The following is a 144179-nucleotide window of genomic DNA, read 5'->3' as shown; positions in this document are numbered from 1 at the left end:
GATTAAATCAGTAGACGATTGTCACTGAAGAATGAAAACTGGAAAGCAGCATGTTGGCACAAGGCCAGCATAGCTACAACTGAAGAGCAGAATACATATTCCCAGGCAGAAGAACAGGGAAGAGGGGTTATAAATTTTGCCCTCCTGTTTCAGCCACATTCATATGTCTAAGTCTGCTGTTCCCTTGTCATCGTGCTTGGGGTATTTGCACGCCAATATTTGTTATACAAAATTCTTTGACTTCAACCATGCAAATGACAATTGGAATGCACCAAGGGCCAGCAGATTTGTTAGGGTGCACACACTGGCTGATCATGCTGTCAGGCACACCCAAAATTTACCCCTTGTACACTTAAAACCAAGTGAAAAGTGTACAGTGAGGGTTGCTGAGGAGGTCAGGACCTTTCAAAGCGCAGTCATTGGGGGCCTGTTAGCTTCGCTCCCTGCCTTTGCTGCCTACTTTTATTCCTTGTGGTTCCAGTTAGGGAGATGTTGGTAGATTCTGCAATTTCACAGAATCATATCATTGGCCAGGTTGGAAGGGTACACATCTGGTCCAACCTTCCTGTTCAATTAGGGTTGTCCTAGAGCACATGGCAGAGAATTGTGTTCAGACAATTCTTGAATATCTGCAGGGAGGGAGACTTCACAACCTCTCTGGACAATCTCTTCCAGTGCTTGGTTACCAGCACAGTAAAGAAGTTTTTCCTCATATTCCCATAGAACTTCCTCTGTACCAGTTTCTGCCCAATGCCTCTTGACCTATTGCTTGGCACCACTAAGGAGAGCCTGGATCCATCCTCTAGGCACCCTCCCTTCAGATACCTATAGATATTGGGAAGGTTCCCTTTCGGATGTCTTTCTTGAGGCTGAACAGGCTGAAGTCTCTCAGCCTTTCCTCATAAGAGGGATGATCCTGCCCTTCAATAATCTTTGTAGTCCTCTACTGGGCCAAATCCAGACGCTCCATGTCTCTCTGGTACTGAGGAGCTCAGAGCTGACACAGCACTCCAGTCATGGCCTCACCAGGGCTGAGGAGAGGGGCAGGATCATCTCCCTCAACCTCCTGGCAATGTCCTTCCTAATGCAGCTCAGGACACCTTTGGTCTCTTGGCTACCAGGGCACTGCTGGCTCACGGACAGATGTTGTCCACCAGGACTCCCAGGTCCTTCTCTGCAGAGCTGCTTTCTGTCAGGTCAGTGCCCAGCCTGTGCTGGTATTCTTCCAAAGGTGCGGGTCCCAGCATTTGCCTTTTCTGAACTTCAGACAGTTCTTCTTTACCCATCTCTCCAAAGGGTTGAGGTTCTTCTGAAGGGCTGGACACCACTAGAGGGTCATTTAACCCTTTTCTTTCCAGTCAAGAGCTGCTGGACTATTAAAGCCTGCACTCTGTTCTCCAGAAATGAGGAAAAGTGATTTGATCTTGGTGATGGATCATAAACTAGAATCACAGTAATAAGTGTACTAAAGTTGCTGTGAGTGTTCCGTGCTTCTGGCTGGCCAAAATTTGATGGAAGCTTAGGGACATCAGTAACATAAAAAATGAAAGCTCTACAATTCCATAAGTTATGTAATTTGCCAGTATTTTAGTTTTTCCATATGAAAGAGTAAATACAACAAAATGCATATGCTAAGGTTTGAGCCACAGTTGACACTCAGGCACTGTAGAAGACAGTATTGCATATATATATATATATATATATATATATGTGTGTGTGTGTGTGTGTGTGTGTGTGTGTGTGTGTGTGTGTGTGTGTGTCCCATGATCACAAGGAAACTGTCTTGTCTGTCTTGAGTCTTACCCTGCAGGATACTGTGTTTAGGTTGCCTAATCTAGCATTAAGAAATCTTTTGTGTGGATTAGGTACTATCCTTCTGCTTAGAAGTATAATGCGCTGCTTTTGAAGGCAGTGTGTTATCAGCACACAGGAAAAGATCTCAGTTAAGTCTCTTTCCTCCACTGCTGCTTGTTTGCGATCTGTTTAAGATAAGTCTTAGCCTCCTGCTGCTGTCTCAGTTTCCCCTCTGTGCAGCAGGGACATGTCCCTGCTGCTGCTGTGGAGGCAGCGCAGTGTGCACGTGAGGTGGTGTGCTGACTCAGAGATAGGGTACCCAAGTAAGTCTACCTGCATCTGCAAGGCTGGGTGCTCTGGGGGAGTCAGCCAGTACAGTGAGAAAATGAAACTGCAACTTCATCAGCAAAAGGGAATGTGATCTCCAATACTGGCAAATTGAGTTCTGGTAAGTGCACTGAACAAGTCAAGGCACTGTTTTGATGGTAATATTATATGAGACCAAGTTTATAATGGTGATCTGTATCGAGTCAGGACGTGTGACCTCATTTGTTTGATTGGGCTCTCAACTATAATCTATACCTTCATTATCTCAAGTGCAGGATAACTGTAACCCACTCTGGCTGTCAAGTCACAACTAAAAACTACTGTGAACTGAAGGTGACTTGAAATGCAGCTGTGCAATTATTAAGTAATGTGTCATGCAAGGAGCTCAGTGCATTATACCAATTGCTTTGGAAGTGCACTTGTCGCCAGCAAGAACAGAGGTGAAATTCATACCCTCTGTTTTGACCTTTGTCTCCTGAAGTGGCTCAAGACCAGCCTACCTGAAGGGACTTTAAATTCTCTGTGCTGTGTGCTACAGTTGTGGTTACAGGTACTGGAGCTGCAGGCCAGAGCTGGTCTCAGTAGGTCTGAGATGTGAACTGTGTATTTTGTATAAGCACTTATTTTGTGGGGTTTAAAATTTTTTTTCTTTTTCTTCTAGGAGGCTGTTCTTTGTAAGTACAGGGAGGAGTATTATAATGTTCCATGCATTTAAACAGGCTGGATGATTACATTCATCTGGTTAGATGAATATAATCTTTCCATGTGGCAATGCTCATTCTCCTTTCCCACTGAATTCTTGCATGATGTACATACATGCACAAGTATGTGGTAACACCAGAATTTGTGTTTTACTGTTTCATCCAGCAAGTGATTTGGAATTTCCTGTGCCCCACAATGAGCTGTTCAAATTGCTATTTTTTACTCTAGCACCTGGATGGGGTTGTTTCGTCAATGCTCTATGAGCAGTTATGTTGCCTGCTCTAAAATTATCTTTTAAATGTGGTTGTTGTTAATATTTGTGAAGGGTATATGATTTTCTAAAAATAGAACTTCACTCAACTACCAAAACCTAGATGAGTAAAATATCTGGGGTTGTTTTGTTCAAAAGATTTTGTGCATACAGGTTGATTGTTGTTACTGGTTTTACTTTCATAGTTCCCTTGCTTTTTATGTTTTCCAAAGCTATTGTAAATATTTCAGTCACAGTGTGAAATGAAGTTTTATTTTGAAAATAACTTATTATATACCTTAAGTATTTATAAAATCTTATGTAGGGAACTGTATTTCTATTACTCTTTAAATGAATCAGAAGTAAAAATGGTGACATGAAAGGAAATATGATCCTTTGGAGCATTAAAAATGACTCCACTAGGTGGAGAACTTGCATCAAGTATGCAGCTAAAAATGTCGCAGTAACTGAAGTCCTAGCGGTGCTGCAAAAGTTAAACTCCTCAGAACAGAATACTTTATGTATCATACTTCCTGTCTATCATTTCTGGTGGAGAGCACTTCTAAATTTGTGGCATAGAAATTCTGTGGGGTTGTAGAACACTACATAAATTTACGTTTAAAAATTAATAAAAGGATGAACATACATTTCTTGATACATTAGCTGAAGAAGTTGCTGTCTGTAATTATCAACATCTCTGTGAGATGCACTCATTTGGAACATTTTTCTTCACCATCCAGCTCATTGTTATGACTAGCTGACAATGCAGACTGTCCAGAGATAGAAAGAATGAAAAAATTTGGCCAAAACCAGGTATTTAATTTTTAGAAGTCCTATTTAACTGGATCCCAGTTAAAATTAAACTAAAGAAATACTATATTTTATTAGTTTCCCTGGCTCTGTCAACACGACCAAGATTAAGATCCTCAGAACTAGGAAGCGGACAAATGCTGACAAAAGAGAATATTTTAATGTGTATTTTTGTGTTGGCTATAGGCCCCAATCAAAATTAGGACTGGGGTTGACTTTGAAATTTTTGCAGATTCATAATTATGTAGCATTGCAGTGGGTCCTATACGGCTGGGAGGAGAATAAGGACTAAAGGGGACAGTTTTTCTTAATCTGCTGGGACTAATCTGTGGAGACAAATCTGGTAGGAATTTGCAATCTGCACATTTGTCTGCTGAAAATAATTAAAAAGTGGTATATGAGTTGTGTAAGAGTCAGAATATAAAGCTTCCAGGAGAAGCTTTATATAAAAGCTTCCAGGAACATATTCACAAGGAGATAATTTTGAAAGGGTTCTTGCTTGCTTGGGTGTGCAAACCAACACCAGGCTTCAAGGTAAATTTTGAATTGGGCTTTGGGAGTGTAAGAAAGAATTGCAGAGATTTTTTGGTTTTCTCAGGGAAGTGAAGATTCAAGAAGACTGCAAAAAGGGGTAAATGCTCTATATCCGTCTTTACTATTTACATAGGCTTAATTAATAAAAGTATTATAACTGGGATTTGGGAATTCAAGTCTTCAGGATGTTTGTTCATGGATGTCTTCATGCTGGCGGTTTGACAGAGTTACGAAGGGGGCAGGTGATGACAGGATTGGAAATTGGATGTACTCCAAGCCTTGCAAATAATTAACATCAGACACAGAGTTTGGAATTGGATTTTCAAGACTCCAGTTGATTCTCTGTGGCTTGCAAAGTTCAGGAGAAAAGATAACAACTGCTGGTAAAGGCAGATACTGTGTCATTTGGAGTCTGAATGCATACCAGGTTATAACTAAGTTAGGGCTAGTGGTGGTATTAGGTTAAGGTTCTAATTTGCTTTGAATTTAGGGCTGAGATTAGATTTCAGGATAAGAGGGGTTCTATCCTATTGACAGGTTCCTTCTTATGAACCCAGATCTTTGCTGCATCCTATCATTACTGAAGAGCTGGAAATGGGCAGGTTTTGGAAATGATGAATGTTCTGTGTCATCTTGTAGGGGTGAGATTTGCACCGATACTGTGGCTAGGGTAGGGTTAGGAATAGGGAATCAGAACTCTGTTTTTCTCAATTTATGTGCAGATATTCCAGGGGCTAGGGAAACAGAAAGGTGACTTGTTTCTCTATGGGAATATGCTTTTCTTTCACTTTAATAATGTGATCACTGTTGGTGTTGATATTAATATTAAGATTGGAGTTAGGTTTATAGTTTTGGGTTTAGTACTGAAAGAGAACTTTTTTCATTCTACAGGATCTAGATAAGTGAAAATAGAGAAAACAGTTGCTTAGGCCAGTGCTTTATGCTCTCATTTACTTCTGGTCTTCCTTCAATACATTATATAATTAAATTTTTCATTAGGATTTGCACTTTGTGTGATTTACAAAGACCGACAGAATTCACATTTATTTATAGTAAAAATTAGTATAAAATAATAATCTTCAAGAATTATTACATAATATAGGGGACAGCAGTAGAAAGGACTCCAGCTAATAATTAGGTTTAGGTTCAGAGTTGGAAGTAAATTTAGAGCTTAGAAATCTAAAGCTAAAACTACAGTATATTTTCCTCTTAGGTTTACCTGTATCTACTTGAGGTTAGGAAGGACAATTTCTTAAAGATATTACTGGCATTAGAGGCCATATCTAATTAAACATAATTAAGATTGGATGTAGGGCTGGAGTTATCATTTGGAAACTCAATAGCTGAAGATCTGCCTTTGTTGTGGCCTTTTGTGGGGCTCTTCGGGGTGGAAAGAGGGAATAGATCATGAGGGGGACCACATTAAAATTTCTTCCCACTAATGAAAGGAAATTCCTGCCAAGAATCAGCCCATGTCTGCTCCTGGCTGGGGTGGTGGAATGGGATGGGACAGTCTGCTAGTCTCTGCCCTTCTTCCCCAGGGGTGTCCTGGGATTTTACCAGCCTGTCCGAGGGCGGCGAGAGTTGATCTGAGAGAGAAGATGTATGACAGCATTAGTGAAGACTACTTAGGTTTTCTCATAGCATATGAATTTGCATTGTGGGTATGATGAAGGCTCTCATTAGTGTTGGGGAATGTGAAAGTATTCTCAACCTGTCTTGCTTGTTTTTTGCTTCCATTTCTGGCCCTCATTTTCCTTGATGAGCCATCTTGTCCACCTCCATGCAGAAGATGGTAATTATTTCACCCAAATTTAAATCCAAGCTCCGTTGATTATTGGCTTTAGGGTATCTCCCAGAAAGTTTGGTAGAGCGTTGCATTAAATCTGACTTTGTCTGCCGGGACATATGTCCTGTACCTGCTTGTGTCAAAAAATCCCGTTGTATTGTTCTGTAGGACACACTGCATAGCACTGGTATTATACTGGTGGCCAGTGGACACTTTGAACTGAAAATAACCCCAAATACAGTAATTAGGTTCATGTGTTGAGTGGCAGTACTCACTGGAAGATGCAGGCCAAACAGTGTTAAGGGTAAAAGACATAAAGAAAGGTGGACAAAATGTTGGTCTGCCCTGATTGTGCTGGTAGTCAGATTTCCTGCTGGCGGATCCACCGTGTTGGTGCAGAGAGAGCAAAGGTTGCTGATCAAAGGCTTCACTTTTGTTAGAAGAATCAGTCAAAACTGTGTAGATCAACAGGACTGATGCAAACACAGATCTTGATGCATGTGCTGGACAGTGGTGCGACTGCCTTTTCTTCACTTGATCTGCAATTCTCACAATAAGAAAAGATAAGGCAAAAATTAGGAAGGGTGGCATCTGTCCTTTGTCGTGTGTATTAATGGATATCTCCAGCTATTTAATACTGCTTTTAGTTCGTAATAACCTTTAGTGATTTGCATTATTTCTAGTAATTATTTTCCCTCTTTTCCTTCTACAAGTTGAAAAATATTAACAGATTTTTACTGACAGAATCTGTTTGGTTTGTTATTACCTTGGGAAAAGGTGAAAGGGTGACCGACAAACAACTGTTGTGAGGTGTATGTTTGTCTTTTCTCCCCAATAAGAAGTGATAGGACAAGAGGTAATAAGCTCAAATTATGCCAGAGAAGATTTAGATTGGCTAATAGGAAAAAAGTTCTTCACTGAAATTGTTGTTAAGCACTGGAACCTGCTGCCCAGGGAAGCCCCAGAGTCACCATCCCTGGATGTATTTCCAAGATGAGTAGGTGTGGCACTTAGGGACATAGTCTAATGGTGCACTTAGAAGGACTGGGTTCACAGTTGGACTAAGTTATCCTAAAAGTCTTTTCCAAACTAAATGATTTTATGATTTCATGGCATTCACAGGAGATTGTGCAGTTCTATTCAGTTCTGAAGGTCACTGAGCTGGCTGTCACAAAGGCAGGACACAAAAAGACCCCTCTTCAAGGTACAGAAGGCAAATGGAATATTTTATACTTCTTAAAAGTTCCTTTCTTGCCTGCTTGAATCAGTTTGAGTTTCCTGGTAATAAACCCAAAGGTTTCAGTTTTCTAAGGAAAGATGACATCTTTGACTATAAAAGTGTTTTTGTTCTTTTGAGGAGGGGGATGTGTGTCATCACTACAGGAAAAAGATCTAGTTCAACCCATCACTGTATCTGGTAAGTGCAGATTGCTTCTCAAAAACCTAGATCACAGCAACTCTTCTGACTTCTGCATTGTACCAGTTTTGCACCTTCTGGTTTGGTGATAATGAAATACAGTCTTTCAGCCTTTCCTTTTTGCTTTCTGAAAAAAACATATCCTGTTTGTTTTCATAAGTGCTTTGAAGTGTTCAGAAGTGTTTAAATGAGGCACATGTCAGCATACCAAATTAACCTGTTAGCCATAAGGAGTGCTATTGTATTTATATCTTACAAGTAATTTCCACCCCCTTATTTGGTTTTTGGAAGAATAGTCTGTCCAAAGTTATAATTTAGTGAAATAGTAGCTGAATTTTTTTTTTTTAAGATGGAGCATTGAAAATGATTATTTGATCAAGAGAGCAAAATATTGTATCATTTCAACACAGGTGGGAAGGGCTTGATGATGTATTTGCTATGTCCATGTTTGTGGTGCCTTGTTCATGACGATGGTTTAGCCCTGTTCCATGTCATAGAAATGTAGAATCTTAGAATGGTTTAGGTTGGAAGAGACCTTAAAAATCATCTTGTTCTAACCCCTGGCCATGGACAGGGGCACCTTCCACTAGACCAGGTTGCTCAGGACCTCCTCCAAACTGGCCTTGAACACTTACAGGTATGGTGCATCCACAACTTTTTAGGGCAGCCTGTTCCAGTACTTCACCATTCTCACAGTAAAGAATGTCTTCCTAATATCTGATCTAAATCTACCCTCTTTCAGTTTAAAACCACTCCTCCCTGTCCTTCCACTACATGTCCCTGTAAAACCTCCCTCTCTTGACTATTCTTCACTGTAAATTCTGCTCTGCCAGCTCCTGTAACCACTGAAACAGCCTGTGTGTGCCAGTACACTTAATTAAGGTAGAAACTAGAGATCAAGAGCCAAGATGGCCAGAGTCAAAGATAAAATCATGGGATCAGGTGTGATGATGGAGCTTTTTTTTTTTTTTAAAGTGTGACATCCTTAGAAATATTGAAAACTCCCCTGGGTGAAGGTTGGGAACTCTGTCCTTTCAGCAACAACAATGCACAACGTAATGAAATGTGTAAGAAAAATCACTATCTTTTGGGAAGTGAAAACTTTAGTTTGTGTTTAGAAGACAGTAGATGTAAGCAACTTTTACCATAACCTGTCAATTCAAGTGTTTTCAAGCTGATATTTTTTGTTTATTTTGCAATTGTATAGGAGAATCTGCATGACTTATCACTTGTAAGGGAAATACTGATTTTCAATCCAGAAGTGCTTCATCAACTGCATGTTTTCATGAATGCAAGAACATTTATTTATACAAGTTCCAAAAATATTCCTTCCCCAGGAAAATATTTTAACAGTCCAGTTTCACACTGGCATTATATATCCCATTTAATCAGTAAGATTAGTAACCTAGAGCTGCTGAGTGACAGGGAGGAATTCTGATTCCTCTTATTCTCAGTGTCTGTATTCTCCATCAGTTAAAGAATTTTCAGTGATCAACTTTTCAGGGTGGAGAAATCAACCATTAAGCAATCATAATACATGTATGGAGAATGAAGTGGGGTGCATGGGAGCACACAATCACAATTAGAAATCAAGGGAGTGTGAGCATGAGCCTTACTCCCTCAAAAAGCTAAGGCTCTCTTTCTCCCTCATGACAAAATTAGATGCCCTTTCTCAGAAATCCCTAAAGCAGGAGATCAACAGATCAAATACAATTTATTCAGTTTTGTGAAACACTCACTGTCACATTCAGACTCATTCTTCTGTCTTTGTAGGTGGCAGTGCAGGGAGAGTTGAGTGTGCGTTTTATAAATTCTTCTGATGAAACTTTTTCATGCTTTGTGAAGTAATTGATGGACTTAGACATTTTAAACCTCTACAGTCTCTGTACTCTAGAATTACTGTATGTAGTGTAAGACAATTTAATAGGACTGAGATAATTTCACTCTAGGTTGTTTAAGACACGGTGAGAATATACTCCTTTGGGAAGTGGGTGAGGTAGTTCAAGTCCTCCTGAGAGTTAACCTTGAGTGTCACAGACATACGAGGACAATAAAAGCTAAGGACAAAAGATACAGTACTTTTTTCCCCTTAATTTTTTATAAGAAAAAGTTCGAGGATTATTTTTGTCTAAGAACACCAATCATGTATGGCCTCACAGAGGAGAAAGAAATGGTACTTCTATCATTTGGGAATTCCTTTGAGGGCATAAGTATTCTGGGTATGCTTCAGGCCGAAATTTTATTTTATTTTTTTAGATAGTTTTAAACTTTAGACTTTTCTGGTTCAATGATCTGCTGAAAAGCTCCAGGTAGGTGACTTTTAGATTCAGTGTGTAGGTCCTGGGCTCTCATCTCTTTCTGAATCTAGGCTTACATTCCCGTCCTTGCTCTCAAGCTTCTGATGGCTGAATGAGAAAAGCCCTAAAGAGTCAGAACACTCCCTTTCTATAATTGCAGGGTGAAATCCAAACAAATGTCACAGCACCCGTTAACTTCAGGTCATGCCAGAAATTCACTTGTGGTTTTGGTTTTATTGTATGTCTTTCTCCTTTGTTCATGAGCATTGGCAATGAAGCTAACATAATGGGACTTACAGAAGTTCCCTGGACAATATTATTAAAAAGGAAAAAGGAAGCTGTCTAATGTATCCAATAATAACTGAATGATAGCAAACTATTCACATGATTGTCTTCGCCAGCAGGGAATGTATTTAGTGACTAAGGGGGAGGGAAGACTTTCAATCTTATATTCCTATGAAATATGCAAAGCACTGAGCAACAGAGGATGACAGAAAATAAGCATGTCCAAGTCAAACAACAAAAGTGACCTTTCCTTAAAAACATTTTGAAATAGTTAACTACAATTCCAAGTTATCACTTGATAAGCAATTAATGAGTTCGCATACAGACTTCTTTTCCAGCCATTACAAATCAGTCTGCATTTACACACAAAAACCATGTTACAATAAAAAAACGTAAATCAGAGGTTTTTATTGCCTAAGAATATTGTATTTAATCCAACTCAGTCTAAACTTTTTTCGATCCTCCTGTCTGCAAACAGACTTGTGTTGCTTGATCAGAAAAAAAATGTTTGTGCCATTAGTCAGTTTTGTTCTTGCTCCTTCAAATATTTCAAAATTAAATGTTGTGGCTACTATTATTAGTAGTTTATGTTTTCTACTTGTTCTTTTTCAGACTGTCATGCCAGGATTTCTGTTCTTGCCGTTATGTCTTTTGCATTACTTCCTTGTTTTGTAATTAAATGTCTATTATTAAATATCATTACTAAATGTAATTGTTATCACCGAATTGTTCCTGCCAGTTAGGACACAGAGCACATAGGAAAAATTCTACCACCTACATGTCTCATGGGATATTTTAAACTACAGTTTTACTTCAAATTAAATGATTATTAATTGATTGTAGATTAACTCAACATAGTTATTAATTTTGGCCTGCATTTTTGTACATATGGCCTGCAATTTTGTTTGCCTACAGACACTTCTCTGCTTTTAAACCCAAATGAGCAAATGTTTGTGTAATGTCCAGAGTGTTCTTCATAACAATGCTAACAAGAAAATAATTGATTTACAAATTACCCTAAAATCTGTCTACTTTGGATAGTTCTATGAGTTTATAATGAAGAATAGTACAAATGAGGTCCTTTATTAGAGACTGCCTTGACTATGGAGTTGGATTCTGTTTTGTATTCTTTTTCTCTTGCTTATTCCCTCATTTAATAATACACATGTAGGAAATACAGAAAAGGCATTTTAGTCTGTGCTGTCACAATGACCAAGATTCTGTTGCTGGATTTTGTTACATGCATTGGTTTATTTTGAGTTCTATCCTTATGGAATAGATGCACTTGTAAAATTTGCTTAAAAATATTTCTGCTTTTCATTTGCTTTGTTTTCAGTGAACACAGTGTCTGCTTATATCTCCAACAACACTTTAAAATATCTTTCTGGTTGCATCTCTCCATTGCTTTTAGTTGAATGTTCATGTCTCTCTAGTTTTGCTAGAGTAATGTAATATGTTTCATTGAGTCACACTTAACTTGTGTGCTACTTACACTTAACATTTCCTTTTTCTCTGCAATTGCATATATTTCAGTGAGATGAATTAAATCCCCATCTATTGCAAAGCCCTCCATTTTATCCATGTGCTGGTATGTCTGGCAGGCACTACTTTTGGAATCCCACGTACTGTCCTTTGCCGATGTCATTTCAGCCATGAGCAGGGCTTTCCTGAGGTCGGGAGAGGAAAAGGGTGTGCCTCTACAGACCTTTCTGCCTTCCTGCAGAGGTCACCTCCAGGAAGGTGATAAGAGCTTCTGGCACTTGCTATTGTTACACAGGACAGTTCTGATGCTGAGCAGAAAAGTGTCTAGGCAAGACAGAGGATGTGGTGGCCTTTATGCTGTTCCCCCCACTCTGAGCAACTGCATGCCAAAGCCTCTCTTCAGCACATGCTGGCATCTTTTTCACAGATACAATTATATGTAAATGTGTGGGACTCAGTTTCATAAATTGGATTCCAAACTGCTGCTAAAACCTTGCATGCTGAAATGTTAGTATTTCATAATTAAGAATATTACACAGAAATTATGTTTTTATGTTATGTGTAGTTTTTCCCATTCATCGAATTTTAGATTGTATTTTACATTATTGCTTGGATGCATTTAAGCTTTTTGCATCCAACTTTGTTGAATAATAACTTATCTGTCATCTGTTAATGTCTGCTTGATAGCTTAACAGCCAAGTCCTGGCATCACAGCTCGAGATATTTGCTGGTTTAGTGCTGTTGCTTTGATATTCATTGTTTGTTCTGTAATGGCCCTTAAACATTTCCCATGCATATTTGAGCTAGAATGATTCTTTGCGTAATGCCTTAGAGGAAAACAAGGTTCTTCTAATAGCAATTAAAATTAGCAATGTTATTAGGCTAAGCATTTAAAATTACATATCACTTCTGTGCCAATTCCCTTTTTATCATTAAAAAAAATCAATTTTCAGCAATGCTGTGTACCTCATGCATTATACACAACTTCAGTGATTTACTTCTTGTTTTGGCACAGGCTCAGTTGAATGATATAAGAGCTAATTTTGTTTTTCTGCTGTAATAGCTTGCATTGTCTGCATAATGAATCCTTGCTGAGTTTCATCAGGAGAGTTATGATGTTTATATACCTCTGTTAGTGAAAAATTTTGTGCTTGTTCTCCAAGAAGTTTATTTTACCTGTAATCTGAAAGAACCATTCATGCAGGTATCAGCTATCACACATTCACTCAGGTATCAAGAAGAGACAAATCTAGAGATGGGTTTTCTTGTTAGGATGGTGGATATTTGCAAGTGAATGCAGGAAACAGAAGTGGGGAAGAAAACATTGAAAGAAGTTCCCAGCCATGGTACACATTTTGATAAATGACACTGTGATGTTTCCATTGAATCATATAAGAAATGATGTCATACTTGGAGAGACGGGCAAAGAGGAGGTTTTTCTTGCCAGAGAATGGCAAAGAAATAACAGTAAGGACTAGCAGGTCAAGAATTTGAGATATCTGGACTTTTGCAATGTTAGTCTATTTGGAAATATTCCAGAAACTGAGCTCCTTTCCTTTGCCTCTGTAAAGAAACATCTCAAATCAATGAATGGGAGGGGTAGCTGGGAAAGAAGCTTTTAACCTACACACTCAAATGTTCATTATAAAGTAAATCAGGTAAATCAGAGTAAAGCAAGACTTACTAATAAAGGTAAAGGAGTTCCAAAGATGCTAGAAAAAAGAACAAATGCTAAAAGGGTGGCTGACAGCTGAGAGGCAGTAGAGCCACTGGAAGGCAGCAGAGGTAGGGAAAAGATCCTGTTGAAGATGAGGCACTAGGCAGTGAGCTATGAGGGATGTGTTTGTGTGTTAACTCAGGTCAACATATGGCGGTGATTTATTTTTATGTTTCTGAGAGGGAGGCTACTATGTTTTTGTTTGCAAGTTATCTTAGGCTGTGTAAGTTTAATAATAACAACAACAATAATAATAAAGATTTGTAATAATAAATGTTTATGATAAATCATTATATATTAAGTGGATAAAATCTAGATTAGAAATAAACATCTTTTAATTTAGAATGTCTTTGTAAGAATATTAAGTGGATCAAGATGTGGGAAATCTTCTATTTTTATTTTGTAGTAATAAGTATGTCTCTGCCTAAATTTAAACTGAGTGTTTGAAACATATATTTATGTGACTGTGGAAGACAGTCACAGAAGATAAACAATGTCAACATTGAACACATGTGCTTTGTTTCACTTATTTGAAGTTTGTCGTCTGGGCTATATAGGTAGAAAAAAAGTTATAAGTCTCACTGTAGTCATTTCACTCTTACAGATGGGATTCCTAGAAGCTAGATTGCAGTGAATATCAACTGGAAATCAATGGAGAAAAGAACAAAAAGTGTTCTCTGGGTCCTGAGCTATGGCATAGATACTCAAACAGGGCTTGGAAAAGCTGAAGCCCATCTTCAATGCCGAGATAAAGCAAAGCTTCTACTCTTTTTGAAATATTTCAAGAGAATTTATATAGACTGTGATGCCATACAATGTTTAGGCATTTTCTGTAAATCCCTAACAACGGTATCTATCTAAGCAGATTCCAACTATGAGACTAAGCAGAACAAAACAGCATGAGGTGAAAAGAAAATTGGCTCATGATATTCTTGATTTTCATGCTCTTCTGGTTAGAGTCATTCACAGGTCTGCATCACAAACATTCTGTGAGAATAAACATTGACCAGATATACTTTGGAGAATTTTTGTAGGCACTGACAGTGTTGATGCTGGTTTCTGCAGAGATAGCTTGATGAGAGGGTAGATGAAACACAGCAGGACTAAGTTCCAGCATGACAAATCCCATAATCCAAGCTTGGTGCCTTGCTATCAGCAGGTAATTTTTTTTCTATCTACAATAGTATTTTGTCACTGTTGTTCTGAGGTCATGTAGCAAAGATGGAGCAGTTCAAGTTAAGAGGACAAAGACAAATCTGGATGAGCCAGAGGAATTTTGCTTGCATGAATACTATTTGAAAAGTACTTTTTGCATTAGCTAAAGATATAAAAACAACAAAAAGCATAAGGGTACAAACAGATAGTGCAAGTCAGTAATAGTAAGGTTATGATAATTCTTCCTTTAGAGTCTGCATGCTTCTTAACCCGGTGAGGAGCTGAAATATCACAGAAACTCAATTATTCAGGTGACCTGGCCAATCTAAACAAACGTGCCTCCTAAAGGAACATTTGGCATGAAGAAATAGATGGGTTGTGCTTTACTCAGTACTCAGTACACTGTATCTCAATGCCCATTGAAATTGAAGATATGCATCTGCGAATTCTGAGGTTAGAGAAAAATGGATTTTTACATGCCCTCAACCTTAGAAGTTATTCCTGGCCTCAGTCTAGCCTCATTTTCTTCCTTGGGGTGCGCTGGAAAGCATCTCTGGCAAATGCTGCTGCCTCACCCTGAACTTTAGTGTGGAAATGTTTCCAATGTAGAAACTCAATCACAAAAAGAATCTCTTTTCCTAGATCTTACCGTCGTTGCGCAGGAACAATGCAGTTTTCTCTGCTTTAGCAAGACAGAGCTTGTTTGTTATATTGTGTAAGCCTTTGATGTACATCGGCTAAAGACAGTATATCATAGAACAGTTTGGGTTGGGAGCTTAAATGTCTTCTTGTTCCAATCCCCCTGCTATGGGCAGGGACGCCTTCCACTAGACCAGGTTGCTCAAAGCACCATCCAGCCTGGCCTTGAACAGCTCCAGAATGGGGCATTCACCACCTCTCCAGGCAACCTGTTCCGGTGCCTCACCATGCTCTAATATAAATCTGCCTTCCTTGAAAATAAAATCATTACCCCTTGTCTCATCACAACATGCCCTCGTAAAAAATCTCTCTCCAGCTCTCTTGTAGGTCTCCTTTTGGTACTGGAATTTTGGTATTTCAACTGGGGCTTCAATTTACTGTTTATCATGCTTTAGTTGGCATGCAAAGGTGGTAGATCATATAGCAAATTGCCACTCTTTGGTAGAAATAAAATTAAGTTCTAATATTATAGATTTACTCTCTGTCCTGACTTGCAAAAAACAAGCACCCTGTGTTATTAGTTGGATATATGTTTGGGATATGTTGTATTCCTTTTCTTGATAGACTCACTTACCTCTTGGAATGACTTAAGAAGGAGGTGTTCTCTAGATGTACAAGTATGATGGTTTAATAAACAGGCTTCAAAAAATCCTGTAAATATTCCTATTCATTTAATGAAAAAAGAAATGAACCATATGGACAGACAGGAGAGCAAAGTATGTCAAGTATTGTGCTAAAAATTACAGTACTTTTGAAAGTTGTTTCAGGGATTGTAATACATCTAGGACCACTTTCAAACAGGTTGAACTCCAGTTAAATTTTTGAGTAGTAGTGCTCTCTATTAACAAGGCATCTATGAAGGCCAAGGGTTGGCCAAAGGAGACAACAGGCCCAGGGATTTCGGTAAAATGTACATCTATAAAGCAAATTTCAGAAAATGTTCTAAGAAGCAAATCCAATTGCAGTGCAAGCTACAACTCAACAAATTATATGCCCTATGCTTCACTATGAGAAAGTTGTCTGAAGAGCAAACATTTCTGGTGAGTCCGGAAGTTAAATGAATGAGACATACACACACACACACACACACACACACACATATATATATATATATATATATATATATGCACTAAGGCTTTTGGGAAGCACATTTTGAATACTTTTTTTTTTTTTCTTTAAAGATCAAATGATGTTTTAAGATTTTGGACTAGGACTTTTTGATTATCTTATTAAAATAAAAAAATAGTAATTAAAGGTATTGTTTTAAAAAAATCATCTCAAATGTTTTGTTTAAAAGATATAATAAAATATTCAGTGCCTTCAAATAAGGAATTTTATTAAACAAAGAAATATAAAACTAAAGTATTATGACCTTTTCATTCTCCCTAGCCAGTCCCCATTTCTGGCTGAATTTATTAGTTGATTTAATTCAAAGTTCCCTAGTTCCAGTTCCCTCATAGTTCATTTACTCGACACCAAAGCTTATTTTCCCAGCTCTGAAGCCAGCCTTAAATCTCACCTCTTTTGTAACTACTCCTTGAAAACAGACTAAATTTCTAAAAGTTGCAAGACTCAGAGAAGGTAGTTTGGTAGAAGACTGTGTTCTCAAGACCTGTATTTTTCCTTTTAGAAAAAGAATAATAATGTTATGATGCCTGGTCAGTGTTGTATAGGCAGTGGTAGTTAGTGAGTACAGTTAATATGTTGTAGTAATATAATATTTAATATCCTGACCTTTGAAAATTGCTGTCATATATATCCTACACATAGTAAATGTTTCACAAAGGTTGGAAGAGTTCCTGAGACATTTTGTTCAATATTAATGTGTGTTTGAGCAAAATGGAGAGAGAGATTTCATGGAAAAGAATGACATTTTCTAGGAACACTTAAATTTTTTTGGCTTTATTATTAAAAATATAATGTTTAAAGGGGCCTAAGTTTTTTCCATTCCAAGAAGTGAAAAGCATTAAGGGACTGGAGCATCTCTCTTATGTGGAAAGGCTGAGGGAGTTGGGCCTGTTCAGCCTCAAGAAGAGACAACTGAGAGAAGACATCATACATCTCTGTCAGAAGCTGAAGGGAGGGTGTCGAGAGGATGGATCCAGCCTCTTCTTGGCGGTGCCAAGCAATAGGACGAGAAGCAATGGGCAGAGAAACTGATGCACAGAAAGTCCCACCTAAGCATGAGGAAGGACTTTACTGTGCAGGTGACCCAGCACTGGAACAGATTGCACAGAATGGTTGTGTAGTCTCCCTCACAGGAAATATTCAAGAACCATCTGGACACAATCCTGTGCCATGTGCTCTAGAAATGACCCTACTTGAGCAGGGAGCTTGGACCAGACGACCCACTGTGGTCCTGGGAGTGGGGCATTACCCATTTTGTGTGTCTGTGAATCACAGAATTCACAAAATCTCTGAATCTACATCTCCTCCAAGTGTTTTCACCCTTTGAGACTCAAAAAACAAAGCTAGATTTTACAGGATACTACAGACCATAATAACCCTAGACATAATTTCCCCACAATGTTACAGCATTTGGGTTCCATTTAATCGACTGCACAACACTTGTGACTATTACAACCATCATCCCTCTGCTGCATGGCACCAAGCATGGGGACTGTGCTTTACACACACAGCAAGGTCTCTGCCTGTCACCTGCAGCCCAGTCTGGAGTGGTTCAGTCCAGAAAGCCTCCTCTTGTGTCAGGCAGGTCTTGGCTCAGTTTCCCTGTACACACCTGGTCATTTCTTTGCAGCTGATACATCCAAGGGAAACCAGGTAATCCCAATGCCATTGTGATTCCTGAAAACAGAGAGGAGGCAAAGCAAAACAGTGCTGTAGAAATGAGTATTCAGGGATATAGTCTATCAGCTCATCCCTGAGGCGCCTTAGAGTCTCACTCTGCTCTCTGCTTTCAACAAATGTAACTGGATTACTATTTGTATTAATTAATGATAGCATTAATATTTATTATTATTTTGGCTGTATGTGCAGAATATATAACATTTGATGATTGAGAACAGTCTTTCACCATTTTTTGGTGAAAGATAGAAAAATGATTGATTCCAAAATAACTGAAAGTGAGCTAGTGGCAGAGGTACTACATGGAAATGTCACTGCTACAATCCTCACAGAGGAGAAGTAATAATTAAATGCCTTTCAAACACTAGAATCCAAGACTCAAAGTTGCTTAGTTTAAATGCTGCACCTCCTGAAGCCCAGTATGAAGTATTTATAGGATGGAGACTGAAAGGTAGTCAAACTAAGCACTGACAGTCTAAAGTAAATGAAAATAATTAAAGGAAGCAGTATAGTGTATTGTACAATTTATAGAAAGTCAGGATAAAAATAGGTGAGGATCAATATATACACTAAATTACATACATTGGTGACTATTTAACTACTTGTGTCTGTCATGTATTTACTTTATTTACTGTGAAAGCTAGAAAGAAAAATGTTCATAAAATATTTAAGAGTCAATGTAAATGGAAAAAATGTTTTCCCAAGGTAATGGACTCCTCCAGCTATTAGGCAATGAAGCAAAGTAGAAACATTTATTTTCCAGGCAGAAGGCAGTGCTTCTGAGATAAATTTCTATGATAATGAACATAAGGCAGACATTCACTATAATGAATCCAGAGGTATCTGGTTTTACCCAGAGAGCTCAGAATGAGCAGGGATGGCTGTTCTGCGCAGCCTGGCTGTGGTTCCCAAGCCCCATTTCCCACACCAGTCTTGCCAGAGCTCCGTGTGCTCAGTGTCCATCCCCAGCAGTGTGTTGGCTCCTGGAGACTGGGGCTGGCTGAGAACATATGTTTCCTTTCTGACAGAAGTGATGTTTGTAGCATGAGGGGCAGGCTCTGACAGACTGCTTTTTACTGCACAAACATCCTTTATTTATTACTTCATTCATCCTATGAATGAAAACCTTTGCAACGGAAGAAACTCTAGCCCTCTTTCCCAATGATTTTTGTAAGTGACATTGCTTTTACCCCCAGTTATTTTTTAACTGATGTCCACCTGCCCATTTGCTTTAGAACACTGTTTCCCCACAACCTTCCAAACACCCCTTCAGACAGGCTTTTAATCCCTCTTCCTTGGGCATCTCCTGTGCTTTACTCTGGGCACAATCAGCACTTCATTTTCCTGCTGACTTCTCACAGTTTAATTCTCAATATCTTGCAGTCTCAAAATATAATGTGTATTTGACAGTACAGAGCATTTGAAAAATTCTCTGACTTCCTTACCTTTCTTAGTACTTCCTCTTTCCTTAATATTTGTTCAAAATTTTAACATTACTTTTGTGAATTATCATATTTATTTATAATCTTTGGCTAGGTTTTAATTTTTTTAAACATCTGAACATGTATTGCTACATCAAGTTAAAAAATATTTGCTTTTGCCTTAGTAGTAATTCCTTTCTAATCCTTCAGGCAAACACTCACTAGCCTGAAAATGTAAATTGGTATATGCATTTTTGATTTTTTAAATAAATATTTGATTGGGATATTGTCATTAGAATGCATTAGAAGTCAAATAAATAAGGAAATGCAACTTTGTGATACTTTTAAATATATGAAAGATAAACTTCAGAAAATCAGAATTAAATAAAAGTTTTGGTCACTCTGAGCACTAGCTCAGATCAGGCTAGGTAGATCAGGCTCAACTTGTCAAAACTTCTGCTTGTGATTTGAAGTGTATGTACCTGATGCTTGGACTGTTTGATCTTAAAATGTCACTGAGGCTATTTGTGCCAGGTCATGTCACTTCAAACAAAGTATTTATACTCTTCTCCCTCCTTTCCTCTTATCTGATAGGAGGAAAGCTCTGCCAATGCCTAATGTAAAACCATTAAACATCAGTTTTTCAATTATCTTCAATCACTGCTTTTTTAAATTGATGTTATTATCTACCTTAAAAAATGGATATTGTGGATACATATGTAATAATAGTAGTTCTAAAAACTTCTAGACTTCACCAAAGTGCTGTTAACACTTAACATTTTCATTACCATTGCTCTGATTTATAGGCATGGTTAATAAATACAGAAACACCAGGGGACTCTCCCTACGTCTGTGTTCCACTTCTGTGTTTGATAACTATCACTCAAGTTATGTTAAAGCATTTCATGACAATAATAGGATTTAGGCATCAGCTTAGGCAACTTTAGGTGTCAACTTCTCAGTATTTTGTAGTTAGATTTGTTTGATTCAATCTTGTTGGCAATGTGAAGATTTATAGTGTTCACATGGCAGATGCAGGTACCTGACCTGGCTCTGCCCGCCCCAGGGTCAGATCTTGGAGCATCGGGGAGCAGGGATGTAGAAGGAGCTGGGGTAACTGTGTGCAGGCCAGGTCATGACTTGAGAAAGTTTCTGGTAGCTGTAGTGAGGGGAGTCTGTGCTATTTGCAGGTACTGGATGAGAAATCTGTTCAGCACTGCTGGTCATAGCACGGGTTTGCTACCTCAGGTCTCAGTGAAGCTGGGCAGACAGTGCTGTTTGGTGAATTGTATTTGGTGCAGGCACTGAAACATGCAGGGGGCTTAAACCAAGACAACAATATCCCCATCCAGCTGAGGGCATAAAAACAGTGCAGAAAGGTGAATGTTCTGGAAAACTACTGCAGTCTGATATAAGGCATGTTGCAATGCTAAAATGCATGCTCTGCTTTCCCTAAAAAGTGGGGATTTACATGTGATTATCTACTTTTGACTTTTAATTTAGATTTGAACCTGTGTTTTGCATACTTTCCTCTCCCATCATTTACAACTCATCCCTTTTAAACACAATAATGTGTCCTTAGCCCTAGATGAAACCAACTTTCTTGACTGGCTGAAAATCAGAAGTATAATAAACCAAATAATTTCTTAGATTATGATGAGTATCTGTGCAACACAGTGAGTTGAAGATCATCACACAAATAAGTAGAAAGAGAAGGTTTCCATATGCATGCTATCTTCATGTAAGAAAATGAAATCTAAACTACACTAGCGGTCACTGCAGGTGAACCTTAGAAATTCTGAACCTCTGAATTCATTTGCAGGAAGCTCAGGAAAACAAATGTAGACTGCTGTAGTCATCCTCACCTGTTATTTCAAATTTCCCCCCAGTTTAGGTAGAGGGGGGAAAAAGGGAAAAATCAACTCAGCTCTTGCTGACATGTTATTGTCAATATTTCAAAAGCTGTGCAGGCTGGTAATATCTACATGAGGGAGAGCAAAATTTAAAATCAGTCATTGTAATCCCAGGGTAGAACTTCCTTTTCCGAGGGGCACAAAGGATAGCCATCAAAGGGCCCCCCAGATGACTGAATAAACGCTGCTCTGCAGTTCCTCATGACTCTAGGTCCTTTTTTTTATATTACTGTGGTCATGTTTATTATTTCCATGGTGCCCATGAGGCTTAAGCAAGGGTGAAAATGCTATTCTGTATCTCTAAACAGCATCTTGGGAAGATAACTCCGGTTCCAGAGAACTCCAGTTACTGAGAAGAGATTGTATTTATAAGATGAGTAAGGTTGTTTTCAATAGTGATGGGTAAGCATAGTCAAATATACCCTCACAAATATGTCATTATTCAACTCAAAAAGATTTTTTCCAGGTAAATAAAGAAACTTGTGTAGTCATATAAATATAGAAAGCCATAAGTGTCTATCATCTCCTGCTTCTGAAAATTCAACTCTATGTACATGGAAGTGGAAAACAACAGCTGGGAGGGAGGGAATTTAGAGTACAAATGAACACCAGACCCAGCTGTAGATTTGCATTCTTTGACATCTGGTGCTGAGTAGACACTGGGGAATTCTGTGACAACATGAGATTTTTTGCATCTGTCAGCTAAATCTAGCAATTCTCTTTGGGACGATTACATGGATGAAGTTGATCTCAGAGACCTGTTTTAAGCCAGAACAAAATAAAAAAGGACTATATCTGATTCAGACCCTCAATTCACAGAGCTGGCAGGTTGCATGAATTGGAATCACACATCTGTTCTACAAGAATCTGCAAGATAGCTTCCATAAAATGCCAACATGTTTGATTTCAGGAGGGCTGTGACTTGGGGCCACTAAAGCCTTTTGGTGCATAACAAAAGGAGTTAAGAGTGTGTGCATGTGTATGTGTGTGTGCACATGTATGTGGGTGATTCAATTAAAGGACAAAAACCTATACAGTTTAAAAAAATGGACTTTCAACACTTCTCTGAAGATTATTGGAAAAATCCTACTAAATCCAGATACTCAAGGAAAAAAAAGGGTTGTGACCATATAAAGTAATCCCCTGATCTGAAGTAATCCTGCCCTTACCTTTGTACTTTTACCTCATTCCAGAACAGCTCACCCTTCTTTTTTTTTTTTTTTTTTTTTTTTTTTTTTTTTTTTTTTTTTTTTGAGAGGAGAAAAAAAATCTTGTGCTTTATGCCAAACCAGTTTGTGGTTTACATGCAAACAAAGGATCGAGAGTTTGAGCACCAAAGACATTTCACATCATTATACATCGTAAATCCTCATGTGCTTTCTTTATCATTGACATTATATAGTGTTTGACACTAGACATTGTAAAACATCCCTGCCAAATGAAATCAGATCATTAATTCATGGAATCTTACTTTAATCTGTGCTGCACAGTAATTGCCATTCTTAAGAAGGGAGCTACTTAATTTAACGGGATTCTTCTTTGTATGCCACCAGGATAAACACACACCTCATATGAAAGCATTTAACCTCTCTTCCTCATAACTCCAAATAACCAGGGGTGGGTGTAGACAGGCCAGACAGTGATGCTGTGAAATCTGTGGCTGTGACCTTTCCACCTCAGACATCTGAGAGCACACTCTGCAGCAGTGCTAATGAAAGTGCCCTTTCTCGATGAACTCATGCTTCACAGTCCCAGCCATGGTATATTGCATAATCTGGGATGATGTAAAAATGATCTGCAGTGCAGAAGATGAAATAAGTCTCCTTCCTTCTTCCTTCCTTCTTCATCTTCCTCTCAGATAGGCTGCTTGAATTGCTTTTGTTTTGGAATGACCTTTGTTCCAAGTGATTTCTGCACTGAAAGGAAAGCAAAGATCTTTATACAGCTGATGCTTGTAGCTCATGTGTGTGAACTCTTCTGATATAAATCAACAGGACCATTTCTATACTGTTGTCTAGTCCCCATTATCTGCACACACTAATCAAATTTAAGCCATTTTCAGATACAGTGATTGAAAAAGTTATTGTGTTTGAATGTTATTATTTTAATGATAAGTGCCACTGTGCTATTGCCATGAACATATGAAGAAACACTCTGAACTGCTTTAGCTCCCAGTTGTCTCTTTGCAAGGTAATCTTTGTGCCACACGTGGGGTGGCAAATGTTTCTGTAATACAGCCCCTGACTCCTTTAATTATGGCTTATTACCCTGTGAAGGAAAAAAAAGCAACTAAAGCTCTTAAATACCATATTAATGACAGCTATAAATGTAGATATTACCTTAGCAGTGCTCTAATGGAGTCTGGTATTGCTGAATAAAAGTCCACAATTTTCTAAAAATATACTGCTGTAACTATGAAAGAGACACAGGTGGGAGCTTACCAGGAGAAAATAGGCTTGGTTGACAACTTGTGGCTGACAAGTGTTCAAACCCAATTTCTGAGAAATTCTCAGTTGGTAATAAATCAAGCATGAGAGAAACTTTGCTCCCCTGAGACAACTGCCAAGTTTTTACGCTGGATATAGATGCAGTTTCTTAAAGACAGAATGTATGTACAGCCTGTAAGATACCTGCTGTTTTTAAAAATGATTCTCAACAAGCTAACAAATATTTTTTGTTTATATTAGAAAGTGTTGGTGTGTCTGTGTGGTTTTCTGTGTGTCCATCCCTGTGAATGTAACCTTTGCACATACTACGCAACCTGTGGGGCCTCAATAGGTGGTATTCAAGTCATGTAATTAATTAGGCCCAGGCCACCCTAAGGCACAAGTCCCAGGGCATGCACACATCAACCTTTCTAAAACTGGATCACTAGTTTACAACACTGACACGCCTAAGCAACACATTAACCTCGTGATAGATTTAAATCATTCCAGGCAGTCTGTTTTGAATTTCCAAATGTGCCGTACTGTTCTAATGAGTTAATTCATTTGGTATCCATTTCCTCCTGTCAGCTGCTTTTGGAAAATAAATTGTGCATTGTTATCTTAGCCTTGTCTATCCTATTAATGGTTTAGGAAATGCAGCTGAAGATTATCTGTAGTTTTCTGTTGCAGAGTTTGACCTGTGACAATGTAATGATCAATCACATCCTGAAGGAGTCAGAAACAGCGAAATCGTTATTCATTTTTTTTTCTGTCTGCAGTGTAGTTTTTAAAAAAAACGTTTTCCACCATTTGTGCAGAGGGGTAAAAACAAAAGTGTTGTCCAGAATTTTTGAAAAACATCTATTTCAGTGTTTAAATATCATCCACCCAATGAGGGTGGATATAGCAATATACTACATATTCTACATTTCCCAGCAGTACATTAGAAGTCTTCTCTGTTGCCTTCTTGTTTGGTGTTAGTGGTTATATTGGCAATACCTGGATGGTTTCTGGTGTTTTGTGGTGCCTTGTAAGGCTGGGTGTGAGTGGGGATGGATGTAGTGCTCCGACCCCGCAGCATCTGGCAGCGCCAGACTCACAAAAGAGCATTGTCCAGAAAGATCCTGGTGTTCCCCAAATGCTCATCTCCCTCAGCTCCATGGCACAGCCTTCACCTGTCAAATTCTGTCCCCTGCTTCCCAACACATATGTTAAAGATGGCAGTACTTGTATCCTCTAATTCACTCTGGTGAATTTAACTGGTCCTTTTAACTGGTCCTGCCTGAGTTTAGAAAACGAAGCTACCCAGGGTGTCTCTGATTCCTGTGGAAGAGCTGGAAAAACTTCCACAAGAGAGAATTCCTGTCTATTGATCTATTAGTTGGCAACAGTACCCTTCCCTGCTCTTTCTAATCCTACCACCATTTCCAAAATCTCACAGTTTTTCTTTACACATCTTCCTCAGTTTCCTAGCAAGCATTTAAAATCTGCTATTCTATGATTATTCCAGCAACTAACTTTTAGAAATGCCTAGACACCTTTGCTCTCTGGTGTTCTGGCTGTGTTGCCCAGAACACCAGAGAGCAAAGGCATGTGTTGTGGCATGTGTTTGCCCTGCACTGTGTGCTAACCCCACTGCGGCACACAGCACAGTGTTACTCGTGCCCACACTCTCCCTTCTCTCCAACCACAATTAGATCATCTCAAAATATCTGTACTGCTCAGAGGCTCTAGATCTGATGTGAGAGTTCACAGATTAATTTAGCACAAATAGTTTACCTTGGGATTTAAACAAGCTACTATTTTAACAGCCCTGAATCTTTTTGGCTGTCCCTGTGCTGAAGTCCTATGCTTCCCATAGGATCTGTGGAAATAAAAAGTATATAAAAAGAAAAAGAAGCACAAAACTCTTAGCCTTTCAGCCCTCCATTTCCCTGTGACTTTCAGACAGTTCTGACTTGCACACTGGAGAGACTCAGAGTTATTTTTTTATGAGAAACAGATTGAATGCGCAGGTTTTCATTGATCTCAGTGCAGGTGAAGTTCACCTCTCTGAAGAATCCCTAAAGAGTCTAACACATGGTGCCAGAAATAGTCAGGACCTTGTACTTGAGTCTGTTTTCTCCTGCACTTCCCCTCTCCTCAGCAGGTGGTGGAAAGACCTCTTTATTTTCCCTCATTATACTTTTCATTGTTGCAAATGGCTTTGACCATTTCAGTCTTACTTTAACTTCAGCCACCGAAGTGGAACCTTGAGTTGCCCTTTAATTCTGAACTGAGGTCTCAGTGGGAACAGAAGCTGCTTACACAGCAGTGAGGAAATCCATTCTCTGAGAAGGAATTCTCTGCAGCCTCACGTGGCATTGCCTGAGCGCAATCCTCACCAGCATTGATGTGGTGCACAAATCTGAGCTGGGCCAAACAGCTTGCACCCTGCGCACATCTGAATTTCCATTTTCTCAGAGTGTTCCACAGTGACCATAAAAACCCCTCCCCTGGAAGTGGTGGTGACTCTTGGATAGCTCTGTGTACCTTGTGTGGCCTGCATGGGTCTGGCTTTTTATTGGTGTCTGGGGATGGCTCATACTTCCCTTGGTGTTGAAGAGCTGCAGCTGCATGGCTGCACATCTGCATGATACTCCAGGGAGAAATGGACCACAGTCTGATGTTCATAAATAGCCTCTTGAATTCAAAATCTCTGAAGGAAAATGCTGTCAATGCTTCTATTTCAATTTTATCCTTATTTTTACAGAATTACAACAATAATAAAAAATGTTCTGTGTTCTCTGTAACAAAAATTAGTGAAGTCCCAGTGGAGTATGTGGAATTGCATCAAATATGCCAGCAGAGAATTTGGCCCATGAAAGGAAAAGAAGTCTCAATAATGTTATACTCTCAACATGAATATTTATTTTCCTTATTGCCAGTATCAAAAGATAATTTTCTCTCTTCATAACTCTGACTGCAATTTTTACTATCAAGAATATAGCTTCTAAATAGAAAAAAAAGAGTAAACTATGATAATTTACAATAACAATATTACTTGAGCCTTAATTTTCAAGTGAAAACATTACCAAACTAAATTTCAGATATCATTTTATTATGTGCAAACCACTGTTGATATAATAACTTCTATTTTAGGTGGCCAGCAAAGAAAAGAACAATGTGACCCATTTAAAAACTGGCTCACAGAAAAATATCAGCATGCTATTTATTGATTCTATTTAATTTTCGTGATAAGCACCTTTTGATAGAAACAATTCTTTGTTACAAAATCAACAGTAGCATATGATATATTTGACTATAACACATGTGCTTTGTGATGGTACTGAGAAATGGACTTTTTGTTTGTTGCCAATTGTTTGGAAAAGAAATAAGAAAAAGGAAAATTCTCACCTTTGAATTCTTCAGCAGATGGAGTCTGATTTTTGAAATCCCAGATTAAGAGGCAAATTACGCTCACACAGCTGGAGAGCTGGAGCAATGGCTGGATACAGCTAGACAAGAGCAATCCAAGAGGCCTCTAGAGTACATTGATGGACAGTAATGCAAAAATAAGATTACAAAGTTAATAATAATATTAATAATAATAATAATAATAATAATAATAATAATAATAATAATAATTATTATTATTATTATTATTATTATTATTATTATTATTATTATTATTATTATTTCTGATACAGGTGACTGAGAAGATGAAGAGAGGATATGCTCTGCAGGATCTGATTTTCACAAACAGATATGAACTGGTTAAGAATCACAGAATCACAGAATCACACAGAATCACTAGATTGGAAAAGACCTTCAAGACAATGGAGTCTAACCCAGCCCTAACACTTCAACTAAACCATGGCCCTGAGTGTCACATGCAACCTTTTTTTTAAACACATCCAGGGATGGTGACTCCACCACCTCCCCGGCAGACCATTCCAATACTTTATCATCCTTTCTGTAAAAAACTTTTCCCTGATATCCAACGTGTATTTCCCTTGGCACAGCTTAAGACTGTGTCCTCTGGTTCTGTCACTTGCTGCTTGGAGAAAGAGACCAACCTCCACCTGACTACAATCATCCTTTAGGAAGTTGCAGAGAGTGATAAGGTCACCTCAGAGTCTCCTTTTCTCCAGGCTGAACACCCCAGCTCCCTCAGTCGTTCCTCTCAGGGCTTGTGTTCCAAGCCCCTCACCAGCCTTGTTTCCCTGCTCTGGATGTGCTCAAGCCTCTCAACGTCCTTCCTAAACTGAGGGGCCAGAACTGGACACAGCACTCAAGGTGTGTCCTCACCAGTGCCAAGTACAGGAGAAGGATGACCTCCCTGCTCCTGCTGGCCACACTATTCCTGATGCAGGCCAGGATGCCATTGGCCTTCTTGGCCTCCAGGGCACACTGCTGGCTCATGTTCAGCCGGCTCTTGACCAGTACCCCCAGGTCCCTTTCTGCCTGGGCACTGTCCAGCCGCACCATCCCCAGCCTATAATGGTGCAGGGGGTTGTTGTGGCCAAAATGCAGGACTCGGCACTTGGACTTGTTAAACTTCATCTTATTGGACTCTGCCCTTCTATCCAACCATTTCAGGTCCCTTTGCAGAGTCCTCCTACCTTCCAGCAGATTGGCACATGCTCCCAGCTTAGTGTCATCTGCAAATTTACTGATGAAAGACTCAATCCCTTAATCTATGTCGACAATAAAAATATTGAACAGAACTGGCCCCAGCACAGACCCCTGAGTGTGAATGCCAGGAGCAGATGGAACTCAGGCTCCTGAGAGAAGACAGCAATTTAACAACCCTGGACATCAGGAAAGCAAACAATGGGATCTGCTTGGAAGAATCCCATGTGACAGCCTCTTGAAGAAGATAGGAGGATTTCAGGAGGGCTGATTGATTTTCAAGGATCAGCTCTTCCAGACTCAAGAGCTGTTGATCCTCACCTGCAGGAAGTAAAACAGAGGTGGGAGGAGGCCTGCATGGATGAACAGTAGGCTCAAAGGTAAAAAAGAAACATTCAAGAGATGGAAGTAGTTAGGTGATATGGGAGGAATATAGACACACTGACTAAGCATGCCGGGATCAGGTTAGTAAAGTCAGAGCCCACTTGGAGTTGAATCTAGCTAGAGACATGAAGGGCAAAAAGGGAGGTTTTTACGGGTACATCAGCCACAAAAGGCAGACTGGGAAAAATGTTGGCCAACTGCTGAACAGGGCAGGCCACCTGTTGACAGAGGACACAGAAAAGACCAGAGTACTCAGTGCTCTTTTCTCATTGGTCTCTGCTGGTAAAACCAACCTTCAGGGATCTCCGGGATCTCCCTGTTTACCTAAGAGACATGGAAACCTCTGGAATAAGCAAGAATTGCCATTGTTGGAGAAGGACCAGATTAGGGGACCCTTACAGAGCTAGAATGAACACATCTGATAGGATGCAACCATGAGTGCTGAGGGAGCTAATGTCACTGCAAGACCTTTCTTGAATTGCCATCAGGGAAGGGTCCTGAGGACTGGAAGAAAGCCAATGTCACTCCTTTCTTCAAGAAGAAACTACAGATCAATTGGAACAGTGTATGTTGTTATCTTGAGTTTAGCAAGGTTTTTGACACTGGCGGCTGTAACATCCTTCCTGGTAAATCAGTGATGTACAGATTAGATAACAGGTCTGAGTTGGACTGAAAATTGCCTGAACTGCTGGGCTGAAAAGACTATGATCAGCCACACAGAGGTGTATACACTGGAGATTGATATTGGGGCCAAAAGTGTTTAACATCTTCATGAGATAGCTGGACAGTGGGACAGAGTGCTTCCTCAGCAAGTTTACACATGATAGAAAACTGGAATGAGTGGCTGCCATACCAAATGTTTGTGACTGGAGAAATATGCTGACAAAAACCTCTGGAAGGTCTAAAAAGGGAAATGCCTAGTCAAGGAACCCATACAACTGCAGGTACCCATTAAAGCTGAGGGGTCAATGAGCTGAAAAGCAGCTTTAGTACAAAGGACCTTCTGGGCTTCATTAGGAACAGATTTGCCAGCAGGTCAAGGGAGATGATCCTGCCCCTCTACTCAGTGCTGTTGAGTCCACACCTGGAGTTCTGGGTCCTACTCTGGAATGTCCAAGACAAGAGAGATGTTGAGTAGTCCAGTACAGGGCCAAGAAAATGGTTAAGGAATTGGAGTGTCTCCCCTAACAGGAAAGGCTGATATATTGTATTTGCAGGGTTGCCCCGACGAAGGCAGGAATGATGCATCTGACTCCATGTTCTCAGAAGGGTAATTTATTACTTTATTATACTATATTATACTAAAGAATACAATACTATACTATACTGAAGAATACAGAAAAGATACTTACTGAATGCTAGAAAGATAATAATGAAAATTCGTGACCCTTTCCAGAGTCCGAACACAGCTTGGCCCTAATTGGCCAATTAGTGAAAACAACTCACACTGGAGTCCAATCAGGCAATTGCCTTTGGGTAAACAATCTCCAAACACATTCCAGATGAGCACAACACAGGAGAAGCAAATGAGATAAGAATTTTTTTCCTTTCTCTGAGGCCTCTCAGCTTCCCAGGAGAAAAACCCTGGGCAAAGGAATTTTTTTCAGAGAATGTGAATGCTACACTGAGATAGTGAGATAATTGGGGTGATTGAGCCATGAGATAAGGAAGCTCAAGGGGAGCATCAGTGTGAATAAATAACTGGAGAAAGTGATTGAAAAGGATGGAGTCAGGATCTTTTCAGTGGTGCCTAATGACAGGACAAGAGTCAATGGAGCAAATGAAACACAGGAAATTCCACTTAAATATAAAAACCCAGTAATTTCTGTGAGAGTGTTAAACACTGGCACAGCTTTCCTGGAGAGGTGGTGGATTCTCCATCCTTGGAGATATTCAAAACCCAATGAGACGTGACCTTGAAAATCTGCTTTAAGTTGACCCTGCTTTGAGCAGGGGGTTTGGCCTAGTTGGTTTCTAGAGGTGCTTTCCAGCCTCAGCCATTCTGTGAAATTATTGCTTATATAATAGACCAAAAAGTGTTGGCTCTGTAGGAAGCCTCATGTCACAGTCTGGATGCAATCATGCTCTTCTGCTGCTAATACGTTCTGTTAGAAAGAATTCACATATAAACCTGCAGGGTGTAAGTGCATGTAGGATCCTGACATCTGGGGAGAGAGCGGGGACCTTTTGGCACCTGATTCTGGGATAGATGGAGATGCTTTGCTGCTCCTCACCAGCTGCATTCCATAGAGACTGGGCTTTCCCATCCCCAGGTAGGGATCACGGTCAGCATGACGACCTTGGTTTGTCAGTCTGCTGGTGGGGAACAGCTGACTCTGCTGGCATTGAGGCACCTGGGGAGCCCTTCTCTCAAGGAGAAGCTGCAGCTGATTTTGCCAGCCTACTTTTTAGACCTTTTGTGCTGATCTCTCAAAGCACAAAGGGAATAGAGCAGGCCTGGGAATATGTGTGAAAAAATATCTCCCCCAGCCTTCTACATACTGAAGAGAAGGAGTATGTAACAGCATGACTTCTGTAGCAATTCCATAGAGATAAAACCACTTTGGAAAGCAGCTTTTTCATTGTTTAGGAAAAATAATTTTCTCACCAGGTTGGAATTAGACAAAGTTATTTTATTTTCTTTCCAAGCTCCTCTTATTGTTATGACTATTATCAACAATAAATTGTTTTGAACACCAAGAACAAGAAGAAATCTATACTCCTTTTTTTTCCCATATCATCCTTTTGCTAGTAAATTTTGGCCTAGACCACTTACTCTGTTTAGGATTAATGCATTCATGAGTCTTATTTTCCGTAACTATGAAGAAAAGACATTGTAAAGCAAATTGAGGTAGGTGATCTCTCCTCCAATGCATTTTTAATGTATGAGACATTGTAAGGACCAGAAGGGCATTATGTGCTTATCAATACAATTTGACAACTAAAAAAAACCCCCAAAACCAACTCAATAAAAAAGAAAGATAAAAACAAGATAACAGAACATATAGGAGAGTGAAAGATACAGCCATGCTATTAGCTAATTTTATTGGTATTTCCAACATATGAAAGATGAATATGATAACTGAAGGGTATGAAGATGTTGTGATATTAATAAGAATGTAATTCCATAAGAAATTGTCTTGTGATTTATATCTAATAATATTACTGAAATTAGGCTAATGAAGGCAATCAATCCTCTATAATACATTTTTGTAAATTTGATTCTCAAAGCATTTCTGATAGAAAGAGGATAGATTTGTCTTCTCCCAGGAATCCCTGCTGACATGAGAACCCCCACTGAAATCAATTGACAAGCAGACAGGGGAGTAAATAAACCTCTGTGGATGCACTTCTGCTCTGCCCTGCTTCTGTAGTTCCTCTCTCATGGCAATGTCCTTAGAGTCACATTTTCTGTAAGAAAACTGCTCCAGTGCATCTGGAGTGCAGTCTCACACCTTCCTGCGCTACTAGTGAACTCTGCCTGCTACGAAAGTTGCCTTTGCTCTTGCTGTCTTGGGTACAGATCACAAAGTCCTTTGCTGTGCTACACCAGTCTCTCCAGACCTTTGGGTATCTATGCAATTAGCTGGTCTACACTGCACCCCACACTGCTTGGTTCTACTGATGTTACACTAAAGGAAGGCAAGCTTCATTGTATTTACCCATTCTGTATGAACACTGCAGACTGCAGTGTATGTTTCCTCACCCCAGCCTCCCTTTCTCTAAGCAACTGAAATCAACTTCAGCAGATCCCTGAAAACATACATACTTATTTCCCTCTTTGTCTCCTTCCTTGTCTTCTTCATTACTCATTTTCCTTGGAAAGGACAATGTGATTTATAATATGTATCTTTATAGCATTTGGAAGAACACCTATTTCTTCAGAGAAATGTCATGGGATATATTTAAAACCACAGATATTTTAGAAATCTGGGACTACTTTGCTTTGCTTGAAGAACAGACTCATAGTTCTCCTTTTAGTGGGATATCTACAATGAAATCAATAATCTTGTGAATAATTTTGTGGCTGTTAAAGTATGACCTCTGTTCTGGGTAGACTGGGAAGAGAAGCTCCCACACACATTTATTTCCTCATGCCCAACACCTTCCTCTTCAGGATTCTGGAAATGGGCATTTTAGCAGAGGTTATTGTCTCTGTCACCATGCTAATTTAGTCAATGGCAATAACCTTTTTGATGCCAGTGAGGCAGGATAAAAGCTTGTGTAAACAGCCAGCACTCACATCTTTCGTTATCTCAAGAACCTTGCTGACATCTGACTTAACAACTTACATATCCACCTCCCTCAAATACTTAGTAAGCACAGATATCGGACAGCAAGGAGGTATAATGGTGAAGAAAAGGATGTGAATATAAGGCTAGATTAAAGGTGTAGTGCTATAGACAAGATCACACTTTTTTTTTTTCTGTATCTCAGTCCAAGCAGCTGTTGAGGCAAACAGCAAGAAGCACAGGAGATTAGGGGAAAAATAAATATGAACCATCAGATGCTTGGGAAAACTGCAGTCTTATCTGAGCTTTGTGAGAAGAACCTGAGACTGGAGAAATACCAAGGGAATGGCTACTGGTTTAAAAAGAAAAAAAAAAGTTGATTATATTTTGTCAGAAAAGGAAAGATTTTAGTCCTCACTGGTTTTTTTTGTGTTTGAGGTTACTTATGAAAACCACTTAGCACGGAGCAGATTAGATCCTGGCACTGTTGTGCTGTCATCACTGTAAATTCATTAATGTTTCACTGAACTGTTCTAATGCCATTAGACTGCCCCATGTCACATGTGTTATGTCTATGAATGCTCTCTTTGTCTCTCTGTGTAGCAAGGAAGGTGAAAGGCACTGGAATTGAACTCATTCTTCAAGCCGAGAATCTTTGCAATCATAAATAAAGTAAGCCCCTTTGGCTTAACATTCATTGCCTCCTTTCTCATTTAAAAACAGATGTCAGCACAAGGAGAAGGCAGGTGCAGAGTGCCTCTTTCAGCCGCTTTTGAAGGAAAGCAGGAAGTGAATAAGTCACAGGGAGCTGTGCTGTTTGGATCTTTAGAAAGCATTTATAGCTTCTAGATACGTTCCGGCTAATGAGGGTGTGAGATGTCAGCTCTTTGGAAGTTAGAGCATGCACTGTTGCACTCTCATCAACTCTGATGGATACAGTGTGTATGGGAATATAATTTAAACATGAGGATATGAGGGATGATTTATTAAGTTACCACAGAAAGTACTTAAGAAAAAAATGTCTAATACTAGAAAAAATGTCTGGTGTAGTTGAATGCTATATAAACTACAAAATTTGTTATAAACTGGAAACCCCCAAATGGATATTCTGCTTACACTGCAGCACTGTCTGAAAATGCATATAAATACCCTGAATAGTAGCTGTAAAGTATTACAATTTACAACAGCCAGACTCCTGAACCTAATGAAGGCCACAAACTGATGCCAATCATATTACTGCTGTTAAAGTCAGCAGCAATATCTGAGGGTATGCTATGTTTGGGTGTGTGGTGAGAATCTGACTACTGCCATTTTCCCCCTTAGGCAATCCAACTTTCCACACAAAATACTGTTCTTTTTTAATGGGGGCAAGATTAGACACTATATGATCCATGGTCTCTACGAGATGCCAGACTGAGGTGAGCAGAAAAAAATAAACAGCACTAAAGCCTCTCCCTCCTCTCTTTCCACATCTCTCAGGTTTGATGTGGGTGGAAACAACGCTATTCTTTGTAAAGAGCTGGCACAATTTGCCCTCATTAGCAGAGCATGCCCACTTTTTTTTTGCCACTCTTGCTGTACCTCATTTGAAACACCACACCGCAGGGATTTTGCAGTGTCTGGGATTTTGACTATGAAAGGACAAGTTTACAAGAAAAACGCCTGCAGCTTCCTGGGCTTGATGCACTGCATTGTCTGGCATGGATTTCACTTTCCCCATGACACTGAAAAAGCACTGCCATGGAACAACTTGCTTTGATGCCCTGTGCTAGCAAACAAGTTCTGTGATAAACAAGCTTTTAATCCTGTATTTCCACACTTTCACTAAGGAAATCACAACTTAATAAAGCTGTGTGTCAATGACTGTGCCAAAAGTTCAGCCTTGAACAGAGATGGTAAAAGAGGGTAGGAGAGAAAGTGCTCACAGGAAACACACAGAAGAATTGTACTTTAGAAGCTTTGTCAGTGCTTTGATTTAGTGCCATCAGTCCTACTGCGGCAGGCCTTCTACTAAGTGCTACTGTAGGCAGTCCAGGAAAACTCCCAAGAAGCCATAAATGATGCTTGTGACCTGAAAAGTATCTTCTGCCTCCCTGAATTCTAAGGAGGGATCTGCCAAAGCAAGAAACGTGCCGGGACTCACGAGGAGCCTGCCCTTTCATGTGATAAGGTCTCTATGGAAAGAACTGTGGTGTAATCAAAGTACATAAGTAGCCAAATCTCAGCATCAGGTTTTCGGGAAAAAGCCCTGCTGGTCCCTTCCATATGATGCCTGTCCACATGTGTCACAGCCAACAGCTGGTGAAGAGCCATCTTCTGCATGAAGGGAATACCCAGCACTAAAATGTGTGTTAACACACCCAAGACAAAGTTTTTCAGTGCCAAAATTAGCAGTTTGGGAAGCAGCACAGGAATGTAAGTAGCAGAGGACCTTTTCTGCTTACCTGAAAGTTGTCTTGTTGCCCAAAATCTTCACAGTATCCTGAAGTATTGCACTGTCTCCTGGTGCTACTGCTCTGTTCCTTTTTCAGATGAAGAGAGGCTGAGCTTATCTGCTTTGCTGATGCAGATAAAACAAAGCACATTATGCTACGAACTAACTCCCTTCCTGTGGAACAAACATTAGGAAGCAGCTAAAGAGACATTCAAGACTCCCGTGTTTCAATATAAACCAGAAAATGCCTGTTTTCAGATTATTAAACAGGAAGGTGCAGACTGTAATACAGAATCTAATCACAAGAATAAAAAGTCTCATATCAAACTCTTCTTTTTAGTGAAGAAGTCTTCTCTGATGCTTTCCCCCCCTGCCCTTTTTATACAAAACTGAAGGGCACAGATGCATTGTAGGACATTGATAAAATATTAGAGCCACTGCATGGCTTTAAATTACTGCACAGAAATCTGGAGCATTTTTGGAAAATATTTCATATTCAGTGTGGGAAAGTATTTTTATTTTTAAAGGTAGCTGTTTGAAGCTGTTCAGTGGCTTGTAAAGTTACCAGTTCCTTTTCATTTCTGAATAGGAACATTTCTGTGTCTGTGCAAGGTCTCAATTTTTTGAGGCTGGGGTTCTTTTTACCACACATCTTATCTGAGCCAAGTACTGCATTATTTTTGATGATATTATAACCTTGGAAAAATACTAATTCAGGAAATCAGTGTTCAATGTTTCTATACAAAACATTTAAATTAGGACAAAATCAGTTGCTTTTTCCTAGTTAGCTACATGACTCACGATTAATGATTGGTAAAATATAAATCTGAATGGAAATATCTCCTCTTCCAAGGTTCCAATTGATCAGTTTTCAATTGCCAGACTGAGGATGTGAGCTAAGAGCCTCTCTAGCAGCATTGCAGTGACACACTGCCTGTCATTTACTGCCTGCTCTCCTTTTAAGTACTTGTTCCTTCATAATTATTATCTGCAGTTGGCCACTGGACTTTGAAACTGCAAACTGCTTTCCATATCTTTTGTTTCTTGTTGTATATACATTGAAATCACATGGTTTGTTATCTGTCACTAAGATTTCAAGCAGCATGACTTAAAAGGAAAAATGTCAATGAAAATAGGGAGCCCTTTACTGACTATAAAATGTGACACATCTCTGTAGCCAAAAATAGAACAATAATACTTGGAATCTGGTTCTGATTCAGTGGTGAATAGAAAAAAAATGATTAGAAGTAAGTAGAAAAAGACTAAACAAATATCGATATGTAGTAGAAATTTCAGGCTATAAAAATATTGATGCACGCTTCAGGAAAAATCAATAACCAGGTTTCACACAGATTTGTAACAGTTTTTTAACTACATTAATTAGAGAAGAAACTCAGAGTCATTACTGGCTGAGACTGCATTTTTTTGATGGTGATAAAGATACTATTTTAGGGGTTTTATTTTTGGGGAGGAGTCTGACCTGCCTACATCATGAGTGGTTAAAGAATTTTTCATTTTATTAATAACTAAATGGTATTGTGCAATAACATAAAATCTGATTTAAATGTATGTACCTAGACAGGTATTTACCAGGTTCTCACAAAACCCTGGAGTTTTATAAACTGGCTGAATAGATCCTCAGTCTGTTCTGTAAATTTTTAACAAATACAGGAAAATGTTATAATACATAAATAATGTTAATATTATGTGAATATTAAAGAAAAAAGAGAGAAATGAGAAAATTTAGGTAATTACTCCCTGGTTTGACAAAAGTAGCTGGAAAACTACAAAAGATATGGGACTACAGTTATAAAAATTTGATGTAGAGGACTAATGCTAGTGACAACAGTTTTACTAGAAGTGTGTCGTGTCAAAGAAACCTACAATGAGATTACAGATTTGTTGAGGCAAATGATTTAGTAATGTACAAGATACTGATTAAAAAGGAAGACTAGGGCTCATTCAAATGGATGGCATTTTAGGTCAACAAAACATAAAACGATAATGCAGTCTGTGACCAAATTCTGTAGTCTGGCTCCTGGATGCCCTGACTCACACAGAGGATTTAAATTTTATACTAAACTACAACAAACAAGACAACCTATATTTGATTCAACAGCAAAAAAAGAACTAATGTGAATCCTAAATGTGCAGATAAAAATAAATAAATGAGTACATAGAGGTGAAACAAGAGCTACTCGGGAGAATTCCAGTGTCTGTATTTTTAATGTGGAAAATGGGAAAATGTACAGAAAAAAGCTAAACCAAAGATATCTTGGTGTTAACCCTCTAGTAAGTGTTAATGAGCTCCTTTTATTTAAATCTCACAGAGGTGAACAGACTAACACAGGTGAGTACATTAGAGAGAAAGCACAAAGCAATAAAGGCTTTTCTGTCAAGGCAAACAGGCATAACATGAACTAGTGGCTGAGAGTTAAAGCCAGAAAAATTCAAATTAGAATTGAATACTCATCAGTTAATACTGAAAGAGGTTAACCACTGGAATGAGCTCTCAAAGTAATGAGTTCTTCATGTTTTGATGTCTTCAGGTCAGGCATTTCTGAAAAATGTGCTGTGGCTAAACACAAGTTATTATTTATTGATAGCCAAATAATTAACTTAATACATGAGCAATTGCATGAAATCTAATAACTTGTGATATAGGAAGAAGATTATGCTCTGAATGTACAATTTCATAGCTTTTCCAGAACAGGGCACATGAACACTTTGCCAGCTATGGATGTTGGCACATTGATAAGTGAAACTTAGTAGAATGAATGATGAACTGACACTCCTTTCACCATCATTTTACAGACTCAAATATGTTATCTCCTTGCCACTTCATGCTGATCAGTGCTTCCTTTTTCTCACATGCTTCCCAGCTGAAAAGCCAACACCTGTAAGCCAACACCTGCTTGTGCTCTTCTAGTGAAAAAATGATGAAGCCCATTATTTAACTCGTCCTCTCCTTTTATTTTAAAGTGTAGAAGGTATTATATCTTTCCCTGATTCAGTGCTTTCCTTTGAAACATGTAATTTGTAAGTGGTGGATTTAACATCTATCAGTTCCACTGACAAAGAGCCACTCCTTTTCAATAGCTATCAGATGAAATTCATAATCCTTCAAGAATCTCATATAATGTTAAAGATCTGAAATTATTACCGCTAGGTAAATACATATTTATCATCTCCTTACTGCAGATTTCCCCCCTGAGCTTCCCATCTTCTTCCTTTAATTTGCATCTGGGTGTATCATTAGTTTTGCTTGCTTCCTAAAGAAATAAAGAAATAGGAGTTTTGCCATGTCAGGGCCCTTGATTATCATTTGCATTTTGTGTTTCAGAGACATCTTATTTAATCCTTTAACTGCCTTTTCCTTTTAGCCCGGTAGCAGAAAAAAAAATCTCACTTCCCTTCTAGTCTTCTGTTGTCTTCAGGAATTCACTTTTGTGCTTATTTTACTTCATCAGCAATTCCTATTCCTATTGTATCTACCATTTTTTTGTAATTCCTTACACATTTTTTTTCCCAGGGCTAGATCCTTTTAGGGAAAGGAAGTGCTCCAGCAGACTACATAGATTACTTTCTAAAGTTTTTAGTGTGCCCTTAAATACATTGTACTTTATTTGTACTTTATTATTATTTCTTCTGTTCCCTTTTGATGGTAGTTTTTTCAGTCCTTAAAAATGACTTCCTATTACTTGTGCTTTCTTTAAAAAGCTTGACACTATTCCCCTGTAGTTTTAGTCTCCTCAAGCTATATGTCTAAAGTCTCGTGGAAAGCCATAATAGTCCTGTTTTACACGTTTGAACACTTGGAGAATACACACCAATTATACCCATACGTTTGTAGCTTATTCCCATTTTCCCATCACTTGTGCGTGTAAAAGGTTTATAACTGTCCTGTAGAAAGATGTCTGTACACACTTGCAGATCAGTATGTTGATCTTTAAATTCCCCACCCAAACCATGCATGTTGTAAAGTGAAACATGTGAAGTGTGTTTAGGGCCAGTCTGCTGCGCTGTTAGCTGGCAAAACCAGGAAGCACAAATTGATACTTACAGACCATAAAAACACTCAAGGCCATGGAACCCACCCCTTGGTGTAGATGTAAGGGGAAATTGGGATTCAGCTGACATATTTTTGCGATGTTTGCGGGATGGCATTTGCCAATGTAAACCTGACTTGCAAAGATACAGTGTCTTTCACTGTGAATGGTTTATTTTTGCTATAAATGGCCCCTTTATTGGAAATGGTCTCCCTTTACCTTTTAATCTTGGACTGTTTGAACTACCCAACCAAATTTTCCGTTCTGTAATGCATTACTACAGATGAAGAAAATAAAAATAGGCAAATATTATAATTCCAGGAATACTGGAATATTATTCCTTCTAATTAACTAGTTCTTTTTAAAACGTGCAGAGAGATTTTCAATATTGGTACATATAAGCTTGTGCTATAAAGTTCAAATGCAGAAACTCTGTGCTTACACTTCTAAACTTGGAAAAGAATCAAACTTCTTTGAGAGCCTAACCTGGCATGAAATAAAGATAGAAACAAGACCACGTGGGAGATATTTGCTGGTCAACCTCATAGTCAACACCGGAAGAAAAATAGGAAGCCCTATTCACTGGAAAAATTAGATGCTCCAGGTCCCTTCAGCTGCTTGTCTTGCTGTAGGACATTGCCTTTTCTTTCAGGAAACCTTGGCAAGAACAGAGATCTGGCTTGCAGAAGCATAAATAGACTAAATTACCCCAAATGGAATGTTCTAATATGCTATAGATCCATTCCCTCCCTATCAAAATGTTAAATCCTTCATGCCCTCACCTACTCTATGTTGGCAGCAACTGAATAAAGAAGGAAGTGGATAATACAGGAAATATGATCATCTCAGAGTCTGAATTTTTCATCCCTTGCACCAAGGAAATAACTGTCAGTTCTGTGGCTGCAAAGAATCATGCCGGTAGGCATGTACAGTCTAAAATAACTTGTATGTAATTCTGCTTTTCTTTTTTTCTATAGATTTCTTAGTAACCTGTACAGTTCTCTGCACTGGACCCTCCCTTTTCAGAGTGGTGAAAGCAGTAAGTAAAGTTCTGGACATGTAACCTCTTAAAAAAATGTTGCTAGTCATTAACAAGAATTGTCACATACCAATTTTTCAGCATTCAGATGGAGAATATTGGTTCAGGCCCAGTTTTCCCAGTCTATACTTTTTAAGGTGTTTGGGGAAGATATATTTTCTGAAAAAAAAGAAAAAAATCATGCAGAACAAAAAAGTATATCTAGATATAGAAAACAGAAGAATAGTTGCTTGGGATCTCACCAGGATTAAGTATTATACTAACCATGTTTCAAAATGTCATTTCTTGTTTGACGAAAGGAATGTCAGAGACTACACTGCTTCTGAACTACTGTTGTGTGAGTTCAAAGAGGAACTATTAAGCCCTGGATCTGTGCCTGAGCTTTTTATTCCTGGTACTATCAAAGGGTGTGATCATTAATCCCAGTTAAACAAGAAGTCAGCATGTTCCACAGAATCAAAGGCTGAGCCAGGATTCAGGAGAGAGATGTCCTGCTCCTGCTTCTGCTGATGAGGTGTTATGTCACTTATGAAACTCATGTTGGCTGAGCTTCTCCTACTTTTTGCTCAACAATTTAATATGAGCTTGGGAGCCATAACTATGCCTGTCTATAGATTTTTCAGTGAGTTTGGCCAATGTAGCAAACATCATGGGCAATGCATTTTTACAGAATAGGAGTGCATTTATATGTATTATATTTATATATTTAACATATTTTCATTGTAAATTCAACTATTGGGAGCTTCTACACAAATTTAAACAATTTCACGTTTGCTTACATCATTAAAGGAGATTAAATCCCACTGATCTTGGACAAATCTTACCTCATGTCACTATCTCCATCTGATTGTTTCAGCCCTTTTATTTGAAGCTGAGTCCATAAACAAATGAGTTGGTTTGTGCAGAGGATCCACATCCATCTTTTTCCACTTTTGTAAGGTCAATATCCACATTTGTCATTGGAGTTTAATGTGAGGGCTCAGTCCCATGCTCCACTTCCTTGTGGAGAAGCAAACTCCTTTGTTACTTACATACCTCACCATTAAAGAAGTCCCAGGGATCTTCAGTGAAATCTAATCTGTTGATTCTCTAATCTATGCCTGACAGATACTAAGGAAGAAACAGGATATTTGCACAAAAACTACTCAGCAGACATATGGGAATAAAGAAATGTCAATTATTCAGTAAAGATTTACCTGCTATGCCTAATCTTGCTGAGGGATATGGAAAAAATTGAGAGGTTAAAAGGAAGGCAAAGCCATGAAAAGTATTTATTGCAAGACAGGAACTCACAGGTCTGATAAAGTTGCCCCTCAAAAGCATGAAATTCTAGAACAGACATCCCACAGGAAGGTTACTGCAGGAAAGGGCTTAATAGAGAGCATGAATGAATGAAATACTGTATTTCAAAGACTAAGGGAATGTACCCAGCCTCCTAGGACTGTTTGGTTCATTTCCAAAATATAAGACTCCTTTTTTTTAGAAGAAAATGAATTTCCAGTCAGATGGACCAGAACAGATGATGATTTAGGGTAATGTTTGTTGTTTTTTGCCCCATGTGGTTGAACAATGATTCAAAGGAATCTACATTAATAGAAGCAGCTGGTGTGTGTTTTAGAATTGAGTAGATTATAAAATTTAACAACTTAATAAAGCCAGTTGGCTATGGGAGATGGGTATGCAATAAAATGCATGTTAAAAATTTCCAAGTTTTCTCTTTGTACTGATATCAGGTGCTCAATATATGAAAACACGTCTGTTTGGGTTTTTTCCTCAATAAACTGCATCATGTTGTAATTTGGGTAGTATGATACTGCAGAAGGAAACCTGTGTTTCTTCTCTGCTCTTGGAAAAACCCAACCCAGTAAACTCTACTTCTTTTGCCCTATTTTCTTTTCACCTTGCATGCAGCTCATGAACCAGTACTCTCTTGCTTCATTAATGAAGTTTCATCTCAGTCCTTGTTTTTTCATCTCACGCTCACACTGCTGATAATTTCTGCTCCCCTGTCAGTGCTGCACAGGAATCACAGGTACTGCTGCTGAGTTGGGGATCACTGAAGCACAATGAGCTCCACACTGAGATCAAACCTTGTGGATCAACAGCATAGGATCAAGATGTTATCATCTTGGGATACCAGAATTCAGGGAGGTCTGGTCACTGTCTTTAAGTGGACGAGAATGGTAAGCAAAGGGCACTTCTTACCATTTTAGCAATGCTATTTGACTGCCTCTGTTACGTTTTCTGATTGCTGTCAGGGATTGCAGACTGTCAGTACTACATTCCTGTTTCCCTTCCTGTCACTGATGCAAGTTTTTGGGCCACTGCCTAGAAGAGATCTCTATAACAGAGGTCCCTTCTGTCCTTTTTTCCCCTGACAGAATGAATATTCTCTAGTTCCATACACAGCTGTTTTCAAAGGAGAATGAAGAGTCCTTTCATAACCTTGAACTGAGGCATCTTCATCTTGGGGAGAGAATTTCCTCAAACCTTCCATTTTTTGAATAATTTGCAGTAGGAATTGATGCCACACTTCTTCCTTTAGGACAAAAAGGGCAGAAGCGGGCTCCCTTCCTTATTCAGTGGCTTCCTTATCCTCACTGAGGGTTTCCGTTCCTCCACAGAAGGGACACAGTGCTCAGTAGTGAGGAGTAAACACAGAGTCACAGAACGACTGATGCTGGAAGGAACTTCTGGACATCGTCTTGTCCAAATCACCCGCTCAAGCAGGGCTGCCCACAACAAGGACTACATTAATACCTTCGTGGATGGAGACTCCTCAACTTCCTGGGGCAACCGGTGTCCGGGCTTAGTCATTGTCACAGTAAAAATTGTTTCCTGGTGTTCAAAAAAAACCTCCCGTGTTTCAATTTGTGCCCATCACCACTGGTCTTGTTACTGGGCCCCACTGGAAAGAGCCTGGCTTCACCCTCTTTGCATTTTCCCTTTGGGTATTGGTACACATCCGTGAGATCCCATTGAGCCTGCCCTTCTCTGAGCTGAACAGTCCTAGCTCTCTCAGCCTTTCCTCATAGGAGAGATGGTCCAGCACCTTAACCATGGTCATGACCATTTGTTGGAGTCTCTCCAGTAAGTTCATGTCTCTCTGTACTGGAGCAGCCCAGATCTCAACCCAGCACCCCAGGTGTGTCCTTAGCCGTGCTGAGCAGAGGGGCAGGATCACCTCCCTCAACTTGTCGGAATTGCTTTGCCTATTGCAGCCCAAGGTATCGTTCACCTCCTTTGCATCAAGGGCACACTGCTGGCTCATGTCTGACCTGATGCCCACCAGGACCCACAGTGGGTGTGACCCATCCACCCAATGCCGAACTGCGTTCCAGTCAGGTAGTCCCCCACCTGTCCCGGCGCCTGGATTGTTCCTCCCCAGCGGCCGGGCTTTGCCCTTCGCCTTGTTCCAGTCGCTCTCCCTGGGTGTCCCCGGGTGCACAGAGCGCCCGTGCCCAGCTGGAGGGGCAGCGGGAGCTGTGGAGACACGCACCCACCCGGGCTAGGGAAGCAGCCTGCGGAGGACGGCGAGGAAGGCGCAGGAGGAGGCTCAGGAGCGCCGTCCCGCCGGGAACGCCCGCCGCCACCTCTCCCCTCGCTCCCGTGCCGCGTCGCGCCGCTGGGACAGCGAGCGGCTCCCGCTGTTGCCCGGCGGCCGCCCCCGGCCCTGCCCCTGCCCCGGCGCTCGCCGCCACCCGCGGGCGGGGGCGGAGGGCGGGGGGAGGTCCCGGCGCGGAGCCGAGCGCCGCCAGCCCGGCTGGCCCCGCACACGCTCGCACTCCGCACAGCCCGCCCGGCCGCCCGCCCATGGCTGACAGGAGCCTGATCGAGGGCGCCGAGCCCCTGCCGCGCCGGGAGGAGCCTCCGGAGTGGGGCTACGAGGAAGGTGAGGAGCGGGCGGCGACTCCGCCGGGGAGAAACTTTGTCCGCTGCCGGGGGAAGAGGAGGCGGTGTTGGAATTTCAGTGGCGGGGCACCGCGGGGTTCGCTCCCCGGCCGTCCCGAGCCGCCGGGAGCGGGAAGCGCCGTCCCGCAGCAGGTCCATCCCCGCCGGCGGGAGGGCAGCGCGGGGCGGCGGCCGCGGAGCCGCGGGGTCCGGCCGAGCAGCCCCTGCCCTGGCCGGGGACAGGGTCTGTCTGCCCCGGTCCCCCCGTAACCGCTTTTCCCTTGTGCCTCAGGAGTGGAGTGGGGGCTGATTTTCCCCGATGCTAACGGGGAGTACCAGTCGCCCATTAACTTGAACTCAAGAGAAGCTAAATATGACCCCTCGCTCCTGGAAGTGCGTTTGTCACCGAACTACGTGGTGTGTCGTGACTGCGAAGTGATCAACGACGGGCATTCGATTCAGATTGCCCTGAAGTCAAAATCAGGTATGCTGAAACATGGCCTTGATTTTCCCGGCTAAAGCTTGAGTTGCCTGAAGAGTCCCTGTACTCATATCCTGGAGTGTGGGAAAAGCAGCCTTTCCCAGCTGAGAGCAGTTGTGCCCATTCAGCGTGGACTATGCCCGGTGAGAGGGTTCCTGTTGACTTTGGTAGGAAGAGGAGCAAGTGTTGCAATGGGAGTTGCAGATTTTGATGCCAGGCTGGATGGTCAGTGAGATTGCTTCAAAGCAGGTCCATAATTTCCTCTTGTGGTGGTGGTATCCAGTCTACTGGCTTTAGTAGCTGTCTGAGCTCAGAAGCAGTACAGATTATTGCTAAGACAGTGTAGTGCCAAACTGTTCTGTGCAGCTGGCAAGATTTGTTCGTGGTTCAAAGACCATGTAAGTTAAAAGTGCTCTTCCCATTGAGTGGGTTCTGAATACTACCTACAGAATTGGACAGCTTAAGATAGATACACCACTTATACATGATCGCAATATTGATGAGGACCAAGTAGAAGGCAGTCCTCATTTCTTAAAGGATGACATTTTTGGTGTCACTCATCAAATTTGATTTGGAAGAAAATAATAAAGGAAACAATTCCAACATAAGTGAAGTTGCAATATCTTATCCAGACCTTTCATCTGGGTAAACTGTTCTGTATGAAGAAGGCAAGAAAGTAGGAAGGAAAAAAACTCCGTTTTGCCTTCTAGCACTTAGTTCTTACCATGTGTTTGGAAGAGCCTCCATGTTAGTCCAACCAGTCTTAGCTAATAACAGCCCTTTGGGGGCATTTAAACAGCTGGACATTGTCAAACCATGAGACATTCCAACTTCTGTTTCCTTCTGAGAACTCAGTAGTATTGGGAACTACAGCTGTGCTAAGTGAGGGAGTCAGTTCAGTTTTACACAGTTTTTTAAAAAGGAAGGATTTGTTATCTTAATAATGATGCTTTGATTTATAATTTCATTTCTATGATAATTTCCATGTATTTTTGCAGCACAGAATGTTTCTTTCCATGTAATTTTGCAGATTTGCAATAAAAGGGAAATGTATTTCCAGTCAGTTTCACTGCCTTCATCAGAAGCAGAGCTCTTTTCCCAAGGGATAAGGTTCTCCCTGCAGGATCAGGAATTCTTGAATTCTCCTGTGGAGGAAGTGAGAATGACCACAAGTGACCTCATCATTCGTATGCCAAAGTGCAACTCCTTCCATGCTGCCTTTCCCAAGGGCAGTTTCTAACTTAGTAGTGATTAATAAGATGGGACCAGAACACCTAAATGCCTTTGCAAAACCATTAAGAGAATTAGAAAAAAGCAAAGACTTTTTTTATACTTGAATGCAATGTGATGCCAGACAGAAGAGTCTTGAATTATAAGAAAATGTAAAATAGAGAAAAAGTTTATGACTGAAGTATGGAATTATGATTTAGGAACTCTTGGTTTAGTTTCAGCTTTTTTATTAATTTTAATGTTAACGTAATTTACCATTTTCCCTTTGTGAACTGGAAATAATTTGGGAGGGAGAAGAAAACATTTATTAAACCTACCAAGAGGAGAAGAGAGTTAATAAGCTGTGATTGAACCTGGCCTAGTATTCTGGCCATTTTTCAGGGATTGCAGAAACTCCTGCAGTTTCTTTTCCTCACAGGAGATCTCTGATGACAAATCCGTTTAGCTGGATTATGTTGTTGGGAACTGTTGAGCACTGGATGCTTTTGAAACTTTGTCCAATTAATGTGCAAGAGGTCCTCATCTACTGTAGTGCTAGTAGTCAAAGAAAAAGTTCTCTATGGAAAAAAGGAAACTGATTAGGATACATATTAAAAATAAATTTGTCATTACTGGTGAATGTTTTTATCCTTTAATTTAAGACATGCAGTCCATATGGAGTTCCCAAATCCTTCTCATTATTTAATTGCAAACATTTTTACAGCTGCTTTCATTTTGATAGTTGAATATGTGTTGTGCATTAGGTGGAAGAACCACGACCAGCTATGAAATAGTTTTATCATGGGATCAGTCTCCTAACTGAAGCCTTGGAAATAAACTCTTTGAAGCTCCTGGAGATCCAGAAATACATCAAATAGAGAATATTTGTTCTAGTGACAGTTTTTTTCAGAGCAATGTTTTAAAACAGAGAAAATACTCAATTTTCCTAATTGAGATGATGATTATTATACTGTCCTTATTAAGCACTAATTGAGTATCATTATTCTTTTTGTTTATCCAGATTTCTTAAATACTTCAATTGGTTGTTTCCTCAAGTGTTCACTGGATTGGTAGATTTTCCCTCTAGGGGATATAGCCTTAGACAGAATGTAGATAAAGCAAGGCTAAGGAGCAAATCTGAATCTATAACTATATTTAGGACATTTCATTTTAGAAACTCTAATGGCTGTTAGATAAGTTGTGCAGAATTAATAAAGGAGGATTAACTGGAGTATTTGACTTTTTTTCCTCCAGCTTAGGAAAAACATAATTGATCTGTTTTCTTTTATTTTTTTTACAGTTTCATACCTTTGGTTTTGTGTTTGTACAATTATAAAAACATTCAATTGCTAACTGATATTTTAGTATTACACCACCTCTTGTGCTCCAAGTTCAGGCGGTATAGTTTGTGTATCAAAATAGCTATATATTATGGAACTAATTCCCTAAGGCTATATTTCATGCAGTTAAATAATCCTTATCAATTATCAGAAACTGTAAAAGATTAATTCCAAGTCTATGAAATGTAAGCTAGAATTTAATGGGTTCTGGGGAAGACTGTGAATACCCTTAAATAAAACTTAGCCCTGCCTAGAAGCCAATATTCAATGATTTTAGTGGGAAGTTACCTCCAGCTTGTGGTGTAATATTTCATCTAAAGCAGATTCAGAAATCCCTGGGCAAAATGTTTCCGTTGATTAAGTCCATAGCAGGTTGGGCCTCACAATTGCTTGCTTTTAATACTTCTGGTGGAAGTCTCTATTAATGCAAAAGTGCTGAGCAGCTATATGTTTTTTTGTGCATGTGTTGTGATTGTGAACAGATGCTTTTAAAAAATTCCAGATGTTTAAAAACTGAAGTAAGGAAAGCCCATGGCTGCCTAGAAGCTGTTTTTTAAGTAATTGAGGTATTCTGGTTTTGCTCCAGTGTGTAGGTTTGATTATATTTTGGTGTGGAGGCATTCAGTATCTCAGAAGCCTGACAGGTGGTATATGAGTGAACCCCCCTTTACCTAACAAAATATTTGCAATCAAAAGTTTTCTATCCATTTCTGTGACCTATAGTAAATATAGGCGGTGGAAATTAAACACTTGGACAATTTGGAGGTTACTTCCCAGTTCAGTTCAGAACCCCTGCCATCTGTTTAGAGCACACAGTTAATGTCTTGATAAGACAAATGAACATTCCCTCTTCTGACTGGTAAAGGTACAAGGCTTTTATTTGGTGTTCTGCATCATAAAACAAAGAGATCAGTATGACAGCAGTTTTACTGTTTTTCATAACTGACTCAATTTATGTTCTGTACCTGCAAGCTTCTTCAGAAGGAAAGGTGACAAGTCTGTCAGCTTAACTCTTCTCCTCTCTGGTACCGGTAATAATATAGAAGATTGCCACAGACTCCTTGTTGTATTTGGAGAATATATTTAGTGCCTTGTCTGCTTTGAAAGGCAAGTTCTACACCGCTAATCTTCTTTCCCAGTGTTAATAGGGGGGCCGTTACCTCGGGGACACGAGTTTGAACTGCACGATGTTCGATTTCACTGGGGGAGAGAAAACCAGCGTGGTTCTGAACACACAGTTAATTTTAAGGCCTTTCCCATGGAGGTAAGAGTGCTCTGCATTGTATAACACCCGTGAAATGCAAAAGATTTTATTTCATAGCCTGAGTTCTTGGTAGACCAGAAGCAACTTCTTTTTAGCTCTGCATGCTTTATATTTCAACCACAAAGCTGTCTTTTTGGGGTGTGCTTTAGTGCAGGTAAATTAGGATATGCATCTGGAATAGAATGCCTCCAGCACTCATCACACTGTATGATTAATTGGTCGTAAAGTTAACTTGCAGAATTATTAACTTCTTTCTTATTAGTGTTCTAACAAGATTTGCCATTTCAACACTTCCTATGTCACCTTGACTAATAGCTATAGATGGGGAGAACTAGCCCCTGGAAATATTTCCATGGTGAGTAATAACAATTTAGGTCAATTTGGAGTAAGTGTAGAGCAATTTGTTTGTGAAACAGCTTTACATACTTGAAAATTGGAGATTATGTGATAGTCTTGTATGTTCTCCAAGATCTGAAAGAAGTACACAATTTTGAAATAAAAGCAAAGTGGTAATGCAGTCTTAAAATATTCAGCTCCTCATGGGATTCGTGTCATAGGCAACACAAAATACTTGGTCCCATTTCTCCTGTCCTCCAGCAGCGGTTTGTTTTCACTTCCCACTGCCCCATTGCTTGCAGCTGTCAAGGAATGGCTTGGAGTATTCCTTAGCCCCTGGGCTGCAAGACTACTTTTAAAATATACTACTAGACTAAAGACTACTTTTAAAATATAAAATCCTAATATTTGGTGACTTCAGTTTTGTATCTTTTATCTTTTATTTCATTTGTTGTGCACTATTTGTTTTAAAGAAACTCAAGATTTTTTGTAGTTCTTTAATTTATTTTTGCCTTATTTATCTGTCATAATCCCTCATGAGTCTGGAACTGTTTCTTTTATTCATTGTGCTCAGTGCTAGGAAATTTATTATTGTAGTGTTCATGAGTGCCTGACTACTGGAATAGAACTGTCTTATGGAAAAGAATATAAAAATATTAAAGAATATTAAAGCAGCTACTGCAGAAATAAGTGTAAAAATCTTTTGGACTTACATCATCCATCTACTTCTTAGGGTTGTTCAAATACTTCTTTTAAGAGTTGTGGGTCAGATTTTGGTCTCTGCTGTTTGCTAATTTGCACTGGTCCATTACAGCCTCCCATATATAAACTTAATCATTTGGAGTTTTCAGGCTGAATTGAATCAGATCATAGAATATTTATGTTGGAGAAGGCCTTTATGATCAACAAGTCCAATCATAAACCTAATACTGCCAAAGTCCTCCTCTGAACCATGTGCCTAAGTACCACATCTATGTGTAGGTCCCCTCTGCAGGTTGATTCCAGGCAGGTCTTGGAAATGCAGAATTGCTTGAATGGATAAGACTCATCAACCAAAGGGAAAACAAGGCAATGACTTCTGCATCCTAATTACCTGGCACAATATATACAATATGATTTATATGGGCAATGAGACCTCCAGGATACTGCAGTGTTCCCCTGAGGCAGGAAGTAGACAATTCATTATAAAATAGCTCTGCTTAGTGCTTTTCTTCAAGGCTGGTCCAGTATGTGGTGATAGAGAAATATGCTGAGAGCTGTACTTGTGAACTATCAGGGTTTCCTGTCTCTTTGTTTATTAAAGATCACTTGCAAACCATCTTGGTGGTATGTGGGAACAGTTTATTGAGAATCTGCAGAAAACCTAGAATTATCTACTCCAGATCAGTCTGGAGAAAAATATGCTTGACCCAGAGATACAAAACAACAAACTTAATAAGTCATGAAGGGATTTCATTCTTCACCTACTTTAAAAGCAGTACAGCAGCTGCACAAACAGAATCCTGGCACAGTTGAAGAACATCACCTGGAGGCGAGCAAGCCAGTGTTGTTCTATTTCCTGCATCGAAGCAGCTTTCAACTAAACTCTAACTTCCAAGAAATAATTACTGATGCAAAATTTCTCTAGCAGAAAACAACCTGACCCATAATACACTTTAAGTACAGTGTGAATGTTTCATTTTGTAAACAGATAAATTCTTATGGCGGAAGATGGCCTGTTCATCATCTTCTGCCCCAAGTTGCAAGAAAGTGCAGAGCAGTTTTTTTTTTTTTGACAGATGAACTGCATTTCCTTCTGCTATATGCATGAAGAGCTGTTATATTAATTCCCTCTCAAATTGTCCAAGTCAAATATTATACTTGAGCAATATTAAAATGAGTACTTGTGGCCACTGTAATGTTTAGGTAGCACACCTGGGATTCCAGAATAGAAGTTTTTGCTGTTTGCTATTCCAGGCATAGCCTTTCCTCTTTTTTTTTTTCTTTTTTTTTTTTCTTTTAACAATAGCTTTGATCAACGGACTGGGAAATCTTTTCTTAGCTTTTGACATTGGCACTGGTTTATACAGTTGTTGGAAATCATCAAATTCTGAATGTGTATTTGCCTTGATTTCTAGTGGGTTTCACAGATTGACAGAATATCCTGTCTTGGAAGGGGCCCACATGGATCATCCAGTCCAGCTCTTAGGTAAATGGCCCATATGGGGATTGATCCCACAATCTTGATGTTACAAGTACCATGCTCTAATCAGCTGAACTAAGTTTATTGGTTACTAAGCACAAACAGCAATTGATGCCTATTTTGGCTATATCCAAGCAGTCTGCTGTAGTTTATGCTTTCACACAAAATAAGCTGGCAGTTGCTTGTGCATCAGCGCGTGCCTAGGAATATGTTGTGCCTCAAGTGCATAAGTTTGGGTCTTTTTCAAATGTAACAAATCTAGTAAGTCATCTTCCTAAGGAACTAGAAATTATTTCCATGGCAAATGATAGGGATTCTCTTCTCTTTGTGAGAGGAAAAACAAGGAGATAAGCGGTAATATGAAAATGGAAGTGCTTGGTTTAAGTGGGTACGTTAATGACACAACAGGTCGGCCTAGATTACACACTCTATTTTAAAACCCGAACTGTGCAGTTCTACAAAAATCAGCTTTTAGCTTGATGAGATCTGAGATGACTATCTGAGACTAATTATTGACTGGAGCAGCTGTCTGGTTTTTTTTTAGGGCTGAAGACTATACAGCTTTATTTTATTACACTGGACAAAATAGTTGTGAAACAGCTTCAGATTACCTTGTAATGACCTTTGTAAAAGATTTTGAAAAAGAGTGCAATTTTTCAAAATTTGGAAGGCCGATCTTCAATTACTTCCTTAGTCTCTTCATCTTTGGTACCATAATTTCTATAAAAGAAGTTAGGCAATATCCTGTATTAGTTGGGTAATATCCCATGTTTCTTAGTGCAAAAATCCATTACTTCTTAGTACACAGCCGGGGCCTTTGCTTGTGGTTAGGATATATAGTTTCATGGTGAAGTTGGGTAGATTACAAAGCTTGTGTAACCTCTGGAACAGCTTCTTGAGCTAATACATTATTGTCTAAAATTGTTCATGTGGCTTGGAGGCTGAGTTCTTTGTTTTTTTGATTCTTTCATGAGGTTCAGCAAAGATGTGTTTTCCACCTTCCCTGACTGAAGAATCCAGAATGTAGCCAGTGATATGCCAGTGTTTTCATTTTCACTGAAAAATCTGTGTTTGCAATAAGTCAGGAAAGCGGGACAAAACAAAAATATTTGTCAAAAGTAAATACAGTAACATCTTTTCTTAAACCAAGGAAAAGCAGAGGACTTCATGTAACAATACTCCTCCTTTTTTTTTTTTCATGATAGAAAGAGCATGAAGACTGCTCTTGCCCTTTGGGCAGGAATCAGAAGGAAACATTTGTGCAACTTTCTCTAGAAATCTTTCTCACCAGCTACTTTTACTTCATGTAAAAGAATGCTACTTTGCCTTTTGGCCCAAGATGGTGTTGGCCATGACATATGCTAAATGTTTAGTAAGGGTCTTAACATTAAGGGACTGTTTCTTGCCAGCAAATGGAACAGGTTACCAAATATCTGTGCCTTACAATTACAAAGTACAAATTTCCACAAAGTAGTGAAATCCGCATTTACACATGTGATTTACTTGAAGCTGATTCAGGTGTAGGAAAGAGAGGAACTATTTGCTATCCTCTCCTTGATGCCAAGAGTGTGGGTTGGAGAAAGAGGAAAAGCAAATGAAGAACTAATGAAACTGACTCTTTCCCTTACCTCTGATGTATAACAGGGAGATAGAAGAGGACAGAAATTGCAAATTGCTGCTATTTATTTTTGTTAACAAAGTGAAATGAGAGAAGCTAAAAATGAGTTCCCATTGTATATGATTGCTGTATAAACACAGCATATTGTAGTGCCAGGCTGAATGAACTTACAATCAAAAAAGAAATGAAATTTAGCAGGAGAAAAGAAATCACATGATAACATCAATACAGGTTTATAGAAAAAAATGCTTTCACTACTTCTGAAATGAAGTGAAACAGGGAAAAATATAAGGGGGCCTTAAAGTTGACTCTTCTTCTTAGTTAGTCAAATGGTGGTGTGACCAAAGGCACAAACTGACCATAAAGGCACAGTTGTTTCCAGGCTCCTGCTCTAAAATAAAATTGTATCAGGGAAGATAAAAAGGTTCCTTTCACCACTTGCAGTATAACTAGGAGGATAATTCCCTGTAATCCATCCTCTAAAATGTAGGATTACATTAGCTGCAAACCATGTGAAAGCTCTCAGCAGAAGTGGGTTGGCAGAAAATAATTTAAAAAATGTTTCCAAGATGTGCAGGAAGATTAAAAACTATTATTGTCCGTCCTACATTTTTTTGAGTAGAACAGAAGAAAACACAGTTGCTGCAAGGACCAAAACTGTTCCTTTCTGTTGGATAACAAAATGCAAACTAATTAATTCTGTAGACTCTTTCAGAGTAACTGAAATTCCTGCAGCAATGAAGGTAACAGTGCGAAACACATATCCTCCCCTCAATTTGATTTAAACCATGACGTTTTCCTTTGATAACAAGAAATGGTGCCTGAAGTACTCATCAAACACAATTAAATCTTTAGGGTTTCAGGTGAGGCTGTTAACATTACACTTACCTACTAAAGCCTTTGCAGTCTTCAGTGTGGGGTTTTCTCTGTGCCTAGCTCTGAAATCAGGTATCTGCACACAGTGCATACCCTTTCTGGCATTTCTGGAGAGAAAGTATCATGCTTCCAACACAGAAATTTAATTTCTGCCAGCTTGTAATATTCTTTGCCAAGGCTATTTGACCTTGCTGTCTCTTTTAATCATTTTCCTATTACCTTATCTGGACTAAAAAATAAAACAGAGTATTTTTAATTGTAATAGAAGGCCTGGGAAACAGTGTGCTTGCCAGTGTGTATCTCTCTCTTTATTCAGAGACTGACAAGCTGCAGAAGGACTGGGTAGCTGGTAGGACTGGGTGAATGGCAAGCAGAATTCAAATCACGATGACAGTAGTTTCTTTATTAGGACTGTGATCCAAGTAATAAACTCTAAAAGATAAACCAAAGAGTAAAACCTGTTGCCTTAGTTGGTTTCATTGATTGCCTGCTTGTGAAAAAAATAATTAATTCCACTCATAATGGCAGCACAAGACCTTTGAATGAAGGATATCTATGAATTTAACAGGAGGTAAAAAGAACAGATTCCAGAAGAGTTTATGTAGCATCATGCTGAGGTCTGGAACTCTGCTCAGACATTGTCCAAGTTTTCTGGTGGAATATTAAATTGTTACTAATAGTCTTGGACAATCTTCTAAATTTTGGAATCATTGCAGGTGAACACTCTTAGCTGTGATTAAACACAGTGTGCCTTATAAGGAAATGATGACCTTCATGTAAGAGCTAATATCCTTGTCAGGTTATGAATAAGACTAATAATTGTTTAAAGTTGATATTTTCATTGGACAGTATCTAATTTTTGAGGACAGAATTGTGGAAAAAATACAGGAAAATCGTGCTAATATTTAAACAGATGTTTTCAGTTTTGTTTTCTACATCTCAGTGATTTCTACAAAATCAATTTTTTACATGTTGTGTAGAAGCCATTTGGGAACGTAGCAGTAATACTTAGATTTACACGGCCCTCTGTGGGCAAAATTGGTCTTAGAACCAATTCCAGGACCATCAGTGAATTGTGTTATATGGGATCCTAGTCCCAAATGTGCCAATGTTTCAACTATTTTCCTGCATTTTTCTATGTATCGTATGCTCTGCAATCCCCTAATTGATGTGACTTCTCTTTGGATTTTTTTGTGGTGGGACAAAGTTGTGAGGTCTTTGTCTCCTCCCAATGTACAGGGAAACATGAAACCAGCAACAAGATAAAGAAAAAATTACCATCATTGCAAAAGCACACGTGATCAGCTTATGACTCCTGAGATTGCTAGTGCTTTAAGTTCTTTCAGTGTTATGTTTTTATTGTTGTTGAGGGTTAATTTGACCTAAGTAAGCACACACAGTCTCTGGAGTATACTTTGGTTTTTGGGTAATTTGCCAGTATGGGCTTCGATTGGCCCTTGTTTTGCTCACTCACATACAGTTTTAATTTTTCAGGAATGTACCCGTGTGCTTTCTAATGTGAATTCCTGAAAGCAGGTGCTAAAATGGGCTCATGTACTTGCACAAACGTGCTTTTATCTTGTCTAACACCTGAAAAAAATTTAAGTTAAGCCCTGTGGGAAAAGGTACACACCTTTAGAGGCAGCAAATATGCTACCCTTCTGTGCAAAATCTGCAATATATTTTTTGGATTGTGGAAGATGTATGAGCTGCCAGACACCAGGTCAAAGAGGAGTGGTGTTAATAGTGTTTACTGAAGCCTCTTTATCTTTTTGTCTGTTTTTTAAGAGTCATTTGAGTTTTGCATGGAGAAGCTTTGTGGCCCATATTCACCTAAATAATTTTTTAGGTGGTGGTTGCAATCATCTGTGATTAGTAACTTCTACCAGGATGGAGAATTTCAGTATTCATTGAAGAAATAAATAGTTCAAACTAAAAATGACTGAGCAGAGCAGGACAAACTAACAGGAAAAAAATTGCAAGAGGAGAAAAGTTGGGTGAAGGAAAAGAGACTGAGAAGAAAATGAGGAGCAACTGAAGAGAGGAGCCTTCTCTGGGCTCACTTTTCCACCTTATCATAGTCTTGCTTTAGTTCTGCCAGAGGCTGCAGGCAGTCTTTGTGTTTCGCCTGCATCAAATTTTCTTGCAGCTCTGCTGGGCTAAGGTGAGATGTTCAGTTGCAGCCTTTTTGGTGGCACTGCATCCTTGTGGAGGCAGGCATGTAACCTTGGACAGAAGTGCTCTTAGCATACCCTGTATGATGTAGCAACAGTATAGCCTCTGACACTTTTTAAAAATATGGAATTCTTTTCCATTCCTTGAGCAGATTTACAGCTTTTCCTTCTCCTTAACTTGACTTTCTTACCCAACTGTCTTGCTGACAGTGCTTGGATTCATGGATATAGAGGTTGCTGTCAGATAACCCTTGTAGAAAACTCTGTTCCCCAGCTCTAACAGAATGGCTACTTATGTAGCTGCTGTGGGGGGAGACATTCTGTAGTCTCTTAGCAGGTGGGACTTCTGAAGAGGATTTAAACTTAGTTTGGAGCTCAACAAGATTGCTGCTCGAGTCTTTGCCATTGTTCTTGGCTGTGTGCCCTCGCTGTGATTTGCTTCAGTTGTACATAATTTTCTAATTTTTGCCATGATCCTTGCTGGCACTCTGCATGTATTTAGCTTCAGTTTCCTGCTGCCTTGGTTTTCCTATTTGGTTTTTCTTGGCACTTTGCCCTAACCACTAGGCCTAACTGTTTTACTATCTAAAACTTATCACTTGTTGAAGAAGGGGAAAGGAGATTCCTTATTTTGTTGTATTCCATGCTGTATGCTTGAGTCAGGACCAGTTCCAAGGCTGGTCCCAATGCATAAGTAAATACTCTAAAAACCAGAACTAATAGCATTTTGATGTTAGCCCCAAATTTTGTGTTGTGCTAATGATGCATTCATGGTCCTCAAGAAGTAAACGATGAAATACGTCGATCATCTAAGATCTGAAAACCTTAGGAGGCTTCCAGAAGTATTTGCTGTTGTGCCTGAGTGCATCACAAGCACAAATAATATAATCCTTAAAGCATCAGTGTAAAGGAGATGAGTTCTATTGCTATTGTCAAGGAACTGGTAGGAAACAGGTTCAAAGGGATTAAATTGTTTGGCCATGATCACACATGATGTCTTTTGCAGAAGTAGGGGAGAACTGACTCATGATTCCTAGATGCTTGAATTCTAGTAAGGGTTTCAGACACTGTAGTGTTGGAGTACCCAACTTGGGTTGTAAATCCTGGTTCAGTAATTTAACCACAGGGCTATCTGATGCCCTAGTCCATAGGCCACACTGTTTTCAATGAGATAGTGGTCATTCCTGACTTTTTACTGTCCCCGCATTAAACCACATAATGAACTGAATTGGGAAACAGCTAAAGTTCAGCAAAATTTGTGGAGTTCACCGAGCTATGGAAGAGAAAAGTATAGCACGCTATTATGCAATCTGTGAACTTGAAATTCAAGAGAAAACTGTTGGAGAAGCATAACAAAGTTTATTATTTCAAAGGAAGCTTAGCCAACATTACAGGAAAACAAAAACCTGCCTGAGTTTCCTAGAGGAGTGTATTATGGAAGAACAACTGCTCCCTGGATAACAGTCAAGATTATGACTTAAGAAGATAATATGCAGCTGCAGATTCTCATATCTTAAGACAGACCATTACCTTTGAAACACAGGGAACTGTGGGATGCAAATCAGTTATTAACAAAACATGGCAAATCAACAGGGAAGGAATGTTTTCTATTCTGCCTTCATAAGATAATCTTCCACTGAAAATTAAATTGGTGATTTAAAACCTTCCACATACAAACAATCTGGTTTTAAATCCAAGACAATAGATTGCAGTCAACACTTTGGAACTGAACATGCTTTTATTAAATGCTTATAACACTTCCAGAATTAAATGCTTAACCTATAGCTCTTTGTGTTTTTTGTCCTCTTGATGATATTGCTAGTCTGTAGTATAATCAACTATCCATCAAGGTCCAGTCTTTTTTCCAAGCTTCACCCTATCTAACTGTGGAGCTATAGAAGCACATGCAGACATGCACATGCACCCTCTCAGACTGGCAAGAACCCAGAGTGAAGGTATGCTGGAGAATCTTGCAGTAAAACCCTTGCTTTTTCCTTCTTGGCTTTCATATTTCAAAGGAAGCAAAAAAGAAAGGCATGAAAGTATATTTGTTTCTGTTAGCACAGGTAAAGGCAGACCCAGGGCAGTTTAGCCTGCATGCTTGCTGGTGCCAAACATAGTAGGAACAATAAGCTGCTCTGTGGTGCTCCTTGCTTTGCACACTGAGCAGAAACTTGGCACAGTGAAGAGTCTGACCTATGAATCTGACAGTAATAACTGTGTAGCTGTTTAGTTTCTTACCATTAGGTTGATATTGAAAATTGGCAGCATAGAGATAGTCCTTTCATGCCTTTTTCAGTCCTTTTCTTAGCCTGTATACTTACATTACAGTTAAAAAAAAAAAGTTAATTCCTGTTTTCTTTTAATCTCTTGTGAGTGCCAGTACACATAAGCTGTGCTTGTGATTTCAAACGTGAAGGAAAAAAAATGCATACAGATGACAAATTTTGTGTCTTCAGTTTCCCCTGCACCCTATGATGTTTTTGCCAGTGATTTTCCTAAGAAACAGGCAAGCTAATGTTATGTGTCAGTGGCTTCTGTGGGCAAACAAGGACATAGGTAAAAACATCAATGCTGCAGTTGCATTAACCATGAAGATTCCTTCCCCCCCCCCCCCCCCCCCACTTTTTTAGACCTTCTGGCTTCTTTTCCCAGAACAGAAAGAAGAGTGCTGGTTGGATTTTTATAGTTCCCATTGCTTTTCTTTTTAGCTTACACTTTGTAGCTGTCGTGTTTTGAGTTTTTCCATGTACATCAGTACTTCCTGCTGTTAATTTCATTTTTTAAATGAACCAATAGTTCTTTGTGTAAAATGAAATGAAGATGCTGCATGTGATTAGACTTTTCAAAGGGAACAGAGATTCCTGTTTAATATTAGATGTTGCAATGTTTTTATTATTCTGTTATGTAGATACTCCTTTAGTGAGTTTGCCAAAAGAAACTGCAATAATGTTTCCTGGGATGCTGCAATTAATTCAATAGTCCCAGGATTTGTTACCTTTTTTGTGGCACATCTGAAGGTATGCCACACAATTGCTTAGACTACTTCTGCTTTCACGAGGCTGGCTTGTTTGGAAAGAGAATAGATTTTAAAAGGTGTCTTTGCAGTCCTTGCTTTTATGAGTCAACAAAAAATAACTTTTTTTTAAAGCTATTCTTCTTTCAAAGATGTTAATGGAGACGAGAGCACCAGTCAGCAAAGGTTCTGGACTACTGTGGTGTCCCAGTCAAGCATATGTTCAGCATGTTTTAGCTGTGAATTTAGCTTTTGACCTGAAACATGTAGTATCTCACTCTGTGATTGTGAAGTTGTTTGAACAGTATCTCCAGGATACCTTGTGCTCTGCTCCATCTTGATTTACGTGCACCTAATTTCTCTGATCTTAGATTACAGACTTCTTTGTTCAGGGAATGTCATCTTGTTCTGAACATACTTGGAGCCTGACAATTAATGCACAGACTAGATCTGCTCGATCTTTAACACTTTCAACAAATTATAACAAGCAGAATTCGAGCAGAAACTGTGCTTTCTCTTCTCCTACATTATATTAATCTGGAGATTTTTAATGCTAACAGTGTTGTCGTCTGTGTTCATTGGAACTGCTTCCAGTTATGTCTCTTAGTGGTGAACTTAGTGGTGCTTTCAAAGATAGGGAAAGGGTTCCCTTTATGTAATTTTTTCATTACAATGATCCATGTATGGAATTTTAAAGAGCATTTAAATGATACTGAAATTTAGTGGCACTTTGGCACCTATCCACTACAGAAGCCTTGAAAACTTCAAGTATGGAAGCACAAACCAAGTGCGCTGATTTATAACGTAACAACATTCTCATCCTCTTCTTCATTTTGCCCAGAGTTCATGATCTAGTAATTTGCTTCTATTTGCATTTGCATTTTCAAAGGAAGCATGTTTACGTTGACTGAACTATAATGTTTAACCATGAAGACTTTATGGGTATTTGTTTCTTTGTTTTGTGGCATGAAGTATGTACACGTACTCTTACTTCTCCCAAGATATTTTCAAACAGTCTCTATATCAATTCCATTAACTTTATTTTCCTAAACCTCTCCTTCAGGCTGTTAATAACTAACTTTCTGGTTTTTTAATCACTTTTCTGGAAGCTGTGTGCCCTGGTCATATCCTTGGTTTGGTCCCCTTGTGAGGATTTGGAACTTAATTACTGTATGTTATGGTCACTGCCAACAGCTTAGTCAATTGCTTCCTGAAACAATTCAGTGCCAAGTCAAGTATCAACTCATAAATTCTTGTGCACATGTAAAATAGCAAGACACAATTTTTCCACATTTTGTCCTCCTGAGATGTTGCTTACGCAACATTTGTGCTGTTGAAGTTACACATCATTATTGTACAACTAGACTGTGTTGCCTTCTACTATTACTAGCTGAAATCCTGCGCTGAAATCCCGAGCTTCATTTCATCCCTCTCAATCCAGGAAAAAGCCTTCCTGCTTGCCATAGTTAGGTCGTCAGAGTTTGCAATTTTATTGTTCCCTACTCCACTTTTATGGTGTGTTGTGGATGAAACTGGAATGTGCTGATCCCTGGCAAACTTGGGCGAGTCCAGGAGAACCTCTGACATCTCTACAATCTGTAGCAGAGGAATTATAAAGCTGCTTTAATTTACCTTAGAGATATGGATTTATCCCTGAGACCATGTTTACGGAATAAAAAATGTTTCAGCTACACTCTTTCTCAGCAGTGACAGAAATATCACAAAAACCTAGTCTGCTCAAAATTTCCAGACTCACATGTTTTAGGTGCCCCTCTGATTAAGGCATCGTGATGCAGTATTCCCTTATTATTATTTTGATGTACAACCTGTATGCATTGAAATAAGAGTTGGGAAGATATGAGAGTGATGACAAATCTCTCATCCTTGAGACATTTGTTGAGAAGTGCCTTCTATACTGTAATATTATTAGACTAAACAGACTTTTCTGGAGCTTGTGACAGCTGGTGGCACAGCTAACAAGGAATAGTTGTATATCCTAGTTCTGAGCAAGGAACAAAGGTTACTAGAAGATTAATTTACACATGATGCAGCATGCACTGAAGAAAGAAGCTTTTGTAATAATTAGCTTCTCAATCAAGAGTGTAGAGAGTGGAAAAAATGCAATGGTTGATTCTGCCAGCTGCAGTTTCAAGCAGGCCCACTGATGACTGTGTCCCCATCAGATGTTCCAATCGATCTAAAGATGAATTATTTAAAAATTATGGTCTTCTACTGTGCATAAAGCACAATCAGGAGCCTGTTAAACAGAATAATTCCCTATGTCAAAAGCTCTTGCAATATGGGTTATGGTTGCCAATTAAGTTGAAGCAGGACCTACACCCAGGCTGGGCAGGTGTTTCTTGTTGCCTCTTGCTGCCTGGGCTGCCAGTGGTTTTATCAGGCCCCTGTAGAGCTTGGTTCTAGTGCCAGGGGCTCGGGAGGATTTCTGCTGTTGGCACATTTCCTTTTGACTCCTATGGGGCATGAGCTTGGTGCTCTATTCCAAACTGCCTGACTTATCCAGTGGAAACACAGCACACTGAGCAGCAAATTAGAGTTTCAGTCATTTAGCAGTAAGTATTCATAAAGAAAGGAGTTATTACATATGATCTGCTTTTTATGGTGGCAGGATATTCCAGACTGTGCAGGTTCATAACAAATTTGCAACATTAGGATCATACAAGAGTGCAGAAATGCTGGTTCAGAGTTTTTCTCCCCGTACCATTAATGGGATACTTCATAACAGATGATGAGCTGTGATTTATTTCAGGATGTATTTTCCTGTAAGGAATCAGCCCTTGTTGTTTTTGGTCTGACACTTGGATGACACATGCACACCAGTAAGTCACAGTAAGGGACAGAGAACTAGCAACTTTCCTGACATTTTAAGGGCTGGGCAAGCTTAGTTGAAAGTAAGCTTAGGTGAAACATGGTCATTCAGACAAGTGGATGACTGAGGAGGTTTGAGAAAGAGGCATCATTCAGGAGTCAGTGATGAGATGCTGATTTGGCAGTCACAGGCAATTCATGCCTGGGCTCAGAGAATCCTGAGGAGTGCAAAAGAACAAGAGGAAAGGGACACAGGTTGCAACAGGAGATATTCTGATTAGGTAGAAGGAGAAATAAATTATGGGGAGGTCAAGCACAGAACAGGTTATCTAGAGAGGTTGTGAGACTTTTATCGTTGGAGATACGCAAAACTTAGTTGGACAAGGACCTGAAAAACCTGATCTGACTTTGAATTAGCTGCTAACTTTGAAGTTGGTGCTGCTGTGAAAGAGTTGAACTTAAGAGGTGACTTCCAACATAAATTATCCTGTCATTATATATTTTATCTGTGAGCTGGGAATGAAGTAAGGTCATCAACAGAGCTTAAAAGATCATTTTTGCTCTCAGTGAGCTGTAGACCCTGCAGAATTCCACAGAGCAGTCAGTGCCCCAGACAGGGGAAAAATGTACATTTTTGTACCTGTGTTTTTTATTGAGACACTGGTTTCCAGAACTGATGAATGTGATAGGTCATATACATTGACTCTGATTCCTGCCAGAATCTGTCATCCCAGGACTCCAATTTTTTGTAAAAATCTACCATCAAGCCTTTTCATATTGACATAGAAGGTATTTCTGTGGTAGAGAAAGGAATGGATTTAAGGGGTAGGGTTTTAATTTGATGAATGTTTATTGAATTTAAAGTCAGAATCTCAGGTCCTTACTCAGTTGAGAGAAAGTCTTGTTTTGAGACTGACCCCCTGCTAATGTCCGTCAACTTTTCCTAAATAAGGATTGGGTTCAGTAGCCTTTTGGTGAAATGAGGTCTGGATGAAAATTGAGAAGTTTCTCAGAATTTGTTCCATACAGAATAATCCTTCCAGGGGGTTTGCTCTGCTACCTGGAATGATTTCCTAATCTTCACTGTGTAGGAGAGTCTCTCCAGCTGTTCACTTTAGAGCAAATCAACTTTATCAGCACTTTATTATTATTTACCTTCATGAGTTTTCAGTTCATCTGATTTTAAAGAAGCCGCTACTTCAATTCTTTGATTTACAGCTGTAATGTTAAAAGGCCCAAAATTATGGGTTTTTTTAAGAGAAAAGTAGCTAAGGATTTTCTGATAGCTTTCTGGTTATTTTGTGAAAATATACTGTCTGGCATGTCAAGCCAGTCACCGATAATCAGTAATAGCCTAGCTGACTCATTTTGGCTGTGTAGAACCATCATAACTGCTAAGTATCAAAACATTACCTGACAAGGTGAGCAGAGCCTTTCCTGTCACACTGACATATGTGGCTGCTTTGTACTCTGAATGAAAACCACATGATGGGAAGCTGCCAGTGCACTGTAACTCATTGTTTAAGAAGCTCCGCATGGTTATGTTCATATCAGGGGCTGGCACCGCTTGTGACTGAGCACTTTTCGAACAGCTGTCTCAAATAAATGTAAAAATGAAGATTACTAAAATACAGAACATTATTAGCCTCTGTGATTATTCCTAGTTGAGAGATACAGAGGCATGGATATGATGTTGTCCGTGTGCATGGGCATTATATCATAGTGACAGTTTCAAGATTTGTGAAAGCACTGTGGTCTTTCCTCTGTGCACATCTGATTCCCATAAATATTAACAAGAGTTACAGGCCATGTTTTTTTGTGGTCTGTACTCTCAAGAGTTCAGATTTTGTAATGTTTGTAGACTTGTTGCCATCTTTTTTTGAAAACTGTGATCTGATGTTTATATCTGATGTTACATTACAAATAAAAAAGAACACACAAAAGTCAGAGCAGCTCCAGAGAGCAACAAATACACAGGATAAAACATGATTAAAAAACCCCACACGCTTTACTACAAGCACTTACTACTTCCTTGCTACCTCACTTTCTGAATGACTTTTTCATGTACTTACCCACCCTGCTTTGAGCTACATTTTTTTTTTTGCTTTGTAGAAGAAATAATTTGACTTCCATTTATTTAATTGCATAACCAAATGTGTTTAATTATTTGAGTGTGCATGCATGGTCTTATAGAGTTAAATGACACGTTGGCCTGCTGTTTGAAAATATCATCGTATTAATTATTATTTTCCATTAGGTTGCCTTTCTAATTTCAGTTTGTAAATCACTAATGATAGAACATTTTCTGTGAAGAGCTAATTCTGAATATCACCTTGAGTCAGGACACGGGAACGTAACAAATACACTGCAGTGCATCCAGTGTGCTGTTGTTAGCAGTACCAATCAGGGATGCTGTATGAGCCTGACCACTTTTTGTTGTACTCCCCAGTCATCTACTGTCATGGGGCTAGGAGTGCTCTCTACCTGTTTTGTTTAGTGTTTATGACAGCAGGTTTGCAACCTGCTGTGTAAAAAATATATCACTAATCCACTGTACTTATGGCCATCTTTGACACTGTTATGGCCATCTTCAAACTCAGATCAGAAGTTCATTCTACTTTGGGTGTTAGCAATCCAGTACAAAATGATGGATCTTGTTCCAAGGACCCTACTATGGAATTTAAACATCCTTGAGCAGACCCTCAAAGTTACAGAAACTTTTAGACCAGAAAGTTCTGATTGCTTATTTTTCAGTACCTTTAATGATGTTGATTACTAAACCTGAACCTAGTCTGGGGGTGTCAACATTACCTTCACATATATATGTATTGCTGCAGACTGATTCTAGAGCTCTTAACGTTGTATAGCATTGCGCACAGGTTTTGGTGTCATTTTTCTAGGTAATGTGGCCTTATCATAGGGAAATCTGTGCCCTGATGAACCTGCTGCTTAAGATAGGACAATCTGTTTCTGGATAAACTGTTCAAGCATTTGTTCATTGCTTGAACAATTTGAAGTGCTTGTTCATTTTCCTCTCTCTGGGGTCCAGCATTTTCCTTTTGGATCTGTTTAGAGAAAACATGCTCTTGTCAGAAGGCAGACAGATGTCAGATTAGACTTCACCTCCAAGGGAATGTAACATGCTGAATGCCACAGCAGCTTTAGCCAAGACCTGCCTGTTGACACAGGACACCTGGGGATCATCCTCAGCGCTGTAGTTCCAGCCACCAAGGGACAAGCTTGCTTTGACATGTCCGGCCAAGAGTCCTCGTAGCACTGAGGACGCCGCCATCCCCACTGCAGTCACCACAACCAATTTCTCTTTCACATTTTCCTCTTAACATCAGGATTTTGGTTCGGACTGTGGGACTCCGTGATCCCCCTCTAGTGGGGAGCAGGTGGGAACGCCAGGCTCTTCTGGAGAGAAGACCTCGAGGACTGAAATCACTTTATTTGATCCTCTATTTGGCTTTAAAATCCAAAGGCAAATCAAATGTGTAACAAAGATTTTTATTCGTGATAAAATGCACAAAACCAAGTAAATCCATGGGCTTAGTTCTAACAGGGAGCATTTGTATGTCTAGAAGTTTTGTAGCTGTGGGCAAATATATTGTTTATGTTAGTGTTCTCATGTAAAAATGATTTATTGTACTTGCTAAGAAAAATGTTTAATTTTTTTTTGCCACAGCAGATGCCTTTGATCAAAACGAATAAAATTATTTGTGTGATAATCTAGAATTTAATTCAATTTACAATATGTTCATTTAGAAGTCTGTATTTACTTTTGGAATAACAGTGATCAAGAGGAGTGCCTAAAATTTATATTGGAAATAAATAAGTGGAGAGTGATTGCTTGAAGAAGTGGTATTCTGAAATGCTGAGATGCCTGAATGAGCTCCTGTTGTATAAGGGGCAATAAGCATTTCACAGAGGCTGTGTCTGCACAGAAATAAAAAATAAAATAGGAAGATATGCTGTTTTAAAAACTAATTTTGCTGAAGTTGGAAACAATGTTAGCTATAAAAATGACATTTTAACTTCTTAGACACATGACTGAACAAAACATTGGGCATGATTTTACAATGGAAATTAAGTCTAAGAGTTGGCAGATAAACTTCAAAGCAGCTGTGCTTAGGATGTTTAAGCTCTGTAATGTTATCAGACCTGGGCACAGAGATTGCATTTACATTTATTTCTGCAAAAACTTATGTTCAAAATGCATATTACCTTTCAGTAGTTTCCTTCCTTCCTGCCTGCCTGCCTGCCTTCCTTCCTTCCCTCCCTCCCTTCTTTCTTCCCTTTCCAACTTCCTACTAGTCTGTCTTCCAGCACTTTTCTCAAGCACTGCTTCCCAGATTACGCTGTGACACTTCACCACAACAGACTTAGTGTTTACTATCCAGTGTCTACTGCCTCCCATGTATTCCTGCATTAGCTCCTTTGCTCTTTGCCATCTCTTTCTTTCACCTTTACCCCTAAGGTGATCCTCAAGCCAGTTTTCTCTGCTTGACTTGTTCTCTGTTGAACCTTTTCTGAAATCACTTCTGCTCTTACTACTGGCATTTGAATGATTTGTCTTGGGAGATAGTGTGTGAGACAAGTGGCATTGTGATAGTACAGTCAGTCAGTCTAACGTGTGTTTGGACAGCCTATGTCCATAATAATTCTTCTACCCTGGGAGAGAGCTGGCTGGCTGAGGGGCAGTGTTGGTGGATTTCATTAGCTGACATTATTTCAGTATTCAGATTGAGAGAGTTGTTATATCATCATTACTATAGTTATTCCCACCTTTGATGTAGATTTTTGGTAACTGGATGTACATCACTTTATCTGCAACTTTATCTGTTTTTTTTCTTGGTGTTACTGATATTTACAAAATGTACTATCATAAGTAAATCCACTTATCCCTGCCTGCACAGCCATGAGCATGCACATATGTGTAGTCATGCATGCACGCACACAACATGCTGAGGCTTTGTTAATTGATGTTAATTGCTGGTGTTTTTAATTACAAAACATATTTCTCTATTGCTCTGTTTGCACTGCTTTGTTTTAGCTTCATCTAATGCACTGGAACTCCACACTGTACAGCAGCATTGATGAGGCAGTAGGGAAGAAGCACGGCATAGCTATTATTGCTTTGTTTGTGCAGGTAAGTTTCCTGTGTTACACTTGTTGTGATGCACTGTCATTTGTCTGAGGATAATGAGGTCCTTTCCTTGTTATTTCATTTTTAATGATTTCATGAAAGAAAACAATGTATGACTGCCGGTATTCTATTTGCAAGATATTTTTCAGTTATGTCTCCTACATGTGTGCTAAGCAATCAATTCTTGTTTAAACGGGATATTGGAAGTATCTTCATTAAAGAAAGAACAATACACAGGCACCTTTCTGGGACTCTGGCTATAAGTAGACATCCAGTCTTCATTCCTCTGAGAGCAGAATGAGGGCTGTCAGGAGGGACAAGTGCTTCCCAATCTCTGTGATGTATTTCTCTTAATTCCTGGCTGGGTCTGCTGTTCAGGGGCTGAGGAAATAGAAGTGAAGAGGAAAGATTAAAGATAAGGCCTACAAAGCCATTTGCGCTGCTGAAAACTGGTGGTAGAATTGTGCTTTCCTGAACACAGGGACAAGTGTGTTTCTTCACACAGGACAAATGTGAGGTGGAGTCGTATCACTTCTTCAGAGACTGAGAGTGTTAACAAGACTTACCAGAGACCCTCAGAAAAGCCTGCAATGAGAAGGCTTAAGGCTTCCTGGGGACAAGGTGAAATAAGATCTGGGAAGTTAGCACTATAATCTAGTTGCTGTTGAAGGTTTTTCAAGGTCTGCACCCTATAAAGATTTTCACTTTTAGTCCTCAAACACCATATTCTCATCTTCCTCATGAGAAACGGCAAACTGTTTTATTTAAATGGGTTTGGAGGAAGAGGTTTAGAGTTCATCCTTAGATCAAATGGATTTTCTTGCGCAGTGATATTAATAATTTGTCGTATTTCATAACGAGTTTATGAGTGCCTTTGAGCTTTACCTCTGAATTTAAAGGTGCATTGGTTACCGCCTCAACACTCAGATAGAACTGCTAAAAATGGAAGTTAGAAAGTCTTCAGCTTTGTGTCCTAGAGGGCTGTGTGATAATTGCTTATGTAAGTCACCTTCTCATTTCAGCAGAGGTAACCTTTGAGTCAGTTAGAAAGTTATATATAAGTTCTTAAATAAATTTGAAACTTCAATGATACGTTTTCCATTTCTGGTCTGTCACCCACATCAGTGTTCATAAGCATTCCAAAAAAGCTTTTTCATTAGCCAAGAAAGACATAATTACAACTGACCAAGGAAAAATAATATTTAAGCTGTTTATTAAAGGAACAGGGAGAGGAAAATTGGTGACCATTTTTTTTCTTGGTAAAGGCATGGAAAAATAATTTTGTACCATGGTTCTCAAAATACCTTATTTTAAGGTCAATGAAAATATTTTCACTGATTTAAGTGACAGCCCTTGGGGATTATTAATTTAGAAGCAGCATCTTTGAAGTGATTTCAATATCTTTTATGCACTTTGAAAGGTTTGAAATTGAAATTCCATTCTGAAACAAAAGAAAATGCTCTTAAATTCCTAGAAGTAACAAAGTACCTTTTGTTGAAATTCAGTTGTTTCCTTCCAGTGGCTACTGTGTCATTCTATTCCAAGAGAAACAAAAAGCAAACAATTTTTTCAGGGTCTAGCTCTCCCATTCTCACTCATGCCAGTTTATTTCCTCACCTTGTATTTGTACACGTTGGCAAAGAAATCAAGTGGAAGGCCATTCTTCCTCTTCTGATTTTGTTCCGAAGGTAAAACTAGGATCCTGGAATGGGCGATTTGAGTCAGAAGCGGCTGAGTTTAGTGTGCAGAGTGTGCAGAGTCCATATAAAATTAGAATCTCTTATCTCAGAGTGTTTCTTTAGTGCTCCATCTTCTGTGCCTCACAGGCGTTCAGTAGAGGCAGTGCTGCAGCCTGCCGGGAGCCTGGCTTTCACTGGCACGATCCCAGAGATGCTGTGGGAGAGGGAATCTGCTGTTCTGTGCTCTGCAGTCAGGAAAAAAACTCCCCTGAGCTTCAGAGATACCTTGAGCCAGATTTGCAACACTGTGGGAACAAATTCAAAAATTTTCTGTTATGCTTGTTCACTCTGTTCCTTTCTGTGTACTTTTCTGGCAAAAACTGGTAAGGACAAACTGTATCCTTGGCATCTATGTGCCACAATACTGCATGATCTTGACTCCACATAGAACAGGTGCTGCACAACAGGGTTAATAAAAACCTCCCAGAATTAATTATGACTCTTTCTCTTGTTCTGTGAATTTGTCTCTGCTTTAAAGTTATTTAAGCTCTGTTTACTTTTGGCTGGTGGTTTTATAATGATTTAATTTTTTGGAGTTGTCTTGTATCAGTGTATTTGATTAACACAAGGTTGTGTAGCTAAACTAAAAACAGCTATAGTACTTACTGTTCTGGTTGACCTGTATTTTGCCTCACAGTTTCTGAAATACCAAGATACTGAAATTCACCTTTGCTTGCTGTATTTCAGATAGGAAAAGAGCATGTGGGCCTAAAGGCTGTAACTGAAATTCTTCAGGACATCCAGTACAAGGTAAGGCATTGTCTGAAGCAATCCTTCCTTTAATGACCAAAGAGACAGACAGTAAGCAAAGGGTCTGTATGGAGCCAAGAGAAAGATTTTAGGTGTGTCTGTGGTAAAACCACATGTAGAAGCCATCATTTGGTGGCCAGCATAAAAACCTCACCATTTTATTCAGATAATATTATTCAGCTAATATGTATTTTTTTATACTTTCTTTTTCTGGTGGCTGGAAAGTTTGATCTATACCAGTAACTGCTTGCAAGTCCTACTTTTTGAGTGGTTTTCATGGAGTCAGTGAGAGTGCAAGCACTGCAACAGGCTTAGTGAACACCAGCAGCCATGTCTCAGAACTTACCTGGTTTTAATTTGTAGAGGAAAAGAACAGATGAAGTGAGCACCCATATTAACTTGCAGGGAAATCAGCAAACACAATGCCGACTTGTCAAGTGGATTATGTCTGGGGATCCTGAAGGACAGGTAGTAATCCTAGCAGGACTGAGGAGATTTGAGTGCTCTCCAAAATGCTGACACTCACTTAAATAACCTTGGGCAAGTTACTTTCCCCTCTTTGCTTCATGATCTGTAACATAGAAATAATCATACATTCCTTTGATTTTAAAAGAATTTGGAGATGTATATTGATGACACATATTTTTATTGGTCTGAAGAGATTACCATTCACTTCAGCAGACGTTGAAGTGCAGAAGAATAATTAAGGAATTGAAATCTTTTAGTCAAATACTATATGGTAAACTTCAGTCATGATATTTAATATTATAAACTACTTATGAAAGTGTCAGAGAAAACAATAGTGTATGAAACTCTAATTTCATTACTGAGTCAACAGCCAAGCCGGGGAATGTCATGAAAGGCCTCACCCTTGTGTGACTGTGTTATAATGGTGCCTTTCAAAGGGTCAGCATCAACACACTTTGGCATACATAACATGTTTTGGTATTAAATATGTGGGACCAGCATTATTTTATTAAGTGTAATCCACATCAGTTAAGTAAAGCTCACTTTGGCCCTTGTTTTAACTCTTTTTGTGTGAAACCCCTGAATTTCATATAGAGAATTTCAAGGCTGGGACCTGAAAGAAGTACAGGTGCTAAAGGCAGAAAGTTAATAAATTGCTGGAATAAGCTTAAAAATGAAATAAAAAATAGGAAAAAAAAACCCCGTGTTTTTGTAGCTGCAAGGAGAAATGAAATGATGATTAAATGGGTGCTCTTAGTGAGGTCGCTTTCCACAGGAATTCAAGGCTTAATAGTAAAAGAACACAGAACATGTTTTACCTTGGCATTCAACAGCATTTTAATTAGAAGCTAGAGATGAGATTGACTTGTATTCATTTTTTCAGGGAAAGTCCAAAACAATACCCTGTTTTAATCCCAACTCTTTATTGCCAGGTAGGTGCCTTTGCTTACTTTTGCACTTTTTTTACTTTTTGTGTGTGGATTAGCAGCTGGTTGCAGGGGCTGAGACAATCTTAGTCTAAAGCCTAGCCTAAACTGCAAGCCTGAGTGTGTCCCATAAGGTGGTAATGCATTTTGTTTATGCACATCCTAACAGGGATAGTGGTGAATTCCCACTGGAATTTGCTGTAAATCTGCACCTTTGTTATGTGAGTGGGATGTGACTCTGCAGTCTGTGCACTGCTGACAACACCGTGGCTAGCTTTGTTGAGGATTTACCAACCCATCCAGAGAGACAGCTGTGTGTATTCCTTTCTCTACTTGGGCATAAATTAGGAAGTGTAAGGCTACCCACTTAACAAGGTAGTTTCTTTGGCAGAATCAAAAGACGATGCCATTAGGCAATGACAGTTGTATAGCAAAAAAGGAGAAGTGACAAAAGGAAGCAAATCCAAACTTACATAGCTAAAAGTTAAAGAGTAACAGTAAGAAATGGGTCTTTTTAAACAAACATTTCTAAAAAGTTTCAGCAAGGAATCCATTTGAGCTAAACTCTGTCATAGTGGCAAGACCTTTAATTTTTCAAAGTAGCCTAGGTCTACATTAAATTACATTAATTATATCAAAAAGACTATTGTCCAGGTTGCAAGGTCAAATCTCAGCAATTAGGAATTGCAGGAATTAAGGCAGCCTGTGCCTCTCATGCATATTCATGATGAAACATCACCTGGTTGCATGACCATAAGTTATTTTTACAGGACCCCTGCCTCACAGTTCCTGTTTGATGCTGACCAAATCACATAAACAAAAATGCTCACAAGTCGTCTCTAACTATGTGTTCCTCATTTTCCAGGTGCCCGACTTGAGATCATGGGGTCTGATTTGCAGAAGTGCTGAGTGCTTACACCTCCAAGAGAAGTCAATGGGAGCAGTGCTCTGACTGTATTATGTGCTATAGAAAGTTAAATACTCTGAGAAATCAGGTTCTAAGCATGTCATATTGAACATCTTAAATGAATAGATGCATTTGACCTCATCTTCTCTGCCTCAGTTCCCCAGCTGTAATTTGAGGGGATAATCTATCCTTCCTCACCACTCAAGGGTATGGGAGGATAAATTAATTCATTTAAGCTCTCAGGCACTGGAGAAATGGGTGTATTAGAAATATGAAAAATGAGAAAATATTCTAACAAGCAGGATTTCAATAGCATAGAAAAAGAATTCCAAATGCCTCATATTGTACTGAGAATTCTAAATAATATTATATATTTTTCAAAAGAAAATCATCTGTCTTTGCAAGTAAATGATGAAAGGTTCTCCAGAAAAGACACACATGATCATGTGACAGCATTGTCTCACGATGCATGCACAGGATGGGCTGAATTAATTCTTGCAGTTCTTAACTTTTGAGTGTTCTATAACGCAAGTTGCTGTCAATGGATTTGCTACATAATTTCCAAGCTGAGAAAGAAAATTACAGCAACAAAAAACCAAAATCAATTTGCTGACAGTCACAGGCTTCATTAGAAAGATTTAATTCTACTGATATTCCTCTGAGCTAGTAGTGAAATGACAGTAACATGTTAGTTCCACCAAGCAGGTTTATTTGTTTCCAGTATCCCATTCTATCCTTGTCAAGCTAGTCACAACCTTCCCCCTGGCTCTCCATGCCAAGATTATCCACCCTTTGTCTCCAGTTTCTCTCTAGATTTGTTTTTGAAAAACCCTCTTTTACAGTCAGGCAGTTTTCTCTCCTTTTTTTTAGGCAGTTTTCTCTCCTTTTTTTTAGTACTTTTTAGGCTGTATGGCCTACAGCAGCAAAGGAAAGCCCTGTGTTGTCTCACTTATGAAGTGTAGTGTGGAATTGTAATCTATGAGAAATTAGAATTAAAACAATGGAAATCAAATGTGTTTTATGTAGAGGTAAAACCCTGCTTGCACAAAATATTGTACATTTTCTTCAGTGACAACTGTTTATCCTAACAGTTATTTATAAGCCTATTAATAAATATATAAAATTAAAATATTATGTAATTATAAGGTAAACCTTGATGTTTTCCCCCATCTGAAGTTCAACTCACTTTTCCAAAGGTAGGAAGCACCATTGCATCTCAAAAAATATGTCACCAGAATAGCAAAGTAAAAAGTTTTTCTTCAGCTCAATTTTTATAGATTTTCTTTTCTAAAAAATGAAATAAAATTAATTCTTGAGACATATCCTAAGTGTAGAAGTCAGTTAAAATTCAATCACCACAGACCCTGTGCCTTCAAAATACGTCTCTTTTTAGCTTTTGACATTAACAGGAATTCCTTTATTCCCATAACATTGCTCATTTGCTGTGTTAATTTAAAGAGCTGTGCACTTGTTATTTTTTACATCTACAGAGTGGCATTTTCACATCTAAAATGCTCATCTGCAGGGTAACTTACTGTAATATAATGACCACAAGCTCATATACATTCATATGAGGAAGTAGTGGGCAGTGTTTGGCAGGTTATAAATTCACACTTTAGCTTCTGCTTACTAACTGTGTCATGCGAGCGAGCCCACAGCTGTCATAAGCTGTCACTGAAAAAAACCATTAACTTCCTAATAGTCATTAAAATTCCACTTTTCTTTTGGTTTCAGATCCTCTTCTGCGTGACTACTGGGTGTATGAGGGCTCTCTGACCATCCCACCCTGCAGTGAAGGTGTCACCTGGATATTATTTCGCTATCCTTTGACCGTGTCCCAAGTGCAGGTAACAGCTGTGCTTAAATTGACCTTGGAATATGGTTATGAGCTAAAGGTTATAGCGTGCAAATGTATATATCAGAATGTTATGTCTGTTCTCCTTAAAGATCCCATTAGATCAGTACATGGCTTTTCAAGTAAAGGTTAAACCTTTTGAGTCACTGAAAGCAACGCAAAGGTCAGAGATGAAAAACCTTGTTATCATTTATCATCTGCATTTAAAATAATTCTTATATTTAAGTCAACAAAAAAGAAGAAAGGAACTCAATGGGCAAAAGAAATTCAATTCTTTGTAATCGTAAGCTTTCAAATATCACTGCTTTTTAATGTTAAAGGGAAAAAAAAGCACAGGGAGGCACTACGTCCTGGAGAATGAAAAATGTTAATGTTGTACAGATTGGCTAGATTGCATTGAACTATACTTAATTTATCTAGCTCTTTTAAAATTCAGTTTTATAATAAATGTCAAATGGAAGCCTCCTATTTAAATTTGATTTCACACCTATGTATTTTAAAATGTTTGGAGTTTTTTTCTTAAATTAAAACTAACAGTTGTGGGCCTTTCTATGTACAATTTTTCAAATCTGTGGAAAAATAATCCCAGTAAAAATAAAGAAAACTCCTGATGAATATTCTCCCACAGTCTGTGAATCCCAGCTGGAGAAATGTGCATTTAATTTAAGTGAACCTACCTTGAATCTCTGAAGCTGAAAGCATTAATTTTCATTGCCGAAGCATGTGAAAAAAGTATAAAAGGCAATAAATTCAGATTTCAATTATTTCAGCTTTAATAATTTAAAATTTTGCTAGTGATGCCGGCACAATATTTTAACATCTTTAACAATTTAAAATTGGCAGCATTGCTTTTCTTATGGAAACTGAATTCTGGGTCTAATCATAGGATAAAAGCAATAGCTCCCAGTAAGTTATTTGTCTGCTAGCTGCAACTTAAATGCATCCCATCATGAATCTGTTATTGGTTTATGAATAGCTAAGACTTGTGGCTGCTTACTACTGAGTAAATGCATTACTTACTACTGAGTAAACAGCATTCTGTTAGCATTATTGGCTTCAGAATAACTTTTAAAGACAGAGTGCATTTTGGAACTTGTCAGCTAATTGTCCAGATCAGATATTGTTAAATAAGGGGACTTAATCAGATGTGAAAAGTCCAGCTATTACAGCTGAGACATAGTATGATATTGCTATTACAGCTGAGACATAATATGATATTGCTAGTTGCAGATTTTGTAGTCTCTATTCCTTTTTAATCCAGTCAGTGCGCAGAGGAGAGCTGAGTTTAAACCATCCACAGGTAGTGGGAGACACCAAGAGGGTGAACAAAAGAGGAATTAAGAAGACAAATACACCTTAATTAGTATTACTATGTACTAATTTAATGCAAGAAAGCAGGATGTTGGAATGTTGTGTGAAGGGGATAAGACTCCTGAAAAGAATATTGTGCCTGGGGAAAAGAGGGACCCGTAGTGCCTGGGGCAAAGACTGAGATTCACAACCATGAATCCTTTGTTAGGTGAGGGCTAGCCGGTTTGTGTTGCTGCATTACTGTGATAGGTGCAAACCCAATCCAAAAACATTGCAGTGATGAAGGGCATGCAAGTCCTGGAGGAGCTTTTCTCTGCAAATTGGCACTGTATATGGGTGGGAGGTGGCACTGGAATCTGGTGATGGATTGGCAGCAGACTCATGCCAGGATGATCCACTATACTTGTCACAGATAAGCATCAATTAGAAAAACATTCCTGTGTGATATTTATGATTGCAGCGTTGAAGCTAAGGTTGTGCAGAACTTGAAAGAAGAACTTGAAAGGCTTTTGCCAAGGTGGGATAAAAAAATTATATTTCATTAGATATTGCTTTCAGATATCAATGAAAAATAAATATGTCAATAAAATAAGTAAATGTCAATGAAAAATAAATATGGGGTGAGAGGAGATTTTTCTGAGATTCTTAAATTGAAAGGTATTGTGAGGTCTCCATGATGCCCAGATTAAGATTTCGTTGGTCCTAGAATATTTTGCTATAGCTAAAATTCCAAAATTTTAAATTGTAATTAGCATTTTGGCTGTAATGAACTATCTTGCCTCTTTAGTGCATGTGGGCATGAGTGCCTATGAGAGATTTAATTTAATCACAGAATCACAGATTGGGGTTGGAAGAGACCTCTGGAGAACATCTATTCCAAATGCCCTGCTAAAGCAGGTTCATCTAGAGCAAGTTGCCCAGGAGAGATTAAGGAGAGATTAGAAATGCAAGGGCTTTTGTCTGTGGAAAATAAGAGGATGTAGTGTGGGATATACCATTTTGAATCTTCCATGGAAGGCTGGTAGAGGTATTTAATTTTATTAAGCCAGCTTGTAGTATTAAATCATAGATTTCAATGCAAATGAATTTCTAATAGGTTTAAGTATATTAATTTTACATTGGTCATTACCTTGTAGAAATTTCTTCTTTGGGATACCAATGAAATGTCAAGTGCTTTATATAAATACTAGTAGCATCTGTGGTTATAGCCAGTGAGAGAAAAATTCAAGGCTGTTTTCATTTTTCAGGCCATGAAATAATCAGGTTCTGAGTGTCAATAGCAAGTAAATAATTAATTACATAATATAATATGGAAGAAGTTTTATTTCTTTCCTCTGATCAAATTAGTTCATATATTGGAGACAATATGCTAATTTTCTGCAATTAACACAGCAATATTGATAGGCTTAACAAACTGCAGGTCATAAGGGCAAAAAATGAATAAAATTGCCACTTTGTTTCATGGTCACACTCTTAAAATGTTTTCACATTTTGTTATTTTGAACAATGAAATAGCTGTTTTGACATAGGCGCAATAGGCTGACCATTATAAAGTAGAGAACCTTGGAACAACTAAACAAGGAGGGTGTTGATCTCGGAAGAAATTCCCCCTTGGAGTGGAGCTACAATTCTTGACCTCCATAAAGACTAAAGAGCAGGCACAGAGATCAGGTCAGTTCTGCTATCCTGACTGAAGAAACTGGAAGCTGCTTTGTGAGGAGTTACCTCCTGGAGAAAGATTTCACTGTGGGAATTGGGAAGAGCATTTGTATTTTCATTAGGAGACAGCTCACAAATGCCAGCTTTGCAAAAAGCCTGCTCTTCCCTCTCCTTCATCTGTCTTTGTCTGAAGTATCTCATTCTCCCAAGATCAAACAAAAGCCACATTTTTGTAAAGTGTTCCTTCCTAAACTGCAATTATCTCAGACTTTCCAGAGTTGATTCAGATGGTGAAAAAGTGTGCTTTTACAAAGCTCCTTCAGTCATTTACCAGCCCTTGAGTTCTGAAGACTTTTTCAATTCCAAGCTGGTAGTGGGTTTGTTTTCAGTTTCCTTTATATAAACAACAACAACAAAAATCTTCCATAACAGGATTCTGCCTCTAAAAACCTTCAAGGAGCTTTTTTCATTTTTGCAGTCTAAGCTGTTGCCTTATATCTCAGCTGCCACAAGCTGAGTGTAGATTTCCAAGCACACTGTTTTTTTGAGGAAAATTAAGCAGAGAAGACCTAGCCTCTAAATCAAGTAAATAAGTCTGTATCAGTACTGCTGTAGAGTGGAAAACAACAATGAGGGCAGTTGTGTTCCAGGTTGCAGTAAGAAAGTATCTTCTGTTGGCAGGATAAGAATAAAAGTGCCATTACCTGCTGTTTAGTACCCCATTTAATTTAATTCTGGAATAATGATTACATTCTCCCTGTAATATTTCCTAGGGTGTTTTTAATGGACAAATTATACTGTCTTAGATGTTAAAATGATTGTGTACTCCAGGCTCCATTTACTTTCTGTATATCTTCAGTTTCAAGTTAGAGATGAGCTGCATAGTGAAGTGTCACAGGGTCAGTACAAGTACAAAGGCTGAGGCTTTGTAGTACAAAGGGGAGTCAGCCATCAAGTACATTTGCTGAATCCAGCTAAGACAGCTTGTGAATATGTCAAAGAAAAAATATTTTTTCTAGTAGTTGTAACTATTTAAAATATCAGACTCCTAAAAACAGCACAGGTGAATAGGTAAAGTGTTTTATCATGCAGCACTTGATGCTAGTACCAGGGATGGAGATGGAAGCTGCTCATATTCGGTACACCAGATGAGGTTTAAAAAAATGTAAAGAAGAGTCTGTAAGAAAGAAACATATTTGTTTTGGCTCAACTGAAATATTTTGTATTTAGTTTTTACTGTACTTGACTTTCTGTGACTATCTACACCTACAGATCTTTTGAAGCAGTATTTTGTTTTGATCACAAAAACTGTATCTTTTCATATAAAATGTCAACAGACATCCTCTAAAGCTAAGAATCTGTTCAGTATTCTTCTGGTTTAGTAGATAACAACAGCTTCAGGAAGTAAATAAATCACTAGGAGAATTTCAAAACAATTTATAGTCAAGCAAGTTATTCCTGAAATGAACTTCTTTGAAGAAGACCAGAATTGCTACTCTAAACACATGAAAGTCAGGCTGATTCATAGGATGTAATCTGCAATGGCCAAGATGGTTATAGATCTTAAAAGAAGGGAAAAGGCAAAGGAGAAGTTTGCCAAACCATGTGCTTAAGAGTTCTTGTTTTTCTCTATATCTCAAATATTTTGACAGTGCTGATAACTATTTTAAAATGTTATTAATGTATATTGACCTTACTATATGGCACCTGAACACTCCAATTTTCAAAGCTGCAGAATTGGCTGGACAGGGCTGGTTTTGATCATTAGTCCCATGGTGAAGAATGTGTCTCAGCTTCTTAATTTCTGTTTCTCTGTCTTTCAGATAGAGGAATTTCGAAGACTGAGGACTCATGTTAAAGGTGCTGAACTTTTAGAGGGCTCTGATGGAATCCTAGGAGATAACTTCAGACCAACTCAGCCACTTAGTGATAGAGTCATCAGGGCTGCATTTCAGTAGCAGAGGAGGAAGAACAATGATGAATCTTCAGTCAGGTAAGCAAAAACTTAGTGGAAAAATCAAAAATGTGAAATAATTTAGCTAAAGTAGAAAATGCACTTAATTTTAGCTAATGTTATGATACATTGTCACAATTGGAAATTCTGAGACTTTAATTTCTATTTCATCCTGTGTATAATAGTTTGGTTGTGTCATGATTTACCACCAGCTGGCAACCAAGCCCTACGAGCTGCTCAGTCACTTCCATGTGGTGGGATGGGGGAGACAATCAGAAGGGTAAAAGTGAGAGAATTTCTGGTTTGAGGCAAAGAATCAGTTTAATAGGTAAAGCAAAAGCCATGCATGCAAGCAAAGCAATGGAAAACAAGAAAATCATTCACCACCCTCCAGGCAGTGAATCACAATGCCCACTTACATCACAATTACTTCTTGTAGCTTTAAATTCTCCTGCTGCAGTGAAGAAGAGTACAGGTATGCCTTGGTTATGTGGTATATTTCTCCCCAGTTACTGAGTTTTGCTGGTTGATTTCTTTCCATGTTTCTGAAAGACCAGCTATTGGTGCATCTTTTCACACTGTTAAAAAAGTAGGGTAGTAGTAGTTCTGGAAGGAGGCCTTTAATTCTAAAATGAAGCCTTTTTTTTTTTTTTTTTTTTTAACAATGCTGTTCTTTCCCAACAAGACTGAATTTTGAGCAACTCCAGTGAAGGTACAAAAGGCGACAAATTAAATTCTATCTGTGAAAAAATTACTATTTTTTCATATTTCATTCGTTAAAGTAGTTGCTGCTTCTTTTCCACCTTCATTGACTCCTAGAGCAAGAATTTGAGGATTACATAAGAGAAATACACATGTGAACCTGCATTAATCCTGCTTCAGTTATTAAAACTTCTCATGCTATGTTCCCCCAGCCTCTATCTATTTTATATATAAAATAAATCCCCTCAATGCTCAACAGTTACTCCTAATCCTCGTTATACTTAAGTTAATGGATGTTTTGCTATCATGAAAAACCTGGCAATGAGATTCAATGAAGTCCAGGGAAGTGGTTGAGTCACCATTCCTGAAGGCATTTAAGATGTTAGATGTGATTTTAAAGATGTGGTTTAGTGGTGGACGTGGCAATGCTGAGTTAATAGCTGGACATGGTGATCTCAAAGGTCTTTTCTAACTTAAACAATTCTATTATACTAAGCCAAATTATTGTCTTGAAAGTACTGCGTCAAGGCACCAGCTTTATGGTTGATTTTGAAATGAAGTGATCCTGCTTTAATGCAGGACCCTATTTACTATTGAAATACATAGCTAAAAGCCTCAGATTTTCTATCTTCTCATTTCTTCAAAGCTACAAAATAACAGATTAATCGAGGGTTTCATCTGGAACGCATGCTGCTTAAAGGGTTTTGATAGACTGTTTTGGGTAAGGATATTTATTTGTACTTTAAATTCTTGCCCTCTCTAGTTCATGTCAGCCTCTGTAATGGAGTTAAGCTCATTCAGAGCATGATCTGGATTCAGTCCCCAGTTTCATCTGAAGTAACAAATGATCAGGCAGCAGATAACCCATAAAAAAGATTGTTAATTCAGTGCTTCCAAAAGATTGATTAAAACAAAGTGAGAGGATTATCTTCCCTCCTGCATATGATAGAAATTATTAAATTGGCTAGGACAATGACCAACAATTTCATGGTCTTTCCATATAACATAAGCATTTGATATAGTGTATGCATCTAAACATTGTTGAAGTAAGGGTTTATTTGTATTTTATAACCCTATTTAATATCTGCATCCCAGAAGTTGAACAAAAAACCCGAAACATTGATCGCCTTTTTTAATATTATTTTCTCATTCCCATATTTAATTTTGGGCATATCCCTAAGACGAATTCGCAATTGCATGGTTCTCTGTGGTAACCAAATATTGTCACTTTAATCTTGAAATGGATGTTTCAAATTCATTCCAGCTTCTGCATAAAAATTACTTGGGAAAATCATAGCAATATTAAAGTACAATTTTTGTCAGGAAGTGAATAATGCCCTCAGGCCAGTGCAGGTAATTCAAGTCTGTAACAGTGAAATTACTTGACACACTGAGTTTGAATTTTAAGCATGAAAGAGTTTCCTTTACAATGATGGAATTGAAATGTAAAAATTTCCCTTTTGCTTTCATGTTTGAAATTTTATTACATTTGTCAATACTTTTAAAGATTTTTTTTCTATGTAATAGTATTTATCTTGGCTTTGCTTCACAAAATAATCTGCAGTTTTAATTCTCAAATGATGGAATTTTTAATGCAAAATAATAGTCCTTACTGTAGGGCCATACTAATTATGGACACTCACTGAGGACTTGTGACTCCTGGCACAGTGTAACTCACAGAAGAAATGACACTTGTTTCTCTACACCTGATTGCATTATTTATCAGAAATTCACTTGGTCAGGTCATTTGAGTTTTGTGTGCATCAGTCCAAGTAGCACTGAACCAATCAAGGTTTCATTATAGATCTTTGCTATTGAGTTTAGGGAGCTGAAAAAAATGAAGTATAGAAAGAAATCACATGGTTTTGTTCACATTTCTTCTATGCAAAGGGATAAAAAGGGAAGGAAACAATCCTACTTAAATTGTAGTGATTTCCTCACACCTCTCCAGGAGGAAGGTGTTGAGGGACACAGACCTCAGAAATCCTCAGAAAGATTCCTTCCTTCACAGGAATGAGGGAAGTCCCTTAGGCTGGGACTGCTGGCATCAGCTGAATATTGCTATGAAGACTCAGTAGTAGATGGGGAAATAATAGTTTTCAGGGCAGCATCTTCCTAGTGATTCAAGAGGAGCAGTTCTTCTTTTCAAAGAGCAGATTACCTTTTATTTTAAAGCTCTGTTATGTCTTTAATATTCCAATTACAAACACACTGGTTGACTTCTTTTCTTACACTATGCCCCTCTTCCAAGGCTGCTGGAACTCCTGTCAGTAAAGTTTTCAATATTTTTTTTTTATTCCAAGCCAATGTGGCACAGCCTCTTGAAGAACCTTGAGGAATGTTAGTTTGCCATGACCTTGTTACTTTTACAGGGAAAGAAGGAGACAAATGTTTCTATAAGTGTATCCACAGGAGTAGAAAGAGGTTGTTTGAAAGGTCTAATTAATTTTGACTGAATCAGAATGCAGGCTCTATGCACACCATGCTCCCAAAGCTTCAGAACATCTGCTCCTCAGTCTTGATTTAAACCTTGACAAAACCGAACCTTTTGTGGCTTGTGATCAAATGGCATATGTTGATCTTTGATGTAATTTGTTCCAATTTGTTGAGTAAGAAGCAGGGTTGACACAAACATGGAATATCATGGTGTGTAATACCAGGAAAAGAACTAATTTTTTTAATGTTCCTCCATTGTGGAAAAGCCCAGATCTCAAAATATTCTTCTCCATTTCTAAGACAAAGTTTGGCCAGGCCCTGGCCAAAGGGGGGCCTTCAGGATGACAAAATGGATAGAACTTTGTAGCTTCTCTGCTGTCTTTAACCTGGTGGGTTTTAGAATAAGTTTGCTGTTATCTAATTGGCCTCCTCTGGCTCTTCTTCTTTTCTGCTGAAAACGTATCTGTCTCATATAGCTTGGGGTTAATGTGTTTTTTAATTCTGTTTTGGTAGGGTTTTTGACATGTATCCAAATTACATCCCATTAAATGACCTTTTCATTCTTCTTCTTCTGCAATTGCTAAAGTTTTCAAATAAATTTCTTTTGAAAAGGCTGTTTAAAAAATTTCTAACATCTTTAAATCATATCCAATAGTGAAAGAACCAGTCAGGTGTTAAGGAGTTTGAAGGAAGAACTCAGTACAGATTTGCTTTCAGACATGGAAAGCTAAAAATTGAGTTCAGATTTAGAGAGTGAAGAACAATAAAATAACAGAGTAATTGTAATTGAAAGGTGCCTCTGGAGATCTATTAGTGTGATCCTCTGCTCAAAGCAGTGTTAACTACAGTGGGTTGCTCAGAGCTGTGTCCAGCTGAGTTTTGAATATCATAAGGATGAAGAGTCTTTAACCTCTTTAAGCAAATTGTACCTGTGCACTCCTGCAGGGAAAAAGGTTTTTCTTAATTTTAAATGAAATTTTATGTATTTCAGTTTGTACCCATTGACTCTCCTCCTTTCACTGGATGCAGCTGAAGATGCAGTCTGGTGTGATCTTCTCTACTTGTTCTCATAAAGTGTTTATGCACATTGATAAAATCCCTGTTGAAACATCTTTTCTGGAGGCTGGGCAGTTTCAGCTCTCTCAGCCATCCTTTAATTACAGGTGCTCCAATCCTTTACCATGCTTGTAGCCTGTTGCTGCTCTCCAGTATGTATGTGTTTCTTCTGAACTGGGGAAACCAGGACTGGACCCAGTGCTCCAGATGTTCTACCAGTAGAAGCATTTCCCTCCACCTGCTGGCAGTGCTTTTCCTGGTGCAGCCTAGAGTGCTGCAGAACTTCCTTGTTGCCTTGGGTGCATTACTGACTTAGCTTGAGTTTCATGTTTGCCAGGATTCCCAAGTCCTTTTCTGAAGGAAAAGAGAAGGGATAACATTATGCCTTCCCCAGTGTTAATGCTAGTTTCATTTTTACTTCCTTCTTAACTCAGAACCCTTGCTATGGGCATTGAGCTATTTCTTGATAATTTCAGATGATCTTGGAATAAGATTTGTAGTTATTGTTATGCAGCTAACAGTGAGGAAAACAAATGCTACTGCTCTTAGAAATCAAACAACAAAAATCTTACATCTTCCATTTCATTAAAGGGTATTTATTTGACAGTTGTAGGCTTGACACACTACTTCTCAAGATGTGAATTGTGACTATTCCAGAAGGCTTGCCACCTTTTCTAATGGATAAGTCCTTTTCCAGTACTGTGTTCTCCCCTGAAGACAGCATTAGTTTTGGTTTCTAACAGATTTATCACCCCCTCTTTAATTCTTGTTGCTTTACATGTAGCTGATTTGATAGACATGCCTTTCCCCTCTTTTACATCATTGGAACAGCTTTATCTGTGAATGAGTAAGACTTCTGGTTTCAAACACTTGAGTATGGACTTGAATTTGTAATGATAGTGAAGTCAGTATGACATGCCAACATGTCTTCATCCCTTTATACACCAGGGTGTATACACATGATTCCATGCATAGAGTAGGTAAATGGCACTGCTTCTGTTTACTAAGAGGAAGTCTGTTATAGAGGTCATTGAAATCCACCAGACTCTTTTAATAGAAGACTGTAAGAGCTTGTTCGAAAAAAAACCAGTTTTCTAAAAGAATATTTTCTTTTTAAAGTGATAAACTTTAATTTGCTTTGCTCTGAGAATAATTAATAAAATAAAGAATTTGATCTCCAGTGTGTTGTCTCAAAACTCCCCATCTCAGACACAACTTATTTTGTATTCACAAAAAATTATCCTGCAAGTATGATGATGTCTTATACCTATTCCATGTACATACATACATTACTCAAGTTCTCCTGAACATTTTTTCTTTTGTGTCTGATTCAGAAATTCCTGAGAAAGCATCAATTTTTATATTCACAAGTGCATATACATACTCATACATACACATACATCTGTGGTAGTCTCAGACTGAAAGTAGCTGCAAGTTTATCCAATGTTCTGTAAATTATGATAGCAGAAATAATTTCAGATTAAAAACATGCTTAATATAATTACTGTTTTCCTAGTTGTAAATTCAAGATTAGAGAAAACAATTAAATGACATCATTAAAATACCGAGGTTTTGCTAGGCCTGAGGAACAGGAAGGTGTAATTTAGGGTGGGAGGAGCAGAGACTGCACTTCTGGTTGATACTGCACATCTCTGCATGATACTGAGAGATCTGAGCAGACGAGGAGAAGCTGGCACAACATTAGTTTCACAGCAATGAGAGGGTGATGTGGTGACTATCTGGTGTGTTTTGTGAATGGAAAGTGCAAATTCCTTGCTTTTGAAGCTGCTGAGCAGCTCTTGTGGCTACAAAACTATGTTGCCCTTTACCCAGGATGATAAATAGGGGATCTGGTGTTGCCAGTGGGAATGACTAGTACTGAACAGGTGGTGGTGCACTCTCCTCTTTATGGAATTGTGAATTATATGATAATAGATTGTAGAATATGAAAGAACATTCAAATCCAGAGTGATCCAAGGAGCTACACCTTGCCTTAGAGAAGTGAGAAGGGTGATGCAATGCTAGGGACTGTATTTCTGTGTTTAAACAGATCTCAGTGAAATTTATATTTTAATGGACATTTACATTAGCAATCCGTGTGTCTTTACTCTCAGTTTACTTGTAGCATTTGCAATTCGTGACGTTCACAAACAGGTTGCTCTGCAGAAGTTCTACTTGGGGATTTTATCCTTTCCTGTTGTGTAGGTCCAGAGCTGGAATGAGCTGTCAGCAGCTGTACATCATTAGGCTACTACAATTCTTATCATTTTCCTGTTTGAAAAAACCTAAATCAATCTGACACAAAGATTATCAACACTAGTTCTTTAGAAATGCAAACACCAATTTCCTGGATTTGTTGAAATATAAGTATTTATACTTCTTCTAAGTGAGTGATTTTTTTATTGGTCATTGTTTGTCTCCATGAATTTAGAGTTTGTGCTTAAAAGGTGATTACTTTAATTGTTAAGTTTCAGTCTTTTAAAGAAACTGAACTTCATGTTATCACCAAAACTAACTCTTGTTCTTCTGTATTTCATGTGTAATGTCCAGTACCCAGCCCTCTGCTGCCACTTCAGAGTTCTTGAGAATGTGCTTACACTTGAGTACATGAGGGTAGGACAGAGGACCAAACACCTTTGGCTTGTGAGCCACACACCGTAATCAGAGGCCTACTGGAAACAAAATTTTTGTAGCCTTCAGGCAACCAAAAGCTCCAGGAATAGCTGAAAGAGGGTGCCTTTTGAGGCTGTTTTGAGGCGAAGTAGTGGTACTTCCTTGTAAGGGGTAGGCTGTGCACTGAGATTGCAAGTGAACCCTATAATATGAGCATTAATTTTTTTCCCCACTGCTGATGATTCAAATAAGTGACTAGAAAAACTCTTTTGTTGCTTATGTGACATAGCTCTGACATGGGGACCAGAATGTAGAGACTTGGTAGCCAGAGGCAGCCAAGAGTTGGTTATGGTAGGTGTTTATGTCCTTGTTGTGGTAAGTATTTATGTGTCCAGGCTAGAGCATCAGTATAGCATGTGATCAATCCCTAAATAAGGAAGAAAACCATTTTGAGTTTTCAGAGTTAGTATGATACTGGAATTGTGCTTGTTCAGTTCTTTACTGAGATCTTGTTAGAAATACATGAATTGTGGAGGAATGGAAAATGTTCAAAATCCCTTAGCATGTAAAGAAGCAAGGAGGAAAGATTACTGTGCTTCCTTTTCAAAGCTAAAAACGTCACAAGGTAGTCTAGGAATCAGATCCCTGCTAATGCTTCAAATAAGATACTTCATGCTGACAAGTGCTCCTAAATTTTGTGACCTGTGAGTTTCTACCAGCATCATACAGTCTTTTGGATTCATAATTCCCTGTTATCATCAGCTTTACATAAAAAGAGTTTTGAGAGTATAATTCCCAGCAGCTTACCATAAACCATGTATGGGTTGTACACTGCTGCTTGGGAACTGATAATGTAGCCAGGAGCCCAGAGTGCCTGTCATACAAAAGACCCTCACAACATGTTTATTAACAATCACAAGACACAAGTTGGAGTCTGAATACGCCCTGAAACTCTGCCATGGTACTTTCACTTATGGGGAAAATGCTGCAAATTAGTGGACAGTCAAAATAGCGCGAAGCTTAAATCATCAGTGATAAAGCTACACTAATTTTTAATAAAAGAGAGTGGAGCTTATAAAATATAATGTAATAGACTCTCAATTATCAAAGATACTAGAAGGACACACAGGTGCATATGTCTGTACAACACAGAGAAGAAAGCCTGCAGAAGTGCGCTCTGTTTTACCTGGATGAAATCACACAGATTTAAGCAGAACATTATTACTCCATTGAAACTGAAGATCCAGGTCATCCCAGATCCTTACTCTTATTGGAACTTTTAAATTCTGATTATTTGGATAAAGACAATGCAATGAAAAATATGCAAACGCTTGCTAAGCAAACAGACGTGTTTTGTAAATAAATAGCAAATGAAAATTTTCAAGTTATTTGGATTACTGAAAATGTTTTTGCAACTGATACTTGCCACTCAAGAAACAGAATGTCAGCACTGACTGTTTTCAACAATGTTTTATGGAGAAGACCAGTTTATGACGGACCAGTGCTACACAACAAAAGTTTCTTTAAAAACATTTATGCATCCCTGTAGCTCAAGACAAACAAAGGTGTATTTTAGTTAGCTAGATGTAGCTGAATGCCCACAGAACTTGATGTTGATTCAATAAATTGTAACCTTTTCATGGAAGGAATGCAAAGTATTTCAAGAGTGATAGGGTTTGATAAGGTACACAGCTCTCTTTTCTGAGACACTCTGAATCCACACCTGGCTGTACTTTCAGGTGCTGTTTTTAGGAAGGTGTAGGAGAAAGGTAATGTTTTGTCAGTATTATACTGTTTTTGCCACCTACGTCTTTTGCTTTTTTTTAAAAACTCTTAAACTTTTTGATTTATCGTAATGTTAAGGAGGAGAAGGCAAGATCCTTCTATAAAGAAAAAGGTAGGGCATTGTGTGAGGCAATGGGGGTATGGGGTATGGTAAGACAAAAGAAGTGGAAAAGCTCTCCAGGAAAGAGATTGGCTACTTTTAAGCAGCAGAATAAAGGTGTTGATCTTGTGTATTGATCTTTACCTAAAGCTGCTGCAGTGGGACATCTTACTTCCTCCCTATCAGATGGAAAGACAGATTACTGTGGACATCCTATCTAATTTCTCCATAGTCTCTTTATTTGCATTTTCCCAACACTTTTAGGAGACTTTGAAAAATAATCCTTTTCACTGACGTTTCCTCATATCTTCTCCTCTAAATATGTTCTCTCTATTGCTATAGGAACATTGGGACCTTTGGTTCTTAAAAATATACTAGCTTTGCTCCTTATTTTTGCTCCTACTTCTGGTCCTTGTTTCTAAGATAAAATTTATAGTGTTCCATTTGTCCCAGTTTAGTACAAGAAAATTTTCTCTGTAAAGAATATAGGTGCATAAAATTTTGTATATGAAAGAATTAGATGTAAATATTCTTGAAAAAATAATGATTTTTTTTACATTCTGAGGTTGATTTCTGAGCTTTGATTAACCTTGTTAATAATTTTTTTTCTAACCATGAGTATTGTGATGAACTCTCAGATTTTGCAGTATTTACACTTTATGGCACTGATCCTGGAAGATTTTCTTTGGGAATAATTATTTGATCTGTAGAGGACTTCACCAGAAATTAGGAAAGTTATTGTTAAACAAGAATAAACAAGGGTAAACATGGATAATAACCCTACCAATATATACAATTAGTCTTTTGTCAGACAAGACATTGAGTATTTCTGTAACAAACACAGCTGAAATCTTCAGACTGGCTCATAATTAGGCTCCCTTCAAAAAGTAATTCATTATTACAATAGGTACCAAATCCCAGTTCAACTTAATTTCACTGACTTTTGGACTAAAAGCATTAAGCTTGAACTAGCTAAAAATGTACAAAATGTGCATTCAATTAAAGAGTAATTAGATACTCAATCACCCTTACATCACACTGGGGATTATCCAAGAAAGAAGAGAGGTATTACTCACTGCAGTGTGTAAAACAATTTTCTTAATTAGTTTAAGCACTAATTGAGATTGAGGGAGTGTCACTGTGTCACAGCATTAGTTTACCTAAATGGAACCTTAAACCCACAAATGTTTTGGCTTCTTTTGAATTTTCTCACTTGGATTGTTCAGTTTTATTCACTGATCCAGTACCTCTGGCCACAAAAATGGAAACTTTCTGTTCAATTCAAGGAGGGGGTTGGTTGGTCCCTGCACCCTTGTGGCTGTAGGCTATTGAAAAACATGCCAAGACTTTTTCCAGAGATGGAGAATAACTTATCATTACTTGGTTGTTGTTTTGGCTTTTTTTTTTTTTTAATGTTACACCTCTATACCAAGCCCCAGGAAGAGCTGGGAATCCTCTGTGCTGTTATGTGGAGTGTAAAACCTTGACACTGCTGACAGCCTGCCTTAGGAGGCAGCTGGTAGAAAGCTCTTCAAAGGGACCATCACATGGTGCTGCTGCTGCCAGATAATGTGGCTTTGGGGGGGTATTGAGTGATAACCAGGGAGTGTGTGGAAATCACAACACAGATTGTCTTGTGGGTAGGCACTGACTTCTTGGCAGCACTGCTGGTTACTGACAACCTCTACACTCCCTTCCCCTGTCAGGACCAGAGTGGGAATTCCCTGGAATGAGTTGACTCTTCCTGCAAGCAGTTGTAGCCCCAGTGTGTGACCATTTGCACATGAGCACTTTCAGATTGTTTGTGTGTACACACCGAGCTATTGTTAACACTATAATGACCTCAGGGAAAGAAAAAGGAAATGATTATTACAACAGAATGAAGCAGTCAGACACTCTCATACCCACTGCTTCTGAACTGAGAGTGCTGGGGCAACCTGAGCACCTGGATTCTTAAGGTTATGCCAAAGCACATGAATATGTGTCTGCATGAAATCAACTATTGCTTAATGCTGCTAAGGAATATTACTGCTGTTAGGAGAAACTGAGTGATTGCTTTCTATCCTTTGAGCCCACCTGACTCCCATGAGAGCTGGTACTCAGCACTTCACTTAGTAAGGCCCCTAAAATAGTAAATGGTAAAAAGTTCTCTGTGACCAGTATATTTTTCTTTCTAGTTTACTACCATGTGCACCAGGTTAGAATTAATTACCAGACTGATTCAGAAAGCCAGTTTTAAAAATTTGTTTCAAATTCATAATTTTACCACTGCATTTAACTTTGCATTTTTACTGCCATATCCTCCATTGCTAGTAAATCTTGCAGCACTGGCTTTACCCTAAAAGAGAAGAATCAGTACCATTATGTCACTGAAGTGTATACCCTGAAACTGCTCCCACCTGCTGTCATGAAATCCCAGCTTTTAGTTTTCCCTGTCTTCCTGGCTGGATATAAACAGTCTTTCAGACCCACTGCGGAGGAATTTCAGTAACATAATTGTTCCATTCTCTTTTCAGAGAGGGGGAAGACAATGCTCCCACAGTGCCCACAGATGAGAAATGGAAACTTTTGAGACTGCTGCTTCAGTTGAACCACAAAGCCTGTATTGTTTGTCTTCATCTAATTCAGCCTTGATAGACAGCTGTGACAGTTGGTCTGTCCACATGGTCCAGTGAAATTCTGGGAATGAGCTGTACATTAAAAGAAGAAAACATATTAAATCTTCCAATTCACACTGTTAACTATTTTTTAATTGTTGTTATCGTTGCTTTTAAAGCTACTTTGGCATGGCATTCAATAGTCATTTGTGATCCAAATAGTACTGATTTTAAGCTTGGTATGAATGCTAATATGTAGAAATACCCATTATTGTTTTGAATGTTAGATTTGCGTTTATTCCATATCATCTCTTGTGCTGTCAGTAACCATAATTTCTGTAGAGGGGAGATGCATTCTACAAAGGTAATAAAAACATTGTTTGTTCACGAAGAGTATTATACAAATTCAGAATTAATTTTTTGGCAGAAAGGAGCACTTCTCTGCTAGACATATGCACTTGACATGATTTATCTGAATAAAGCTGAATGACATTTGCATTACTAGGAACCTTACTGAGAAGAAGGACAGTTTGGAACTGAGTAAAATTAACCAATATAACAATAAACAGAATTGTCTGGATTATTTTCTACTTGGCGAGCCATGGAACTTTGCGATATAGTGTTCAGTTGAGGCAGAAAATTTTCAGTCTTTGTTCTTCTGTGAATTATGACAGTTCTATTTGTTTGGTACATTGCTGAGGATGGCGGTCTGGGGACTTACTCTGCATGTCCTGAACTCGCTGCACACATGGGGATTGCCATGCTGGGCCACACATGAGTTGTCTGACAGGGAATATAAGGCAAGGGTAGTCTGAAACAGCTACGCAACCTCATAGCTTCTAATTCCTGAAACACAGAGAAAACACAAAGATCTGAAGGACAGAGTCACTAATGTGCAAGGCAATAACTTTGGTCACCATAGCTATTAGTGAGGTCCCCTGTCCTAGCATGAGGGACATTGCAGAAATCTGTGTCGGTGGAAGAACCTCAGAGGCACAGATGGCAACTTCCAGTCTGGGGTGCAATGAAGATGCAAACTGAGGGCTCACAAAGGGGAGGCCACTCTCTTGGAGCAGATCAATCACCACTCACAAAGTCATTCCCAGGCAATGGCTAATGCAGAGTCGTAAGGCACCCTTAATCCACCTGGTCAAGGGTTATGGGGAGGGCTACTGCTGAATAACGAGTTACGAGCTCCCTGAGTAATTTATGTGTATATTAGGGGCAGCAGAAACAACAGGGCAAACCAACACAGTGCATGTGAGCTGGGTGCGGGGGACCATACTGCTGACCACTTGATGTGTTAACTGGGTGTTCTGCAGAAACACGTGCTTCCTTTGGAGACAAGTCTTGGTGCATTGCAATAAATACACAGAAAATGTAAAACAAGCAGCCCACCATGAGGTCATTTGTTCGTTTGGGCTTAGCAGATTAACTATCAGCATGTTGTTCCTTGGGCTTAGAGACACTTACATTTCTTAGGGTTATCTGCATCTCCTGCCCACGTTTAATGAAGAATAACCCCATTATCTATTCAAGATTTCAGTGCTGACCGAAACCACACTTTCCACCAGCAGTGTCTGCAACACGTGTGTGTAGCAACTGCACTGGCTGCTGCCCCTCTTCCTTCAGCAGTTACTCCCAAAGCAGCTGCAGCCAGAGCCCAACCCCAACACCTGATTGCCAGACCCTGGCTTCCCACTGATCTGCATCATACCACAGGGCAGAAGAAGTCTCTGCTGCAATGGCCTGGCTGGACTGTCTGTAGTTTTTGATGGGAGCTGATAGTTTGTCTTAGTTGTCAGATTTGGTACTAAAATCATGGGAAAATAAAACAAAAATCTGTGAGGTGGAAGTCAGCTGTTTTCTGCCAGGTGAAGGTCTGTTCTTGTCTCCTTCCACCCAGCAAGGAATGAACCCTCCAAAAGTGGGGTGACCCATGTTCCTAACCTGGCAGTTCTCAGGTTAAATGCACAGCTCGTTCTCTTCTCCCTTTGCAGACAGCATACTATTAACTACTGAGTGTTAACTGACAGGAACTGTAGTAGTAATATGGCAAATATTGACATTATGATGAAATCTGAACTAGATTTATTCTCTAAATAAACATGTTCCTTATCTTGGAGCTGGCTGATATTCTTGTGGCTGTGAAATACAGATACCTTGCAAAGCATATGATGTAATGTCTCCACCAAAAGTCCATTATTTCCCTTTCCTGTGCTCCCTTCCTGTGTTTGCTGTTCTTTCAAGCATTGCCTTGTGCAGTGAAATTCTAGTCATATAAATACTACTACTGAGGAATTGAAGTTAGTAAATTTGTCTCAACACTTGTCAAACTTTTTTTCCCTAGGCTTGGCTTTGAAAGAAAAATAAAACCTACTGGTAAAAATACTTATAGCAGTTTTGTGTCTTAAGAGCTGGATCTAATTATAACAACAAATTCATTCACAAAACACACCCATTACAGATTGGTCAACCTACATTCGTTGCGTGTTGGGTAAAGTTAAATTAGTCTTTCTGGTTTTGGTAGGAATCCACATGGAGGAATGTTCAAGAAGGGGTCTCGGTGTATTATTTCAGCTACACGGCACCCATCAGATTTTATTGAGTGTGGAAAGGCACTGCTGCTCTCCAATTGCAGTTCCACATGCCTACCTTTGTATTAATATTTTTAAGAAATAATAAAAACTGATAAGAGGGTTCTGAGGGTAGTGTAAGACCATAAATTAATAGTTTCCTCTTCAAGCCTACAGCTACTAAAATTTTGAATCAGTTTGCTCTCTGGAAGTATTTTTAAAGGTAAATGTTAATGGACATAATGCTTCACATAATTTTAGAGATTTATTAGAAATGTGAATTATAAGTTTCCAAGAGATGCTGAGCAGTTGCACACTTGCTGGTCACAAAAACAATGACAAAATACTTAAAAGCAACTTTGTGCTTCATCAGGCAAAAGCCAGCTCCACAGGCTTCTGATAAACTGTAGGAAGGCATTGGGAATAGGAGGAAATCTGGCTCTTGAGAGAAGGAGGGTGAATATGGGCAGATGCCTGCTGTCAGTGATCATCCATCTGCAGGTGATGTGTTCTTCAGTTTCCTCTGTAGTTTTCTGGAGGTCTCAGAAACATTTAGAGCCTTTAAACTCTTAGTTTGGCTTCTAACCATGGTGTGATGTGCTTTGCAGTTTGGGCTGTGATGCTGGGCTTCCACTTACTCAAATTAGAGGAGCTTCTTAGAAAGCACTGTGCCTCCCTAATGCTGCCTTTTGCCCTGCCTCCCACCTTTTCTTTGTGTGAAAATTAAGTCATAGGTAGGTAAACCAGTAAATTCTAGGTCTGATCTCAAAATATACCTGGGAAGTAAACAGGAATAAATTGGTGTGGGTTAAAGGATAGGCTTGATCCCAGACATTGCACTGGCAAGCATGGGGTAGTGGCTGTGTATAGAACAGATGTGAGGTATGACATGAGTCTAAGAGGAAATAAGAGTGGTCCCTGGCCAGTATCCTGGTTTGCATCCTACAGGTTTACTCATCTGTGTTCCTGATTCTCAGAGGGTAATTGAAGACTACTGTTGCTGAGGAGATAAAAGTGCTTAACAGCTGGGCAACATAAAGAAAAAAATAATTTTACTGAGAAATTTCAGCTGAATTTTGCTGAGACTGCAGAAGGAAAAACGAGAGGAGATCCATGCACATGCATCTTCACAAGAAGTTACACCAATCAGCATTTTGCAGACCCTGCTGGGGTGCAGCTGCTGTAAAAGCACAGATTCACCTTCATTGAGTTTGACTGGTGGGCACAGCACTTGGTGCAGTGATGGCCTTGGGCAAACTATTCCTTTCATGGTTGTCACATCCACTCCAATGAGGAGGAAAGGAAGCTTCTTTTCTTGTAGAAATGGAGGAGTCTCAGGGGGAATGATGGTTGTAGAGAAGAAAGGGAAAACTTTCTAGGGGTTGAGAACTGTGGAAGCAATGCAGATTTTGGCCTGCTTTTTCTTTCTTGGCTGGGTTTCATGGTGGCATCATCAGCCATGGAGTTTGCTTTGAGATGTGTTCTACCTTTGTACACCAGTGCTGCCTGCTGAAATGTCAGCTAGCTGGAGAACCACCCACTACGCCTCGGGAGGCTAGACCATGCAGAACATGTTTGGAAGTGTTCATGTGCACATTTATTTATGAAACTGTAGCTGCCATTGTAAGCACACCTATGTGTGTGTATTTATCTCTTTAGAAGGATACACATTAAAAGCTATTTTAAAAACAAAGGCAATTCAAATTGAACTGTACAACTTCTAATGAAAGTTAATATATTTCAGTATGAAGAGTATTGCCTAGCATCAGTTCACCAGCCCTTTTGATATTTGTATGAATTGTTTTCTTCCTTTGCTTAATGAATTTGTGCTAAAGTCCTATTTTTTTGCTTTTTCCCCATTATTCATTTTACAGCCCCAGTACATTTATATCAAATGCTGTTCAAGACTTGCTCTGAAGATATTATTCAATTTCTCTATATGAGTCTTTCTCTTATAGTACTTGTTTGAATGCTTCAGATACATTAAAGAACTTATCTTTTAATCCCTTTGCATATGCCTTCTCCCCTCTATCATGTGGGGATTCCTCTCTGATCACAGATTATCTGTAGGGTGCCAGGTATAAGAAAAAGACACAGCAATCAACCATGTCAGAGAGAGACTCTCCATATGGACCTGCAATGCATGTAGTCCTTGTCCAGGAGAACTTCTTATACCTTAACTCAACCTTCTTTGCAAATTAAAAACCCAGCATTGACTTGATAGTCAGATCACCTCCTAAGTCTTCTCCCTGATTTGCTGGGATAATTACTTCTAATGCAAGGCTTGCTTTAAAGGGCTGGGTAATTTTTTGTGATTCATTCAGTATCTTCAAATGCTTCTCACCACTGTTCTTCTCATACTGTTTACAGAGACAGTGACAGCTTTTTGCTTCTTTTTGGCCTTCCCCAGAGCCTGACCTCATCTTGATCCAAAGAGGCCCTCTCCTCCTCAAACATCAGAGAAACAACTGAAAATGGGGTAAAAGAAGGGAAATATTAGATAAACTTGAAAAGAACTTGCCCTATAAAGGACACAATGAGCTGTTTAAGCCTTGAATAACAAAGAAAAATAAAGTAGAAAGACAGCAAAGCAAAAACAGCATAAAGAAACTTCCTTAAGTGTCCTTTTCTCTAGCAGGGATGTGGTTGGAAATATTCCTTTTCTATTTTGATCTCAACTTGCTTGTTGGAAGTGATCCATTCTGGGTTGTGTAACACCAGCTGACTAACCCACAGCCAACTCCCAAATCAGTGATCAGAAGCCACATCCAGCCAGCCTTATTCCCTGAGTCTGCTTCTCTCCTGCACCTTTCCCACCAGTGACAGGGAATTGGCTGCTTGTCCTTGGACAGCAAACCTTATCCAAAATCCTGGCTGTTCACCACATTCCCTGTGTTGGGTTACCTTCCTACCCCCACCTCATCTCCTGAGATGGAAGATGGTAAAGAAATAAAGTTAAAACACAAACTCCATTCTTTTATAAAGTACTTGAGAAAGCCGGAGCTTCAAGCTCATAAGCAACTCCAGGGTTTATTATTAAAGGTGATGTTTGTGTCTGAGATGGAGACAAAAACAACATGATCTTACATAGACATAAAACTCTTTTCCTCCCTTAGGCTTTAGTATAAATATACACTACAAACAGTGCTTTCTGAAGTGCCTCCCATGTAAACATCTGACAGTGGTGAGCGTGAAACAGATGAAAGCTATGATAAGTCAGTGAACACTTAACAGCGGAATATGATACACCATGTCAGCAATATTTTAAATAGCAGGTATAAAGCTGTTCTAGAAATTGTGTGTTAAGCCTCATGTTGTGAAGATACCAGAGTTTTTCTTGTTGGTGCACTATAGGTCTGTATGAAGTGAGTTTCATTATCTTGGATCATAAGTTGACAAGGTCTTGGTCTCTTTAGCTGGGTAATCATACATGCGACCAAGCAAAAAGAAAAAAAATGCAAACCAAAGGTCGCTGAAGGATTTGTTCATGGCTTAGAAACATGTAGTAGTTCATACAGATAAGGAGATGTTTACTCAAGAGAAAAATAAAAAACAAACACAAAAGGGTCTGAGAGCTGTGTGCTCTTGGCAGGAAAGCTGCTAATGATTACCAAGTGCATGAGTCTCGGTGTGAAATTATAGGCTGTGATTAAGTGGATGTGCTGCAGCATTTTGAATCTTTCTGATTTTGCATTTTGACTACCCCAGTTCCACACAATTTAAAGTGGAATCCTAGAAACACATGAGGCCAGAGTATCTCAAAATGCCTGTGATTAGGGCTGTAATGAATAAAAAAAAGTTCTTGCAGAGCCAAAGAATCTGTTTTTAACAGGACCCAGGGTATCAGGCCTTCAGATGATGATACGATGGTGCAGAACTTTTACAGGTATCCTGTAAAGATATGTTAATTGCATTATATTATCCAGCCACTAGATGTCTGCATACTATAGCTTCAGGCAGGGTTTGTTCCCCAAATAAAGAGCAAACAAAGAAAATGTGTATGTGCAGATGTCTCTCTCTGTATCATAATTTGGCATCTGTTTCTTTCTGACCTATGCCCCTTGTCCAAGGAGGGATCTGTGGGCAAAGAGATACTCTGCAAGAAAAATTATGTGTATTAAAATGACTGGTTTCTTTTAAAACTGGAAAGTAAATAATGGATTAGGGCAAATGTCAAGATCACATCTATTCAGATAAAATTCACAAAAAACAGAAATTAAATAGAGCAGGGCCACCAGTGATTTTAGGAGCACCTTAAGTCCCAGTGCTGGTTTGAATCCAGTTCTTCAAGAAGTCCCACCGGTTTTTGTTGCTTATCATTTGCAGAATAGAGCATCATCTGTTTGATTTCAGCAGAACCTGAGCTGTTAGGAAGCAGAAGGTGAGCACTGGGAGCACTGTGAGCCCACAGATATCCCCCCAAGTGCTTGCTTTGTAGTAACACTGTAAAAACAAGGACACATCTCCCCCGAACTGTAGGACAGCCCAGACTAAGCGTGCTCTGCATGGGCAGTTGTTTACAGACTTGTTTGACATAAACACTTCTCTCACAGGGCTTCCCCAAGGCACAGAGATCAGCAGCACTTCCTAAGTGCTCGCTGTGCTGAAATGCCAAGAGTAGGATAGGAAAAAATTCCTGTGCTTTCAGGGCCTTTGCTACTGCCTGGAAGGTATATACTGCTTGAGTTTAGATACCCAGCTTTAAAGGTCCCTCCTATCTGAGTAAATGGGAATAAGTGAAGGCTGTGAAGTTTTGCAAAAATTACTGGTTTACAGAAGGCAGTACCTGCAGTGTCTCAAGTGACCACCACTACAGAGGCAGATTAACTGGGTCCTATAACCCTTGAATTGGAACACTTCCTCCTCTCTCCAAAGGCCTCTTCACACCTTTAGCAGCTTGCTTTTATTTGTTGCTCCAAAATACACCTTCCTCTTGCTTCTCCTGATCTGCCACCTTTCCTTGCTGTTGTGAATTCTTTCTCAAATGCATTTTGTAGTGGGTGGCTGCAGACCACAGACATTTCTTATGTGATAATTGATATTACAGTATTAATACTTTCCCAAAAAGTTTTAAAGGATGTTCAAGACTTTCCATGCTTGTTTACATCTCTTGACTAGTTTAATAAATTAACAGTTCCTAAATTCAGTTTCTCATCATCAAAATTGAATCTAATATTAAGGATTCATTCTCATTTTAGAGTTGATTACCATAATTGTGGTTAGTGTTACATCACAATTAACTTTGTTTTTAATCACTAAAAGGCTAACAAGATCATTACACACCGCTTTCATTTGGGTTAAAAAAAGCAAAAAAAGTAAGATACAATAGTTATCCTGCATTTACAAACTGCAGAATTTTTCTTCCACTGTCCTTAATAGTGAGTGTCAAATTTGTGTAGCTTAGGGGCAGATTGAGGAGGAAATTTTTCTCTTTTTAAGTAGTGGAGGAATCTATAAAATGTCATTGCTACTTATTTTTGAATTAGAGCAGAATCTTGTTGGTGTTTATGGAAATGCTAAACTGTGCAGTTCTTCACTGTAATTTTTTAAAATTCACAAAGCCCCTGCCATGATTTTGTGAAGATCATTTGTCTTGAGACAAATGTGTGCTGAACATTAGGGTCTCAAAAGTAAGGATTCAGTGAAGCCCTTGGAAGATGCATCTCTGTTCCACGTGCAAGAAAAGGAAGTGCCCTTCTTGACATTTTTAGAACTTTTCTGAATTGTAATGAAGTTTTAATTAAGTTAGAATATGCTAAGTTACTGAGATTTTAAATTCCAATCACTTTTAGCAATGTTTTTTAGGGCTTCTGTTATATAAGCTAAATTTTTCTTTTCATTGAGCCTCTAGCTCCTGTATAGACCAACCTGCATTCTACAATTGTTTTGTTGTATAATTGTTTTTATTTCTCAAATAGAGCTAGAAAAGAAAAAGGAATGCTTTTTGAGAAAGTATCTGTCAGTTGTCCTGTAAATGAGGAGAGTGATAATATATGGTTACATTACCAGCTCTTAATAGGAGATCTTGAATACAAACCTTCTCTTGCTAATTAGCCAGTTCAAAAAGAGCAATCTGGTATTACTTTGGAAATATTTTCATATAGAAAGAAATTTAGTTGGGCATAGATGAGATTGATATTACATTTTTTGAATAATACTTCTTTCTTACCTTTTTCTAAGAAGGAAGAACCAAAATATATTCAGTTTTGAGCAACAAGAGACCAGGTGAAGAGACACTCCTCCCCTCACTTTCCTTATGCCTGTTCCTTTTCCCTGGTAGCCAGAAGAATGAGAGAAAAGAATCAAAACATGGCGTCCTTTCCAGCAAAAAATTCCAGCTGACATTTTAGCTGTAGTGCATATCTACATGCAGGGATAGGTCTGTTGTCACCCAAATCAAAGTTGCACCTGTAAAAGGAAAACCTTTGGCTAGAGCAAGGAAAGAATTAGAGTCAAGTCTAAATCTGCTCGCCAGGGCTTTTCAATTGGTAATTTAATGAGATCATGTGGGGTTTTATATCTCCTTGTCTTTCATTAGATTTTAATTGGATTTTTTTTCCTCTTCTCCAGACAGAGTCCTCCCATTTTGTTGTAACATTCTTCTTGTTTGTACCCAGCAGCACAGCCTTGCTTTCAGAGCTGTGGCAAAGATACACTCAAGTCTGTGTGCGCAACCCAGACTGCACCACTACAGGGACTGGTAATTACTTATGATCAACCAACATTAAATTGGAAAGGTTCACTCTATTAGGTTTGGTCTTTATAAAAGAGGCCACAGAAATTCACTCAGTAATTCCCTCATGAAGTTGAGAAGCTTGCATTGACCTTCTACCTCATCTTGAGTTGCCTTTCATCTGTATTCTCAATGCTTTACACCTGGCGCTATGTGTAACCATATTTGGACTACCTGCAGTGTTTGCATGGTTTTCAAATATTTTGTTTCACGTGCTATGTTTATTTATTTATTTATTTATTTCCCTTTCAAGTCACGTCTCTTTTTTTTTTTTTCCCCATCAGCTTTCCTCCAGCTTTTTTACTTTTTACTTCTTTTCTCCTAGATTCGTTCTGTCACATATCATTTCTGTCAACAGGCCTCACGCAGGCTGTGCTTCCACTGTGTAAGATCTGTGTGCTCCTGGATCAGCCTGTGGTACAAATCTAATCTGAATGAGGCACGGGCATATTTCTGATGAATTAGCCAGAGTACAGTGTATGGATATATGCCAGGCTTTATCCCAACTATGGGTAAACAGATGATGTGTATTCGGCATAAAATTAGAGTGGGCAGGATAAGCTAAAAACTGATCTGTCAAGACAGATTGAAGTTGTACTAAGAATTCAAAATATTTGGAACAAATTTGAACTGACAGACTGAAGTTGTTTTAGTGCTTTGTGTCATATGGCCACAGGGTTTCTGATCTTGTAATAGGCATTTTAAAACAGGTTTACCATCTTGTCTATTTACAGCCTCAGTTACACTAATGTCAGCAAAGTAATGAACTTCCTGCTATTAAGACCAGAAAGAGTCCTTTGGGTAATTTCACCTGATCCTTGAGTGACCCAGCCAATAAAATTTCCTTCATTAATCCACAATGTGTTCAATATCCTTCTGTCATTCTGTCATATCAAGGCCCCATGGCAGAAAATATGTGAAGCATCCAGTAATACAATGTTGTTTGGACAATACAGTCAACACATCATCTGGGAAGCACCTGTCTGAGATTTGTACATGGAGTCACACTTTTCCACAGAGCCTTGGCAAACCTCTTAGCTTAGAAACAGCCGTCCTCAGCCTGGGTCTTGGCTTGACTCCCTGAGGAGTAAGTCACCGGCCATGGATAACAGACAGCTGTGACTGGTGGTTGCCACATTGGCTAACTCCATTGCCTGCCGCTTACCAGCTGAAATCAGCATTTGGCCGCTGGAGTCAGAGCATGCTTGAGAGGGGTTTACAGGCTTGGCACATCCAGGGCTTGTGCCTCAGACAGACACGGGATGGAGATGTGGTCTAAGAGAGCACCACTGGCCCCTATGGGCAAAAGAGAGCACCCGAAGGAAAACCTCCTCCATTTCCACCAGGGGAAATCCAGTACTGAGCTCTGGACTTTATGAGATGAGAGTTTTTTCTGTTCATTTGTGTACCTGCAGATCAGGTATACAATTAGAGGGGGAGTTGAGTGAGAAAATAAGAAGTAACATAGATGCACAAATTGATGGAAATAAATGCAGAATCTTTCCTGACACTGAAATTAGATGACAGGTCTTTAGTGAAGATCCAAACAAGACTGCTTCCAACAGGGACACAGGAATCTCTTTGTGTATGGACTGAGAGTGACAAAGATCTTTTTACTTTAAGAAGTTTTTAATAAATAGATAATATCTATTTAATAAATAGATGATAGGGAGGACTAAAGACATAGAGCATATGGACTTCTTAGGAAAAATGTTTATCACTTTCTACCTTCTTCATTGCATAAGATTCAATGCATCTCACATTAGAATGATTTGATTTGGCCAAAGTGTTTACACTTTTCTCCAAAAATGACAAAGTCAAGTTTTTGATCTAGTAAACAACCTACCTTTGTGCATGTTCAAATATCACCTCCCAGAAATAAGTTTCCTGTGTTTTTTCACTCCTCTTAGTCCTTCAGCTCCAGCTACAGGACAAATATGTCTGTTCTCTTTTCCTGACTCGCAGATCTCCAGAATGCAAAAAATATCTTTTTTTGATGTTTTTTAGGTACTGGACAATCAGTCGGGGTAATCCAAATATTTCATGTCTTCAAAGCTCTGTTAAGGACCTACACCCTACATACCACTTCAGCCAAGTTATCTCTGAGCAGTAGGAGATGGCCTGGAAGTTACTGATTGCCTGTTTGTCATGTTTGTTGTATACTTGCACAAGTTTCCCTCTAGCCAGGGCTGTAGTAAGATATCTTAGTACTCAGAGCACCTAATAGTTTAGCCTTTTAATAATGCAGTTTGAATAAGTATAGAATCATAGAATGGCTTGGACTCCCCTGCCATGAGCAGCGATGCCTTTCACTAGACCAGGTGGTTCAGGGGCCCATCCAGCCTGGCTTTGAACGTTTACAAGGATGGGACATCTACAACTTCCCTGGGCAACCTGTTCCAGTGCCTCACCACCCTTCAGTGAAAAATTTCCGCCTAAAATCTAATCTCAATCTACTCTCAGTTTAAAGCCATTATGCCGTGTTCTACCACTACGTGCTCTTGTAAATAGACTCTCTCCATCTCTCTCATAGGCTTCCTTCAGGGAATGGAAGATGCAATTAGGTCATCCTGAAGTCTTCAGGCTAAATAATTCCAACTCTCTCAGCCTTTCCACTCAGGAAAGGTGCTCCATCCCTTTGATCATTTTGTTGGCCTCTTCTAGACATGCTCCAACAGGTCATTGTCCTTCGTGTGCTGGGGACTTCAGACCTGGAATCAGTACTCAAGGTGGGGGGTCTCACCAAGATGGAGTGTAGAGACAGAATTACCCCACTTGACCCACTGGCCATGCTGATTTTGATGCAGCCCAGCATAAAACTGCCTTTGATATTTTTCCAAATACTTAAATTCTCAAATAAATTATTCAGTTTTAGAGTTGCAGGCACTAAATATTGATTATTCACAGAAAGTTACTATAAAATAGAATTGCTTCTGCCTAACTGTGTTGTCAGTCTCTTAAAAAAAGGACTGATGGTGTGGCTGGGCCTAAAGGGTAGCTTCAGTGAGATCACATTTTCTTTGGGAGACAAAGGCAGGGCTACCACAGTGGCCTTGGCAGAAGTCTGAAGTTTCACTGCTGGATCCAGGTGCTCAAGTCTTGAGCTGGAAAGACTTAATGAAACTGCTTGGTCCTTCCTGATTAACTGAAGGAGAGATAAAAAGGAGCAGCCAAAATGAAGTTTTATCCACCCTGCTATGTGCCCTACTTGGGTGAAGTTCAATGAGGCACCTTGAAGCAGGCTCAGCAGGAGCATACGCTCCCAGAGGAGGTCTCCCCTCGCTGTGCACAAAGCTGTTGCTGCTGTAAAAACTCAGGGATGTTGAGCTGCCATGTCTTGTCCTATCCCAGCACTGAGGCAAGAGTGGCTGATGGGTGTAGGTATAACTTGCTTTAGAGACCTTCCCATCTCCTTGGAAAGCTTTTCCTCCAGGCTAACTGCGCTCAGCTGCAGTGACTATGTCCCCATGCCTTGTCCCCATCCCTCATGGATTCCTCAGGGTATGGCAGTACAGTAGGGAACCATGAGACCTGGGAGCTCCCTGGGGTGGCAGGGCTGGGCCTGGCAGGTGCTCCTGTCCCACCACCTCATCCAGGAGCAGCCAGGGGCTCTGGGACACACTGTCCTGTATCAGACACCTCCCTGGGGAGGGACAGCCCTAGAAGTGCCCTCAGGCAATGACACAGAGATTTGTTCTGTGCCTAACAGCCTTTTACCTGCCTTAAAGCTGTGTGTTGCATCTGTGGACAGTCCTGTCCTCTGGGAAAAGCCTGGTCCCCATCTCCACTATTTTCTGCACCAGAAACTTTTCTTAGTTTTGTTGTGACTGTCATCTCTGCAGTGCAGAGAAGCCACACTCCCACCTGAGGATTGTGATGCAGGTGACCACCAGATGTTACTGATTCTGCTGGTATCACCAGCAGAAGTATAGAGACAGAATTACCCCACTTGGTGGTTGCTGATGTCCCTTTTTCCTGACCGGTATGGCTCCCTCACGGGGCTTACCTTGGCAGACAGAAATTTGACATTGGCACTGTGAATACTGCTGAATCATAAAATCTGCACAACTTAATTTCATCAACAAGTCTTGGTACTAAAGCAGCGGATTAAACAGTAACTAATCCCCCTTTGTTGTCGAAGAGAAAAGTAGAACAGTAAAACATCTTGCATGTTGCCCATCTCCTGAAGGTAAAAGGGTGAAAAGCAAGAAAAGTATATAACTATGCTTTGGATAAAACAGAAAACCTCCTGATCAAAAAAGGAGCGATCAAACGATCCTCAAACGATCATGCTCCTCAAACGATCATGTGATAACCAATTTCAAATCAATATAATTTCACACCTGTTTTGTAGCTCTTTCTTCATTCCTTGTGTACATTATTAATCCATAAGTGACATCAAACAGCTCACTGGCTTCTGGTGGTGAGGAGGAGTTTTGCCTAAGCAGTCTGGGATGAAGAAGCAGAGAGAGAGGTGAGGGGACCTCATGGTGCTGCTTCTCAAAGGCCAGGCGCTCCTTTTCCACTCAGTCAGGCTGATCCATCCTGGTGGAAACTCCTTCAATAGTCCTGTATTAAACACAGAGAGTCTCCTGTACCTTCCTCCTTGGCACGGGATTTTACCACCTGGTCTGAGTCTCAGTGCTTCAAAAGGGCTGTGGCAGTTTCTTTGGGCATCAGGAAAAAAACTCCACAATCAACCTCTTCCACAATTTTTCTTCTGCTCCATAAAGACAACAGCTTGAGGTGGCAGGATGGCATGGAGGGGTGAAAAAGAAGATGATCATGCCATGAGCCCTCTGAACTCTTGTGGTAAACAGCTCTGTGACCCCGTCCTGGGGCAACCCAGCCTAGGATGAAGGTATACTGCTCTTCAGCAGCTCCTCCTGAACACTCTTGCCCACTATGTTTCCTCTGCCTAAACAGGGAAAAAGCAGCTCTAATACAGAAAGGCAGAAACTGGAGTCAGCTTTTTTGCACACCCGACTGATGTTTCCAAGTGTTGCCACCAGAGGATGTACCAAGCACATTTTTTGCTGTATCAACACATAAACATACAAACAGATTAAAATAGCCAGATTTACCAGCAGAGGTAGCATAACTTCTGTATCAACACAGGAAGTATCAGTGTAAACAACAGTTCTTGAAAAAGAGAACAGAGAGAGGGGTAAGGAAGTTACACACTGTATTTTCTGAGGCAATTATCCCAGCTCCGTAGTATTTAACATATTAAATGGTAAAAGCATTTCTGATTTCTTTAATGCATTGCTAATACTGGGAATGCCTAGCCCAGGCCACTTCCAGTGTTTAACAGAGTTTCTATCAAGGACAGCAGCCATTTTGATGTTTGAATGTTTTTCATTGCAGTAATTCATCTTCTAGATCTGGGGTAGTCAGCAATTTAGACACCAGACAGAACAGAGTGCTCAAAGAGACAATGGCTACTGGAGTGAGGCACTGACTCAAAAGTCATTTGAAAAATGGTTGCTATAAAAAGGAATGGTAAGAGGATCAACTGTAGATAATTAGACAACATTTGAAACTGGTGTTTTAAATGTAATCTTCTCAAAGACAATTTAAAAAGATTTCTTAGTAGTTACACTCTGTGTCAACAAGAAAGTATACACTTTAAACTGAAAAAAACCAAGCTGATCTCACCATACCATTTTTCCCCTTATTACAGGCACTGACTACTTCTAGAAAGCCACAGATATACTTCAAAATGCGCATTCTAAATGTGTATTATGTTGTGAAATATTCAGGAATACTCACCCTACATGAACTGGTTTTGACTTCATTAATGGTCTGACTCTGACCATTCAGCGTCTGGTTCAGTGACAAAAGACCCCATTTAGTGGAAGAGAATCAAGCCTTGAAAAAGAGATATTAAAACTATTTGCCATCATACTGTGATGTAAAGATAACTCGTTACAGGAGTTTTATCTTTTGTGGATAAACTGAGTTGTGTAGTCATGGTCCCATCCTGGAACCACCTCATGTATGTCTCTGTGTTCGTTTAGGCACCAAGTCTCAACAAATAACTCAGGAGTTATTAACTTTCTAAAACAACCTGTTTACTCAGCACATGACCCCTCTGTATTATGGTAAACAAACATGAAAACAGATGGATTAAGGAAAGGTTCATTGCTCTCAGTTGAAGACTTCTGAGAAGAATTATTCTGGATATGTGGTAAATTGCAGTTATTGTTTATTTGAATAGGGCTTCTCAGTATAAAAATTAGCAGAATAATTTCCCTTCAGTTACAGCGTTTGCAACATCTGCAATTGCTGCATTAGAGAGCAGTGGATGAACAGATTAATCTTCCATATTGTAAATACAATAATGCATTTTCAGCTGTCAGTGTACTAGGGTTCATTTTTTGACCAATCATACACCTTTTTTCAGTTATTATTACTATCACTAGTCACTTAATCCTGTTCATTTGAGCTCCACTTGCAAGTGCTGGGAAGCTTGAATTTTGCAGTAAATTTGTTTATTGATCGTCCAATTATAAGACAAGTACTTTTTACTTCTTCCTAATGGCAAACAATCAAATTCTGAGGAGTTTTTCATACCCTTGTATTTTCATCGCCAGTATTCAGTCCATGACTGCTAGAGGCCCTGGCAGACCTGTAACACATCAGGTGCCTGATCACTCCTCCCCCATCTCTGTGAAAGCAAACAGGGAATTTGTAGCCCTTGGCAGCCCAAGTCCCTGCTCACACGTTGGCCCAGGCAGTACCCAAGCCATCATCTGAAGCTTCTCACAGTACTTTCTTTGAAATCCCTTAGTTCTAAGAAGTTAGGATATAACATTCCTACTCTTGACTGCCTTTGAATTTTCTGTTTCCTTTATTTCAATAGCACAAAAGAAAATCAAACACGCCATAGAAATCTTATACACAACTGAACAAACAAAACCCAATCAACATCTAAGGCACAGAGGAAGAGAACAGTTCAAATATTAGTGTATTTTTTGTTAGAGCCTGACTGACTGACTCCTCAATGTCCATTCACTCACAATCTCCAGCATGCTGGTGTAGGTAGGAAGGCATCCTCTGGATACAGGATCCTCTGAACCCAGCTGTGCTCCAAGGCAGTCATTAGAGCTAGAAACACTAGGCAAACAGACACCAGAGAGTTCACAGGGCAGACTGGGGGAGAAGTTGCTTCTGAGATCCCTTTTTATGAAGAGGCCGGAGACCAGGTATGCTTGGTCTAGTCAAGCCATTCCTTGTGATGAAGTCATTGCTGCTACCATGGATCCAGCTGTGCCGTCCCACACCTCTGGAGTCTGCACCTGAGCCTCAAAGAAGCACAGCCTCTAGAGGAGCCTTCAAGCAGGGGTCAAGACTCTTGCAGCCCCCTCCTCTCTCCTGCTGAACTGTCCCTACACTCAAAATAGGATCCAATTCCCTGTCCTCAGGAGCATCTGGCACATGCAGTCTTTTGCCCTTTTGTTTTTAGCACGCTGTCTGCCATCAGCTGTGGCATCAGGTGTCACTTGTGCAGCTGAAGTGTGGGCAACCCCCCAAGATGCAACAGGTAGGATAATGCCTGAGAAACTCCATCACTCAGTGAACAGTGCCAGATAAGGCTGGTTAGAGCAGCCTTTGATCCTGGCAACACTCTTAGCTCTGGTATTTGCACACATGCCCCTAGAACTGAATTTTTTTAACATCTGTAATCTCAGAAATCTCAAAGGCATTTTTGATTAGCTTGTTGTGGGAGATTTCAGCTGTACTTCACATGATCTCCTCTGTAGTGGACAAATCTGGACCCAATTTCTGGGGTGTAACTTCATCCAAAACCTCACTGTAGTTACTAGAGCTTCTGAGACTTCTCAGATGGGTGGCTGACAGGAAGCTGCCTGGCTACATGAGTTTTAACACATCTTTCAGCTAACTCTGAGACTCAAATGCAACATCTGCTAGAACACACAAGGATGTCATGTGGATTTATGATATTTGCTTGAGGATTCTGGAGCCATAAACCAATGAATGGACTACAATGAGATAAATACAGTATTTCTTGTCTGTCAAAGGCAATTCTGTCCCGATACTTTTCAATGCATTATTTAATTGAAAACAGTTCCCATTTTGCTCAACCTAGCAATTTGAAAGTTTAAAAGATAAGCTACATTTCTTTGTTTGACTATACTGTCAAATGCATTTGAAAATGAAATTCTCAATCACGATAATGTTAAGACTGCTCTTTATGTTTGTGGGTTTAAAATGTTAAACCTAATAATACCCCTTTTTTGAAACTGGGCCAATGCTACTTCACTTGAAGTCAATGGGAATTTTGCCAATGACTTAAATGAAAGTTGGGGGACTATATATTAGCTTCAGGCTTTAGGACTCCGTGGGAGCCCAGTACTTCCACTTTGTGAAAATTAAATATTTCCAACTGCACTGATCTCTCTGACTTTAATTTGCTGCCACATCTCCAAAAAATGCATTAAAATGAACACTGACAAAGAGGGAAATATTTTGTTATATTCCTGCCAGATTTTAAAGTTTTAAAGCAACAATATACCCTGGCTTTTTTTTTCTTCTTTCTCCCATCCCTGAAACATTTGCATTTCTCAAAGGCATGAGACACAGTGCCAATCCTCCAGGCAATTCTCCACACACAAGGAGAATTGTGAAGCCCAGGTAATGTCTGCAAGTCTTCAACAAGCCTGTGCAAAGCCTGGAAGCCCACCTACATACAGTGACTGAGTAGCTATAGCTGCTGTAGAGACTCCAAATGTTTTTTGAAGACCAGTCTTTTAAAAGATAATTTAAAATATTGATGTGTTTTTCTAGTACTCATCTGTCTTGTCACAATGGCTCAAAAGGAAGGGAGAGAAAGGTTTAAACATTTTGTGGCCATTTCTAACCAAATTGAATAAATAAGCTCCTTTTCAGTTTTTATGAAATCCTAATGAACTCAGTAGGCAGATGAAAGGTGGACCAGATAAGTTTAACCTGATGTAGAGAATGAATAGTCCTTTCATCCCTCAGTCTTTGGAATGAAAACTTGATATATCTCACAGAAAATAGTTTCTGCATTTGGACTGGTAGTCTATGAACCCCAAGTTATTGCAACTAATTATGGCCTGAGAATGCAAGTAAAAATGAAGAAAAGCAAGAAAGCGACAGGACAAAACTCACTACCGTACTTACACATCAAATTTGAGATGTCAGTACAACATACACCAAATTAATCACCTGGTTTTGGAGAGGCTTCCTTCCTCTTCTCATTTGGTGATCAGATATCTCAGATGTGGGCAGTGCAGCTCAGCTACAAGTCAGGTGGCTCAGTGACACAGAGTCATTATCCCTGTTTTCTTGATTTCCTAGAACCAGCACACCTCCCAGGCTCAAGCTGGGGGTTTGTCTGCAGAGGAATTCAGAAAAAGTGTGAATACACTTCTGAAATCATAGAATCATTAAATGGGTTAGGTTGAAAGGGACCTTTAAAATTCAACTAGGTCAACACATAAATATCATAAAAAGATTATATTTTACCCACGATTTCTTTTGTGGGCATCATTTCAGCACAGAGGCATACTAAGAGTCATGTTGCTGCGGCATACAAGAAGACATGGTCTGTCTCCCTCTGCCCAGCAATTTTGAGGAACTACTTTATCCACCCCTTGAAAAAAATCCCAGTACTTTACAAGTAACTGAATAGCTCTGCACGCTTTGCAGGGACGCACACAGAATTCATCTCTCCTTCCCTCTGCTGATATCAGTATGTGGAGCCTGATTTAGAGACTCAGAATATCTACACGATCCAACAGACTCTGAGCACTTTTGAACAGCAGTGCTTTCTGAAAACCAAAATGTCTGCATGAGTTTTTTCCACAGCAGGGTGTTCATTTGCAAGTTCAACCTGAAGCATATTAAAAGTGTGTTATTACGTCTTTCAATAAATTATATGTATGTGGTAATCATTCCTTCCTACTCTGGATGGATAATGACAGATTCATTTTATTTATCTGAGAAAGATGGAGTTTGGGGTACAATGTAGTGGTTAAATAATTGCCAAGTCACCATAAAGACATTACTCCATCTAATGTGCACAATCTCACATTCAGTCAACTGATGATACAAGCCAAGCAGAACTAATCAAAACATTGAAGGTGGATGCTTGCTGCCAGCATCTCTCCCGCATTTACCAGACAAGCTATTTACAAACCTAGAATGTGAGCTACTTAACTGTGAGTGAATTGAGTTTTGAAAGTAAAATGTAGCTAAAATTAAATAAAAATGTTCACTTAGAAGAGCTGGGGAGTTGCAGGCTGGCAGCAGATTAGATTTTCAGTAGTCATATCATTCACCAGTGATGATATCTTCACATTTAGGCTTTCACTAACCTTCTGAAACCATTGTTTCATAGAAATGGGTGTTATCACTAGATTTCCCAAAATCTTAGGAAACACAGCTGAAAATAAGCTCCAGAGATATTTTTTTCACCTTTTCAAAGGGATCAGCTGTCCTAAACCTTTCCTAAGGGAAGTTTATGCAGCCTGTTATAATTTCTCTAATATTGTGGCTCAAGACCCTGTGAGCTGACGCAGATCTCTTCTGCTGACTCCTCCAAGCTACACTGGGGCTTATCCTGTTAGGTGATCTAGTATTTCAAGTGTACAAACATGTTTTTTTAATCTGTGTTATATCATGACCAAAGGGGGAAAAAAAAAAGGGTAAAGGAAATCAATTAGTGAAACTCACCAAATTAGATGGAGGATTATCAGACTTAGTTAGATCTATTGACCTATTTTGCTTTTTGTAACAACCTGTTGCCCTTCCATTTTGAGCAGCAATCTACTGATCCCTTGTTTTGTTGCCACCAGATGCCAGCCAGGCTGCTTGATCACGTCTCCCTCCTCAGCAGGGGCAGAAAAAGTCCAGAGAATGAGACAAGGAGAGGGCGATCACTCCCCATTTACTGTCTTGGGCAAAACATAGTTGACTTTGCAAAATAATATGATTTACTAAGAAGTAATAACAGAACAGGATAAAACCAAAACTAAGCCCACTTTTCACCTGTGCCCCCCTTCTTCCCAGTCCCAATTGCACACACAATTCTTCTTCCTGTTTCTGCCCCCTGAGTGGAACTGGAGGATTGAGAATGAGGGTTGCCATCACTTCAAAAGTCTTCTTCTTCTTTGCTGCTCCTTCTTATACTCTTCCCATCCAATATGGAGGTCCTTCCAACGGATAGAGTCTAATCACCAATGGGATACAGTCTTCCACCAGCTTCTCCAATATGGTTCCATTCCATGCACTGCTGTCTTTCAAGAACCACTCCAGAATGAGTCCTTTCCAGAATGAGTCCTTTCCAGAATGATCTTACTGGTAAGGAGTAAGATCTTTCAGTAATGGACTGCTCGAGGGTAAAAATGGGGTAAATAAAATGGGTAAATGGGTAAAAAAAGTAAAAATGGGATATGAATAAAATAGTGCAAGCTATGACTCGATTACTAGAAAACCTGGATTCCAAAATATCCATGAAAATATCAAAGTTTTAATATTCATAAAAATATGGACATTTTCTCTACCCAAAGTTTTTGGTATCTTAAAATATGAATAGTAGAAAAGAATTTTTAAAAACTGCATTTGTGTACATCATGCACATTAAAATCACTGTTTTAAAATTGAATATTATGTGCTTATGTATTTAATTGTAATGAATGGACCCAGAACCACTACTTAGTAGACTTAATTTCAGAATTTTCTAATTCCTGAGTATTTGAAATGGAATTTAATATTCCATTGTCTTATTTTTTATCCAAGAATATATATTTCTAGTAACAGACAATATTTAAGAATGCCTTTAATGCTAAGAGTAAGAAAAAGAGCTTTATCTAGTTGAAAAAAATGTCAAGAAAAATGGCTGTGGAATGTATCTACAGCATTTTTCCAATATCACTACATAGATAGGCTTCATAAAGCTGCTAACAATTTGTGTATAAATCTTGACATTTGCTTTCATTATTTGTTTGCTTTTTATTTATATTCCTCAGCGAGCTTATAGATGTTCTCTAGTGTGTACTTTCATCAGCTTTCTTCCTAACCTTAAAAGCTCATTTTGATTCTCCTAGACAAAGCATCTTCATCTGATATCAGCCTTCTCATATCAGTAATTCTATTTCCTTCTGTGAAAGGTCTGATGATCTGACTGCCTGGTAGCTACCACGATTATCTGACACACACTATATCTGTACTGCTACTTCATTGCTTCCCACCATTAAACTGGAGGGGAAAGTGATGTCTGGAGACAAGAGGATGAGCGAATTATTTTGCATTAATAAAGCCCACAGCCATGACTGACTGATAAGGAACTAAATGGTGATTGTGGAACTACAACTTCACTCTCTTGATGGATGGAAAAATGAAGGTATGTCTAAAAGTCATCACAGGAACTGCAACGGGTCTTAATCAGGCATATCAGTACCTGATAAGTGAACAGCTTAGTGAAATGCTGAGTGAGGAATCTAAATTGTCAACATGTGCCTTGTTAATTTCACTGCATGGTGACAAGCAGTTCAGAAAGACAAGCACTGAAAGACCATATTTATCTCTTTGGTTTGGATGTTGCTGTCTCCTTAAACAGATGCTAAGCTGAAAATAATAAGAAAAACTACATTTTTACCAAAAATGAGTAAGCCAAATATTGGCCATATGAGAGGAAGAGGTTTAGGATCCTACAGGTTTCTGATAGGCTTCTAGAGAAGACTTCTTGGATAACGCAGCAAGGACAGACTTGTAGCCTTTTTGTTTCATATCACCTTTAGCAAGATTACCTTTCTATAAGAACATTTTTTTTCTCTTCATATTAAAACCATAAATAAGCTCCATGAAATAGAAATTTTGACCAGTCTGACTTGTGATCATGGCTAGAGGTTTGACGTTCACACGTTCTGTACCCAAATTGGGAACACCAGGACTGTTTTCAAGCTCATGGGCGAGTGTGTGGGTCTAGACTGTGTCCTAAATTCAATTAACTCAGCAAAGATGAAGACAAGTGCACATAGACTGCCAACAAACAATGGGTTAGGTCCCCAGGCTAGAGACCCACATGCATGTGTGCCCTTCTGACTTCTGCCAGATAAACCACTGATGTGAATCCACCAATACTCATGCTTTTACTCAGATTTAAAAGTTAAGTAATTTTGGCTGTATGAGTGAGTCAGAAAATTCTTCTGGTGGAATGTCATCTTTCTGTAGCTTAAATTTGTAAAAAGAGTTTAAAGCAATACCTACAATACTTTCTGATCTTTTTCCCTGAAGACTTACCTTTATATTTACCATCTACTCAATTAATTTATGTTTCTTTAGAGGTTGTACTAGGTATTGCATTACTCAAAGGATGTCCTATAATGAATCCTAAACTGGTAATTCGGGCAGTCTCTGCTGAGAATCTTGGTTAGACCAGACCAATTTTCACCAGGAAAGAACAGGAAGTAATGAGTAAGTATTTACCTAAGAATAGGATCTAGAATGTAGAAGTTTTTAGGTGAGAAAAGCAAAGAAGGAATCCAAAATACATTGTCACAATAAATCTAGTGTTCTCATCTGTTCCCGCTTTAGCATTTTCACTTGACAGATTAACAGAGATGTGTAGCATATGGATTGCTGTGCTATGAATTATTGCATGCAATATTCAGGCCTAAACTACATAACTCTTTTACAATGATCTACAATGGAAAATTGTAAGTAAATTTTTCCTACTTGGATCAATGCTAGTATTAGTGATGGGAAAATCAATTTAAGAATCAGCTAAACCCTGAAGTTCCTTGACATTTATAACTATGTGGCTAATTTTATTAAATATTTTGTTTTCTCATTTCTGGTGTTCTAGGTTATAGCTCACACCAAAACAATCAAACAAGAAAACACACTCCCCACCCCCCCACAAAGAAACCATACCCCACTCCCCCGACAAGGACCCCCCCCCCCAAAAAAAAACCCCCAAAAGCTACAGAAACCATGCCCCAGTCCCCAGTCCTTCAAGAAAGACTTTCCACATACTGTTTATGGCTAAAATCTCAATGAAATTTAATTCAATTAGACACAGATGCATACTGACAACACTATGATGATAGTTCAATTACCATAATACATTCAACACAGAATGCACTTGTGAATTTGTGACATGCTTTTTTCTTAAATGACCCTACTGAGAGGTTCCATAATTTTTAGCAATGCTTAACCAAGGCCCTGAATAGCTTTTACTAGTGGTTTTAGACACAATGAGTAAACTCCAGGCCTTGTGAAGTAAATGCAATTTTTATTATGTAGGTAGTGAGTCTCTACATCTTCAACTTATTGTATGTCTGCTGAAAATGCAGTACTGAAGACAGAAAACAGTCCGGGAAGTTCTGGAGTGTATGGAAGAGAACTTCCTGACTCTCATCCAATCAGGAGAGGTGCTCACTGGACCTGCTTTTTGTGAACAGAGAAGGTGATGTGATTATTGGAGGCCATCGGGTGCACAGTGGTTGTGAAATTATAGAGTTACTGCTTCTTGGAGAAGTAAGAAGAGGGGTCAGCAGAATTGTCACCTTGGACTTCCAGAGTTTGGACTGTTTGAGAGACTGATTAAGGGAGTTTCTTGGGAGGCAGTCATGAAGGACAGAGAAGTCTAGGAAGGCTGGACATTTTCCAAGAAGGAAATCCTGAAAGTGAAGAAGCTCACTGTCCCCGTGTGCCAAAAGACAAGATGGTAGGGGAGAAGAAATCCTGGCTGAACAGATTTGCCTATAATTCAGAGTAAAAAGGAGAGTTTATGATATTTGGATGCAGGGGCAGGCAACTCAGGTTGTAAAGCTATGCAGGGAGTACATTAGAAGGTCCAAAGCCTAATTAGAATTTAATCTGTGTAGTGCTGTAAAAGACACAAAAAATGTTTCTATAAATACATCCACAACAAACAGAGGGCTGAAGAGAATCTTCATTCTATTTTGGATGTGGGGGGGGCACATGATGGCAAAGGATAAGATGAAGGCTGAGATACTTAATGGTTTCTTTGCCTCAGTCTTTAATAATACCAGCAATAAACCAGTTTTTCTCTGGTTGCCTAGCTCCCTGAGCTGAAAGACAGGTATGGGGTGCAGGATAAAGCCCTCATAATCCAAGGGGAAATGGTCAGTGACCTGCTACAACACTTAAGACACCCACAAGACTGTATCAGAATGGATGGGATTCACCCAAGGGTACTGAGGGAGCTGGTGTCTCACTAAGCCAGCAGTCCTGGTTAATCAGGGGGGTCCCAGGTGACAGGAGGTGCCACCCATCTACAAGAAGTGCAGATGGAGTAGCTGGGGAGCTACAGGCCTGTCAGCCTGACCTTTGTGCTTGACAAGGTCAGGAAGGATGGAACAGCTTATCTTGAGGGCCATCCCACAACATGTGCAGAGCAACCAGGAGATCAGGCCCAAAAACCATGGTTTAGGAAAGTCGAGTCCTGTTTGACCAACCTTCTATGACAGTGTGACCCATCAAGTGGATAAGGAAAAGGCTGGGTGTTGTCCACCTGGACTGTTGCAAAGCCTTTTGCGCTGACTCCCACAGAATTTTCCAGGAGAAACTGGCTGTCCATGGCTTGGATGGGTGTTACCTCCACTGGGTAAAAATCTGTCTGGATGGTAAAACTCAGGCCCAGCGAGTAGTGGTGAATGGAGTTGAATCCAGCTGGTCACAAGTGGTGCTCCCCAGGGCTCAGTGCTGGGGCCAGTCCTGTTTAATGTCTTTACTAGTGATCTGGACAAGGGCATTGAGTGTACTCTCAGTCAGTGTGAAGACAACACCATCTGGGGTGGGAGTGTTGATCTTCTGGAGCACAGGAAGGTTCTGCAGAGAGATCAGGACAGGCTGGATAGATGGGCCAAGGCCAACTGCGTGAGGTTCAGCAAGGCTGGGTGCTACAGGCTGAGGCAGAGTGGTTGGAAAGCTGCCCAGTGGAAAAGGACCTAGAGGTGCTGGTCAACAGCCAGTTGAACGTGACCCAGTTTGTGCCCAGGGGACTGAGAAGGCCACTGGCTTCCTGGACTGTATGAGAAATAGCGTGACCAGCAGGACCAGGGCAGGGATTGAGGTGATGAAGCCGTGTTCAGTTTTGCTCTCCTCTAGAAAGACACTGAGATGCTGGAGTATGTCCACTTGATGATCTTGAAAGACTTTTGCAACCTATATAATTCAATGATTCTCTATTCAGATTGTCTTTTCCCTACAGGCTATAAAGTGAGATGCTACAAATTCATGTGATTGTCAAGGAACGTTCCTGGCACAATCCAGGGAGTCCTTCACACTGGATTACTAGTGCTGTGGTCTTGTGTGTTATATCATACTCTCTTTAATGACCAAAAAAAAGGAGTAGATGAAGTCTTTATTTGAACTCTCAGGGGAGTCTTGTCTTTCAGCATTACCCTTCCATTTTACTAATTTCTAAACTTCATTTCACTATGTTTATTTTAAACCCAAAACTAATAAAAGCTATTGAGTGGGTAGTCAGGGTTGTGTTACAGGAATTTTCCAAGTAAAATCTATATTTAAAATGAAGTATGTGTAATTCAGTTAAAGAGAATAAATTTCACAGTTTTGAAAAAAATTCACTTTTGATATGACTCATGACCATGAAGACAATTCCTGTCATCAGATGTACTTGGAACAGATATTGTTTTATATCTAAAATCACTGTCATTTTTGTCTGCTGAATAAAATAATTTAATAGTGGTAATAATAATAACAATAATAATAATAATAATAACTGTGAAAATATAAAAAAATCTCCCATTTACATCTGGGATTTTTTAACACAAAAAAATGAGAGTGAAAATGTTATTATATTGATACATACTGTGTTTTAAAAACTGTTTAAATATCAGGACAGATATAAGGGTGTATGTTGCTGGACCATTTAATTTTTTACATGGTGAGTCCATGTTGGCTTATTATAAGATGTGGGATCTATAAAACTTTGTTCATGTGCAGCATCTGTCTATTGATAAAATGCATGTGGACTGCTCTTACAAAGTCTTAGATACATTAATATCTCTATCCAAGTTTAGCATCTGCTTCTTAAGCCTAATATCTTCAGATAATAATATCTGAAAAAAATTGCTTTTTGGAGTATACAGCAATAACAAAAAGGATTATCTCAAGTCAACACTGGTTATTTGAAGTGCTTTTTGAAGTGCAGTACCACATATACCGATACACCTATTGTGAACCACCGATATTGTGTTCACCTATTGTATCTGAAGTGCCCTACAAACTTTGGAAATCACATTGCCTCAACCATACAAAGCACTTTCTCTTCCTTCCTGCAAAACAAATAACTCAAATAGCTTCTTTAATAACGTGTTTCTTCATTAAGAAAGGAAAATTTGGTATATTTCTTGCCACTGCTGATACTTGCCATCTATAAAAATGTTGCCTGGCTTTCTACAAATTCTTTCCACAGGCTTCATTGCTCCTCTCTGGATAGACATGTTGCCCATTTCTGACAACAACAGATGCAATGCTTTCAGACTCTACAGAAGGTAATGGTGCCTGACATTTCTAGGGTGAAAGTCTCTCTATGCTTTTAGTGCTAATGGAAACAGACTTTTATTCTTCTTGAAAATCCTAAGCCAGAATGTAAATGGCTGTGTAGTAAACAGAGCAGATTCTTTTTTAATCACAGAAAATAAAGAAACCCTCTTATTGTAAAGTTATAGAAGGTTTGGGACAACCCAAGACCTTCTATCCAGAGTTTGTTTTCTTTAGTATCTATTAGATAACATTTATACTGAACATTGATCAATATTTATATTTTATACATAAGGGAATTTGACAACAGTTTGCATGACATCAACGGCAAGTATTTACAAATGAGAACAAACCTCAGCCAGATTGTCTATAGAGATTCACAGAACCATTTTAAGTTAGGATGGTGTGTTCAGATGGCTTGTACTAAATGAAAATCTCCGTTACTTTGAATTAATCCTATAGCAGTTCTGAAGTAGATTCTTTACTTAGCAAAAGAGACTTGATAAATAAGATTTTGTTTCTTTTCATAAGAGCTAAGGACTCGGTGTAAAGAATTCTCTATGGTCCAAAACAGGAAGAGAAATTTAAAAATATTTTAGAGGATAATTTGAAGGGCAGGGAGTTTTTATAATAGTTGTTTTCCTATCTATGGTAAATGTACAAGGCTTAGCATCTGGGAAGTGATATTTCATGAATAATTAGTTCTGAACAATGATTCTTGGAAATCATCTAATTCCTCTAATAACATATTATCAGTGTATAGACCAGCCTCTTTTGAGTTCTTGCTTCAGGCCTGAAAATCTGATATTCTATGCCTGACTACCATCAGGATGAAAGGGGTTGCTAAAAGAATGTTGTTACTCATGGTACTAAAACCTGAGCGCCCCAACACACACATCCATTCTGACACGCCTGTGTGATGTATGTGCAACTGGACACAATGGGATTCACCCGCACTTGGTGTTAACTGAATACTTCACACTTTGTCAGACAGCGACCTAAGTCCTTCAAAGTCATCCATGGTCAAAATTTCAAGCCAAGCATAAAGTCTCAAGTTTGCAGAGGTACTAGATTTTTGCGTGATGCACTCGGCATTATGTGACTGGGCCTTTGCCCATCGTTGTCAGCTTTGTTGTACTGGCTTTTGGAAAAAAGTAGTTCTGCAGAGGCCAGTCCTCAGACACAAGAAACTCTTAATGTAATAAAGAAATCAGGCCAACATCAGGAAGTTTTTCAAATAAAATGTTTTAGGTTCCTTAGTTCAGTGAAATGTTTTAATCTGGACAAAGCAATCTGCAACGATTCTCAATGGGGTTGGAAGACATAAAATCTAATTGAAACAGCCCCATGAAACATATTAATTTACAAAAACTGCATGATCCATCAGAAAATTGTTCTGATGGAAAAAAATCTGTGATGATCTCTTTGAAACTTTACTTCAGGTAATATACAAAGTATTTCCTTCCAGCTTTTGGCCTCTTAAGAAGCCACATATTGATGTCTTAAATCAGAGTGCCACTGATACTAGGGCAATAGTTTGGTACCACCAGCAATTGTTCAAGAGATATAATTATACAGTCATTAAAGAGGCAGGTTCTGAACTGATTTCTTTTTAGTTGTGCTCTCCTGGAAGGTCCAAAACCACATAAGCTCATTGGGTATTCTTCATTTGAAAGCTAGGAGTGAAACATCTTATTTAATTTTTTTTTCCACTTAAGTTTTCTCTAGTTTTGTTTCACTTAGGCTGTTTCCTTCTGGCCTCTATAGAAAACTAGAGTCTCCTATGATCATCTCAAAACATTGAGTCCATGATCATCTAAGTCTTCTTGGCCTGTGGAATGCCTCTTTAAAAATCTATGTCTTTTAATGCCACGTCTGATGCTATTTGGAGTAATTTTAGAAGATCATGGCCCGCCTCCCTGGATATAGAAAAGAATTGCCCCAGGTATTAACCAGATGCTGACCCTCTCTCCTGCCTTTACATCCCCCATTCACTTGACTGTAGAAATCAATTTTTTCTGGTAGCCTTGATTAGGTCCACAAAGTAAAGAGTTAATCTCAGCTGGGTAACTTCTTGTACAGATGCCCACACACAGAGAATATGCAGCAGAGGAAGAACAGGGAAGTTACACAGATAGAAAGTCATCAAACTCCTGAACACCATCATTAATGCAGAATTTTGTCACCCACAGAAGTTTTGGTTTTGATCTGAGTTACAATGGCCATTTCAGGTCTCAGTCTTTTTGGTCTTATCAGATTGTGTGTGGCAGTTTATTGGTTTCCACTGACTTGGAAAGTTTCCATTTGGCAGTTTTACACTGTACTTTTTTGTTTGTTTGTTTTGGTAGTTTTAATTTTTTATATATTTTTTATTTTTATAATTTTCTGATAAATTTTCAGCAAAAATTTCAGACTTCAGTTTTCTCTTGTCATCTGAGCACAGAACTCTTCAAAGTTAGCAACTAGAAGCAGAGCATAGTTACATCAGAGATCACCAGGAACAGTGAGTCAGAAGGTGTCAAGTTCTTGCTCTAAAATGAACACTCAAAACTGAATTAAAGGTTAAAAATAGACAAGACCTAACCAGAAAAAATGGGATATATTTATTAACACATATGTATTCCACAAATGGTCACATCACTTTAGTTCAGCTTGGATCAATGGAACTCATGTCATCAATCCAAACAAATTTTATGTGAAAAGAACATTTTCTCCAAAACCAGACAGGATTTTCTTTTGAATGAAATGACATTAAGTGTTCCCAGAGTCATGTGAGTACTAAACATTCAAGCATTTCAGTACTTTCAGGGGAAGAGAAAGGGTGTTTACTCTGGCAAAACTCCACAAAATAGAATGACTAGGAGTTAAAACAATTTAAGTAGAAATACAGCAGTACTTTTTTAGCAATGTGGTAACTTCTGGTACAGGTTACAAAAAGAAGCATAAAAACTTTTAAGGAAGATTTTGTTCCTTTCCAACCTCTGGAAGAACCCTCACTCAAGCAGAGGAATGCAGAAAGCATCCTGTACTTGATCCAGGAGCCAAAACAGGAGTATCCAGTGCCATCCGAGATGCTCTAGGAGATGGAATCTGGTTTCCAGACACTGTGCAAGTACATGTATGTTTTTGGAGCAGGGTCACAGCTGCTTGTCCTGGATGTGTGTCTCATACCCTGTGGCATCTAAACTGGCTCTAGATGTTTATGTGTGAGCAGCTTGTACAAGAGGAAATGGAACTTATTTGCTAATAGTTGGCCTTCCTGCATTATTTCTTACCATTTTCAGATGAAAATGACAACCAGACTGTTTTAATTTTTTCTGTTCTGTAACATCAAACTTGTGAATCCATGAAGATATTCCAGTAACCTTAATTCTGGAAATTTACAAGAAGGTATATGAGCTTACTTTCTCTGAAATGTTCTTAATGGGTCTATTCTGTGCTGCCTCATAACAAAAGCAAATTTCAAAAGAACATGCATTGTGAAACTGTTTGAATTTAGCCTTCGTTTTTTGTCTTCCAGGACAGTTAAAAAATCCTTAACTCACTAGCTATCTAATGACATAACTGACTAAAGATCAAGCAATGGACACATTATTTTCCTGCTGCATTTCTTATCTGGATTTTTTTATTCATATCTGAGTAATGCTATTCATCCAGGAGAGCTCTGTGAAAATCTAAGTGTAAATGCTACACAATGTGAGCCAGGCATGAAGAGAGAAGCAGTGGATTCAGGCTTTTGGGCTATAATGTGCTGCTTTCTAGATAATGGTCTCTCGGTGTTATAAAGAAAAGCAAACATATCATTAAGAAAGAGCTCCATAAAAACTGCCTGTCAAATATCTTAAGCTTCATTAGTTTAGATTAATGACTCACTTGATCTACATGACAATAGGTGAAGCAAATCTTTGTTTATTTATTGACAATTCAATGTAACTGTGACATGCATAAACAGGCTTCCTCCTGATTAGTTCCATGTTTTAAACTAACTTTGTGTTATAAAACTTGTTAACTACAGTATCATTTTATTGAACTCTGCTCTGTGAATGATGTGATCTACATTGAAAGGCATCAATATTGCAGCCATTCCTGGCAGGCACTGGAGCATTATGTACACAGATTGGAGTAGATATCTCATTGTACGAATCCACGGACCCAGAAAATGTCCAGTTATTGAGACTGCACTGAAAGGACAATGTTTTATTCATAGGATCTGTGATGCAAGGTCAGAGAATGAAACCTGAACTAAGTGTGAGGTTCAGATTAGCTTCACGGTTTTGCAGAAGACCTCCCTGAAGTTAGGTCTCTGAAAGCACCAGCCCTTTCCCAGATATGCATGGCAAGGGTTTGTAGCACACAGCATAGCATTTGTATGAATAAGTTGTTGGGGAGTGATTTCCAGTGTGAAGCTCCTGTAAAGCTCTGCAAGAGGGAGACAGAGTAGCAGAAAGTAACTTTTATAAGCCTTTTATAACAACTTTTCCAAAAAATGCTTGTGGAGTACCTGTATGAGGATCTTGAACTTTGTCACGTGTTTTTGTTTGTACAAAATAATTTCTATTTTGTTTCCTTTACAGTTTAGAAGCCATAGTACCATTGACACCCAATGGTTCTCCCTTATTCATGCTCCTGAAAGCACATAGCTGGAAATTATTTTCTTTAGCAGTAGCTATTTTAGGCAGAACAGGTCATGTTGTCTCTTATGCCACTTTCATGCTTTCAATTATAAAGGTCTGTTTTCACTGACTTGTAAATTTGCCAGCTTGCTTGGGCTGATATTTTATAGATTTAATGTTGACTTCAGGTTGCAACTCTTGGAAAAAGCCAACCAAAACCTTTCAAATGAGCTGATATAAGGATCGAGGTCAAGGCAGAGAAGAGGTCAGAGAAGGAAGGAATGATAAAAAAAAAAAAAAAGGCTTTGCTCAATTCACACATGGCTGGGTGAACACAAGTGTCCTGAGTCTCACTATTGTTCTGCAGCTGGTAAAAATGACAAAGTAATGGCAAACTGTTGTCTCAAGGCTCAAGGTTCTGCAGCTGACCTGCAAGTACTACTTTGCTGCTATCTGCTCTCTGCTAAAATCTCCCAAGTTCTTCTCCACCTCTTTTATTTGTTGTCACAGGAAAGAATTTCTTCTGTTTTCTTATTTTAAAAACACTCAAGAGGTCACATGTAAAAACACACATGAGAAAAGCTAATAGGGTAAAAATATTAAAACAATTTTTCCTCCTAAATTGTGAAGAAAATGTCTTCAGTAAAATATATGGGTCCAAGAGTTAAATTATAAAAGGGACATTCACTAAGGTGAGGCTGTTGGGGAAAATACCCTCAAAATTAATTCCTTGTGTCAACATTTATTGCAGAAGAGGCCAGAGAGATTCCTACTCCAGAACCACACTTTACCAGAACATAAGCTCACAGGACTGCTTCCATCAGGAATTCTTAAGCAACAGGAATAAACAACTACTAAACTATTTTCTGTGAATAATAGTCTGTCATTTAAATGACTTGTGCTACCTGAAGAAGGGAAAGTGGCAAAACTCACCAAAAATTAAAAATATTTTCTAGATTAACTCAGACAACTACAAACCAATAAATTATTTTAATGTAAGACCAAATCTATAGCAATATTCCATTTCACAGACTGAGTAATAAAAGAGAAAAACATGATATACTCAGAAAAAGCCAACATAGCCTTTGCAAGGAGAAGTCATGACTCATGCATCAGTCATCTTCAGAGGAGCCACTGAGCATATGGTTCAGGTGAAAGTATATGAAACAGATGGTAGGAGTGGGTAGCTGGTTTTCAGAAAGAAAGGAGCTCATATAAATTCTACATGTGAAAAATGTGCCATTCGACATATTCATAAATGGATATTGCCTGAGTGACAAGGAGAGAAATATCTGAAAATGATCTAGAATTATTTGGGATAATCTAAAGCTGATTGTGAGGAGTTGTCAAGGAGCTCAAACTTACAAGTAGATGATAAACAGTTTGATGAAATCATATGATAAGAAGTGGAATTTAAAGCCTAGGAAAAGAAATAACCTACAAGTATTAGTAAAGGATGGCCATCAGTGTAATTACTACCATTCCAGAAAGAGATTTTGTAGCTGCAAATTGGTCTTCAAAACAACATCTTAGAATTCAGCAGCGTCTATAAATATAACTAGAATCTGAAGAATAATTGGGAAAATAATTAGGAGCATAACAGAATACATAACTGTGTCCCAGTGTATATTACTTAGCTATTAATATTTCAAGATTTCATTATTCTAAATTTAAGGATGCTGGGGTTCTAGAAATTCCTGAGCAAAAGAAAAACGTAGAATAGAATTACCAAGGATCCAGACAAAGACAACAAAAATAAGCAGAGAAGTGGATTGTCTTTCACAAAGCTAGAAAGAAAATAAAAATAAAAATAAAAATAATATGGAAAAATAAGTTACAGCACAAGTGTTGTTTGTAGAATGGAGATGATTAAGAGCAAGAAACTGACAGTGCAAGTAATACCACCAAATGAAATTGCCAGAGTGGACTTTGAAAGACACAAAAAATGTACTTCTCATGCACAAAATGTATGGTTTTTAAAACAAGTTTGGAAGAGGACCTCAGAAATTCAGGCAGGCTAGATCCACTGCTGGCCACCACACATGATGAGCTGTAACCTCCAGAATAAGTCAGTCAGGTCTTGCTGGAGGCTGGCTCACTCACTCCACAAAGGAGAGTGAGTCTGGCCTCACCTTCAATGCCACCACTTCTGCCTACACTTACATTCACCAGTGAGAAATGAGAAAATTGGAAAACTAAAGTTCTCTGCGCAATTCTTATTGAAAATTCCTTTTCAAATACATATTTTGACATAAGTATTTATTACTATTTATTATTATTGTTTTGCCCTTTTCATCTCCTGCAACACTCTCCCATTCCTGGTGGCCCTGGCAGAATATATTTTCACCAGTTGCAGTTGTCTGGTGACTGTCATAGGGAACTTCAAGGAAATTGCAGATCAAATGAAGTCAAAATCCCTTGAATACAGCCTGCAGAACCCTCTTCTACCATACCTTAGCTTGTGTGCCAAGGCTGTCTTGCAGGCAGATATCCACAAACTTCCTGCCTTTGAACTGCATAGCATCAGCACTGTAATTGTAGCCAGCCTATGGGTGTTAGCTGGAGACGTGTTTCCCATACTCTGCTCCATCTTTGGGATCTCTTCTTACAGAGGGACTAAACTCCAGTCAGTTTGGTGGAATTGAAACTCCCAGCCAAGAGGACATACAGCCATAAAACATTAGGAAGTCACATCAGATTGGAGTTTTTACAGCTCATCACAAATTTTTACTATAGTACCAGGGACTCTGATAAAGAAAAATACTATGAACTTGCAATTTCAGCTAAAGTCAATAGGATTATGTAAGCTGCTGTATGGTGTTAAGTGCTGTGAGAGGTCTGATTTTCCTGTGTCTCAAATTCTGCTTGCTAATCTCTGGAAAGATTTGTTTTCACATATGTGTTAACCACTCTCGCTATTGCATAGTGTTCATGTCACTCTTTAGCTCATAAAAGACTGGTGAAAATAATTAATTAATATTTCTGTGTCACTCAGTTGTGGCTATAATGAGTGTCACTGAAAAGAAAAATTTATTCTTCTGTCTTTAAATCTATGTTTTAGCAACAACTATGGCCAGATGTTGCAAGATGAAGGGGAAAACCAAACCCAGAATATTGTCTAAATTATTCTTAAGGCCATTTTGCATGTTAAATGAGGTAGGTTGTATGTAAGGAGCTATTTTGTAATTCAAGACAACAGTAAAAGACAATAAAAAAATATATGCACACAGAAATACAATGATAATCGTAATTTTGACATTTCCTAGCTACTGAGAGCTTGCATTGAAAGTCTGCTTTCTTTAGATGTGTGATTTGTGTGTAATTTAAATAATGAGCTTTATATCAGCACTGATTGTTAGAAATTATATCTATATCTATAGATATATATATATCCGCCTGACACTTTCAGTGAAACATTTTTATATGAATTGAAAAGAAATGTATTCTAAGGCAATTTTAGGGACATTCACATTTTATGGTTTAGCCTGTCCAGAGTAGTGCTAGATTTATGCATAATAATGCCATCACATTCAAAGGAAATAGAGAGTTCAATGGTGGATGGGTTATTGCAGATCAGTGAAAACAGAAAGATTGCTTTTCCCCTTCATGTAAGGTCTATATTTAGCAGAGTGTGACCATGCCATGACACCATACAGAAGAAGTGATAAAAGCAGCACTGTGCAACCAGACTACTTTTCTTGAAAATAATTCACTTTGTATTATACCAAAATGGTGAGAATATTGTTGTCTAGGAAATTTTAATATTTCTAGACCATGCTTCCATTTCTGGTGTCATGGGCAGCAGAAGCACATACTCTGTTTCTACAGGTAGAATCTGAATAATTTTATTTGTAATTAAAAAAAAAAAAAGACAGGTCCTGAAACAGTCACAATAGCCCAGAGTAGAACTACAAAATCTGATTTTAATTCACCATTCTCCTCAAGAAATTGTCATTCTTCTATGACATCATAGAAGATTCTATATTTCAAAAATAAGAGATTAGGACAGAAAAATTGAATAGTTCTTCAGTTCCAATATGCAATGAGATGAATGGTCAGTTACTGCCTTTACTTCTTTCATGTGATGTTGGTCTGAAAGAAATTGTATTCTCAACACTTCTTCAGTTTCTCAGAAAGCATAAAAAAATAAAATCTGCATTCTTCTGTCCTTCAGATGGCAATCCTAGAGGAAAGTGGTTTATCCTTGTAGGAGGCTGTTAATGGGCTTGATGGAGGAGTGAACATGATTTTTTAATGTATTGTATGTATTTTTTCCACCTAAATTAATAGCTGCAATCTGTTTTTGCTTTCTCTAGTCATTTTTATGTGGTAGCTAGCTACTTTGTATCACAAACATCTGGAAGAGAAATTTTCAGAGCATTTTCCTTTCATCCTCCATCCATGCTGAAGATCATACATCCAGGTTAATATTAACATAATACTCTGTATGTAGAGTCAGGGAAGCAATCGGAAGGAGCTGCTTGCAAGTCAGGAACAGATATGTGGAATTTTCCTTGAAATTTGTGCATGGTGAAGGGTTTCAGCTATGCAGGCTGTGCACAGAAGTTCAGTCCCTGTATTCTTGCCTCTTCTGAATCGCACTGAGTACTGCCCAAACCTGATGTGCTGCACTGTTTGCCTGTTAGCCATCCTTTGAGGCAACATCTGAACCAAGTTACTTCACTGAGCTCTTGGTATTGCTCTTAGTAGGTACTAGCACCAGCAGGAAGGCACAGAGCTGCCTGCATGGCAGGGGCACAGCATCTCTGTTCAGAAGAAAACAGCTTTTTCTAGCTCCAGCAGCTACAAATTTGCTCATCACAGAAGCAGTAAGGTTTATATCCCTTCCTAACTTAAAACAAATCCTGTTTAACTGAATTTAAAGTACACTTACTGCCAGTATAAATGCATGATCCTTTTCAAATCCTATTAAATCACTGGTCTCAGTGATTTCCTTGCCTACCTCTGGCAAGGAAAGAGCCAACGGAAGCACGGTGTAGATTAGGATGTGGATCCTGCCTGTGAAAGAATGGTCTCATGGACCAGGCAATAGAGACAGGAGCACATTAAAAGGTCCAGGTCATCTCTCTGTCTAGTTTGGGAGTGTTCCCATTCCACGATGGCAGAGGGGAAGATATTGAGATATAGTTGGATGCCTAAGACTTATCTGTTGAGTTGTCTGTAGGCAGATATTTTGCTCTACATGGCCCAATTCCAGGCAAGTAAAACATTTTCCTTCAACTTGATAACCCCATATGACAGGACATCAATGAATATCCTTTACTCGAAAAGGAAGTGAAGACTGGAAGGCTCAGCCATATGCAAATGTATGTGTGCAGAGGAAGTTTTTAAGGCCAAATCTTCATCTGTTTAAATCAGCATGGCATCATTGACTTCAAGAAAACAATGCCAATTTACTGCAGCTAAGGGTTCATTTCTAGTGCTATATTGAAATAAAGATTTTCTCCCCACAACTCACGTGTCTAAGTCAGCTATCAAACTAGGAAAAAGGAATGTACTCCTCTTAAAGGGTGGCTCTGAATGTAAACATGACCTTGCTGTGCCAAACTTTTGCCCACTGGATTCTATTCCAAATGTGTCCCTTTGTCACATCTCAGGGGACCTACTCAACTCTGTGGGATATAGCAGGCACCTAAAGCCAAGGGCATTGATTTATCCCATAATGAAGGTTTTTGAGTGGGAATTATGTTAAAGCATCTCTTTGGTCAAAGAACATAAAAATATACGTCAGCCAAAGAGAGGCCCAATCTCATAGCCTCTCATCACATGAATAATCATGCAGAAACCTGCAGAGTTCTGTAAAATGGCCTAATGGATATAACCCATTATGTTTAATAAAATTTATACAAAGGTTTTTTTTCCCACTGAGAAAGAACAATAGAATACACCTAATTTATTTCAGTTTTAAATAAAAGAATGACTAAGAAGCCACAGACTGATTAGCAAACAGGAAATGGAGAAAGACCTCTGAGTTGTAACTTTGAGGCAATATTCTACTGTAATATCTTTCAAAAATAATGGAAACACACTCTAATATTAACATGTCATTGCGCTGTAAAAGGATGTAGAGAGAAAAGTAAGCAGTATCAATGAAATTAATCTAATGACATTTTATTGTTGCCACAGACTAGAAATCCAGAAATTGGGCCGACAAAAGAAAAATAGTCTAGAATTTCTTGCTAAATTATGCAGTTGCAACAATTTTATAGATTATATTATGAGGTAAAAAAAATGTTCATTTTCAAATGTAAAAGCTCGATTTTCATAAGAGCTCTGTTTATTTTGGTTTTGTGAGCTTGCCTTGCTGCAAGAATGGATTTCAGCAGTGATCTTGTCAAAGAGGATGCGCAGTACTTTTCACTGTGCTGTTAAAACTCTTTACCACTACAACACAGACATGTAAGAAGTGTAAGTTAGGATTGAATCCAAAGCTTTTAAACCCTACCTTAGCTTAAGTTTATCTTTATTGAAGCACAACATTTGTTTTATAAAACAACAATTAGTGATCCAATGTAATTTAAATTGCTGCCTCCAAATAAGATGCTGAAAGAAAAATATGTTGTTCCATTGAGATAGTGAATAAAAAACCAAATCTCAAAATAAGAAGAAATGGAGGTATTATCCCATGAGAAAGAACCTTCTGAATCGATCTATTATTTTGCAGCTTGAAATGTGCCACTATTGTATTTCCACTTGATTATGAGTCTTGTTATCACTTCCTGCAGTTGATCCAAATTGAGTGCTTCTGACATTTGCAAAGTTACTTGCATATTCCACAGCACAGCAGGGAAAACCTTGCTAATGAAGAAATAACAAGCAGAAGAAGTGAATAAATATTTAGCTGATGGTAAAGAGTTACATTTGCTGGTATGTAAATGCTGAAAATAATAAAAAAACCCAGACAACTCAAGCCACAGTAATGTGCTTGTTCATGTCCTCTAAAAAAGCGTGCTAGTGGTGTTTTTCTCTGTGCCACAGGGCACTTTCATTTCCTGATTCTATTATACACTAAGTGGCCACCTGAACCTGCCAATGAACTTGTTCTATTGTGTTTTTCTATTTTTAATCCAAAAGGAGTAAACACATTTCTCATCAGATGTGTCACACACTGCTCTACATTGGTGAGATTTATGAAGGTGTCACCGAGTTATTACAGAGCCATTCATTTATAAATAGTTGTCCATTCTTCAGGAAATCATAAATGATAGGAGTATTGCCACCATTTCACAAAATCTGTATTGTAAGAAGGATGTCCATTAGTGATTATTTTTGACTGCACTACACAGGTGTAATTTGTTTTTTATCTCTCCCCCCTTACTCCAAGGCTTTTTCTCTACTTTATGATTATGTTCAACCAGATTCCTGCACTGGATGGTCAACATTAGCAGAGCAAGGGACATAACAACTATTTCAACAGTCATCTTTACATAAAAAATAGCACTTATAAAATTTTCTCTTTACCGAGGCAGGCTTGTAGGTCCTGAGTCAGCTCTCCTGTTCTGTATATATTTTTTTAATAGTCTTCAGAAGTTGACGTAGAGGTTCACTTAGGAGATGCTCTTCTTAAAACACCTACCACAGCTGCCCAGGACTGGGTATGAATGCTGCTGAAGCCATATGACAATGACATCTCTTAAAATCTCCTGTCAGATTTTTTACTAGTGAGGAATCTTTAATGTATCATTAGTGGCATTTTAAACTAACTTGAGAGAAGAAATTCTTTTGCCAATCATAAGGAAAACTTGCCTGATAGGAGAATTGCTCCAGAGGCATGAGAATCCAAGGCAAATTGTGGAGAAAAATATAGATGTATAGAAGGGTTCTGAAAAAGCAAAAAAAAAGAGAAAGAAAAATCTTAAGTATCAGCATCCTCTAAATTTACAGTTCTTTCAAATTTCATATGCGTTATTATGGCAATGTAATTAGGTCACATTAGAAAAGAGTGGAGCATATTTTCTGGCTTATTAATCTTCCTTTAATGTTCATTTGGCACATGACACATCCTGTCAGATTTTTCATTATTCTAATATTTCAAATATCATTTTTACAATCACCAGCACCCAAACCCAGAAGAAAAACATTTGCTTAGTGTGTTTGATGTCAGTAGATTTTGAATATGTCACCTGACCATGTAAGCTGAGGAGTCATTTTCCACACTGTAGGTTTTTTTTTTCTTTTGGTTTGGGTTTTTTTGCTGTTTTTAGGGTTTTTTTGATTATGTGTGTGCATGTGCTTAATTTGCTGTGAATGAGTAAGGGAAAACTCAGAAAAAACCCAAAACCCCTTACCTCTGCTGATGTCATCTAATTTCCTTTAAAAAATAGAATAATGGGATGTTTTGAAGACTTTGAACTCTTCAAATTTGATTTTCATTTGATATAGAGGGGTAACAATGGTATCTTTGTTATTCTCTTCTATGTCCTCAGCAGAGTTATGATTTTGTTCTGACAGCAGGAGCTTTGTTCCACTTTTGAAGTTCTCTTTCACGCGTATAGAATATTGTGTTAGAAAAACAAATGCCTTCACTCTGGCACCAACTTTAACAGCCAAGAAATAACATGAAAAATCCACGTACAGATTCCAAACAGCAAATGGGATTGATTGACATATGTTTAAAATAGATCCCTTTCTGCACTTTAACTGATTTCCATGCCCAATCTTTGGAGTCTAAGAAGCACCCAGGAGTGTAAAGCCTGCCTGGGCTCCAAAATGAGGATTGTGCCTGCATGTGTGGTGTGTTAGATGAGAACTTTCTATTCACCTTTGCAAGGGACTACCCTTAGATACAGAAGGAATCTTGCTCCTTATGCTGAGCTATGTTTACAAACCACTGCAAAAATATGTGTTGGCAAATGTATTTCAAAACTGTAAAAGTGCTCTGTGGATCTTCTCTAAACATTTGGGGGGACAGAGGTTCTACAAACTCTCTGATAGCACAACTATTGGCACAAAAACCTAACACAGTCAAATAGATTTAGTGAAAGGCAAGAGGGGAATTTTTTTATGCTTGATCCACTCTCCATCATGAAGCCATGCTCCTCTCCATGTCTTCCCACTGCTCCCATTCATTGCAGAGGGTGTAGGCTTCTTTTTCTCTGCTGCAGTGCTGTGACCCTGTGTTACCAGTTCTCTGCTTCTCTCCATCTCCACCTTCACATTTAGGTGTAAATACACATTTTTATTCTTCTCCCTTTCATGCATTTTTATTTATACTGATCACTAATAAAGTGGTTTCCGAGATTATGCATGAAAATATTGCCTTTTCTTTGCTTGTGTCCCTCTTAAGGCACCCATCTCCAGCCCTATCTACCAGAGCTGTTATTCATCCACTGAAAACACAAATCAGACTATTCTGATGGAAATGTGTAGTCACATTTCAGCTGTTGCTCAGGATCAAAGAGAGAAATCCTACTACACTTGTCTCTCTTTTTCTTGTCTTTTTTACTGTGCTTTGAAGACCAGAAGGCCAATAAGTACACCAGAGAGAAAGAACCCAAACAAACCCAAACATTCCTAAGCATCACTGCATTAAAAAAGTAAGTCAGCAGTACCTTTAGCTTGAATCCAACTTTGTTTAATTGTTTCATGTTGTAGCAGGGAATAGGTTTTAATAATGCCTATATCTACTACTTGCTTTTCCAGCTGAACGTATACCAAGCTCCTCGGGGCAAAGACAAGTTCTTGTTCCGTATAGATCTGCTCAAAAAGTAAATAATAAATGGATTGACTCAGGGGCATTAACGGCAATCAATTTTACCCTATTTTTAATGTGATGATATTAGCTATGTTGTGATACTGAGTTAGATATGGGCAAATATCAGTCTCTTACTAGTAATATCTGATAGATTAATCATTGCTCAGAGCATATCTTTGGGAAAGGAGACCTAGTTTTGGGATTTTTTTGGTGTAGAGTGTATGGCATACCTAAATCTTGGTCTGTGCCATAGTTCAGTAACTGGCTCCTGAGGTACCTCTCCCTGCAAAGGGTTCTACTTTCAATCATTATTATTTCTTCTCTCACCTATAGCTAGCACTAGTTTGCATCTAGTAAGGGGATGGTGATAAGAGGTTTTGCATTTGATTTTTCCCTCTTGACCTTTAAACTTCTTAGAAAAACAAATTACTTCCTTTTCTTTTATGGAATAACACCTTTCTAACTGACACAAGCTCCCTGGGGGAGCAGGATGAGCTGATAGCAGCCCAGGCCAGTTTTCATCATGTGGTGCTGAGCCCTGAATAGAGTATTTTTAGTTATTATAGCAGTATACAAAACCAGTGACCTGAGTACAATAGCTGTGACCCATAGATTGCAGTGTCAAGGAATTTTTCCAGGATACAGTGAGAACTGAGTAACAAGCAGTGTCTTATTTTCTGTGCCTGTGTACAGACAAAACCTTGTGGGTGTGACTTAATAGAACTAGGCCATAGCTTGGAGAATTAATCCAGATAATTAGAGAGTATGGTGTCATATTCTTCTGTGCAGAGGGAAAAACAATATTTTAAAGGACAGGATTCACATACCAAAGTGTTGCAGATAATTTAGGTAATGCCTACCCATCTTTGCAACTTGTGTTCATGGGGTTTAAGGGAGCATACAACACATGACGTGTTGGAAATGATGGTCTTGTAATTTTTGATCATTGTCTGACCTGAAAAAAACCACAGACCTGCAGAACAGAAGCATCAGCATCAGTATTGATGGTCCAATATTGCTGGCAGCAGATGATCTACTTATATCTCCATAGTGATGGTGTTGGAGGAATCACATAAGGAGGATTGCAGGCCATCTGACTGCTTGTCTTTTTACTTTGCTTTTGCAGTCCCAGACATTTCCATTAAAACTGACATTCAATTGAATAAAAAGAGGGCTTTAAATCTGATATAAAGAAAGAACCCTGTTGTTTTTTTTTTTTTTTTTTTTTTTTTTCAGAATTTTGCAACCACACTGAGGCAGAAATGGAGGCTTTACAAAATAACTGCAGGTTGTGTCTAAAATGGTTGTGTCCATATGTCTAAAAAAAGGGAAAAGAGCATATTTTGTGTCACAACGTGGCCCCAGAGGATACTGCATCATCATCTCAGACTCTGTGTGTGACTCACACAGTGTTTAAGCACATCTGAACTATGTACATTTTAATTTATTGAGGAAGTTAACCATACAGCCTACTGGAAAAGAAAAAGTCCATTATAAGAAACTTGGGCTTGTAGAGCATTGGGACAGAGTCTGAGCAGACAGCTGACAAGATAATCGAGTGTTTGGTTTCTTAGGTCATCCAAAATTCAGGTGCTTAGGGCTCTGTAGAAAGTTATGTTCTAGAGAAGTAATATATACTGTAAATAAATCAAGGTAGAATGAATTATTTAGTTTTTTTCTGATATTTAGCACACTCACCATCAAATTTAGTGGAAGCAGCACTTTCTCAATCTTGGAAAAAACCTGACTCTTCTCTAGCTCAGCTGTGAGACTAATTGTATCTGAGTTGTATCCTATATATAGGATATATAGGATATTGTATCCATTTGAACCCCTTTTTGGTCCTCGTGATTTGAGGGGTCCGTGGGGGAGAGGGGTTGATGATATCATACTGCCATCTGGTGACCATTGCCAGAAAATTTAACCTCGAGGAGGAAACCCCAAATCCCGACTAGTGAAGGATTTAACTTGTAAGTGGGTGAGGAAGGGGCGAGAGAACAGGCACGGGCAGCTGCCAGGGCAGGGACACACGGACAGCTGCCTCTCCCTCCCAGCCCGGAGCCCAGGCTGCCTCTCCTTGTCCACAGCTCCTTACAGTGGTGCTGTACAGGCTTGGCTTTAAATTTAATTATCAGGAGAGCTCATTCATTCACTCACTAAGAGAACCTGAATATTCAGAGCATAGGGTTTCTCTCTCTCCTTTTTTTTTTTTTTTTTTTTTTTTTCTTTTAAGAGAGGCTTAAATACAGTTTCCATGGCAGTTAATCCAACTTTGACCCAAATTAAATTTCAACGTCTAAAAATTCATTCAGCTGGGGAAGGACAATGCTTAGCTCTATCTGAACGAGGCACAGAGCTGTGTGAGAACACTTATTCTCCCCTGTTTTGCTCTTTGTAGCAGGAACCTCTGTAATTGTGAAGTTAGTTGGTGCTGCTGAAAACCTTGCCTTGGTGCCGGAAGCAGCCCAGTGACCTTCCCGGGAATCCTGTTCCTACACATGGCCCACTCAGGATATAAGGATTTGGTGACATATTGCAGCCTCACAAGGCAGAGCTAGGAAAGGCAACCACTCAAAAATATCTTATTTCTGTTTCAAAATGAAGATTAATCCATTTTGTGTCCTTCTGAGGAAATAATATTCTCATTGATGCTCACTCTCATAAAATACTATTTTATGACACTATCAGTACAAAACAAGTAATTTAGGTATTATAGCAGTATTTTAGATGATACCTAGTATCAAAGATAGTATCAAAGACTCTCTCACCATAATGGTGCTGAAGCACAATAGAGCTTTTATAATATAAAAGAACTTTCCTTACCTGTTATCATGCTGATGGGAACACAGTCCCTGTTTCAGTCCTGCCCATAGTGGCAAATTACTTTTAACATACTATATATTTCAGTGATATCTAGTTAAGATTTCATTATGACATTTCAGTACAAAATATAATGTACATTTCTACAATGTTTTCCTAAAACATTACCGTGGGTGAGATTTTTCACATTAACCACAATTGCAGAAATGACTGATGTTTAAATCTGAAGGCAATTTTAGTCATTATTAAACTTCATTATAAAATAAAGTACGTGGGTGGAATTGTGGTTTGATGCTTTTGTAATTTGCTCTACCTTTTCAATGTACTTTTCAGTTACATTAACTGAATCATTTTGTCTTATAGATGCAAAGATGAAGGAGAAGAACAAAAACATGCCCATTAACTGAAGCAGTGCAAATGTGCATAGTTAATGGAAACCATTTTGACATTTTGTATTTGATTCCATGGTGTGTCTACTCAAACAATTTCAATGGCATATTAGAACAAAATGCTACATTGTGCTCTTCACTAAGAATGCAAGTAATAGACTTCAAAAATTACCTTTCGACTGAAAGTATTATCTGTTGGAAATGAAATGTTTTACATTATGAAAGGCTAATAGCAGTAAGGGGGAGCAATGGGCTGTAGTGAGAATTGAGGCAGAGAGGGTTTTTTGACCCTGTGTTTCCCAAATGCTTGTGCTTTTTCAAGTTATGTCAGAATTGCTTAGATAGTGACATAAACTCATCTCTTTAATGGCAATTATTTCACCATGTTTCAATTAAAAGCTTTTTATGCAAGATCATGTTAAATATTGTGGCAGTGTTTTTTCTATCCCAGATGAGATAAGTAATTTCTTTTACAAAGCCAGTTTTTTTTTTCCCCCATGATTGAATCAATTCAAAGACCAGATGCTGTCTGAAACATATTTTCACTCTGATGCTATAGCAAGGTTTACCTCTTCAACAAATTCTGTGTTTCACACAGGATAATTTATCTTTTGGCAAGCATTCATAATTATGCAATAGGTATTTAATCCTGATTGACGAAAGTATTTTTAATTTCTTGTCATTTTCAGGCCAGGTAAAATCTCTGAGTCTTAAATTTCACATTTGAAACCTCATAGAGGTACCATTCTTCAGATTGCCTCAAAAATATTACCCTATAACCACTTCTCTGTGGCAATACAGCCACTAAACTTAAGAACAGCTGAACTGCAACTCTGAAATACAACTAGAAAAACAAAAACCTCTGCGTATACATTTCAGGTTAAACGCTGGTTTTGGCATTTCAGTGAAATGTTTGGCTTCAGATTTTTGCCTCATTCAGATACACAACTGAGTGTTTGGCTGATGGATAGACTGCAAGCCCCCATAAGCAAATTCAGTTTTACAAGGACTTAGGCTATGCTTGCCTTCCTTCTGTTCTCCTGCCTGCTTTTCTGTGTCAGGTTTTCTTTCCAGGTGATGTCTGGAATTCTACAACTAGCATCAAAAACTTGTTATAATTTCTAGTTGTTATCCTTGATCCATTCCAGGGAAGAAGGTTGTCACTTTTTGGCTTCACTTGATTGCTCTACCGTATAGGTACCATATCTGGTGACTATTGCAATTTTTCACAAGAATGAGATATCAGAATTTCAGTACTCGTTATGCATTTCAAAAGAGAACAAAACCTCATTCCCTTTAGCTTCCAGGTCTTCTCTAGCGCACTGTCCTCCAGACTTTGCTCTGTAAGTCACTTCCATCTGACAGACATTTAAAAAGTAAAAATACCTCAAATTAAAACAAACAAAAAATAAATCCCATTTCTGCAAGCATTGACTTCCATAAAAAAAAAAAAAAAAGAAAAAAAAAAAAGAAGCAAGTTTAATGAGGTAAAACAGAGCCAAGAGACAAATATTTAACATTTAGGCTAGCTCTTACCATATCAGTATCAGCTGAAAGGTATAGGTAGGAGCCAGCCACTGATTCCTATCAGTTCCTGCCTGCAGGCAGAGAGGCCTTCCTTACTAATTAATTTTTTATCGTAGTATACATATAATACTCCTAATCCTAGCATAATGGTAAGTGTTTCTACTATGAAATATTTGTAAATGGAAGAGTGAAATTAATATCTTTTATAAAAGGGGACTGTTTCTTCTTCTTACAAAACTAAGCATGTTATCTACCCTCTTCTGTCCCATTACCATCAGGATTGGGATGAAAGATAGTTTATTAATTTTTTTCTTTGCTAACTGCTTAAACTATCCTTCAGCTGCAAAAGGAGGAAAAAATATCTGCTTTGCTTCTTACAGATAAATCCCATTAATTGAAGATCTAGTTTCTCTGATTTTACTGGATGCTTACTTCTTTTATATAGTTTAAGACCCTGTGTAAAATAGAGCCACTAAGCAAAACATCACATATTCAAAAGGTTGAGGCAGAGCATCAGTGCTATTGGAGCTTTTTTCTCTCTATTTGTGCATGTGTAGGCTACTGGAAATATTACAAATGTTGCATCTGACAGTCATAGGAATTATAAAAAGATTTGAAAATAGAAGAGTTCCTAGGCAGTGCATCTGCAAACAGAGTGTATCTGAATCACAGAGACCGAATCACCAGGGTGTCACTCCTGTCATACGCTACTGAATTCTACTGGCATAAAACTGGACTATCAAACAGGAAAATTAGGTCCTCAAACTGTTTTTATAGAAGCTGAGCTGTTTTTTTTTTTTTTTTGTGTTATCCTTCTACCTAGAGTATAAAATATGTATGAATAAGGCAGTTTCTGTTGAGTCATTGTGTTGAAAACATTTTGCTAACTCCAGCCAGCATAAAGATTTGTTTCCTGGACAAAGGTGAAACTTGGGGTCAGGACAGAGGTGGATGTGTGGGGAAAAAAACTATAAGACAAATTTTGCAGGAGAGAGGAAATTTGCATTTTTGTTATTATCAAAACTAATAGCAAAGTCAAATTCAAGCAAAATTATCAGAAAATTATGATCATACAGGAAAAAAAAAAGTTAATTTTACATTAACCTGCTAGGGATAACTCTAACACAAGCCTCAGATAGACTTTCCAGACCCCTAATTGGGACCTTCCAGTACCTGAAGAGAGCCTACAAGAAAGATGAAGAGGGACTGTTTAAAGTGTGTTTACAAGACAAGCTGGAATGGAAACTGAAAGAGAGTGGGTTTGGATTAGATGTTAGGAAGAGATTTTTTACTGTGAAGGTGGTGAGGCACTGGCACAGGTTTTCCAGAGAAATTGTGGATGACCCATCCCTGGCAGTGCTGAAGGCCAAGTTGGGTGGGACTCTGCATAACCTGGTCTAGTGAAACGTGTCCCTACCCATGGCAGGTGGGTTGGAACTCTACCATTCTTAAGGTACCTTTCAGCCCAGGCCTTTCTATCATTCTATGATCAGTACCACAATTCTAGATATTAAATTGCTATTATCTTTTTCATGCCCATGGCAAACACATGACAAGCATGGAATATGAATTTTGGCAACCCAGTGGAGTCATCCTGGCTTTAGGTCGCCCTGTATTAGTTTCACACTTAAAGTTTTGTGTTATCAGCAGTTCATTTCAATAAGCTAGTAATAGGACCTAAAAATCCTACGTATCAGAAAATTTCCTCATTATTGCAGCTATCAGGGAAAACAAGCATTTGAGAGTTAATACTGCACAAGAGTAAGCTCCAAGAAATCCCATTCTCAATAACACAATGGGTTTTTTCCCTTTGAGGCCCCTTTCTAGCTACAGCAGCACTGTGACTTGGCTTTTGACACATTATGACAGAGTTTTTAGCTGGAGTATCATTCATAGTGTCTGAATGCTGTAGACCTCTAATTGCAAAGGATCCCTGTTCTTGACAAAGATGAATCTGTAGCATCTTAAATCACAAATTTGCTGTAGTGTGAGCAGAATTTTCCTGTAAGTGTCCACCTCAGAAAAAAATGCACTCTTTTGTATCTTTTAGTGCACACCTATGCACAAAAAAAAAAAAAAAAAAAAAAGTATCTTTTCATAGCTGAAACTTCTGTTGGAATATTGAGCCATGGTAGAAGGGTATAATTTTACCCTGTGTGAGTGGTGGGGTAGACTTAGAGTGAGCTCCAAGTGGAGAATTCAGATGTAATCCATGCTAAACAATTCTTAAAGGCTGAAATTCAGGTGGGTTGTGTGCCATGGAAAGCACCAAAAGCAGCACTGATCAGGAAATCATATTTTGGGCTTATCTGTCCTAATTTGAAAATACTTCCTGAGTGAAGATTTTCAGAAGACTTAGAGAAATCTCTGGTTTCTAAAACAAGAGTGTTCTAGATGCAGAGCTACTCAGTGTAAGGCAGATCTTACAGGCTGGTTTCAAGGGGAATTTAAATGCAAGAGAAAGAGGAGGCACCCCTGATATCAGGTGGTAGCTTACCCAGGTTTTTTTCCAGATCATAATTTTGAGCTGAGGCATTCTTTGTTGGATACAGCCTTATATCAGTAGTATTCTACATAAACTTAAAAGGTTCTGCAGCCAATTCTTTAGCATCCATTGGTACTTACAACACATAAGATTTCTAAAAGACATATATACAAATATATTTATAAGAGATTTCCATACAAAGGTTATGTGTTCAGAAAACTTGTATGTGGGGACATGTTTTAGTGGTGAATATGGCAGTTGAACTGCTGTCTTAGGGAGCTTTTCCAGCCTTATCAATTCCATGATTCTATGATTCTATGTGCTATTAATCTTCACTAGACTAGTTAGAGAACTATAAGAAGCAGTATTTTATAGATACAAAGAAGAAGATGCTAAAAATAAGGAGAAATGTGTGAAATATTGCTCCTTGAGTTCAGACCTAACTCTATGCCTCCTAAATTTAAGAGTTCCTTCATTAAATGAACAGAGACCAAAGATTTTAAGTCTTATTTCAGCTTTTTGTGCTCATGGAATAGACTGCTGTAGCATTTGCAATAACATCTTTTTCTGGTTTTATTCCAGAACAGAATACTTATAAACCGAACATACAGAAATTCAAAAAAGAAATTCACAATTGCGCACTTAGGCTGTTACTAGCTTAATACTATGCTGCAATTAATTTTTAAAGAAAAAAGAGAAACATCAAGCATTTTGGAAAAATATTAAGTTACATATTTGCTCCTCAAATTCTTGTATAGACAAATAGAAATTTCTTTATAAATGAATAATATTTTGGAAAGTCCAATATTTTGGCTTTCCACTTTTGTATATGTAAGAAGCCTTCATTTTCATGGCATTTTCATTAGGTAATTTCTAACAAAGCTGTTCCATTTTGATGATCCAAACTGGCATTTGAAAATGTCTGGAGTGAGCTTCAGAGTACAAGCTATCCAAGGAGTATTCAAAATTTATCATGTCTCTACCTTAGAGAAAAGATTAACTGTAAAGAGATCCAGTTTTCAGGGCTGTTTGAGCAGAGGTGACACTCTATCCAGTGCTTTATTGGCACAGTCTTGCTAGTGAGTCAGAGCTTTCATTACCAGAAAAAGGAGAGCAGACATGTTTCTTTCATTCTGCCTTTCAAGCTCTCTGTTTGTTGCTTTGCCTGTTAAAGACTCACTTAGTTTCAAGCTCCAACAGAGATTTCTCATTAGCCAGCGCATCAGAACACCACAATGGTGTAACTTCCATATCATTAAATCTTTGATGCATCTGTAAAGACTGCCGACACCACCTGTCATAGCTGTGAAGAAGATATTCATCCACGGGAGATTTAAATAGCACTGTGAATTTCTATCATACAGGTCCTTTTACAGCCATCACTTTTGGCTGCCATCAAAGATAGGTCAAATGGAGTGCTGGATGTGAAACCTCTTGGCCTATTACATTTAGTGGAAACTCAAATCCAGGTTAAACTATAGCTCTGTACATAAAAATACCCAATGTGTTTGTGCTTGCTGCACATCTGAGGGAATTGTCTTCAAATTTAAAGTACTGAACTAGAAGCTGGATTGACTGGTATTTATTCCAAGACTTTTTTGTCCTGATGTAGATCTTCAACAGCAAGTTACTCACTTCTTTTCTATGTATTTTTCACTTTTATTTTTGAAGTGCATACATTAGATTAACTAGTTAATCAATATGTTTTGCATATTGGCAACATCTAAATTAGGAGCAAACTTGCCATTTTTTTCTTGTTGTTGAATTTCCAAACTCTCAGAAAAAAAGTATTTTGTTTCTAATATTAAGTTGTATGTGTTGATTTGATATTGATTTTCAGATTGCCTCTGAGGCAGCATAATAGAAGTGCAAGTTATTAATATCTTTAGCACTAGACTATCAGACTATTTTCAGAATATGAAAGATTAGAGAACATAGGAAAAACCTGTATAATAACTAAAATTTACAGTATGTTCACTTTCATCTGGTTCTTAACTGGAAAAATCATGTGGTTTGAAAAATCATATTAGTTGCAAACTGGAAAATGAAACTGAAGATAATGAAAAGTATTCCTGAAATAAAGGGAGAAATCCACTACTTTCAGCTTTTGAAAAGCACAGTTGGCCTTACTCTGACACATACTGTAGAAAAACATAAACCAGACAAAGGTATAATAAACATTTGAGAAAAGCAAGATGGCTCAAGAGAGGAGTTACTGTGAAGAAAATATATCTGTCTCAGTCTGAGCCCATGTCCTGCTAGAGGCCACCTTGGCCTAGATCCCAAGGGCTCTACTGGACACGGAAGCAGATTCCATGTTATGGGCACAAGATTTTAATAAACAAGGGCCATGTATTTGCATGTACTGTATTCCTAGCATGGAGTTGAATTTTGAAGACACCTGAACACCCTTGTCATTCTTTCAGTACCTTAATTGCGCTTTACCCAGTGACTTACATATCCGACTTTTTGTCTGACTTTGCACTCACAAAATAAACAAGTGACATTTGGAAACAAAAATGTTTCTTCATACAGAAGAGTTTCTACATACAGAAGGGTATTTCCCACATCCTTCCCCAGGGTTGCATCTGCCTACCGTGGCACATAAATGATTCTTGTTCACAGAGAATCAATTGTGAACCATTTGTACTTTTTCCATATGCCCCAAATATTACATCTTCTAGGATGAATCTGCTTTTGATTTAGGATAATGTTGAGCAGTTTATTAGTTTTCACACTAACAGTACTCTGTGTTGACTCATACCTGGAGGAGACAAGAGGAGTACCATTTTAAGAGTACTGTTCTGCTTCTCTTTCCTAATCTACCTCAGAGTTTATTTGGATATGCCTGTATGACACTTCCAAGAAAACATCTCCATGATAAAGGACTAAATGCATCAAGGTGCTTAGGCATCTCACTACCAGCCAGTCTAAACTTAGATTGTTGGAAGTCCATGGGTACCAGTATTTCTGGCTATAAAATCCACTACATTTCTGTCACTCAGAGGTATGCTCATCATGCTGATGACAGCAAAAGCATCTTTAAATTTGAAGAACACACAGAAGGAGGAAATGTCCAATACACATCCCTCAAATCCCTCCTTTCACTGTTTTGCTACTGGGAATTGAATGAAGTTCCTCAGAAACTGAACTCTCAACTAGATTTTTCCAATACGTCTCTTCCTTTTCTGTCCCTAATGAAGCAGCATGACTTTGTATATAATAGATACTAATCATCGAAGCATTACAATTAGAATTAATAACACAGATAATTAAAATGTCAGAAATTATCAACGTTATAATGTTGAAAGCTCAGTTGCCCATTGGAAATCAAGCACATGTGAAAAACTGAAAATTACAATAAATGATTTTTTCATTTTTCATTTGGTGTGGGAAAAGTAGAAGTTGAAGCTTTCTTTAAAAAAATATTGGTAGGCTACTGGGAATAGGCTTTGTAAAAGATAATCACAATGGCAAGCTCCATTCAAACAGAAGAGAGCTCACTTCCTGGGAAACAGAACACTACCCTTACAAGAGCTTGATCCTTGAGATCAGTGATCAAAGTCTTGCTTAGCTGACACTTTACTTTTCTGTTTGAACTAAGTACCGTCAGTGTACCCAGTGTCTTCTGTCTTTTATCATGTAAGTGTTGCTATAGGTTGCATTATAGCCCTCAGAGTTGGACCTCTTATTTATGAAGCCTGTGACAGCTCTTCCATTGATTTATAGATATTTTTGATTGGCTTTATAGGAAACACCCTGATAGGCAAAGTAGATATAGTTTTAAATGAACCGACAGAGAAATCCCTCTTATGGCGTACTTTATCAGTAGAACATGAACAATCTTCCTGCCTATCCTGTCCTGCTTTTCACAGATCCCTGTAGTTAAAACCTGTTTGTTTTTTCCTTTCCCAATACTATTCAGCAGCTTCCCCTTAGTCATTTTGTGTGCCACTCCAGCTGCCATGACAGATGCTCTGACTAACTACAGGCCCCAGAGAATTATTTTAAAATTGTTTCAATGGTTTATTAGTGAAGGGGATCCTTGCTGCATCTTAACATTTTTAATAAATTTTCCCTTGTAAATTTCTATTCCTTTGCAGTAGTAATTAAATGATGACGATGAGTTGTTTGGACATTTTAGCAATGGCAAGGATTTCTTGGGCTAGATGGGCAGAATTATCCTCCTGTGTCATGGTCTACGACCTGCAGTACCCTATTCCTATGCAGGTAACAGCAAGTCACATGAGACCACACAGCTCCAAGGGAGATCTCCTCATCTGTTTCTTTAAAATTGTGGCTGAAACTGTATGAGGCTTGTGCTAAGTGGATTTATAGTGATATTCTCTACAGGGTGGAGGTGGGACTGGGAGAAAGAGCTCATCTCTGAAAGGTTACACAGGGTTACAGAGGTTGTGAGGGCTGGCTCAGTTGTTCTCAGGCTACTGAGGAAAATTTTCATCTTTTTCCCACCTCTCCCCTTTGGCAATTGATAAAGAGCATAAAATTTGAGTTTTGCATCAGATTTTAATAGGTTTTTTTTTCACTTCTCTCCTAGTTTTTAGTATAAAATGTCATTGGCATTGTGGAGTTGGTCCATTTCATTTTTCCACTTATCTTGAATGTCTCTACTCCATACAAGGTGCGCTGAAGGAAAACCCTTTGCAAATGAATCTAAACGTCAGGTTTCTGGAGAGGTTTGCCTGTAGGTATAACAAGTTCTTTTAGTTTGGCCTGAATAATTGGGTAACTCCCCAGAAAGAAAAAGAATGAGCTCTCCAACTCCTGCTGGATCTTCCTGAAAATGTCAATTTATGTACCAGACTGAAAGAAAAGGCTTTCCTCCTAAAAATATTAATATTCCCAAAATTTTTACTACAAATATGGACTGCATATCTGGACATCTTAGAGTTACTTTTTTGCTCCTAAAAGGCCATACCACATGGATTGCCCTTTTGTACTTCCTCAAGAAACCAGGATTGATCAGTTAGCTTTAGAGAAACTTTGGGAGGTATTGGATGATTGGTGAATACATAGTCAATAATCCACAGAACATTTGCGAGCCATTTTTAATCATCTTCTAACAACTTTATAACTTTACAAACAACCGAAAAACTGAAGTTGTAACTATAGCTGTGTTACAGGAAGAGGGCAGAAGGGAATGTGTGCTATGTGTCCCCAGGACAGTTTTCTTTAGCTATACTTCCCCGAGGATCTTGGGGGGATCCTCCTGCAGAGAAACCCTAAGATCATTTCCATCTGAATCTGTGGGAAAACTCTCTCCTCTTCCTAAAGCTGGCAGCTGGTTAAGTCATGAGTGGGTGGGAGAGCTGCTTCAGTTGACATCTGCAAAGCCTAACTGGACAGGTTCACAGGTGCCCTCCATTCTGTGCTGTGTCTTTCAGGGGCCCATTCCCAGTGACTGAGAAGGGTGGAAATTCCCCCTGATGGAGCAGACCTATCACCCTCCATATTTCCCCCTCCATTATCACCAGGTGCTGAGGTTTTACCCAAGCTGCAACTTCAATAAAAAGGTGTCTCTAGAAAGGAGATTCTTGACAGATAACAAGAGAATTTATTTAACATTAGTGCATGTTTTTCTGTTTTCAACTCTGAAAAACCTCATGCTTCCCTTTTCACAGAAGAAGCTAGTAAGCTTCCTGTTTTGTTTTTTTTTTTTTTGAAATGGTCTACATTTCCTTGTTAGTTCCTTGAAGTATTCCCTATTTTTGCTGAGAGCTCTTTTCCCCCAATGGAGGTGAAACAAAATCTGGAGCAGAAGATCATTTGCATATTCTGGAGAATTTTCCATGTCTCCCACACAGTGGATCAGTACATTTGGACATGGTTCATGGTGACAGGGGACTCTCAGATATGGGAATGTTCTCCACAGCCAAGACCCAAGAGGGAGGAAAGCTCTGTGCAAGAATTATACCCTGCACCAGGCTGGCAGCCAGCAGCTCCAAGACTGTTGCTGCTGAGGGTTCTTCCCAG

General features: G+C 38.8%; 1 protein-coding gene across 1 annotated transcript; it reads left to right on the top strand.

The window, feature by feature from the left end:
* Nucleotides 1–44066: 44066 nt before the first annotated feature.
* Nucleotides 44067–90194, top strand: CA8 (carbonic anhydrase 8). Its single transcript, XM_038127764.1, has 9 exons — nucleotides 44067–44467; nucleotides 44759–44950; nucleotides 48636–48760; nucleotides 66848–66943; nucleotides 69367–69429; nucleotides 70781–70829; nucleotides 73465–73577; nucleotides 78379–78548; nucleotides 89718–90194. Exons 1-8 carry the CDS (start codon nucleotides 44389–44391, stop codon nucleotides 78511–78513), a joined length of 852 nt encoding a protein of 283 aa, XP_037983692.1. The 5' UTR covers nucleotides 44067–44388; the 3' UTR covers nucleotides 78514–78548; nucleotides 89718–90194.
* Nucleotides 90195–144179: the final 53985 nt, after the last annotated feature.

This window comes from Motacilla alba, chromosome 2 (genome assembly GCF_015832195.1).
Source record: "Motacilla alba alba isolate MOTALB_02 chromosome 2, Motacilla_alba_V1.0_pri, whole genome shotgun sequence".
NCBI lineage: Eukaryota > Metazoa > Chordata > Aves > Passeriformes > Motacillidae > Motacilla > Motacilla alba.
Note: the sequence above shows the minus strand (reverse complement) of the source record. Positions and strands in the feature narration are given on the sequence as shown.

Bases quoted from the DNA above. Each gene is read 5' to 3' on its own strand.
- CA8 (XM_038127764.1), top strand. From the start codon at position 44,389: ATGGCTGACAGGAGCCTGATCGAGGGCGCCGAGCCCCTGCCGCGCCGG. The intron at 44,468-44,758 runs GTGAGGAGCGGG...CTTGTGCCTCAG, and splicing joins GGAGTGGGGCTACGAGGAAG to GAGTGGAGTGGGGGCTGATT. The intron at 44,951-48,635 runs GTATGCTGAAAC...CTTCTTTCCCAG, and splicing joins TGCCCTGAAGTCAAAATCAG to TGTTAATAGGGGGGCCGTTA.